Below are 121,896 nucleotides of genomic sequence, written 5' to 3'. Positions count from 1 at the left end.
GTGGTATAATTCTCAAACACGTAGCCTAAAGCAGATAACTAAGTAGCTGGAGAGGAAATGGTGTGTCACAAATTTAGAGGATCATCATTTAGCCTGGAGAAATAGTTTGCTGATTTATAAGAAAGCCCTCCATAAAGCCAGAACATCTTACTATTCGTCACTGATTGAAGAAAATAAGAACAACCCCAGGTTTCTCTTCAGCACTGTAGCCAGGCTGACAAACAGTCAGAGCTCTACTGAGCCAACCATCCCTTTAACGTTAACTAGTAATGACTTCATGAACTTCTTCACAAATAAAATTCTTATCATTAGAGAAAAAATTACCAATAATCATCCCACAGATGTAACATTATCTACAGCTACTTTTAGTACCATCGATGTTAAGTTAGACTCTTTTTCTCCAATTGATCTTTCTGAGTTAACTTCAATAATTACTTCCTCCAAACCATCAACGTGTCTTTTAGACCCCATTCCTACAAAACTGCTCAAAGAAGTCCTGCCATTAATTAATTCTTCAATCTTAAATATGATCAACCTATCTCTAATAATCGGCTATGTACCACAGGCCTTCAAGGTGGCTGTAGTTAAACCTTTACTTAAAAAGCCATCTCTAGACCCAGCTGTCTTAGCTAATTACAGGCCAATCTCCAACCTTCCTTTCATATCAAACATCCTTGAAAGAGTAGTTGTCAAACAGCTAACAGATCATCTGCAGAGGAATGGCTTATTTGAAGCGTTTCAGTCAGGTTTCAGAGCTCATCACAGCACAGAAACAGCTTTAGTGAAGGTTACAAACAATGTTCCCTCTAATTTTTCACGTGTCTGAGCGAACACACAAACTCCCTGAGCGGTCCCTTGGACCACTGTGAGCGACATCAGACGTGTGCACTGTGGTCACACCAGCGTCGAATCCATCCAAGTTACATGGTTTATTAAAATAATCAAATTACAGCATTTACATTTATAGAATAGAATAGCTTTTTTATTGTCACTGTTACAAGAACAGTGAAAGGCAGTTTGGCATCTCTCCATGTGTGTGAAGTACACAATAGCGTAAGTATTTACACAATAACAGACAAATTTACATTTACACAAGAAAGATATGTACAAGTTATACATACACCTGCAAACATACATGCACATACATACATATATGTATATATACATATTTGCATCCGTACATACATACACATACATATTTCCACATACACGCTTACATCTATATACATACACATACATGCCATCTAACTAGCAGGTGCATTGAGAGGTGCAGTGTGATCAGTGATATTGCACATTGAGTGTGTGTGTGTGTGTGTGGGGGTGCTGTTGGAACTATACTAAACAATGTTATAATAAATACAGTTTAAAGAGGTAGGGGTGTTGGTTGCATTGAAGTATAAACAGAAATACGATTTATAAATAAGGTGTAATGTCCATGAGTATTGGCAGTGCAGTTATCCTCCGATCAGGGTGGAGGTAGGGCATGTTTGACAGCCTGTGGGTAAAAACTTCTGTTGAGTTTGTTTGTCTTTGACCTGATGGACCTGTAGCGTTTACCAGAGGGAAGGGGGGAAAAAAGTGAGTGTCCAGGGTGTGAGGGGTCTTTGATGATGATGCTGGCTTTCTGTTGAAGTCTGCCAGTATAGATGTCTCTGAGGGGGGTTAGTGAAGTGCCGATTGCCCGCTCTGCTGCCCTCACCACCCGCTGCAGTTTCCTCTTGTCCTCCTTATGTTAGACTACTTTTAATTAACTGCTTTAGCCCACTTACAATGAAAATTTAAAAAATCCTGTTCATGACCTGTGTAGGATGTTAACACTATTGGAAGTAAAAAATAACTTGAACTCCAATTTTGAAAACACAACTTTCTTTCTTTTTAAAAAAAGCTCTGACTTGTATTATGAGTCTGTGGTCTGGGAGAGAGTCCTGTAACTCTGTCTGCAAAATATAGTATATAATGACCAATGTTGGGCAATTAATTATATAGTTACTTCTTCAAAAAAAGTAACTCAGTTTGGCAAACAACAAAGATTTTTGCAGCTATTTTTTTTTTAAATGCAGCCAAGGCATTTTTAAATAAACATTTCAAAACATTTACAGAACAATCAGCTGTTCTGCATCAAATCTGATGCCACACAAATTATTTGTGCCACTCCAAAAAATAATTTCTGTCCCCTATGAGATAAAGGAGAACAACAGCCTGATACCTGCAGGCCTGACAACAGCAGATGTATCACTCCTGTAACACCTGTAACATTCAGTACTCGCCTCATTGTTCTGACACACACAGCAAAACTACACTACACACTAACTACACAAGATTTGCGCTAAACGTCGCAAATCTCTCACATACCAAAACACCGCCGTCACTCCTAAAACCTCCCCCGTTTCTTATCAACTAGATGCCACGTTGCCATATCATTTTTTGATTGGTCGACATGGTACTTTTTTGGACAAATAGGAAAGGGTGGGGGGGGTGGAGTTTGTTTTCGCTCACAGGCGGAGAGTGCTTTCGAGCCTTTTTTCTAATAAAACGCCGTTTTTACCGTTTCTTCCCGCAGTAAATATAAACAACGACAGTATTCAGGAAGAAAACCAAACATTGCATTTTGGGTTTTTTTAATCACAACTCCGGTTTTACGTGGCCTATCAACACAATTTAAAAACTGGTATAAAGTCCACACATTTTCCGTCAATTGTTCCGTCTGTCCTGCTCACATCTCCGATGGTTGTACACGTTGTCATTAACGTGGCTTCACTCCACATCAGCCACGCCGCTTTGCCAGCTAAAAGACCGGTGTCGGCACATAAGGACGCTGTCATAGCCTGTCAACGACGTTGATTAGCTGGCTGGACTATGGGATAAGGTGGCATCGTTCTAATACAATATGGGAGCAGCCAGTCACTCACTGACTAACACTGCAAAACAGAATTGTTAAAGTATTAATTTTAAGTCCAGACGCTTTTCTTTGCAAACTCCTTTGACTACGATGACCTGGATGACTGAGAACCTTCACAGACATATTAATTTTAATGTCAATTCAGTTTAATTTTTTTTTTTGGCGCAACACAGATTTTCTGTGCGCAGAGACCGTGCCAGCAGTGCGCAATTGCGCACGTGCGCAGCTTAGAGGGAACATTGGTTACAAATGATCTTCTTATGGCCTCTGACAGTGGACTCATCTCTGTGCTTGTCCTGCTAGACCTCAGTGCAGCGTTCGATACTGTTGACCATAATATCCTATTAGAGCAGGGGTGTCCAAACTTTTTTCACTGAGGGCCACATACATAAAAATATAGGAGGGGCTGGGCCACTTACTAGAAATTCGGTATATAACCTTAACTGTAGCGTATTAAAGTTAGAAAAATCATTTAAAAGTGGTCAAATGTGTTATATTGTTGAATATAATTAAAGACAAAACTGCCTTCATCACAGCTTTCCATAAATGGATCTTTATTGATTTATTCAGAAAAAGCTTTGGTAGCTCATTCTCAGAACAGCAGCAGATTTCCTCTTGGACAGAAGATTTACAGCACAGAGAAAAAACACTAAAGGGGAAAATAGGACGGGTACATTTCAAGTTTGTTATTTAAGTTATTAGGCTTAGCAACACACCTATTAATGTCTGTTTGAAACGATTATCAACATTAACAGACTGAACTGGACTTAATAACAGGAGTGCATATAATTTCAGTAAATTATTCTGGTGAGTATCAGATGCGCTGGGTGTAAATCAGGCCATCCAGCCGCGGTGCTGATCGTACGCCACTCGTGCCAAAAATCCGGACAAATGTCACTTGATCGAGGAGCAGATCTGCATCAGATGAGATCAGCTGACTTTGCGTGTGCGTGCGCTGTGCACAGCGGTGTATACTCTGTGTGTTAACAAGAAAAACGCATATAAGAAAGTGGTGCGCAAAAGCAGGGTAGTGACAGAATTGATGCGCATTATTGATATTTGAAGCATGTGTACCTGCACATTAACACACGGGTACTGTGGAATATATTTTTTACTCACCTAAAGTGCTCGTGCTCTCGTCCACTCCCCGCAAAAAAAATTAGCAGCTGTGCGGTGTCTGTGGCATCGGTGCTCGGATCGCATGCGATGGAGTAAAAATCAAAAGCACAGCTTTATCAGACAGTTGCAGTTTAATGTTGGCTGACGAGTCTTCAGTGCGTGGCACAACTGTACTTCTGGACATGCTGACGTTGTTGAAGTCCTGCACTTTTTCCGGGCACATTATTTCGGTGACTTTAACGAGGCAGCGTTTTATGAGGTCTCCATCTGAAAAAGGCTTGCCATGTCTTGCGATGAGTTGGGCGACCTCATAGCTGCTATTGGAGCCTTTTCCTGGACAATTTTAACACGAAAAAAAATACTGCTCCTGACCCCGCAGGATAGCTACCCTTTGCTTTAATTTCTGCTCTCGCTCAGCACCAGTGTAGGATGCATAGGCCTGATGTTTGGTTTCATAATGACGTCGTACATTATACTCTTTCATAACTGCCACAGTTTCAGTGCAGATCAAACAGACACACTTCCCCTTGAGTTCTTTGAAGAAATATTCACTCTCCCACCATGTCTGAAATTTTCTGCACTCACTTTCTACCTTTCGCTTCTTTGGTTCTGCCATGTTTGGTAACTTGGGGCTAAATTTCTTCTGTGATTGTCCTTTTTGGTGGAGCAACTGCCTTGATCAACAGTAGCTCCCCCTGGTGTTAAAACTAAGAAGTGCAATACACTCAAGTAAAAGTTGAAGTGCGGGCCATACTCTATTCTATTTATAAAATTACTTGAGGGCCAATTAAAAATGGACTGCGGGCCGCATTTGGCCCGCGGGCCGGACTTTGGACACCCCTGTATTAGAGCGATTAGAACATGCTGTAGGTATTACAGGTACTGTGCTGCAGTGGTTTGTATCATATCTATCTAATAGACTCCAGTTTGTACATGTAAATGGAGAGTCCTCTTCACACACTAAGGTCATTTATGGTGTTCCACAGGGTTCGGTGCTAGGACCAATTCTATTTACATTACACATGCTTCCCTTAGGCAGCATCATTAGAAGACATAGCATAAATTTTCACTGCTATGCAGATGACACGCAGCTCTATCTATCCATGAAGCCAGGTATCACAGACCAATTAGTTAAACTGCAGGAATGTCTTAAAGACATAAAGACCTGGATGGCCGCTAACTTTCTGCTTCTTAATTCAGATAAAACTGAGGTTATTGTACTCGGCCCTGAAAATCTTAGAAATATGGTATCTAACCAGATTCTTACTCTGGATGGCATTACCTTGGCCTCCAGTAATGCTGTGAGGAACCTTGGAGTCATTTTTGACCAGGACATGTCCTTCAACACACATATTAAACAAATATGTAAGACTGCTTTCTTCCATTTGCGCAACATCTCTAAAATTAGAAATATCCTGTCTCAGAGTGATGCTGAAAAACTAGTTCATGCCTTCATTACTTCCAGGCTGGACTACTGTAATTCATTATTATCAGGATGTCCTAAAACTCCTGAAAAGCCTTCAGCTGATCCAAAATGCTGCAGCAAGAGTCCTGACAGGGACTAGAAAGAGAGACATATTTCTCCTGTTTTGGCTTCCTTCATTGGCTTCCTGTTAAATCCAGAATTGAATTCAAAATCCTGCTCCTCACATACAAGTCTTAAATAATCAGGCCCCATCATATCTCAATGACCTTGTAGTACCATATCACCCTATTAGAGCACTTCGCTCTCGCACTGCAGGCCTACTTGCTGTCCCTAGAGTATTTAAAAATAGAATGGGAGGGAGAGCCTTCAGTTTTCAGGCCCCTCTTCTTTGGAACCAGCTTCCAGTTTGGATTCGGAGACAGACACTATCTCTACTTTCAAGATTAGGCTTAAAACTTTCCTTTTGCTAAAGCATATAGTTAGGGCTGGACCAGGTGACCCTGAATCCTCCCTTAGTTATGCTGCAATAGACGTGAGCTGCCGAGGATTCCCATGATGCATTGAGTTTTTCCTTTCCAGTCACCTTTCACACTCACTATGTGTTAATAGACCTCTCTGCATCGAATCATATCTGTTATTAATCTCTGTCTCTCTTCCACAGCATGTCTTTATCCTGTTTTCCTTCTCTCACCCCAACCAGTCGCAGCAGATGGCCCCGCCCCTCCCTGAACCTGGTTCTGCCGGAGGTTTCTTCCTGTTAAAAGGGAGTTTTTCCTTCCCACTGTCGCCAAAGTGCTTGCTCATAGGGGGTCATATGATTGTTGGGTTTTTCTCTGTACCTATGAAGCGCCTTGAGGCGACTTTTGTTGTGATTTGGCGCTATATAAATAAAATTGAATTGAATTGAATTGCTTATTCATCCTCAAAGCTTGCTTTTAGCCTCTGAGAACCTCTCATACAAGGAAATACACGATGGAGGGGCACTGGCATCATGTGAGCAGCTTGCATCATGTGACAGACCGTCACACTGGAGCCACAGAGCAGCTCACTCAGGTCCACCTGTTTAGTCAGGCATCCACACACTTTACATGTCCTGCGATCTCTTTTTCATAATCAGCATCACATGAAACAGTTTAGGGTGGTTCCCCTTCCAGAATGTCTCACAGTCTTGTTGAGTGTTAATATGCTGTAGGTGGTATTACTGCAAAAGTGACACTGCATACGTTTTTTTTTAAACAGTAAGAGCTCTGACTTTTCATGATGATGAACATTTCCGTCACTCATGTTCTGAACAGTCTCCAGAGTTTGGTGACTTCGTTGGCACTCTCTCTTTTTCTCATAGGATTGATGCTAGTGCAGCATTAGTGTCTTTATTCAATAACTTAATAATACTTTAATAATCCCAGACACTACAGGTGGCTTTCTGTATTATTCTACAGTTTTCATGCTTTAATGTTTGTTTTTAGCCATTTGTTATGTACAGGTCGTCCACAGATTCAGTCCTGTCTGCTGTGCTGTATGTATTTAATTAAACACCGGTCTAATTAAATACATACTAAAGAATGGCGAGGGGATGGATTTAAATGCACATTTCATTGAACCTTACTGCAATGAAATAATCCATAATAATGCATGGAAATTATGTCTTTGTGAGATTATGGCAACATAGACAGTAGTATGTTTCTGTTACTATACTACCTTTTTTTTTAGTCACATCTATCTTGACAGTGAAAGACACCCAACAGTATCTGTGGATCGTTTCTATCCAGAAGATGGAACTCAGAGTGATTCACTTCCTATGCAAACACATTTTGCGCAAAGACAAAAGTCATCGGACAAAATGTGTGATGACAAAACATCTGGTGACAAATTTCTTCATACTGTAGGTCCACCTGGTGACAAAATTGTGACATCTTGTCTGGTGAGAAAATGTCACTTTTTTTCAAAAGCAAGTTTTCTCTTATAATTTTCATTTGAAAGGAGAAGATTGGAGCTCCTAAAACTCCTAAAGGGATAAAGATTGACGGGGATGGTGATGTAGCACAAAGCAAAAACACGATCTGTAAATGTTTAGTTGCATTAAAAATATTCTCACATTATTTTCACGTGCAATATAATGAAGTAGTCACATAACTTTTCCTGTAAGATTGACTATACTGACTATATGTGATCATTTTTTAATTATTCTGTACTGATTTCCCAAACTCTACTTGTCAGAAAGTATTTACGATCTACAAAAAGCTGCATATATATTACATTCGTGTGAACAGAAAAGTGCAAACACACACACACACACACACACACACACACACACACACACACACACACACACACACACACACACACACACACACACAACACACATACATATGACGTAAAGCAGAAGTTGATCCTGGTATAAAAAAGGGGCACACCATTAATGCAGATCTACTGTTGTCTGCTATACTAACACAAACTGCTGAATCTCTCACTTCCTAAGACGCTACCTGATAAAACTCCAGGAATTACTTTCCTGAGTGTATTTGGCAGTTTTGCAGCATTGTGAGGGTCCAAACTGTGTGAGAGAGGATTTAAAAACACTAGAGAAGAACCACTGAGGGCAGAGAGCACGAGGACGACTGAGTGAGAGGCATTGAGAGGTGGAGAAAAGGGACAGGCAAGAGACTAAATTGCTTAATTGGAGTCACAGCCTGTGCGTTATAGACAAAGCCCTGTCTCTCCAGTCCAAGCCAGTTTTCTTTCCACTGAGTGGTCTTCCACCCTACCAGCTGGCCAGATCTCGGAGACATCTTCATAGTGAGGTAAGTTTATTTTATTCTAAATAAAACCTATAGTTGAATAAAGGTAAATGGTTCATGTTCTGGTGTTTATGGAGCAGTTTTCTAGTGTTACTGCACTCAAAGCCCTTCAAATGTGATGAGGAGATAATGATTTGATTTGTATTGATGCAGTTACATGTACAGCATGTGTATGAGCACTCAAGACAAGCTCCGTGGCAAGTCTTGTACTACAGAAAAAGGGAATTACATTGAATGTGTAAATAAATAAATGGTCTTGTAGTTTGATTACACTGCAGAAGTTTTTATAGTAACTTCAAAGGTGAATTGAAGATATTTCTGAAGTACTGACCCTGGCACAGCGTCTGTGAGCTTAATGCACAGACTTCAATATTAAGAAATTTTATAAAATCCTTTTTTTGTGGATCATTTTCTTCAGATAAGCTTTTGACAACTATTTCTGTGGCATGAGTTTTGTACAGTTTTGAAATAAATAGTGCTGCAGAGGCTTTAAAAATATCTTTTTAACACAATTACAATAACCTTCATTATATTTTGGTTTCCTCTGCAGAAATAGTAACAAAATGACACCCACCAGCTTACCAATGAGATGTTTAAGGCCAGGGTTAGGTTCAAGTCTAGCCTATATGGGGACTTTTTGCCCATTTGGCACACCCAAATGAAAATCTTATAAGAGATGAACTGTAAGCCCAAAATGTCTTTAAGTGAGTTGATCTGAAAAGCAACATTTTCTAGTTTCTTAAACTAAAATAAACTGTGGTTCAACTGAAATCCAAGCCCTGCCTCTAAGAGCTTTGCTGGTGACCCAGTATGTGATGAGCTTAAAATAATAGATTTTTATTCTTAATTCATTTAGATTTTTTCAAAAATTATGTTACTGTTGCTTTATTGCCCATCAGTTGGCTATTTCTATTCTATGATGTAACACACAGTAGTAGTTCTTGTAGCTGAGCTTTTGGAATCACAAGACCTGCTTCCCTGCAGAACCCAAATCCATCAGATAGAACACAAGATTCGGATAGAGCACAGACAGCCAGCATTGTGTGGGTGATTCAAACTGATGGGACCAATCAGGAGAAATCTAATTTCCCAAAAAGTCATTTGGCGAGGGGCATGTTTCCTTGACAACCAGCAACAAAAAAACCCTGGCCAACTTAAGTTAGGGAAAGGGAGTAACTGCTTTCACGTGTGAGCAGATGAACTTAGTTATGAGCCATTACAAGGGTGTGTATAGCTGCTGAGTGCTGGGGGTATTGTCTAATACAGAAGTAAAATCTGGATGCATTCCATTCATGTTCACCATTGAAGCACAAAGAAACCTGTGTTTCACTCAGCAGGGCCTTAAATATAAATCAGATAATTCACTTACAGGCTCCGCTAATGTGAGAATGGTCGGACATCATGTGAGGAAACCGTAAAGGGAAAATGTTCTGTTATACAGTAGCTATATGGACAAATACACTGCGGTGTGCCCGTATGTGTGGTTTGTGTTACGTGCAAGATCTGAGGTGTAGTTTGCCAATAAAAACTGTGGAACAAAACAGCAGTAATATAGTAATATATTGGAATATTATAATATATAGAGTAATATTTTGGAATATTCATCATTCTGTGTTGATAAGCTAACATTTTCTAATCAGTACAAACACAAAGGGCATAGCTTAGGGTCCAAGCTCTATACAAAAGATGCAATGTCACGTATTTGTTTGTCAAGCTCTGTTCAAAGTTCCTAATTTTACCATTATGGATGTTAGTTAGCTTTGATAGCAAGTTACATCCATAGCAGGGCCCTCGAATGGTAAGAGTTATGTCAGGGGCGGTCACGTGGTTCATGTAGATAGTTCCCTGGAGTGCTTAGCAGAAAATAGGAACATGTGAATATAGAGAGACAGAACTGGTAATTGGTAATTAATAATTATAAATACATTGATCTACAAAAGTTTTTAATACCACATGTGTATGTAGTTAAATTTTGTGTTAGAAAACCTTACCTGCCTACATATTTAAGGTTGTATTACCCCACGTCTTCAGTCTCAGCTGACTGCAAGGCCAGGACCCAAGGGACTGACCTCCCAGTCCATTGTTCCCTCAGTGGTGCTGGTTTCAGTCATTATGCAAATGTACTGTTTATAAGATTGGGGAAACCTGCAGTCAGCTGAGACTGAAGAAGTCACTTGGATGAGTGACGAAACGTTTCTCCCACTGAAAACGCTACGTCCAGATGAACAGAATCAACTTTGGGGATTTACTTACCTGGATGATTGAGCATGCATCAAGATGTTATTCAACTGCCTCTCTGAGACCAATTATAAGATGATCAATGATTTTTGGAGAAAAGCAGAAATGACCTCTCTTTCTGTCTTGCTCCTGTGACCACATTTTTAACATTTTGGTGGCTCTGAATCTCCTCTTTCTGTCTCTGATTGATGGATACTTTTACAACTTGTCCTTCTCTCTTAGACTGACAGTTGAATATGATTATAGAGCCCTCCTTGAAATGAATCTGCACACATTTTCACCCTTTTAAACCAGTTCATCCATCTGCATGTCATTATCCCGAACTGTCTGAGATTTTGCATTTGAGGTTACAGTATGGGAACAAAAAACATACTTTTAGTAGAGTTATCCCTGGTCAGGTCATACTGCAGCTTAAACAAATCATCACAGCTTCAAGTATTTAAGATGCTGTTCCCAGTTTTAAATTGTCTTAATATGCCAATTTTTTAAACATACATACTGATGGTCTGCTGGGTGTTGCTGGAGAAGTCCAGCAGTAGCAACAATTCCCCTACAGGTTCTCCAGAAAGTGCATAGTTTAGTTACTTTTACAAATATCTAGTTATAAACCAAACCTCTAGATCCTTACAAAATGTGATATTTAAAAAAAAAAAAAAAAAAAGCTTTTGACTGACTACTGACTATAAATCATACTACTTACACATACTGTACTTACCAAGTAACTGTGCTGCAAGAATAGTGTTTTACAGCTTTTATTTCAGCCCCATTTGTTTAAACTAAATCCATAAGTCTTCTGACTTGGTATATGTCTGCAAGTATTGGTATCTGGTTCTTTTTGTCTTGGTTCTTTGCACGCTTGGAAAATTTCATAAAGTACCTGGCATTGTCATGGACTTTCTCTCTTTTTCCTTCTCTTTGTCAAGCCTCCTCTGTATTAACAGGATGACCCTTCTCGACTACCCCATTCCAGATCTGGATGTTACCTTGCAAGAAGTGAGCCGTGTTCTGCAGCTTACTTTAGGTCCCGACCTTTACCCAGAGTTCAAAAGTACATTGCAACAACAAAGAGAGCTCCTTGAAGAAGCCCAGCAGAAATTAGCAACCAATGCTGCAGGCCAAGAGAACTGGGTGACAAAGCAGTTCAAAAGAGGTCTGTTGTCTTGTGCTGACCCTCTCCCCATCTCCACAGCACTCCCTGTAGTTCTTCTTCCATCTAAAGCAAAGAAATGTAACCAGCTTAGTAGAGCAGCTGCTCTGCTCTGGGCAGCAGCCAAGCTTTACAGTGAGCCCTTCTTATTGGAAGGCAATATTCCAATGGAGCACACCCAGCAGGGTGAAGTATTCGCTGCCACCCGTATTCCTGGGAGGGCTCAAGATGAAATTAAGGTGAGATTAATGTCAGTACAACTATCTTGATGAATCCTAAAAGAGTTTATTCTTTATCTACTGATGTACTAACCCACTGAAGGTGTATCAAATATTTTCTAATCCGTAGTCTTTGTAATTGCAGATCTTCCCCGACAGCCTCCATGCTGTCATTACCTGTGTTGGAGGAGTGTTCCCCGTTGACATACTGTGGCGACCGAGCACTGGTGGGCCAGTTTCTGCGCGGTCATTTATTGACATCTATAACCAACTTGCTCAGGTAATGGATCAACCCAGGGCAGGGAAACAAAATGATCCTTCATCCATTTGCAACCTCACAGCTCTGGAGCGTAAGACCTGGGCTGCGAGAAGGGAAAAGATCCTTGAGGAAGGAGGAACAGCACTGACATCACTGAAGCTGATGGAGAGTGCTATACTTACGCTCTGTCTGGAAGACTATGATGCACCCTCTGAACTGGCTGATATCCTCAATGCAGTGAGGCTGGGAGGAGGAGGACACAATCCATCTCTGAGATACTATGACAAGGTAATGGAGGGAAACTAAAATAAGCTTAGTTCAGCTGTATCAGCTCTTTACTGCGAAACTTTATTATAGTTTTAACAACTGTTAAAAGATTTAAAGCCTCAGAGTAGTAATTAAGAGTTATAATTAAATAATTAGTTTATTGCTTGCTGATTTGTAGAGGACATCCATCTCAATCCATCCATCCATCCATCCATCCATCCATCCATCCATCCATCCATCCATCCATCTTATACTACTTATCCAATTTAGGGTCAAGGAGCACAAAGAAACCCAAAATAACCCCTTTCTTTTCTGTGTTTTTTGACAGGTGTTGAACCTGGTTGTGTTCAAAAACAGCACAGCTGGAATGGTGTTTGAGCACAGTGCTGTGGATGGGATGGTGGCTGGGCTTGTGACTGAACATGTGTATGATCTGTCGGAGACTGTTGACTTAAACCCACTGCATACTGGCACTGAAAACATGACTGGGACTGTTGCAGTAAACAATATTAATTCTGTTTGTCCCCATCCTCTAACATTCCCTTTCCAGGGTGTAAATACCCCCCAACAGAGCCTCAATTTAAAAACAAACCACCCAGTTCTCACCTTTGACATCTCCTCCTATCCTGATGTCTTCTCTACTCTCAGAGGGCACAGGGGTCTATATGATGCCTGGATCAACTTCTCTTTGCAGCTTTCCATGAGGCAGACCTTTGGGGAAGCTGCTTCAAATCACATACTTGTCACACCTTCCCATATGCGCCACTACAAACATGGTCGTTGTGATCCTACATACTCAATCACCACGCATTCTCATCAGTTAGTAGGTGCCCTGGCATCCTGCATTGGTCCAGATAATGCCATCCAATACACTACTGACCTACTGCAGTTGTTCCATGTTGCATTTCTGGAACATAAGAAGCTAATAAAAAACACCAAAAGTGGTCAAGGTGTTGGCCCCCACCTAGCTGCTCTGCGCCAAGCTTTGCCATCTGAAAATCCCTTGAAGAGGTTCCTGGACCCCTTTGGGTGTCCGTCTGTGTATCTGACAGGTACAGATCTCATGGAAGGAGTAGAGTGCGGGGTAGGAAATGTCTATGCTCAAGATCAGTTGGCTGTAACCTACCTTGGGAAGAGGGACAAGGTTCGCATTGTGCTTAATGGGAAAGGTAGCTTTGCTCTTGCACTAGACAAGCTCCAACAAAACCTCAAGATGAACCTGAAGTTATTGATGCTTCTAGCTGTTAGATATGCCATTGCAAGTGAAATGGGAGCCCTTGAGTGTCTACTTCAGCAGGGTCAAAGAGAGAAACTTAATGGAGACAAAACTCATTATCCAGAGAGTACAGACAAAAGCACTGCTGGTAGTACCCCTGGCATGAGTCCAGACTACACTCTAGTGATTCATGGGGGTGCTGGAGAAGAGATAATGCTGAACTCCCAAGTAATAGGGGTCATTGAGTTTGCTCTACAAACAGCCTTAACTCTTGGATCCCAAGTGCTTCAACAAGGTGGCAGTAGTCTGGATGCAGTTCAGAGGTCAGTGGAAGCTCTTGAAGACTGCTTTCTGTTCAATGCAGGTAAAGGTTCTGTATTGAACAAAAATGGCAAAAATGAAATGGAAGCAACCATTGTGGATGGCAGTACAAAGAAGTCAGGATCTGTTGCCTGTGTGCAAAGTCTAAAGAACCCAATAAAAGCAGCCAGGTGTGTAATGGATGAAAGCTCACATGCACTGATTGTGGGAGACGGAGTTGAAGAGTTTCTTGAAGAGCTTGAGGAAAAGCAAAAGCTTGTTGGTCCTGAGTATTTCTACACTGATGTACGTCACAGAGAGTTAACTGCAAAACTCAGTAGTGGAAAAAACTCCAAAAACAATCATCCACAGACAGTTGGTGCTGTGGCCTTGGATCGCTGGAATGGATTGGCTGCTGCAACCTCTACAGGCGGGTTGGTAGGAAAGCTGAAAGGGCGAGTTGGGGACACAGCAGTAGTAGGAGCAGGTATATATGCTGATGACAAGTTAGCCATTACCTGCTCTGGAGATGGGGATGTTTTTTTGAGGAACACAGTTGCTCAGAAAATAGCAAGTCTATACCATCATAAAGGCCACAGCCTTAGGGAAGCATGCAGAGAAGTGATAGCTGAAGATCTGAAGGGGATCTGTGCTGGAATCATTGCTGTGGACGCCAAAGGTGATGCCGTCATTGAGACCAATGCTGGTGTGATCTTTGTGGCCTCAATGATTCGTGACATTTCACGAGTAGAGGTCCTCAGACCCCTGATAGATCCTCCTAATGTTATCTGGGAAACAGATGAGCTTGTTGCTTACCTGAATCCCAAACCCTGGATCCCTGGAGCAACAATTCTGACTAGAAAAACTCTTAGTGGGGCAAGCAGCATCTTCCACTTAGCTACAGCTGATTTTGTTGCTATGCTACAAGGAGCACGAGTTGTCTCAAACTTGCTATGTGAGCGACTGGGAGTGCAACGTTGTGCCTTGGTATTCAATCCAACTCCTGGTCAGCCAGCACAAATCAGACTCCTCCCTCTTCATGGCTTAGAGCCAAAATGGCAGCCCCATCTTGCTAGTGAAGAAGAGTTCCACGCTTATAATCCTGGCTATTGCACCTCAAAAAGTGGTCCACGCTGGGATGATGAAGCACTGGCTCGGGTTCAAGATAAGATTAGAAGTGCACTGCCAACACCAAATGCACCTTTTTGCTTTGATTTTTTGGGAGACCTATCTAATGACAACCTGTTCAGTCGCATTGTTCGAGGGGAGCAGCAACAGTGGAGAGTGTGGGAAGACACTGAGTATGTTGCCTTCCTGACACCTTATCCAAACAGTCCTGGTCTAACTGTTGTGGTGCCACGCAAACCTCTGTCCAGTGACATCTTCAAACTGAAGGAACCTGACTACACAGCACTGATCTTGGCCACTTACAAAGTTGCCCGACTGCTGGAAGAGGGGATGAAAGCTCCAAGTGTTGCACTGATCTTTGAGGGATTTGAGATCGACTATGCTCATGCCAAGTTGATCCCTCTGTTACCTTCACCAGATGGCACTAAACCTGCTGAGCTGCAAACAGAATGCTTCCAAAGCTACCCTGGATATGTTTCATCACTGAATGGCCCACCCGCTGACTCTGAAACCCTCAAAACCATCCACTTGAAAATTACCCAGTGCAAGCCTGCTCGTTCCTGGACAGATCCTGAGTCTCACTCCATGGCAGCCATCAAGAGCCAGTGGTATCGAAACCTTTTTAAGATCCAGAACACTCTTTTCCACAGCACAGTGGAATACTTCAACAGTTCCTGCCAGTACTCATATGCTCTGACACCTCTCACCACTGACACCATCTCCTCACCAATGGGCCTGGGTTCTGACTCAGAGCCAGTTTCTGTCAATCTGCTGGGCCAGGGTGTGTACCTTGCTGACTCAATGCAATTTGTACTGGAATACTTCCTTCGCTTCCAGGAAAACCTGCCAGGGACCTACTACATATCTCCCAGCTTCAGAGGGGAAGATCCTGATGCCACACACTTGAACCAGTTCTATCATGTGGAGTGTGAACTGCTGGGTGACATGGACAAAGCAATGTCCATAGCAGAGGGATACTTGGTTCATCTCACCAAGTCCATGTTGAAGAAACACTCAGATATAATCCTGAACACTGCTGGGACCCTTACACATGTCACAACTCTGCTCAGTAAGCTGGAGGGAAAAACCGGACTTTCAAGAGTACCTCTAGACCAGGCCATCCCCATGATGCCCTCTGCTGACTGTTTAGAGTGGGTCCAAGATGGTCAGCCCAATTTTGGCAGAAAGTTAACACGTAAAGGAGAGCGGGTTTTAATCGAGAAATATGGTGGAGCTGTTTGGCTGACCGAGATGGACCATCTGGGAGTTCCATTCTACCAAGCATATGTGGAGGGCACTGGGCAACACAAAGCCAAAGCTGCCGACCTTTTGCTGGGGCTGGGTGAGACTGTAGGTCTTGGTGAACGCCATTCAACTGCTGAGATGGTGCAAGAGGCTCTGAGGCATCATGGAGTGTCAGAGCAATCTTATAAATGGTACATTAACATGCGCCAAGTGAAACCACTCCTCACCAGTGGATGGGGTATGGGGACTGAGCGCTACTTGTGTTGGTTGCTCCAGCATGATGATATCAGGGATATACATATCATCCCCAGGATGAAAGGGGTTAAGTACATGCCTTGAGTATGGGTTTTCCACATTTTTCAAGCCATTGAAATTGACTTGAAAAAATGGCTACAACGCATGTGGATTTGTACTATGAAAATGTTTCAGTCAGTCCTAGATTACTAGAATTTTCCTCCTATGTCTTGGACAGAAGAAATCTCTTAGAGCCCTTAGTGCAACCTGGTCATTGATACTCTGCAAAATTTTTACAACTCCAGCAGAAGCTGTAAAAAAAATGTATTTAAATGTAGAGTGGTAAGATCACAGCATTAATGTGTGTGGAAATGCATGAACCGTTAATAGATTTTGAATTATGTATACATGTTCTTGTAATGAGACTGATTCTCACTATTGACAAAATCATTATCTACTGGGTTTAAATTGTAGTAAGTAAATACATTTTAATTGAGTGATAAATTGACCACTTTACATAAATGTTGTAAACAATTTTAAGTGTCACTTCTTTATATTTTTTCCATGATGTCATATTTTTTTTGTTGTTGTTGTTGTTTCTATTGCATTACCTTTGTATGTAAATGTTTTTGCTGAGGTCAAATGGATCGTGACTCACTGATGTTTCAACTCAATAGTATCAATATTCAAAAGAACTATTGGATCCAAAATAAATCTCAGTGACAGATTTGTATGGATTACTGATGTATCCAGTGGACCCTTTTCATAAGAGATTTACATTCTTTGTGAGACTAAGAGATATATGTTTTCTGGCCATTGGAGTTTATCAGAATCAAAATCAGAATACTTTAATAATCCCTAAGGAAATTATGTTTAAGATAATTTATTGATATATATCAAGTGTTTAAAATGATAACAGCGTCAACTGCCTCAGTGTCATTTGGCCAAGTTGGTTGGATTCACCGGTACTGCAAATAGTCTCACATTGCTGGGAGCTATTTGATTTATTGTTGATTTAATAAATGTTTGTTGATGCAACTAAAAAGATGATCACTTTGATGTTCTTATAAAGTCTTACATACACATACATATTATATTATATATATACTGTTCTCCACAATAGAGAAAAATTACAGAAAGTTCTTTCTTGATTGCATTAAAATTGAGTGTATCAGTTTTCGGCAGCACAGTGGTTAGCACTGTTGCCGCACAGCAAGAAGGTCCTGAGTTCAATTCCACCATCAGGCCGGGGTCTTTCTGTGTGGAGTTTGCATGTTCTCCCCGTGTTTGCGTGGGTTCCCTCCGGGTACTCCGGCTTCCTCCCACCGTCCAAAGACATGCAGCGTGTGGGGATAAGTTAATTGGATAATCCAAATTGTCACTAGGTGTGAATGTGAGTGTGAATGGTTGTCTGTCCTTGTGTGTTGGCCCTGCGACAGACTGGCGACCTGTCCAGGGTGTACCCCGCCTCTCGCCCTATGACAGCTGGGATAGGCTCCAGCGCCCCCCCGCGACCCTGAAAAGGATAAGCGGAAGCGAATGGATGGGATGGATGGATGTATCAGTTTTCATCTTTTAATATTAATTAAATATTTATTTGTTTGTCAATTTTAATCCATCCTTCCAATGAAATGTATTAGAATTATAAGTGACACTTGGACAACAAATGATGCTACATGCATTCACAATTTAACATGAAACAGCAACCAATCTTCCAGACACAATTCCAGAATCAGCAGTTTAGTGTGAAAGAAAGAAAACTATGAAAGAAAAAGTATATCTTCAGCTTAGATCTTTGAAAAACAGTCACAGCTGATGTTTGTCCAGGGTCTCTTTGGAGGGTCATTCCAGAGTTTTTGTGCAACAATTGCAAATGCATCAGCTCCTTTTGCAATTAGCTTTAACTGCGGGATGCATATCCACCACATTTGCAGGTGCGAGACCATTTAAGACTTGAAACACAAACAGTGCCAATTTATACTCGATTCTGTAATGTACAAAAAGCCTCCCAACATGATGTGAGCTCTCTTTTATTGTCCCAGTCAGTAATGTGACGGCAGCATTTTGGATAAGAAATGATTGAATAGCTCCAGTATACAGTGCATTACAGTACCTGTGTTTAGATACAACAGACATATATACAGTGTTGGGAAGGTTACTTTTAAAATGTATTCCATTACAGAATACTGAATACATGCCCCAAAATGTATTCTGTAACGTATTCCGTTACGTTACTCAATGAGAGTAACGTATTCTGAATACGTTGGATTACTTAATATATTATCATGCTGTTTACAACTACGTGAATGTACTATTGCTGTGATTTATTACTGTTACTGAAGGTCCGCGGCTCCGAACCGTAGTAAAGTGACCTCTGGCTAATACGGTGGGTTCCATGTCGGGCTGGTAGCCGAAAACTAGCTTTACTTTGTTGTCTGGGTCAACTTTGCTTGCCAGAGACAGAGAGAGGCGTTGAAAGGCTGCTCCAACGGAACTTATTTTTTCCGGAGGAAAACACGAACACAGTGTACAGTTGAGTCTTAATAGCTTACTTACAAATGGGCTCGTCAGGCACTCTTCTTGGCTGCGGTGGTTATTATTATATTTACATGCTTTTTTGCTCCGTGACAGCTCGGACTTTTCCTTTCTCTCCCTCCCTCGCTCACAGACACATAACGTGTATGGCAGTCCATTCTCGCTGCAGCACGGACTACACTGCCCATGAGGCTACATTCTTTAGGGCCATGCCTGTAGCATTCTGCCTTTTAGCTTAGCACAACAACAACAACAGAAAATGCAAGCTCCATGAACACGCACAGCTGTGGATTCTAGCTGCTTCGATGTCGCATTAACTGGCATTAACTCAGCCAGTTAATGCGAGACAAATCTAGCTGCTCATTAAAGATTTCTGGTTTGATCAGAAAATAAAACATTGGTCCATACACCTGAAAGTCTCAAAAATGCATTGTGTCTCGAGTCTATAGATGCATTTGGACTAAAGACCGGCCCCCCAGATATTAAAGCCATAAAGCCTTTGAATGAAAACAAACGCTGTTGTGACAGTGATGTACACTGTCTTGTTGGTAAATGTATGATTTCTATTCATTTTACGTCAGATAAAAACTTTGGTTGTAAGCTTTAGATAATTATTTAATAACAGCCAGACATTTTAAATGAGAATAAGAAAGTATTTCTTTGTGCCCCCCTTTCCCTGTTAATGCCCTACCTGGCCCCCTGGCAAAACTTTGCTAGACCTGCACAGTTACCAGCTGTCAGCTACAAAGGATCCTGGTGTTATTTGTCTCTCAGAAACAGTTCATAACTTCCCTTCAACTCATTCATGTCACCTAAAAGGTAAACCTGTTTCTCCATCACCTGTTCAGCTCTGATGATTCAGTAAGGACATCTCCTGGTTTCATCTGCATGTTTCCCTCTCACCAGATATACAAACCGATATCATGACCGGCAGCTTTTACAGCTGTGGCTCCAGAAAACCTCAGCTGATACTAGAAATTAATATTAAATAAATTCTAACAACAGCTGATCAAGCTTAAACGTGCTGCTGTTGTTTAGTGCGACATCCGGCGGTTTCCTCTTTCTGGCGCAAAGTGGGCGATAAACAAACAAGAGAGAAAAGCTGATCAGCTGATCATTGATCAGTTTCATGATTGAAGTAGCAACAGGAGAGAGAGGGGAGAGAATGAGAGGAGAAGAAGATGCAGCTGTGCAGCAAAGACACAGAATAACTCCAGCTTTGTGTCTTTTTCCATCCTGGCTGAAGTACGGGACAAACTGTGTTCCTCAGCTCAACACGAAACGCGTAATAATTTCTCTGAATTCCGTTTGTACAGGACGGTTGGCAACTCTGCTAACTAACCTTAAGAATAAAATAAAGTTCACTATCAATAAAATCATAGCACCCGCCCAGCAGTATATAAATTCCGTCATGCTAGCTAGCACGCAGTACGAGTTATTGTAACTGACCGTAAAGTCAGCACAACGAAAATAAACTCCACCTAAACTTGGTTTATATCTGACCCAGATAGACTGCAGGTCATAACTTCTTACCTTAAGTTTAGTTCACCTGACGCTCCGACCGGAAGCTGCCTCGGGTCTCTCCTCCTCCTGCCTCCCCTTCCCTCATCCACCTGCTGGCCTCCACCACTTGTTAATTTTACTGAATCTGTGGAAGCTACGCCATAGCCACCACCAAACAACTGAGTTATTTTTACAGACCGACCAGCGTCTGGCCAATCCACCACCACCAAAAAATAAATAAATAAATAAATAAATAAATAAATAAATAAATAAATACATAGAAAAATAAAAAAAATCATCGGGCCACCGAGCAAATGTCCGGTATGCCCGATGTCCAGTCCAGCTATGGTCGTGCGTGCCATCAGTTAACCCTTCGCGTGCCAACGGTGGCACGAGTGCCTAGGGTTGCCGACCCCTGGCTTAGCACAACAACAACAAAAAAGCGCTCTCTCACCCAGGAAACACGCAGAGAGAGAGAGCGCGTCACCCTGTAACCATGGCAACCGTAACGCTGCCGCCTGGAACAACATTACGTAGCTGTCAAACAAACCCAAACAATCCTGACCCGCGACAATACGAAACAGGGAAGTACCGCCGTGTAATCCATTTATTTCAACAAAGTAACTGTATTCTGAATACCACCTTTTTAAACGGTAACTGTAACGGAATACAGTTACTCATATTTTGTATTCTAAATACGTAACGGCGGTACATGTATTTCGTTACTCCCCAACACTGCATATATATAACCCTTTTCCAAATCAAGTTTAAGAAAAAGTTTTTTGTCTGGAGATTGCTGTTACCACAGCAAAATAGTGAAAACACAAAATTGAAAAACATCAACCTTTTGAACTTCAGTTCAGATCTCAGTACTATACAGGTATCAGCCATAACTTTATTTCAATATAGATTCATAGTAACAACCAAATAAATAAATAAATAAATGTTGTGTCTTGACCTTACTCTATAAAGCAGCGGTCCCCAACCTTTTTTGCGCCACGGACCGGTTTATGCCCGACAATATTTTCACGGACCGGCAATAAGGTGTCGCGGATAAATACAACAAAAGAAAACTAGTACCGGTACCGAAAAAAAAGAAGATTTATTCATAACACACGAAAAGACCCAGGAAAACCGAGTTAACGATAAAAACGATAACAAAATAACGCTGAAAACCGATAAAAACCCTGAAAACCATACATTTCACACCTGAGCCTCAACTCTCGCGGCTCGGTTGGGGACCGCTGCTATAAAGCACCTGTTGTTGTGATTTGGTGCTATTTGAATAAAATAAAATTTAATTGAAATTAAGGCACAATTTCTTAAAAATGTAATTTGACATACGAGTCATCAATACAAAATAAAAGCGTAAAAAAAAAAAACCACGAAAAACTGACCCGGATATAGTTTGTGAATAGCAGACTATTTGTTTCCGGTTTCCACTATCGACTCTGACCCCCGGCTAGAGCAGAGGTCTGCTTCCCCCAGAAGACAAACGATCTTTGGTCCTTTTTTTCCTGAAAAGTAGGTGCCTTCGATTTGTTTTGTTGTGTGTCTTTGTGTGGCTCGTTTAGCCTCGCTCGCAACGTTTCAACGACCATATTTTGTCCATAAAGCTGGCTGAAAGTAAGGTCAGCGCTTGCTTCGGCAGCTAGTTAGCGTGTTGTGCTACAAAGAGATGTGACTTTCCGTTGATCCAGCCATTTTCTAAAGACTAGTGAGCCTCGGTATGTAACACGGCAACACTTTCTTTTCGCTGATGAAACAGTCCCATAACCTGTGCTAGAAAACGGGCATACTGCGAGCTTTTGTGTTTACTTGGTCAGGTTTACACGGAGGCTAACGTGGCAGTCTGAGCTGACACTGCAGCTGTGTTTTTTGCAGCGTGTGGCATGTTTGGTTTTACACTTTAAAGGTTGGATTTTTACACGGATGAAGCCATTTCTAACTGTCACGTCAGTCCTCTAATCATCTACCTTGTGCTCACCCTTTGCACAGGAGCAAGGGTATCCCCCTCCTCTCCATGTGTGATCCCTGATGGGCAGCTGGTCTCGCAGTGCCGTGCTGGAGCTCTACAGGGCGCTGCTCCGGGCAGGCCGACACCTTCAGTACACAGACCGGAATTACTACTGCCGCGCCGTGGCTCGCGAGTTTCGCCGCTGCCAGGCACTGACGGTCCCAGAAGATAAGGAGGAGGCCCTGAAAAGGGGCCGGTTCTTTCTCAGCAGCCGACTGGGTGGGCTTATGTAGGAGGAAGGGGATCAGGGGCCATCGGGTGGTGGTTAAAGGTTGTCTGAAGGTCCATCTTCCAGGTGGGTTTACACGTAAAACGTCAGGAGTAAACAGACATTCTTTGTAATGGTTTAGTTTGTAGGTAGTGATGTAAACAAGATCACATGTTGATGAGCTATCCACTTATTTCTCGGCTCTTCCCACCCTAGGCAGCCTGACTCCACTTCTCTTTTTATTTTTTTTTCCCAGTACCAGGATGGCGGGGGTGAACGGAGACCGAAAAGGAAAGAAGGATGATAATGGGATTGGAACAGCTATTGACTTCATGCTTTCGAATGCCAAGCTTGTGCTGGGGGTGGGAGGGGCAGCCATGCTTGGCATTGCAACACTAGCCGTCAAAAGAGTGAGTACTATCATGAAAAGTGTGTGTGTGTGTGTGTGTGTGTGTGTGTGTGTGTGGGGGGGAGACTAACTAAATACCAATACAATGAATGTTATGTGCAGATGTATGATCGTGCCATAAGTGCTCCCACCAGCCCCACAAAGATGGAGCAGACAGGAAAGAGAAGCTGGGAGGAGCCTGCCTGGATGGGGTCATCCCCGAGGGTTTTAAACCATGACATGAAGTCCACAGTTAGCAGGTCGCTGCAGTCTCTGCCCACTTCTTCACATGCTTTTGAACCAGGTGAGGGGAAACAAATTGTCCTTTAATTTATAACTTATATATGAGGTAGACTAACGGCCAGCTCTCATCTTTTTTTAAATGTTTTTTTTTTAATCTGCTAACAGACAGCCTGTTTGGAGGATTCTTGCTCTTCCTTTACAGTGGGTGCTGGCTCGTTTAAGTTTAGATACCCAGCTGTTTTATACTGATCTTTAATCATAACTTTATAGAAACTGTAGAAGCCCCTGTAGTTAGTCTTTGTAGATTTAGTTCTGTCATATTCAAATATTTAGAGAACATTACTGTGAAACTCCCATCCTATTACACCCATCGCTTCCCCCTGAAACCGCAGAAGAGGAAAGCTCACAAAATCCTGCTGCACTTATTAAAACAGTTCATCTCTAACTTATTTTCTCCCCAGACTGTCTGCGAAGGGCTGTGGGTCGAGCTGCTGTGGGGAAAAGCGGTGCCACTCGGTCAGATATGATGCGGGCCCGGATGCGTCTGTCTTTGCAAGAACACCTGTGGGAATTCTACCAAAATAATGTCAACATCCCTGCTGAGGAGCAGGCCATGGCCAGGAGGGCAGCGCTAGACATCTGTGCTGAGCTCAGAGTGTTTCTTCATGCCAAACTGCCTGACATGCCGCTCAGAGAGATGTACCTCAGTGGCAGTCTGTACGATGACCTTCAGGTAAGAGCACTTATTTTGGGGGATTATTATTTTCATAATGACACATTCATTTAATTGGAAACCATTCTCCCCTGTTCTGCCTCCAAGGTTGTAACAGCCGACCACGCCCAGCTCATGGTGCCTCTTGTCTTGGAGAAGAATCTGTGGTCGTCCATCCCCGGAGAGGACACGATCATGAATGTCCCAGGTTTCTGGCTTGTCCGTAGGGAGAATTTGGAATATTTCCCTCGGAGTAGCAGCTATTGGGACCGATGCATGGTCGGAGGTTATCTCTCCCCGAAATCAGTGCTTGAGGTCTTTGAGAAGCTTGTTGCAGGTTCTATTAACTGGCCAGCTATAGGGAGTGTCCTCGACTACATCATCCGTCCCGTGGTTCCCGCCGAAACGCTGACTCTGGAGGTACAGTACGAGACGGACAGGAAGCTGTATGTGGACTTCTTGCCTTTGCTCGTGATGGAGGATGGAACCTCACTGATTGCCAAACCGCACCGGTTTGCTGCAGAGCGCCACGAAAACCTGTGGCGACAGAGCTTCCGCGTGGCCGAGACCGCCCGGCTCAGGGCGCTAGATCAGGAGGATGGCGGCTGCCGATGTACCTGCCTCAAAGTGGCAAAGGCTGTGTGCAAGCTCAACCCTGCCCTTCACAGGCTCAACTCCAGCCAGCTCACTAATACCATCCTGTTGCTCAGCGAAAAAGAAGGTGACTGGACCCAGGAAGCGCTGGCCGACCGCTTCCTTCAGCTGCTACGAGCGCTAGTGGGGCACTTGGAGGCTGGGAAGCTGCCGTGTGCCCTTAGCCCTAAAGTGAACTTGTTTTGTGAGCTGACTGATCAAGAAGTGGATGAGCTAGGGTATACCCTCTACTGTGCACTGTCTGATCCCGGGGGGCTGCTGAGAACTGCTGCAGCACAGCCACCACACCCCTGAATGGTAACGCTGAGCTGTGATGAGGTTGAGGGAATAAAAACATGTGCATGGAATAATCCCCTCTTGTGCAACACATGCTCTCTTGATTAGTCATGGCCTCCTCTACATGCAGAGGCCCGTACACACAGTAGCAGTTACTCAAATTTTGGGGATATGTTAACATTAAAGGCGTATCGTTGTGATCCAAATATTATTTTAATCTCAGAGAACAGAGGGGTTTTTTGGTGCTGATGGCTCTCACTAAGGCCATTGTATTAATGAAGTTAAGAATGGATACACCATTATGGTCCAGTGTTGAGTTCCTGCAGAAGACTTGAAATGTGTTACACTTGAACTCCAGTGTTTTAGGAATACAGACGTGTCCGATGCAGGTCAGGGTTACATGAACTGATTGCTAACTCAGTTTTTGGGATTTGATTCAAAGAACAGAGTGTAATGCTGCCTGTGTGTATGCCAACTCAAAAGTTAATAAATTGTTAATCATCTCGAATGACTTCTGCGAGAGATCTTCATTAATACAGTGGCTGCGTTTTTATTGTATGCTTTACGTTACCTCGGGTATGTGAAAACAATCATTAAGTGTGTGTTTGGAACGTCTGCTGCTTGCATGTGTTAATATGGAACAGGTTATAATACACAGAGTTGTATGTCCGTGTCTTGCTCCACACCGTTCAACCAAGGTAACTGATTTAAAGTTTACTATAAATAGAAAGAGGACATTTCTGGGTAGTCGCTGGTTGATGAAATTCCCCAAAAGGAGAAGTAAAAAAAGGGGGAAAAAAAGGATTCATGTGATGATTGAATACAAAGTTGCTCTTTGTTTGCTTTTGCTCATCTCCAGACTCATGTTTGCTGCTTTAATCCACAGGTCTGATATGCTTTAATCCTGATTTTGTTCTTTCTCTCTCATTACTATAAAAATGTGTAGTGTCCTGCTGTAAATTTGGAACAACGTTAAGCATTCAGGAGGACTTTCTGAAAGCGCTGTATCTCTTGGCCTTTGCTTTAATTTCCTGTTATTGCTCTAAACTATAGCCAGTATGTGTTGCATTCACTTGCTCCATCTGGGCCTCCGCGTCTTTTGTAGCAAGATGGTTCTTTCATGTTGGCAGTTTTTCCGCCGTTGTCCCTGTGCAATTTGAGAGTTAACGAACAACAAACATGGTTCTAACCCGCAGGAGGTTTTGTCTGTCCTTTTGGTGTTTTAGTCTCAGTATTAACTGAAGCCTCAGATCACAGTCAGAGTAGAGCCTGTTGTCTTTGTGTGCTTGCATATAAACCCTGATTAACTTGTCGGTGCCAGTCTGTTGTGTAAGTTGCCAGACACAGATTAGAGCAGCGCAAGTCCACATCAAGCAGGTCAAGAGGACGACTACTGTTTATCAGTACTACCGCTGTGACACATAACAGATCTGTGTGCCTGTCAGATCGTCCTATATTTGACTAGATTACAGGTGCTAATGTTTTGGCTCATGACCTGATGCACAGGGATCTATCCATAGATCTTCAGTTATATAACTGCAACTGTAATAGCCAGGGTTTCTAAAGTGAAATTATTCTATCAGTTCATGGTCAGGTGACCGGTAGAGTAACTATGATAGCTGCCTCACTGGCAAGTAGTGTCTCTCAGTATTCAAAATATGTCATCCAAATAATCACATGACCGCTGTCTGCCGTCACTTTTAGCCTTAGAGTGAAGAAAATGCAGTGATATGGAGTAAGTGTCCCCTCAGTCCCCATCCCACTATTTGTATTGTGTACATAATGGAGGGGTCGTTTATAGTTCCGTTATGCGCTGAGTTAATAACCACTTACATGGTGATGATGATAACAGTAACAGGGGGGAAAAAATAAATATTTTTGTATTTATTGTACATTTGTAACCAAAAAGAGCTTCATATTTATTTGCACTGATGCAGGTTCAACATGTAAAGTTCTCCTTGTTGTGCTTCATTAAGTGCTTTGATCTGGATGTGTGGACAAAAAAAATGACTACAGTAGATCTTCTTTCTCTGCAAATTAAGTGTCTTCCTTTGCTGACCTAGTTTATGCTATAAACAACTAGGGGAGTCACTGTGCCACATTTGTAATGTCGTAAACAAAGCCCAAAGTAGATCACTACCTCTACCTTGTGGAGTGCATATTAGCCATAAACCATGTTGCATGCTATGTACTTTTCCCAGCTGTTTTTTTTCCAAGTTGAACATTGAACAGTGCAGCACTTTGTATACTACATTAAAAATGAAAATGACATTCGGCACCTTGTTGTTTTTGACTTAAAGCATATTGTGGTTTCACACTGATGGGGTACAAACTAATAAACATGTCTCACAAAAAAGTGACAAAACATTTATTTATTCTAAAGTTTTATTTTGTCAAAAGTCAGTAATAAAATTTTAAAAATGCACGTTACAAAAATCCTCATACACTGTATGGGCAACAGTACTGGGCCCCACCTTAAAGCATGGTGCTGTAATAGGATGGCTACCATTGCAACAAGTCAGCCTGGGGAATTTCTTTCCTCCTAAATATTCTACAATCAGTTATAAGCGGTATTGCAGAGTGGAAGCGTTTAGATGCTACAGAAAACAAGCCACAAAGTGTCAAACCATATAAAATTATAGGACGGGGTCACTGACAGCATTGAAGTTGCCAATGCTCTCCTGGCTCCGTAACTGTAGAGGTCCAAACCTCTGCTGGCGTTAACATCAGCTCCAAAATCATATGTTGGGAGCTTCATGGCATGGATTTCCAGCCGCTTCTGTAGCAGTAATGTGTAGGTAGCCCAGTACATTTGTTCATATAAGTGTGCTTTTTGTGTACAAAAGGTGTCACACGCTTTAAATCACACAAATTTAAACCATCCAAAGACATTAAAAATCACAGCTTTGCATAGTATTCTATAAAATATGATATGTTAAAGCTAAAAAAATCAAAAGTATTTAAACAGACAAATGCAAGAAATGGGTTGTAGTAGTCCCTTTGTTCACATCACTCCTTTGTGGTAATTAATGTAGCATCCCTATCAAGCTCACTGCAAATCATTTGGTGATTCATGTAAATTTCATTTCTGCATGCAAATGTCAGATATCTCTGCAAATCAAATAAAGCGAGACTGTCGATGAAATTTTGCTTTGCGGGACTTTTAAAGGGAAATTACTGCTAAAAAGGAGAAGTGCAGTATATCTTACACAATGTTTAATTGTCTACTTGGCAGTGGCGAAGCCCACGCGATCAGCATCCCTGTCGAACACTGTGTAGTACTTCCCAATGAATACATCTCCCAGGATCCAGAGGGGTCCTGTAGGAGGCGGGATATCCATGGCCATAAAGCCTGACAGACAGATAGTCACACCCATCTGAGACTCCTGCAATAAAGGGGAAAGATTTTACTCCTTACCCTCAGCAATCATCATCTTTGACCTCACTACCACTAAAGGACATGTGACAACTGATGATTGTTTCTTACAGTTTTTGGGCAATAATAAGAAAAACGGTCATCAGATTTTATTATGACTTAAAAACACCACTTCTTATTGGTTTAAGTCAATACCTTCACGACATAATCCTCTCCGGTCAAGTTGAACGTCTTTCCTCCAATGTCGAAAGAGATAACGGGGAGAGTTGGAATCTTCGTACACTCGATCAAGGCCTGAAGGGGACAGAAAATGTATGTCAAAATTAAGAAATAATCAAGGTGGAAAAATGCAGTGGGTGGCTTGTAAATACACACTCATCTTTACCTCTCCCATGAGCAGGGGGATCGCTCCAATGGCTTTCTGCAGTGCCTTGACTTCCTCCTTAGGACCCGCAATTAGGGACGTCCCTGTGTCAACGATAGCCTGGCAACCGGCTTTGCAAAGAGTCAGCTGGTTGCCAACATCAACTCTGTGGGGACGGTAAGAAGGAACCAGCATGGTGGGACCAAGAAAGAAGAGGCATGAGCTTATGTTCGCTATCTGCTGTTCACCACACATTTAAACCCAACTTTCACCCGCCTACACATCCAACTGACAAATCTCACATATGTCACACTGCAACCTACGCACAGCTGCTGCCCCTCTGCAAGCTATGCTGCTACCCACCTGCACCCTTCTATTCCCTTTTATGCTGCTTTTGACTTAATGAATATCTTTTCGTTGATGCATTTAATGTGCTCAGATATATGTGGAAACATAGATTTCTGTAGGCAGGAATAATAACAATCTAACCTTATCTAATCTGAAATGACTTTTTCTTGCATGCACGCTCACTTTGACGTCACGGATTGTATCCATGACAACCAGAAAAGAGGGAACAGAAAGTCTGTCATGTGTCAAGTGGACTATTCAACTTTTAACAACAAAGCCACTCAGGTTCCTTCTCACCTGTTCATCCCGATCTGCCAGAAGGCCTTTCGTGTCACATTAACATAGTGCAGGTCTCCAGTGTAGTACTGCGGGTCGGTCCCTCCCAGCATCAGCTCCCCTCCTACTGCTGCGGTCGGGTCTCTGGTGGAAGGGAAAAGTAAAAAGAACCCATCGTGTTAGCAAAAAACACCAAACACATTTTCACAGCTGACTTCTCTACACAGTTTAAATAATACAGCAGTGTAAGGCTAAACTGTCAATTCAGGGGCCTGTCTGTCTGTCTTATCGCAAACCAACCTGCTAATGTAGAAAGAGAAAATGTTCTGGGGGAGTAGCTTGGCAGCCATGGCCGTGTCAAACACTGGCATGACATTATCTACAGATATTGAGGGGTAGCCCATCCCCAGCACCCCATCGAATCGCGCAAAGGCAAACGTAATCCCGGGCTGCTTCACCGCTTCTGCAAACTGCTGCCCAGGCACAGACAGACCTGCAACCTGCAATCCATGCCAAAGGAACAAGAGGGAATGGTCAATACACAATAAATGCTTCGAAGGAATGCCAGGAATGGTGTGATCACCAAAACTGAGAAATGCAGTCAAACAAAGAGCTTAGTGATAGAGTGAGTGAGTGTTTCTCAAACTCACAGTGACAGTGTCCCCGCTGATGAAGCCAGACAAGCTGCCCCTGCCATACTGGATGGAGAACTCTGTGCCATTCTTGGCATATGTGCTCGACTTCTTTGAGTTGTAGCGGTGATGAAACCCTGATAAGAGAAAACCATCAATCATACTTAAAATTCATGGATTTGTTGGACTTCATACTCCTGCATATTGGGGAGCTGACCAGGGAGCTGCTCCCAGGCCCCTGAGAGGCCCCTGCCATTATCCACCAGATATGCTGTCAAACCTAAATGAGGATGTGGGCCCAGTAAGTCAATAGCAGGCTATATTCTTCCTGCACTCTGTCTCTGACTGTTGAGCGCTATGCAATAACCACACAGTGTATTTTCATAAAACCTTGTGGAAAGGTGGTGCACAGGGCAGAGAAAGAACCCATCAACTTTGGCATTAAAGAAGTTACTAAAAGCTTTTGAATCCAAAGTCCTCTTTTCAAAAATAACAAAAAAATAAATATTCAAACTCACAGCAGGCAATATCCAACAAGGAGCAGTGAATGGAGGGGACCCACAGGTTGGAGGAGCCAGTGTCAAACAGCACAGTGAAGTTCTGTGGTGGGGTGCCAATACTTATAATCCCATAGTACTGAGACTGAGGAGACAAAACCGGGAAACAATGCAGTACCGACAAAGTTAAGCAGGATCGTGCAGGAGTTACTGCCAATATAACAGTTTGCCTTTCAGCTGTACTAGTTCTCAGCACAAAATGAATCTTAGCATTAATCTCAGACTTATTTTTCCATCCCCCAAATTATTTTAAATACAGGGCAAAGAAGAAAAGGGGGGAAAACATGTGTTATCACAGGTGCTTAAGTCTAATATTTACTTAATTTAAAATCTCTCTCTCACAGGTGTATTTACGCTCATGCATGAACTGTTAATTTGTAACTTTTAACTGAAGTGTCCTGCAGGTGACACATACATCCAAGAAGTTGGTCAGCCTTTCCACGGGCAGCTGTGGGGATGGAGCGCTGTCCGGTGATCCGGTGCTCTTCGCCAAAGCCCGCAGCTCATCCACGGACATCCCATTATCGCTCATCAGGCGGCGCAGGCTCCTTGTTTTATAAAGAGGAACTCTGCCATAAAAAAGCAAGATTCAATTAAAGGATACGCGCGCGAGTCACGCGCGCAAAGATGCAGCTTCCTGGTGCCGTCCACACGGAAACCCTTCTCCACCTCTCGAGTGGACAAAACTGGCAATAAATAATATTTCTAAGTACACCTACGACAGATGCTGCCACAGACAGAAAAGGACAACAGCACGCGAGCATTCATGAATCCTTATTTAAAGTCAGAGGAACGGACTGCAATAGTAGCACGCGCAAGTTACATCATTACTAGCAGATAAATGATATTTACCTCAGGATGGCGGTGCATTGTGCTAGCAGCAGCACCCCGGCCACACAAAGTATCTGCAGTCGACTCATTTCTGACCTCCAGAGTAAAAGTCCGCTTAATTACCGAGGCTAACGGACACAGAAATGCGGAACCGTCTACTTCAACTGACGCACTAAAGCTGAGTGAAAGTACTTCGATAACATCCGCTCTCACTCGGCTTTGTCCGCTCTGCGGCTCCGCGGTTGGAGGACAATAATGAAAAGGAAGCTGTTATTGGTTGAAGAGTGTGGCTGTCACTCAGAGCTACAAACAGGCGCACTAGCTGTGTGACGGGTCACGAGTTCTACTCTGCTCACTGCGCATTGCACAGATGTGTTAAAATAATGGAAAACGTCCCACGTTTGTTACTGACTGCTGGTGAAAGGCTGCTTTTGATGAGGCTCCTCACACACAGACCTGACTAAATAGAGTTAGAGAGATGTGTGTGTCAATAGAGTTTCAAAAACATTGGCTCCTGCTGCAGTAGCATCTTTGGTAAGAGCACTGGTGTTTGTAAGATAGCTGGTTTTTGCAAATGCTTGAGATGACGAGTAGTATTCAGCCTGTGGTTTTTGATAAAATACGGAAGTAACCAAGCCACGAGGACTCAATTTTTTTTCTTCTGCTGCTTTTAGAAAGTAATTCCACTCTGTCCAAATGACTGACCGCTGCTTTTAGAAGCTCACCATGATCTAAACCCAAATCATAAAGTCCAAAAGGTGGATTATTTAAGTGCTCAGATAGAGTAGGAAAGTGCTATATAAGATTATTTGGCTATAAATGGAATATGCTACAAAAAAACCCTGATTTCACTGGAACATTTTAAAAGCTGTATATATATGTACATGAAGAGTTTTTTGGGTTTATTATTATGTTTGATTGATTTTTAATTTTTGACTCTTTGGAGAGTACAGTGTCCAGGCTCAGATTTTGTGTCTTAAAAACCTGAATTCAGTTTGTTATTAGCCTAATAAATAACAATAAATACATATTTTCTCTTTCTTAATGGCAGGTGGTCTAATAAATGTGTTAATCATTGTACACTGACGTCAGGTGAACTAGAAATGATGAGTGATGAGAGTGAGCTGAAAATCTAATCTACCTGTTGTCAAGTGCTTGTTGGTTGCACTATTAATTGATACAACATCTTAAAAATATAATAATAATAAAAAGTAGTTGTATGTAACATTATAGAAATTCAGCTTCAGAGATGGGTTTTGTTACATTCATATACAGCCTGGGTTGCTGTTTTGCTGTTCAAACTTTGTGCAATATCAGAAAACATGTGACAACCACTGTGTTTGTAAAGGTTTTGTACAACCATGACAGCGGCATTGATCTCCTAATCCTTTGCAACTATTGCCAAATACAGTCATATCTTTCCAAAATTTGATTTAGAAATTACTTCCTCTCTCTCACTCACTCACATTTGAATCCAAGCCACAGACTGAAATCACAGATGAGTTCAAAGAAATTCAAACCCTTTCAGCAAACTGGCAGAAATCTGAGAGAAACCCACGATGAAGCATGAGAAGCAGTTGCTGTCAAAGCAGGTGCACACTTGGCCTGTTGAACAAGTTTTAGATAAAATCCCCTACACGGACAAGTGTCTTATCGACTGACAGGTATACAGACATGGAAAAAAACAAAAAAACAAAACGCTGACTCACACACACACACACACACACACACCCACACCCACAGTTTTGAAAGTTGTCTTTAGGTTACTGTGAGGTCAGCTCAGTAGCAAGTTGGAGTTGGCGGATTTCATAATCCAATTTTTCATCTGTCTAGAAACTGGATCCACCCACATATTTGTGTCTCCATCATGACGCTGGTGGGAGGAGCGGGCACTGTGGCGCGACAGGTGCTACCAGTACAGCATCCAGTGTGACACTGGAGTCATGAAGGAACATTCAAGGAATAGCAGATAAAGTTATCTTCTAAACAGGAGCACGGTGGTAAGAATAGCCTTTTCTTGTGTTTATTTATTTTATTTTTATAGAATTAAAAGAATATTATATATAGAACATTAATATTATAGAATATTAAAAAGCCTAAAGCTACATAATGTTACAAAGAAAATGTCACCATCACCAAGAGTTTAAGCATGAGTTGAAGAGTTGTCACCTATATGCTGTAGCTTATACAGTTAAATACTCAGTTTAGGGTAAGATATAGTAGATATAGTAAAACATAATTGAATCCCATGTTCATTCAAAGAAGATTTCAAGCATTTTTTAACCAGACTGCAGCTGTGTTTACAGGTCATGCACGCTTCCCGTAAAAGCTTCTGTTAGGAAAGACACATTAGTTTATATCAGCGATGCAAGTCACACATAAGCTAATTTGTCAATGCATTCTAGGCATGTATTGTTTTGTCCTTGCATGAGTCTGTTCATTTAACTGCCTAACCCAACTTTTCCACTAAACCCATGAGAAGACAAAACAAGTATTTATAGTCTAGCTGAGGAAGTCAGTATAAAAGTATAAAATAATTGCAGGAAAGCCACGGTTTGCTGCAACTTGTCTGTCAAGATGGCCAGTTGCAAGTAGAGATTGCACTGGACTGGACTTGAATATAGCTTTGCCTGAAACAGAGCTAATAAAGTCAGAAAATCAACTAAAATAATGTCTAATGCCATTATTAATGGCAATGTCAGGTGTGGCAGAACATCAGGTCCTTAAAAATATCACATAACATACTCGTTAATCTCTAATCTTGACACCTGTCTTTAAGATCCTCGCTAAATCTAGAATGAAGGCCTTCACTGGTTCACTACTGTTCTTATAAGTTGTGTTTTTCGGAGATATCAACTAAACAATAATCCTGGAGAAGGACATAAGTGCATAAATGGCCCATGATAGCTGCCAAAATCCATAGACAGCCACATGTGCACATGTTTAGTCTAATATGTTGTAGAGGTGGAGCTGGAGAAAAGAAGGTATTAAGTTAGGTCTCTGAAAGATCGTCAGGAGATAAAATGTTATAGAAACTGAACTTTAAAAAAAAAAAAGATTAAAAAAAAATCCCTTCCTAGCAGTTCCCGGTTAACAGAAGAAATGTAATTATGAGTTGTGTTTTCCTGACATATCAACTAAACAAAAAGGCATTCTGTTTTCATTACAAAAAAGAATGAGTTTTTTTCATTTCTCTCACACTTTAAACCCCAAAGTCATCCAGTCCCTGAAGGACTAATGACATGATGCAGTCAGCCAGCTCAGATGAAATCCAGCAGCCCATCTACGAAGACCCGGACGCTTTACTGGTAAAAACTGATTCACATTAACCACCTGAGTCCATGAATTGCTGAGTCTTTATTTTTTGGGTGTTCCCACTTCTAATTTAAACATTTTATTTATTCTCTAGAAGAATTCTGTACATTTATAGCAGTATAAAAACTGGGATTTTAGGCCTTGTATGTGAATAAACGAATCTTTCAGCTTTCCTTTAATTAAACTCAATATTATTGTAATTAAACTGTTGCTTGTACAGAATGCAATGATTTGCAAATCCTGAGAACCCATATTTTATTTACAAGAGAGCATAGAAATCATTTCAAATCTTTAAGGTGAGCTGTCGTACTATTTTGTGTTTGATGATAGCAAACTATCATGCTGCTGTCTTCTCTGAGGCAAAGTGGAAAACTGTTTTGTGGTCAGACGAATAGAAATTCGTAATTCTTTATGGATAACGTGGATGCCGTGTTCCCCAGACTAAAGAGGAGCAGAACCATCCGCCTTGTTATCAGCACTCAGTTCAACAGTCTGCATTTCTAATGGGTTGCATTAGTGCCTATGACATTGGCAGTCTGCACATTTAGAAGGCCAGCATCGATGCTGAAATGGATGCACAGGTTTTAGAGCAACATATGCTCCCATCCAGAGTTTCCATGACATTTCAGCAGATAATGCTGAGCCACACACTGCATCTAATACTGCACCATGACTTAGTAGTAGAAGAGTCCTGGTTCTGAACTTGCCTGCCTGCAGTCAGACAATGTTTCGTTCCCAAAAGTCTAGCAGACGTTTATGAAGAAGAGGAGCTGCTAAAAACATGGCGCAATTTTTTTCTTAAAAATGGTATATTTCTCAGTTTAAATGGTTTTAAACCGTTTGAAAACAATGTGACTTTATGAGATTTCTCAATCATTGCATTCTGCTTTTATTTGCACTTTACACAGCGTCCCTACTTGTTTGGCACTGGGGTAGCAGATAACAGTTTCTGCCCTGAAATGCTAATTGCCTGCTATTTTTGACAGCCTGATGACACACATGAAGCTCAACCAGAAATTAAAGTCAAGCCTGCACCAGCACCCAGGTTGAAATTATATCAACAAACCAGTAGCACCAGTAACAAAGCTGAGTCCTCCAATGCGGCTGGAAGCATAGCAACTACAGCAGTAAGTTGAGCTTTTTTGTCACTTAATCACATATTGGCTCATAAAGATAGCAGATACTAATAAGTATGTATTGATTCATTTCCTCTCTTTTTGTGACCAGACTTCCAGTGAATCCCCTGCGGGCTATAAGAGGCCTCAGCCTGCTCGTCCTGCTCCCAAACCACCAACCGATACTAAAAAGCATGCTGAAAAAGCACCAATCGAAGAAAGTGGTCAAACTTCAAATGCTCATTCACCCGTGATGGTAGAAAAGTAATTTTATCTTTAGAAAGAGTACTTGGGGAACTATGCTTCCTTGTGGGTTTTGTGACAAGGAAGCTAATGCCTTTTTATGGTTGTTAGACAAGCCTCGTGAACATAAGACAAAAACACACAAACTAAATGTCAGAGTTGTGTTGACGTCACCCACAACAGAGTATTATATAACAGCTAAAACCACAGACCATATAGAAAAATAAGTATAGCCATTGTGACATCAATCACTAGTTTTATTTGACTCCAGCTGGGGCCAGAATTGATCAAGATAGATATCATGCAGTGCTGGTAAAGACTTAAAAATGTAACTGAGACCAAAAACTCAGCTGGAAGGTGTTTAATGAGGTCACTGAACAAGCAAGCATCTATTTCTGTACATTTTCACATCTTTTTGGAACCACATTAGTCACCACATGCAGGCTCCTAGAAAGACTGAAAATTTAAGATACCATGTGTTGTATTCACTTTTCAAACTCAAGGCTAAGCCTAACTTTTACGTTCATTCTGTGCTAGTTACAAGAATCCAGAAAGTCACAGGAACACATCAGGCCAAATCTTTGTTCCATTTAGTCCTTTCCTAGCTATCCCTTTGTGAATTTGGTCATGTCTTTGGAAATTTATCCTGTTCAAAGGTCCACTTCTTCTTCAGTATGTCTCTGATATGATCCATAGCTGACTCAACGACTGGAAGCTTAATTTTTTAACTTGAAAGTTTTTCTTCCCTCTAGCGATGGCTTTTCCCCAGGATTCCCACATAATCACTTTCTATTTGTAGATGTATCCTGTGATGAAATTTGGAGTTTGTGGAGAGTGTATCTTTTTAATTCAAATGATCTGACTGACTTTGATATGCCTGCTAATTTAATGTTAAATGCTACATGTATAATTATCACTTTATTTCTCTGCCACAGACTCCAGATCTACACATTGAACAGGCTCCTCCTCCCCCTCCTCGGCCTCATCGTTTTTCAGCTTCCCACAGCAGTTATGGTTCATCAGCGAGTCAAAGATACGAGGTAAGGGCTCCATCCTCATCAATATATTTCCCTCAGGTCATAAACGTAGAGTCAGACTTCTCTTCGACATCTGAATGTGAAATATAGTATTTTTTAAGCTGGAGTTAAATTATTATTGGAACAAAAACACATACATGGAACCTGAATCTTTGTTGAATCAAATAGTATTATGCATTTTTGTTTTCTTTTTTCTTTTTTTTTTAGAACACATCAGATCATCAATCCAGGTCTTCCTCTGCAGGCTCCACTAATCTAACTCCTGTTTTGCCAGCTCTTTCTCAAGAATCACCGAGCGTAAGTAGGCAAACTAAGCTGCAAACTTAAAGTGATGCACTAAAGACGAAGCTTCTTCTCTGAGCTGATTTCACACACACGCTAAAGCTATACAAGCAAACATAGTGTTTTCACCGGTTAATAGATCTGTTCTTCATCTCCCTCCTGCTCCCCCATGCAAGTCTACGGCAGCCCATTAAATGTATGGGAACATTTTTGAAATTTGGCACAACAGCTGGCGACCGTCCCCTGATTAATTTCTCCAAGTTTCGTGTCTGTATCCTGAGCTTCCAGCCAAAGCTGGTCAAAGCTGGACCTGTATTTATGCACATGCCTTTTGAAGCAAATAAGTTTCAGTTTGACTAAATTCGAATGAATTAGGTGGCGACACCCTCACACAGGAAATGAGATTATATTTCAGCAACTGTTTACATCTCTCGCCACAAACCTTTGTTTCTTGATCACTGGCTACAGTTGCCACGTCAACTTTGACCTGCTAAACTGCCTGGCTATTCACTGTTGCTTGCAACTATAGTCGAGATAATATTTTACCAGAGTTTTAGTAATACTGTGGTAATGTCGGTCCAACCCAGCAGTAAACAGCAGGAATACTAAGCTCTATAAAATCTTGGACTACACTGAGATTTTTGTTCATACTCAAGCACATCACGCAACCACAACTTGAGAGGAAGTAGGTCGTTGATTCTCAGACCACAAACCAGACTAACAAACTTTTCTTTTCATCTCATCTCCAGGAATCCCCCAGCAACACGATCTCGGGGAGAAACTCTTCGCCTTCACGGGTATGAGAGTTGGTACTTGGATGCATGCCATCACAGAGATTAACAGTGCAGAAAAGCATGCGCTCGTCATGATGAGATGGAATGACAGATATTCAACACTTCACACTACACTTATATTACGTGTCGAGCACTGACAAGCTCACTTTATCAAGGTCAACCCATGAATTTTTTTTGAAGAAGTGTCTGTACATAAATGCAACAAAGGGATTTTTTGGATTATTTTTAAACATTAATATTATTAATCAAATATTTCTTATCTGTAAAAAACCTAATATGCCACTGGTTTCAGAAATGACTTCCTGATCCAACCTGTTCCATTTATTCCTTTTGAAAAATGCTTTTTTATTTCCATTAGTTCTGTTTTTATCCCCTTTTCTGGATTTGGTTTTGTCTTTGGAGGATTATGCTGTTGAAAGATCTGCTTCTGGCTAAATGCTAAATAAATGTATAATTTGCACTTTATTTTTCTGCCACAGCCTCCAGATCGGCATATTAAACAGCCTCCTCCTCCCCCTCCTCGGCCTCATCGTTTTTCAAGTCCCCCCCAATATTATGAAACACAGTCTTCAGCGAGTCAGAAATACAAGGTAAGTGCTCCATGCTCAACAAAATATTTCCCTCAGGTCATAAGTGTAAAGACAGACTTCTCTGAGACATCTGAATGTGAATTGTAATATTTTCTAAGCTGGAGCTAAATCAGTATTACAATGAGAGGACATACGTAGGACCCGACTCTCTCTAGTTAAAATAGTATTATATGAAATATTTGTCTTTTTTTTTTGTGTGTGACTAGAACAAGCCAGAATGTCAGTCCCCACCTTCCTCTGCTGGCTCCACGCGTCTAACTCCTGTCTCACAGGCTCCTCAAGAATCACTGAACGTCACTGGAAACAACTACAGTACACGGGTAAACTGCAAATTAAAAGTCATGCAATATGGATACAGACTTCTCTCTGGTTTCACAAACTAATGCTACACAGTGTTTATATGTTTTTACATTATCTCCCTCCTGCTCTACCATGCAGCTCCATAGCAGCTCCAATATTTTTTTGTGAGTTAAAATATCTGAAATTTGGCACAACAGCTGGTGACAGTTCACTGATTAACTTTTCCAAGTTTCAAGCCTGTACGTTGAGCTACCAGCTGATCACTTTTAAAAAATATCTCTGTCTTTCAGAGTTACATCACGCTAGAAAGTTTTTTATTGAATTTCATAAGCCACAAATTCTTTTTCAAGCATTTACATTAAAGGCAACTGGCCTCTTTGAAGAAGTGGGTTTTCTTTCATGATCTGCAGTGTTGAAAGGCCTGCCAGTCCTGAACAGCAAGTCATTTTAAAACTAAGGCACATGTAAGTGATTTTATGTCTAGTGGTATATATAAGATCTTCTTAAAAATGGCGTTGTGTAAGTGGACGAATAATGAAAGGTTTCTCCCACTCTACGTGAACAGAATCAACTGTTTTGGGACTACACAGACTTATCTTCGACATCTAATTTGTGACATAACATCGTTGACATGAAAGTATAAACACTGACATAAGAGGAAAAGTCAGTTGGATTGGATTTCTCCTCCGGGTACCATGTCTGTGGCTAGCAATAACACAACTGTGAGAGCAAAGTGGCTTTCACGGCTGGAAAATTTCCACAGCAGAGTCACCTGTGAAACTCATGGGAATAATAATGATCCTAAAGTTGGTTATAACAATTTCCAGCTATGGAAATGCCTTATTTTATTTACCTGAACTTGAATGATCCTGTTATAGGAAAGCTGACAACCAAAATATTATGTCCATTACAGAACAGACCACCACAGCTTCCAGTGAACCCACCATCATCGCATTCAGTGTCTGGAGGATCAGTGCACTCTGAGACACCTCAGTACCTCGAGATCCTTCAGGATGATTCAGATGAGACGGTGAGAGAGACAGTGCACTCTGCAGTTATACGACACACACACTTCATAATATACACATGGATTAAAAGTTGTCTTTTGGTTACTGTTACGGTAAAAAGGACATGGATGTAAGTCAGTTCATTGTTTTTACAAATGACACTGGCAAGTTGGTGTTTGCAGACAAATGCATGACAAAGATCAGGGCTTTCTTGTAAAGTCTACTTGATCTTTTATCTAACAATGTGATCTTTCCCTCCTCAGCGAGTGATTTTCATATAAAAATGATCTGTTTTCCTCAGGACCTCAACGGGCTATTGACCTGGTTTAACAGAATGATAAGTAAGGAAAAAATTGTTTCATAATTGCCTTGAAAAAAATGGATTTTTATTCTTTCTTTCATTCCAAGAAGTAGTAATTAATGTAAAAAAACATGAAGAAGATTTGTGAAAAATGATGCTTGGTAACACAGAGTATTATTATATTGTTATGTCCAGTTTATCATATTCATTTCTGTGCAATCATTTCAGCGTCCTCTGATTCGACTTTGTCACTTTATGGTGTCAGCAAAGAGGATGAAATGAGGTAACCAAAAACATGAAAATCTGCATAAGCGTGATGACGGAAGTCAGTGAGATAAGCAGTTGTGTACCTAATTTCATGAGCTACAACGTTTTGTCTCTTCTGTCACTGTTCTTTGCAGCTCAATCAGTCAGAGATCCATGAATGTTGCAAAGGCTTGGCGTCTCTACAACCTTCTAATGAGTAAACGAAAAGAAGACCTGCAGAAGATCATCACAGATTTCAAATCCATCTGTGAGAAGCTGAGCAAGATCAAGAAGAACAACAAAAACATGGGTATTGCCGGAGGGACCACGGCTTCTGTGGGAGGGGTAGCTGCAGTGGTGGGGATCGTCCTAGCTCCGGTGACCATGGGTGCCTCGCTGATTGCGACGGCTGTCGGCGCTGGCATGATTGCATCTGCTGGAGGTATGGGCGCTCACGCCGCTATAGTCAGCAAGAAGACGGTGACGAGGACGGCAGTTGAGAAACTGGTAAATGACTACATGGAAGGCGTCGCTGATCTGGAACGCTGTCTAGATTATATTATCTTCACAGTGATGGAGCTGCGAAGGCACGGCATTGCTAGGTTAGAGAGTGCAGGCGCTCATCTGGATGCAGTGAGGATGGCATACATATTATGTAATGGCAACAGCAAAACAGACATTCATTTGGGGAGAGCTGCACAACCAGGTGGGATGTCATCTGAGAAATTACTTCAAGCTTTTACCAAGGAAATGGATCTTTATTTTACAGAAAAGAATGGTCAGAAGCTGAAGAAGTCAAATAAGAGCATTTTTTCGGGTAAAGTTTGCCTGCTGGCTGACGGTCTACAGGAAGGACTCGATTATCTGATTGACATGTGGAAAAAGTTATCTTGAATCAAAGAACACTGTGTTTGTCCGTTCGTGTGTGTGTGTGTGTGTGTGTGTGTGTGTGTGTGTGTGACAGAGATGTGAAGTGTGTTTGACTTGACATCTTTTTGATTGATTGATTGAAGTTCCTGTACATTTATGTCACTGTATAACTGTAAAAGCTCATGTTGGAGTCACTACTGAAGTCCTGATAACAATTATGATTAAATTATAATAATTAACAAAAGTTAATTTTGTATGCATTTAAACGTGTGGTACCAATAAACAGTACTGTATGATATGCAAAGTTGAGTATCGGTAATTACTTTTTATTTTTTAGGACACGAGTCAGTGACAGTGGCTGGAGTGCAGAATACAAACAATGGCAGAAATCATAAGGATATGCTGCAGAAGGACATCACACTCCTTACTTTAGCTTTAGCTTCACAACATACACCTTGTTTTCTTCTCCTCGATACACCTGTGTCATGGTATAACTGGAAAAAAATGACTGTTTGACTCATTAAGCGCAGCACTCCCTCAGAATTCGGATAACCTCAAGGAACTTTTGGTTATTCAAAGAACCTTGTTCACTTTGGGGTTTTCTTAAAGAACCTTTAATAGCTCAATTTAGGAAAAATAAAAAGGTTACTGGAGGAACCTCTATTAATGCTCGAGGGGCTCCTGCAGAACCCTTATTAAAATGTTTCCATCAAGATCCTTTTATAAAGTTCAGTGTAGGACTAACTGATGCTGAACAGGCTGATAGTTGTATAGTTGTAATCATTCAAAATGTAACAATTTCAAAAATCTCAATATGTTCATAATAAAGATCATATGTACATTATAGTGCCAAAAGCATTCAATCATCCATTGGGTCACTGAATTCAGGTCACTTTCATTTTCACAGGTGTATAAAATCAAGCACCCAGGCATGCAGACTGTTTCTTCAAACATTTGTTATGTTTGCAAATGTAATTATGGTGTTGGGTCGTTTTTCAGGAGTTCGGGTTCTTAGTTCCAGTGAAAGGAACACTTAATGTTTCAGCATACCAAGAGATTTTTGACAATTTCATGCTCCGAACTTTGTGGGAACAGTTTGGGGATGGTCCTTTCCATGACTGCGCACCAGTGTACAAAGCAAGGTCCATAGAGACACGGATGAGCAAGTCTTTGTGGGAGGGCTAGAGCCTATCCCAGCTGCCATAGGATAAGAGGTAGGGTACATCCTGCACAGGTCATCAGTCTGTCACAAGGGTGATATCACATGGAACCCTACAGATTAAGAATGGGAAGTCACTCACGTTCATATACATGCGAAGGCAGATGAGTAAATACTTTTGGCAATATAGAGTACCTTTTATGCTGACATAATACATAACAGCTCACTAGCTTAGGTGGCACACTTAGTTGAATGTTATGAGAAAAAAAGCCTTGTCATTAACACCAGTGAGACCAGATAATTGATCATAAATGTCCCACCATGACCTACACCGTGTGGTGAACACTGTGTGGCATGTAATCATAAGCATAATAATGTATTTATTTATTTGTTTTGTGTTTTTTGTTACTATTTATTCTTTTTTGATGGGTATAGTAGGGATGCCAGTGGCACTTGTATAACAACAGCACAGTTCATCCTTTTCAATTCTGTTAAAAAATGAACCACCCAAAAGTAGTTCTTTGAAGAAAACTTCCTACAGGGCTGTTAGAGGAACCTTTATAATAAAGCTATTGCTAAATGTTATTACAACAATTAGTCAGTTAATCACTATGTATACAGATAAATGGCAGTTACGCTTATATATATTTAAAGATGTGGTATTAATGAATACTGCGTCACTTTCAGAAGTTTATTTTCAGTGACTACTTTTTCAGACAGCCACCAGACAGTGGGTGCGACGCGGATTGATAATGTGGGCACGGCGGATGGATACTGCCACTCCTTGCATCAGCTCTATATCGCGAAGTGCTCACAACCATCGCCATTTTCCCTCCTGCGGAACAGACAACGAGCAGACATTGTTGGACACCGCGCTATTTGCCGAAATGGCAGTGTGAAATTGTGCCGCGACCCAGCAGCAGCCAACAAAACAGTGCATCCAGCCAGTGCACTGAGTCACTTCTAATTCAGCAAAAATGTCGTAAGTATTATTTTTAACATACCAGCTGTCGGGGACAGCCGTGTGGCCTGGGAGCCGGTCTGACGAGTCTGCTGTTATATTTTGAATATATAGAAAGTGTGAATATATATACACCATACGGTCATTTAATAGAAAATTAAACACCTTTATTTGAAGCCATATTAAATCAAATGACGACAAAACTGAAGTGACGCAACACGTGTTACTGTCACGATTTGTAACATTTGACGCAGTTGTCGCAAATAAGCTCGTAACATTGTATCGGTGAAAACTCTAAACCCTCTCTCATCGTCACACTGTGATTAATCAAACTTGTGTTCTCTTGTCGAACTCCGAGCGCCAACGTGGCACTCAGAAAATGGTTCGTTTCCTCTTTCGGTCAAAATGGCGGCTCTCTGTAAGCGGACTGAGAACAAAAGTGTAGCTGTTTTGTTTTTTTTGTGGGGAGGGAGACGGACTCTTTGACCTCACTTGCTAGCAGACTTACGTCAGAGTCATAAGACTGGGAGCTGGGCGGAAACACGTGATGTAGATCACTGGTATTGCAGTCTTGGGGGCAGTGTTGGTAAAAATTCAAAGAATTTGACTCAGGATGATTTTGTTTATACTTTGAACATACTTTTTTGTAATAAATGTGAAAGGGGGGGATCTAAAATGGTGTTCAGGCATTCAAAAACATTTGTTCATCTTTCTGTCTTCAGGTCCTACGTGGAAACCCTCAGCACTGCTGCATTCGACAGCATAATAGAGTTCGAAGCTACCCTTGCATTGTCACGCTCCCCATTTGTGACCAACAACAGCCACTATGACCATGATGATGACCAGCTCACAGTTTGGCCAGGAAGACATGGAGGCCCTTCTCTGGGGGCCTTCCTCTCCCATGGCTGACGCCATGGACTCGCTGTTTTTCCGCCCTGACAAAGAACAACAGAAAGGAGGAGGAAGCTTGGAGGGAGATGCTGAACCTGCTTCCCCCCTCACCTCCTCATCGCTGTCGTCTTCCTCTTCTCCTCCACCTTTCTACTCTCCTCCTCCCTCTCCGCCGGCCCTCCTCCTCCATGGGGACAAAGTCGGGATTGAGTCTGATCTGCTCTCCTTCCCTTTATTGGGCCACCCTGGTCAGCTGAGATGTAGCCAGGCGCTCTCAGGTGACGGCAAAGGTAACGACTAACTGTTGAGCACAAATATCTAGTAACACCTAAAAGTTCAGACACCTGATGTAGGAGTGTAAATAAGTATAAAGTAATAGCCCGTTCATGTTTTGCTTGATCTGCCTCCACAGAGGATGTGCTCAGTGACTTGGACTGGATGGCTGAGAAGGTGGATCTTAGTGACCTTGACCTGGACTCACTGATTGGCTCCTGCAGTCCTGCTGTAGAGTCTCACAGCTCTCCAGAAGACCTCCTGGCCTCCTTTGATTGCCCCATGGAGCTCGACTCCCTCCCCCTGCCAGCTCTCTCAACTCCTGTGCTCATGAATCCTCCCTCTGCTTCTCTCTCAAGTATACCGGCCCCTTCATCTTCCACTGTCTGTTCAGATACTGCTGTCATCACTGTGGATGATCCTGAATCCTGCATCGATGGGCAGGAGGTTCCTTCTTCTCCACTCTGTATCCCAGAGCCTCAAGAGGAGCTCGAAATCAAATCAGAGCCTACTTCCCCAGACCCTGAATCCCCTGTAGTAGAGTCTCCCTCCTCCCCAACCTTTACCCTGGACCTTGGCAGTGAAGTGGATGTGTCAGAGAGTGAGGTAAAGCCAGTGGTAGCCACTGTGGTCCCTCAGGTCCCAAAGCTTGTACTCTCACTCTCACCAACTCGCATTGTCCTCGTGCTTGCCCCGAAAAAGGAAGTCGGGATCACCACGGCCACCACGTCAAAGGTCCTTTGTTGCTCCCCACCATCCTCCCCTCCAAAAACACCCTCCAGAAGCAGACCCTACCCGGAACCAAATTACAAAGCTAGTCCGCCCTCTCCTAGCACCACCAGTGTCAAGATCAAGTCCCCACGGGGTGCAGGTGGACCTGAACGTGCAGGTTTGAGGCTCCCAAGAGACAAAAAACAGAAGAAGATGGAGCAGAACAAAACAGCCGCCACACGCTACAGACAGAAGAAGAGAGCGGAGAAGGACTCCCTCGCTGAAGAGCACGTGCTGTTGGAGAGGAAGAACGTAGAGCTGACAGAGAAGGCCGAATCTATGGCCAGAGAGATCGAGTATCTCAAAGAACTGATGGAGGAAGTTCGAATGGCAAGGCTCAAGAAGGGTCTGAGTGCTGACCCCTAGTGGCAGGACCTAGCAGTGACTGATCATGTGTGATAGCAAGTGATGACTAGAAAGTGGGCTCAGTGGGTTTTATATTTTTGTTGAAAATGAATATCAGTATAGTTGAAGCTGCATCTGCACTGCATGACTAGGATGCACAAGAAAAGAAGTGTTTGTCAGATGGTCACCTTTTATGTAACCAACACTGGTATTAAATATTGAATACTCATGTAGAAGTAGAAGCAAGTAGTTGAAAATTAAGTAATCTTCTCCCAGTATAAACATATTTTATTGTATGTATTTGCATATATTTGGGCCTTGGTAACCTAGGAACTGACTTTTTAACCTTTCAACTTGTCTATATTATATCATAACCAGACTACATGTATTCTCTCAATAAAGAGTAATAAAGTGCTTAAATGAAATGTGGCAGTTTCTTTCTTTTTGCATAATGTTGACAAGAGAATGCTTTAACATAAACCAGATGTTGAGTAGGAACCGGTGTTGGTTTCTGAGAATATGAATTCCTTCAAAGTCAAAGTCAGTTTTATTTGTCAATTTCTTCAGATGTACTTGCCATACAAAGGAATTGAAATTACGTTTCACACTGTCCCATGCGTAGACATAGACAACAATAAAGTGCAGATGCACAACATTTAGGTACATACAGGATGTAACAAGACAGGACCTACACATAACGTATAATAAAGTGTTCCACAGTGCGCCCTGGAAAGTAGTGTACTTGTCTACTTGACGTAGTCCCAGGTTGTGGTTGGTAAGTGTTTTTGTTTTAATGCAGCATAAGACTGTAGCAGCAGTAATAGTAATATAAATAATATAAATAGTGCTAAAGAAAATACTAAAAATATATAGCAGCAGGTGTGTGCAATTGTAATGCAGAGGTAGTCGTTTCCAGTCAGGAATGTGGAGAGTGTTTCCTTGTTGTGGAGTGTGTGTGTGTGTGTGTGTGTGTGTGTGTGTGTGGGGGGGGTCCAGTCTGTCTTCCTATACTCCTGCCAGTCTGGTGGTTCTGCTGGCTGGGAGCCGGGAGGAGAGAGTTCAGCAGTCTCACAGCCTGGTGGATGAAGCTGTTGGTGAGCCTGGTAGTGCGGGAGCGAGACTTCTGTATCTTTTTCGGGAGGGCAGGAGGCTGAACAGACAGTGCGCGGGTGGGTTGCATCGTTGACAATTGTGATGGCTTTGCGGGTAAGGCGGGTGGTGTAGATGTCTTGCAGGGAGGGGAGTGGTACACCAACTATCCTCTCAGCTGTTCTCACAATGCGCTGTAGAGCTTTTCTGTTATAGTCAGTGCAGCTACCGCCCCACACAGTGATGCAGCTGGAAAGGATGCTTTCAATGGTTCCTCTGTAGAATGTGGCCAGGATGGGTGGTGGAGCACTTGCCCGCTTGAGTTTGCGCAGGAAGTAGAGGCGCTGTTGTGCTTTCTTGGCCAGTGATGCTGTGTTGGTGGTCCAGGAGAGGTCCTCACTGATGTGCACCCCAGGAACTTGGTGCTGCTCACCCTCTCCACCGCAGCGCCGTCGATGGTCAATGGGGGTGACAGGTGTGGTCTCTCTGGAAGTTGACAATAACCTCCTTGGTCTTGCTAACATTTAGCAGGAGGTTGTTGTCTCTGCACCACGTGGTCAGGAGCTCAACCTCTTTCCTGTAGTGGGTCTCATCGCCCTTGGTGATGAGCCCCACCAGCGTGTAGTCGTCCGCAAACTTCACAAGGTGGTTGGAGCTGGTTTGGTGTGCAGTCATGTGTCAGCAGGGTGAAGAGCAGAGGACTGAGCACACAGCCTTGTGGAGCCCCGTGCTCAGGGTGATGCTGTTTGAGACCTTGTTGCCCACACGCACCGCTTGAGGCCTCTGGCTGTGGAGATCCAGCAGCCAGTTGCAGAGGGAGGTGCTGAGGCCCAGTCTGTCCAGTTTACAGATGAGTTGTTGTGGTATTATGGTGTTGAATGCTGAGCTGAAGTCTATGAATAGCATTCTCACATATGAGTCTTTCTTGTCCAGGTGAGTTAGGGCTGGGTGGAGGCAGAGCAGATTGCATCTTCTGTGGATCGTTTCGCTCTGTATGCAAACTGGTATGGGTCCAGGGTGGGAGGCAGGGTGGATTTGATGTGTGACATGACTAGTCGTTCAAAGCACTTCATGATAATGGGTGTCAGTGCCACGGGCGGTAGTCGTTGAAACAGGCTGGGGATGGTTTCTTTGGCACAGGTATGATGGTGGCAGTCTTGAAGCATGATGGGACAGTGGCTTGCCTCAGGGAGATGTTAAAGATGTCTGTGAAGACATCCTTCAGCTCCTCTGCGCAGTCTTTCAGCACACTACCAGGGATGTTATCTGGACCCGCTGCTTTCCGGGCGTTGATGGTGATGAGTGTCCTCTTCACGCTGGCAGCAGACAGGCACAGAGGCTGGTCGTGTGGAGGTGGTGGTGTTTTCTGTGGGCGTGTGTTGTTCTGTGCTTCAAATCGTGCAAAGAAGCTGTTCAGGTTGTTGAGCAGAGTGGTGTCGCTCTCACAGCTACGCGCTGCAGGCTTGTAGTCTGTAATAGCCTGGATGCCTTGCCATAGGCTTCGTGCGTCCTTGCTATCATTGAAGTGGGAGGTTATCTTGTGTGTGTAGTCCTGTTTCGCTTTCCTGATGCCACGGGACAGGTTGGCTCTCGCTGTTCTCAGGCCTATTTCATCCCCAGCTCTGAAGGCCTTGTCTCTGGCCTTCAGCAGCCTGTGGACATCTCCTGTTAGCCATGGCTTCCGGTTGGCTCGAGTTGTGATACTTTTCATTTGTGTAACATCATCAATGCATTTGGTGATGTATGAGCTCACCGTGTCTGTGTACTCCTCAATGTTTATTGAGTTTGACCTGAGTCAGAAGCATGTAAGTAATGTGGATGAATGCTACAAATATGAGCTTTACTGTAAATTATCTGTGATCTAACTCCAAACAAGGCTGGTAGCTATCTCAGGGTTTTCTTTGAAGCAGAACTGAAGATAATGGGGCCCGCCTGACGGTCATGTTGTCGAAACACATGATTATTCAAGTGACAGTCATGTGAAGTTAATTCTATTTATAAGTACACGGTAAAACAGCTTCACATTCACAAAAAACCCCCAAAACATCTGTGTGCTCCTTTATTTCCCAGTGGATAACAACACGTTTGATTAGGCACATTTTTCTACACTGGATACTCTTAATGATACAACCCCAAAAGATGTAATAGCATGTTCAGTCCCTCTGCTGCTCATTAAGGTGGTTCAAAAGTTTATGCTGGTCATGTATTTGAGCATATTTTTATTTGTGCTAGTGTACAGGAGAGAGGGAGAAAAAAGTCAGAGTGCTGACTGGTGCTGACCCAGGCACAACTCAAATAATGTTACCCAACAGAAATGTGTGCATTCACCCTACGACGGGACCTAGGTGTGCGCTCTGTAATTGGCCTGGGCTCGTTTCCAGATAGCTCGGGGACTATTTACCATACATCTCTGGACAAGCGCCAAAGTCACAGCAGTTCAGCACTAATAGGCAAAATATTCCTTACAGGCAAAAACCTTTGCTAACTTTGTGTAAATGCCCTCATTTTTCAAGAGTGAAGCAAGAATTATTAGGCTTTTTGTCTGCCAATGCAAAACAGATCTGAAATGACTTTTTTTGTATTATTTTTGGAATAACCTCCTTTCCCAGTAATGCAAATATTACTCAAGTTGAAACAAGCAGTTCCAGAGATCATTTTTATCTGCCTTCATCTTCACATGCAGTATTCTGCTTACTACACTGCCACCTAGTGATGCTATCGCCCCACTACCAGATCCTCTCAGGGGTAAACAGTGAGATCTTTTGTCTTCAAAGACAGGAATTGCAGTCAAATTGAAATGACAGTTAAATAATAAGACGAAAGCCAAAAATACACAACAATATATCCATGTCTTTTATTATCACTGTCTCAGGATGAACAAAGTACTGATGTTGCAATCTCCACATAAAGAGGGACCACAGAAAGTAACGTCACTTTGGCTACAGTAAAGTGGTAGAACTTACACAGTGCAAAAATGCTTCACTAAGAGCCTAAAATGGTACATTATTTTACACTGTTTACTACACTTTTGATATACTGAGGTGGTCGGGACTCGCGGGACGTCCTCGTATGAAAATGTGAAAGTCATGCGTGTCACACTTAAGTGCTGCCGGTGGCCTATGTGGCTAGATGAAGCACAGAGGTTGCTGAAGCGTTGAGAGGGAGCAGTGCTGCGGATTCGTTTACAGGCTACATCATTTGTAGAAAATTACATTTTACAGCATGGCAGTGCTATCAGTCACATATTATGTATATGTTTTTATTTCAGAGAGTGAATTATATTTTATCCCCTCGTTTTTCTTCTTTTCTTTTTTTGCAGTTGTAAAGGTAGAAGGATGTGATGTTGTACCAAAGAAATCGCTTATTCAAGCAAGAAGAACAAGAAGTGAGGTTGCCTTCAGCTCTATAGGCACTCATTTTTCCGCATGCTATGTCTTAACATGCCTCTGATGGCTGTATATATATTTATATTATATATATATATATATGTGTATTTTTTTTTAAACTACTGATGTCTGATAGCTCAAGGATGTAGAAAAAGTTACAAGGTTTTAAGAGCCCTATGAGAGCTTGAGTGGTTCATGAGGTTATGCTGTTTCTGTAGCATGCGAAAGCTTGATGTAGCCTATAGGATACTGCCCTGCTGCTACTGCTGCAGGGTGTGCTCCTGCTGTCTCGCTTTGATGCTGAGGCACGTAGCTGAATCTGCCTTGTCAATACACGCACTGAATGCGTGACCATAAGCAGCCAAGCAGAGCCGGCCCGGGTGCTCCACGGGGATTTGAGGCTGCGCTAAGTTTCGACACAGCCTTCCTTAAACTGTCTTCCCAGCTCCTCTTGAGCATGAATGCGGAGGTGTGATAAAAAGTACTTACGCTTTTTAGTTGGTTCTTAAAGACTCACTCCCTTTAAGCTCCCGGTAAACTAAAACAAACACTCGGAGAAAGGCCCAAATTTGGATTAACATGTGACTCGCGTCCACACTTAAGCATTCAACATTAATCTGTGGCTGTGCCAGATTTTACCCCTCTTTAAATTAATCCAACTCAGACTGAGCAGCAGAGACGAATGCATTTTTAACGGAGATCATTTCAGTCTCACTCATGTGAGAGGCAAGCGTTACCTCCTGTTTTAAACATCTGAAGGTTGTGCGTGCATTTCCAGCACACTTTGTCCATGTTTGGATTTGGTATTAAGTAGCTTCCTTTCACTTGAGCTTTTTTCTTTTGCTTGTCAATCCTTTCTGATTCAAACTGATTGACATCAGAGGGAACAATCTTCCAACACTTGCTAATGACATGTGATCCCACCCTCAAATCTGACTGGACATTGCAGTTTTTGTTTCTTTTTTAACGTGTAACTTTTTTGGTTTGGATTTTGCCCTTTTTTTGCAACACGTCATACAAAGTTGATCAGTGCGGACGGAATAAAGATTTACAGAGATTAGCAGCAGCTGACTTCTGTGGACATGCTCACAGGCTCGGGGTGTGTTTTTGAGCTCAGGTCGCTCGAAGCAGAACATCTCTTCTCCTGTTCGGCATGAGGAGCTCGTCTTAAACGTCTCACTCTCCAGACCTACTCGTCTGAACCCTTTGTTGTCTCTGAAACTCTCAAGAGTTAGAGAGGGATATCTCAATGAGGTTTTAGTTTTATGAGGTGATGTTCATGCCCCGTTAAAAAGCTCACAAGGAGGAAAAAGACCTTTCCCTTTAGTCTGATTGTGTCACTGTAGCTGGCATCCCCGGCAGTCGTCCTCTGGTTCGGTGTTGTCAGAGGAGTAGGAGCTCTCCTCGCTCACTGTCAAATGCAACATTATTTTATTAGTGTGCATAATTTTCATAAGCAGATCAGCTGTGTACAAATGTGTTTTCAACTGCAACATGAGACAAAAACCATTGAACATTAGTTATCGTTGCAAAATATATACAAAAAAAGGACTTACACCACTCTGTCTGTATGGGGAGGAAGGCCTTGTCGCCGTTCTCTCTGATCATCTCTTCAATCTTATCCAGCAGGACCGACACACTCCTGTCTTTGCCAGGTGTCTTACTGTCCAGTACATGGTAATAGTTACCACAGTATTCCAGCAGTCTTTGCAACTCGCGTCCGCCTCTGAGGATGTGCTCCTCAATGGGCGTGCGTCCCAGCCAGTCACCACAGCTGAACAGCACCATGGTGTGGAGGCAAGCGCTGTCGCCAAACAGAGTCTCTATGTGCGCCACAAGCGTTCGCCGCTTCCTGGCGGTGAGGGATGAGACGACGGGCAGGACCAGCAGCAGGGTGTGGGGTCCGGGTCGCAGGAGGGCAGCCCCGCGCTGGGACTCCTGGCGGATTCGCTTAGGGGTTCGCCTCACCGAGAACCAGTCCCAGCCCGGCGTGTCTACAATAGTGATCCGACGACCGGATACGAGCGCCTGCCGCCTGAGGCACAGCTCTGTCTCTTGGCCCGATTCAAAGTAGCGGCGGCCCAGGATGCAGTTCCCCACCGAACTCTTTCCAACACCCTTCCAACCCAGCAACAGCAACCTCAGTTCTAAACAGAATGACGAGGACAGGATTAGAAATAGAAGAGTAGTCAGATAAACAGAGCGGAGAGAATGAAAACACTCTGAATAAAAAGCCAAGCTAGCTCATCAGGAATGAGTAAGCAATTTGCTACAACACCATTTCGTGGGGTGGGGGTGGTGGTGGTGGTGGTGGGGGGGGTTGTTTTCCCAGGGTAGAATCGTGACACATGTGATTTCAACTCTCCTTCACCACATGACTCACTCAATTACACACTTCAGCACACACAAACGCTCATACCTCTGGGAGGTCCTCCGATCATCTGCTCCCTCTGTCGAGCGTGCTCCTCCATCCTCATCCTTTCTTCCTCCAGAGCTCTCCGGGCCTGTTCTTCTTCCAGTAAAATCAGCTCATTCACCTCAAAGTACCATCCTGCATGAAAGCACCGATAAATTATTCGCCGAACTGTTGTGTGTCAGCTCTTTAACACAACTGGAGTATTAATCATGAGCTAGAGAAGCTCGTGCAGTGTAATTATTTACTGTGTCACAGCTCTAAATGTTTAAAAAAGTATTATTTTCAGTTAAACACCTACCTCTGTTTAACTGAAAATAGTATCATAAAAACAAGAATACACAAATATTTTAGAAATCTGTCAAAAAGCTGATGGTCCAGTGTAACGTTTATGCCACAGCTGTCACAAAGTAACATCACTCGTACTTATAAACAAATATTTTTTATGTCTCTGTAATAGTTCATGCACCAGTACATGCCTGCTCTTTTATCTGAATATTTTTAAAACCAAAATATAATTTTAGTTGCTATCCATACATTTTCAAATGTACTGTTTTACAAAAAAGCATCTTTTAAAAATTATTTACATACCAAATGACAGTTATTTACTTGCATTTTATCAAGAAAGCTGTATAATGCAAAAATACATCACTTAATAGGCAGCAGGTCAATAACAGATTGCCACCACTCTGTGAGACAAATAAGAGCAATGTAAAACTTTTGAGAATTTGATGATTTTATCATCTATGGTGCACAATGTAATTAAAAGATTTAGAGGATCCAGACACGTTTGTACAGAAGGGATAATACCCCAAACCAGTGCTGTATTGTGATTCTGTATTATCCCCTCACTCCCAGCTGGTCACAGCAGATGGCTGCCCCTCCCTGAGCCTGGTTGCACTGGAGGTTAAAAGGGAGTTTTTCCTTCCCACTGTCACCAACTGCTTGTCTGCTTCTCTGTATTATTGTTGGGTCTTTACCTTAAAATATAAAGCACCCTGATGCAACTATAAATGTGATTTGGCATTATATAAATAAAACTGGATTGAACTATTGCCTGTGATCTCAGTTTATCGCTACATCCACATGTCTAAATTAAACTAACTTAAAAATAAGTATTCCCCTGTTTGAACTATCAGGGTTTGAAATGATGTAGACTGCATTTGCTGGGCTAAAGTGAAGAGGGACCGTAGAGCTTGCTATCAGAACACATTAAATAAACAAGCATGAGTGAGGAGGGGGGAATATTAATGCACATTGCACATCTGGCTCTGTTACGATTATATCCAGGGTTTGAAGCCACATATTCAAGTCTTTTCATGGGAAGTCCATGTTTAATTTCAGCAACATGCCAGGATGCTGCTGGCAGAGACCGATGTTCAATGAACCCGACTGCAGTTCTGACCGCAAACATTTGTGGTATTGTGCACAAAATACAACAAAGGAAAGTCTGAACAATAAAACGACGGCAGTTCCTTCCTCAGTTCACAAACATTAACACCACAGGATGCTGGTGAAATAATCTGTGTCGTCTTTTATTTGTGTTGCTGGCTTCAACATTAATATAAATTCTTGAAAAAACAAAACATAAATGTGTTTCATTTCCAGCATTTGAGATGTTTCCGGACTGTTTTTAATCAAAACTAGAATTAAAACGCTTCTCAGCTCAAGAATGTCTTTACATGGTCTTTACTTTAATAAATCCAGCCAAACCTTGGTTGTCAGTGATCATTTCCTCCACTTTTTCCATCAGCTCGGGTACTTGTGTGTTTTCTTCTGTTTCTTTTCGAGTGTTATCAAAGGCGTGGTACCTGCAGGGGGGGAAACCAGCTTTACAAGGGGCATGACATTAGATTTATTTAGAACTACATAACAACTGCAGCATACAGTTTCATTTTGCCCTGAAAGAAACTTTCCACAGTTTTCAAAAATGTCAGAATTGTTGTCTTGCTGACGGCATTGCTGTTGGTTGGTGACAAAACTGAACTGAAAATCAGGAACCTTTAGATCTTGAACCTTACATTCACTATAAGCTAAGCAGTCTCTGGTGCTGCCAGTTTGATGTTTAACACCAACTAAGCAATCCAGTGTGAACAGATGCAGACGTTTTAGCATGGCACTCTTCTATGTTGAGAGTTAAGCATTCTTCCTGCTTAAAAACTCCCTGCATTATCAAAAAATCTACCCTGAAGCTTCATACACTCAGTTTTATTCTTATTGAAGCTTGCAGCCAAAGCTAACTAAAGTGATACTGCTGGAGATGTTATCAGAGTTTGCACAATTGTTTTTTCCATAGGCAGGATGTTCAGCGTAAATCAGGTTTGAAGCATAACATCTGCAGCTGTTTCCCTTTAGGTTATCTATCAAACTCCTGCTGCACAGTCTAAACACTGAGTACTTCTTCATGATTTGTTTTTTGCTTACACAGAGCTGTTAAAAAAAACCTTACAAGGACAAATGTACAGGTATGTGATGTTCCTCTGATTGGAGTATCTTTTGAGAAACTAGAGGAGACACTGGGAAAAACAGGAAGATAGCAAACTGACGTAATACCTGCTTCCACATCTTTCCACCAGCCACTGCAGAGCCTCTCCAGTGTTTGCTATGTGCTCCTCAATAAACACCCCCTTGGGCAGTTTGTCTATCCCGGTGAACAGGACCATGGAGTACCTCCAAGTTCCTCCCCCGAGGGCACCGAGCTGCTCCTCCGCAGCCCTCCGCTCAGTCTCGGTGAAGGGCTGGGTGACCGACACCACCAGAAGGATAGCGTGTGGTCCGGGAGGGCAGAGAATGGCCCCCATGCACGGGCCCTCGCTGTCCAGGCTCGGCGGCGGTCGGGGCGGGCTGTCTGACTCGGCCCCTGCGTTGTCGTTGTTGTCAGCTTCTGCGTCGTCATCCGGGTCGGCGGGGATGGCCCACGGCGGGGTGTCGACCACGGTGACGCGGCGGCCGTAGATCTCAGTGTGGCCCACGTTGCTGTGTGTAGTCTCCGTCCCACCATCAAAGACTTCATCTCCCAGGATGGTGTTGGCAGTGGAGGTCTTACCGGACCGTGGACCCCCGAGGAGCAGCAATCTGCGCTCTGGGGGATGGCGGCCCCGGGGGTCTCCTGGTGTGACATAGCAACATCAGAACTGTGCTCCTCTACTCAATTTGACCACTCAAAGCGCTTTCTTACAACCCATTCACACACACAAGTGCTTTTTTTTATAACCGTACATTCACACACACACATAGGTCGTTTCATATGTAAAAGAGAATTTTACCAAAGTGCTTAAAATACTTTTGTAAATTACCTTTTTTTCTTAAAGAAATCTATCAAATCATGTGTAATTTTCATTGCAATATGAATTGCATTTAAATTAAAAGGGGATGGCAGTGAAAACTCTGGCGCTGTGATGTCTCTCTCGTGTTCTCGGAAAGTCCGAACTCCCGTGTGAACTTACGAAATACAGACTATGAAGTACGGAGTAGTGTACTTGATTATTGAGAAACAGCCATAATCTGATGGATGCATCAGAGGCAACTCGGGGTTCAGCATCTTGCCCGAAGAAGAAGGAGCCAGGGATCAAACCTAGGTAGAGGTACATACTTTTAACACTCTGTCTGAATAGATTTTGGTTCTTTATCTGTCTAAACCTGCTGTTCAGTCTTACTACTGTGTTTTGGAGATGACTGCACCTCTGCATCCTTCACAGTGCAATGCAATTCTACATTCCCCCCTTCTTTCCTGGCCTCCCTCCTTCCATTCCCTCTCTGCTCTCTTCTTATCTGCTACCTTATACCTCGCCTCTTTCCCTGGCTCCAGGTTCATTTGCATCTCTGTCCCGCTTTGGCTGATCTCCCAGCATCCCTCGCCTTTTCATCTGTCCTCAGATTTCAGAAAAACAGTGGCAGACACACAACTCCATCATGTGAACAAAAACATGACGCACTCTGAGTTTTGATTCTCCTTTTTTTCAAAGGCATCAGAGAAGTATTTGAACACCCAGAAGATGCTCAGAGGAGTGATGCGTGCTCCATGAGGAGGAGGAGGTGGAGGAGAGTATGAGATGCAGAGAGTTTATTGATTGATGATGCTCACTGACTTTTCATGTATGCCACCAATCACAGAAGTTGACACGAGCAACAGTTTCCCCCTGCAGCCGACGTTTGAAAAAGGATGCTGCTGTTAAAGTAAAGGTGATGATGTCGAGCTCGCTGTGAGGTGTCCGGAAAAAGATTAAAAAGCCACTTACCGGTGTCAGAGGCAGAGGACACAGCAGCCATCTTGTGTGTAGAACCTCTGGCTTCCTCCTCCTCAGCCCCCCTCCTCCGTCTCCGTCTCACCTCCACGGTGCCTTCCTTTTTTGTGCCTCTTCAGAAAGCCACGGATGCAGAGCTCAAATGCTTCCCAGCTCTCGCTTTCACTCTAACCCTCATTCTGCTGCAGTGTAGTCACTCTATCTTCAGTTTCCTCCGCCTGCCTCTTCCTCTCTTCATTTCCTCATACTTAAACCTCTCCCTTCCTTCCTTTTTTTGTAATCTGCTTTCTTTCACACCCCCTTCACCTCACCGTGGCTCTTCCTAGTCTTTTCCTTTATGGATACATACATATATATCCCCTCCGCTCCCAGTCCTCGTCCCCTTCCAGTGCTCCTTTCTTTTGTCTTCTTTATCTGTCCGAGCTGAGGGGAAAGATTGTGCAATGCAGGAGACTGGAAGCCAAATCCACCCCTTCAGCAGCTGCTCCAATAAGATGTCTGTTCATTTTTTTGAGGGAAAACAGAGGAAGCTGTGCCTCCCACTCGCTTGTATCAGACAACAGCAGCAGCAGCAGCAACAGCAGTGTGGCACTGTATGCAGACTGCAGTCAGGTGGACAGACAGAAAGATGGATAGACAGAGAGAGGGAGAGTCAGTACTTTGTGCTCGGCTTACAGCTGGATGTGTTCCCCAGATGTTGCATCATGCATGAACACAGCTATTTATAATAGATATGATGCCTCTAGACATGAGAGTATTGTGCAAGGCAGGAAGGGGATTTATGCTGCATGAATACATTTAAATATTGATACAAGAAACGGCTTACATAATAAGTAAGAGCTTCTATAAATAGCAGATGACTGTAAGACGCTGTCCGATCGCTTTGGAGTCAAATCTTCGCAGCCTTAGTGTGGATACTGCCTCAGGAATACAACACGTTTAGCAGAAAGTCATCCTGAATGTCTGAGCTCATCCTTGGCTCCTTACCCGTTGAATTATGTCCGCTATATGGGGAGGTATGTTCAGGGAACCTAGGGAAATCACGGCAGTCAGAAGGTTAAAAAAGAAGCAACATTTGCTGTGTAGATTTTAAAGACGTGGGTGACAGTGCTAATGTGACTCCAAACTCTTCGCTGACGTATTCGTGTTTATTGCAGCGATCATAACACGTTTTAAACGTTTTGTTGACGTCATTTCATGTATCGAGGCAAAGTTAGCGCTTCGACGTCCCAGCGTTTTTGAAGTCTTCCGTAAGTCACGTCACACATTAAAAAAAAACTGGACACCTTCCACTTGGCCACGTGATCCTGCCAGAAGTCGGCTACTTAAAGGATGGTGATGTTCAAAGCATGAGATTAAAAATGAACAGAGGACATTCAGACCCTGTTTTTTTTTTAAAATAAACAAACAAAAAGCAATTATTATAATGTGGAGAGAAGGATTTATCACCATGTCTGTAATCTGGGTCGAAGTAGGCTATAGATGGATGAGGTCTGGAGTAATAAACACTATAAATAAGTAAGGTGAGCTCGTATTTAAGGAAATAGGAAAAAGGGTTGGGATTTTCACTTTTTACAGATGCTGAAGTAATTTTCTAAGAAATTTAGAGTTCGCTTACTGAAACTGTTGTCACAGTTCGGGTGAGCTGCTGGTAAATTATCACTGATTTCCATATTCTCCGGTGTCCACCTCTGGGCGGAGCTGTCACCTCCTCACCTGTCCAACTCACCTGGAGCTAATCTGGGGCAATCTACTGAGGGTATTTAAGACCAGTTTTGCAGTCTCTTTGTCAGCTTACCCAGGTTGGTAACAGGCTCGCACGCTTCATGCTCTTTGAGCAAGTCTATGTACTTCCCTTGTCTTCCTTGTGCTACAGCTCTCTGGTTCCGCCACTCGGACACCGGATCACACTCACTGGATTAGTCGCCCAGCTTCTTGCTCCCTCTCCTGGGAAGGATTTTCAATAGCGATGGCCAAATGGAGCTATCTGAAGCATTAGAGCTTATACTGAAAAAAGGTTCATTACTTGAAGCTTTTCGCACACAGTCGTGTTTGGTGACATCTGGTGGCCAAAAATATGAAGAGCCGCTCGAATCTACAACAATAATGAACTGCTTTATTATTGATTGCCCACAGAGCTGACAGCTTCTGTTTGATATCATGTGATATCCAAATTATGTTATATCTATTCTAATAATAACTAATTTTGTATATTATACTATAACTTCTATAATTATAACTATGTACCGTGTATTTCTTATGTACATTTTAGGACCTGGGAACAGAATTTCTGATGAACTGGTTTTTATTTAGGAATAGGGAGAGCGTCCTCTCTTCTTGGCTCAGTGTCTCTAATTATGTCACACACTGGTTCGCCATCTCTCGCACAAAATCACCACCAAAACACAGCATAAACCTCGCCGATGACTCAGTTTCTTTTAAACCATTGAATCAGGTACTGAAGCAGTGACGCTCCGAAACAAGCTTCGGAAGTCATTGATCACGTGACGTTGTTCAGCCGAACCGCGATTGTTTTGACACATGCGCCGGAGCTTCAGCTTCAAACATTTTAAGTGTAAATCTCTGTCAGTTTGTTGAAGGAAGCTGTGTGTTTGAAATACTCTTGATTTTCTTTAGGTGACACTTGGCAAGTTTGCATATATTCTGAAGTAAAGTCTGCGACCTTTATAGAGCCCTATCAAGTCTCCTGGTCTTAACAGACTGTTAGCACACAGTAAAAAGAAATGGTGTAAAAGTGAGAAAACATTCGGCAGTTCCAGAGTTGCATTTTATTAAAATAATAATAAGAAAAAAATAAGGAACCCTGTATATAGCCTATACAACAATAAACAAAAAAATAAAATGAAATATTGAAAAATAAAATAGATGAAATTGCATTTTTTGTGAGTTAATTAATATTAGATAAATGCAGCTGATAACCACAGACTTTTCATGATTCTTATATGCTTGGGACAGCGCTAATACTTGCTAATACTTCCCCCTTTCCTGTTCACCCTGTACACTGCGGACTTCAGTTATAACACGGACATTTGCCATCTTCAGAAGTTCTCAGACGACACCGCCATCATGGGCCGGGGGGCAGAGGGAAACGAACTGGAATAAAGGGGGGTGGGGGTGGGGCATCAAGGATTTTGTCAGCTGGTGTGAACAGAAGCATCTTCGCATCTATGCCAGCAAGAAGGAGCTGCTGATTGACTTCAGCAAGAAGTCACCCCATACTGCATCAGTGAACATCCAGGGTTTGGACATTGAAAATAGTGGAGGAGTACAAATACCTGGGTGTTCACCTCAATAACAAACTGGATTGGTCCACGAATACAAATGCACTTTGTGTTATAATATTGCTTCAGGGAGCAGACATGACACCGTCTTAGCTTCTAGCCATCACTTTTTATTATATCCCCACACCACCCTCCGGTGGCTTCCACATGAACTGCACCTTAAACAACAACTGTTCACTCGTATCATGACATCCCCCTTTTTTTTTTTTCTTTTTTTTTTTTTTTTTTTACACAACAGGGGCAAACAACAAAGCAACTCACAACACGACTCTAGGCCCATGACCAGTAGAAAAAGAAAGGAGAAAAAAAAAATGCATCTTTGCATACTCACATTTCTCTTTAGTGAACATATTTGTTTTTCTTCCCATGTTTTTTTTTTTTTTTTTTTGTCAAAGCATATACTCAAACCATAATGTTCATTTTATTCCTCAATAAGCCTTCTGGGCTTGGAAACAATACGTCCACTCGCTGTTTTGGGTGGGGAACTTGGAAACTCTGTGGGAGTGACATTTTTACTTTGCATGTCCATCTCGCTTTGTCCCTGTATTTTATCACACTCATTTTGCTGTGTCACGTTTTGATTGTCCCTTGACTGCCTTAGAAACTTTCTGTTCCTTCTATATGTCTGTCCATCAGGCATCTGAACGACATAAGATCTTGGATGTTCAGATAAACCTGTCACCTGGGCTGGATTCCATACACCCTGTTGCCACATTCTGACAGTGTCACCAACCTGCAGTTGCTGAAGTGCTTTGGTGCCTTGGTTAAAGTATTCTCTCTGTTTCTGTTGTCTTGTTTCTAACAACTGCTGCACCGTCTTAGTGACCATTTGGGGTTGCAATCTTTGTGATGTCGTTGGAAGTCTTGTCCTTATGCGCCGACCCATTAGCAGCTGGGCTGGTGACGCTCCAATGTCCTCCAACGGTGTACTCCTCAGATTCATTAATGATCGATACGGGTCATTCCCCTCGGCTTTTGCCTTTTTTAACAAGAGTTTCACTGTTTGTACTCCTCTCTCTGCCATTCCGTTTGACTGTGCATGGTGGGGGCTCGTAGTGTTGTGACAAAACTCCCACTCTTTTGCAAAGTCTTGGAATTCATGGGAGCTGAACTGTGGTCCGTTGTCTGAAATCACTGTTTCAGGAATTCCGTGTCTGGCAAATTGTGACTTAAGATGAGTGATAACTGTTGCACTTCTCGTGTCTGACTTCAGCCACTCAACCTCAATGAACTTGGAATAGTAATCCACTAAGAGGAGATATTCCTGCTGGTCAAAGGTAAATAGGTCCACACCTATCTTCTGCCAGGGTCTTTCTGGAACACTATGTGGATGTAGTGGCTCTTTGTTCTGTCGTTTCTGGTAAGTACTGCACACATCACAGCAGTTCACCATCTCTGTGATACTCTGTGACATTCCAGGCCAAAAGAGTACTTCTCTCGCTCTGCGTCTGCAGCTTTCAATACCCAAGTGACCCTCGTGAATGCGCTTTAGCATTTCTGCTCTCAGTGCTGCAGGAACGATAAGCTGCTCTCCTTTGAACAGAACTCCATCCACTACTGAAATTTGTTCCTGTAATTCCAATACGCTTGGATTTCTGTTGCAGCCTGGTTTCTTGCTTCTGGCCATCCATCCAGAACTGTCTCTGTAAGTTTCATCAGTGTCACATCATTCCTTGTTTCCTTTCTGAATTCCTCTAGTTTTGCACTTGTCACAGGCAAGTTGGAAATTACCATGTGCACCTGGTCTTCTATGTCATTATCAGATGAGCTGGTCACTGGCAAATATGCTCTGGATAATGTGTCCGCGATGTACATTTCACTTCCTGGCTTGTACTGTACTTGTACCTGATATTTCTGCAGTCTCATTAGGAGTCTCTGTATTCTTGCTGGAGCACTGCTCAACGGCTTTTTCATTATCACTTCTAGTGGTTTGTGATCTGACTCACGTTCACTTCTCTTCCATACACATACTGATGGAAACGCTCTGCACCAAACACAATCGCCAACATCTCCTTTTCTATTTGTGCATAACGCTGTTCAGTCTCTGTTAATGAGCGTGATGCATAAGCAACTGGCTTGCCCTCTTGCAGTAAGACAGCACCGAGTCCACTTTTCGAAGCATCGACAGATAGTGTGACTGGAAGCTGTACATCATAGTATCTGAGCACAGGAGCTTCAGTCAGAAATGTTTTCAATTTGTTGAACGCGTGCTGGTGCTCACCTTCCCACTGCCATGCAACATCATCTCTGGTAAGGCCACGTAATGGCTCTGTGTGTTGTGACATGTTTGGAATGAACTTTGCTAGGTATGTCACCATACCCAGAAATCGCTCCACATCTTTTTTTGCACTCTGGTGTAGGCATTTTCTTTACTGCCTCTATCTTGCTCTGATCTGGTTTCAAACCATCTGCCGAGAAGATGTGGCCAAGGTATTTAATTTCCTCCAGGCCTACCTTGCATTTGTCCTTGTTCAGCTTGAAATTTTTGCTCTTGCTCTCTCAAGCACTTGCCTCAGTCTGTCATCATGCTGTACTTTAGTCTCTCCCAGATCAAAAGGTCGTCTATGTATGTCTCGACGCCATCAATCCCCTCAAACAGCTGCCTCACCGTCCTGTGGAATACTTCTGGAGCTGAATTAATTCCAAAAGGCAGGCGAAGGAATCTGTAACGACCAAAAGGTGTGTTGAATGTACAGAGACGAGAGCTGGCTTCATCCAATTTAAGTTGCCAAAATCCTGAGCTTGCGTCCAGCACAGTGAAGTATTTGGCCTTTGCCAGTCGGCTCGTTATCTCTTCAACTGTTGGCAACTGGTAGTGCTCTCTCATGACTGCTGTATTGAGATCACGTGGATCTAGGCAGACTCTCAGTCGTCCAGTAGCCTTTTCCACAATGACGATTGGATTCACCCACTGGGTAGGCTCTTCAATTTTTGTAATCACCTCCATTTTTTCCATTCTGTCCAGTTCTACTTTGAGTTTTTCTCTCAAAGTGACAGGGATTTTTCTCGGTGGATGAACTTTTGGTGACACACTCTCATTAATTTGAATGGTGTGTTCTCCCTCAAGGCAACCTAGGCCCTCAAACACATCAGCAAATTCTTTGAAGATGTCCATTTCATCACTTTTATTCAGTGCCATCACTCTCTTGATGAGTCCCATTTCTTCACAAGTTTGAATTCCCAGAATTGGCTTGGTTTCTGATTTTACGACAATGAACTCCAAAACAAAACTTTTCTTTTTGTATTTCACTGCCCAAGTGCACTTTCCTTTAACTGCTATTTTGTCTCCGGTGTATGTTGACAACCTGACATTTGTGGGTCTAAGCATTTGCTTATTTCCTATTCTTCGTAGTAGACTGTAGGGAACCACATTAGCTTGTGCACCAGTATCAAGTTTGAATTTCACAGGTTTGTGGCCAACTTTTATTTCTACAGTCCATTCATCTGTTCGTGTCTGTGTTTTTGCATTTACAGCCCCAATGAACAGACTTGCCTGCTGATCCGTGGCTTCATCTGCGACAGTGTGCACTTTTCTCGATCTACACATTCTGGCAAAGTGATTCATTTTCCCGCAGTTCTTGCACTGTTTGCCATAAGCAGGGCATTGACGTGATGCATGCTTAGTTCCACATCGTTTGCAATTAAATGTGCTTGCTTGGTCTTTGTCGTTCGGTTTCATCTTACTTTGTCTGTCTTTTTTGCATGTCTGCTTATGTCTCACTGCATCTACGTCTTTACTTTCACGTGCAGAGACTTGAGCATTGTGATCCTCCTCATGCATTTGCTTGATTTGAGCTTTTGTGGTCTCAGCTGCAATGCAAAGCTGAACTACTTTTTCGAGAGTAATGTCATCTTCTCTTAACAGCCTTTCTCTCATTGCATCTGATGTAATTCCACACACTACGCGATCTCTGATGAGGGATTCTTGCAGTTGTCCAAATTCACATGACTTGGCCCTTAGCTTTAGCTCCGTGATGTACTGGCTAATTGGCATATCCCCTTGCACACACGTGAAAAACTTGTACCTTTCATAGGTTATGTTCTTCTTTGGGTTACAGTATTCCTCAAATTTCTCCATTATTTTCGTCAGCTTATTCTCATCACCATTTTCCGCAAACGTGAAGGTATTGTACACTTCAACCGCCTCCTCTCCAGCAACGTGAAGAAATAGTGAAGACTGTACCTTGGGTGGCTTGCTAGCACCTCCTGTAGCCGCGAGATACAGCTCGAACCGTTGCCGAAACCGTCTCCAATTTTCCGAGAGGTTCCCCTGCAGCAAATCAAGTCCAACCGGTGGCTTAAGCCCTTCCATGTGTGCGACACTCTTGTATAGCCTTAGCAGTTCACTTCTGACACCATGTTATAATATTGCTTCAGGGAGCAGACATGACACCGTCTTAGCTTCTAGCCATCACTTTTTATTATATCCCCACACCACCCTCCGGTGGCTTCCACATGAACTGCACCTTAAACAACAACTGTTCACTCGTATCATGACACTTTGCAAAAAGGGTCTAAGTTGTGTTCACCTGCTATGGTGGCTGAGATCCTTTGGGGAGTACAGGATTCGTTTAAGGATGTTCTACGACACTCTGGTATGTGTGTGCTTCCTCACATGGACAGCACATGATGATCAAAACTGGAGAAAAGGCAAGCAGACAGGCGTCTGGGCCAGCTCTGTCCTTGATTGTCTGCTGAAGTCTATCAAGCACACACACACACACACACACACACACACACACACACACACACACACACACACACGCACATATCTCTGTACATTTTCTTATCTGTACAAAATTTAGTCTCCAATTTAGTGAGCCTGACCTCCAGAGCTGCAAATACACAACATGCCTTACAAGTATCATTATTGCCTAACAAGGCAGAGAAGTAGCCAAAGATCTGACACACTGATCACTGAGGAAAATACAGGAGCAACAAGTGAAGAAGCCACTGGCTCAACAACATAACAAGCTAGCAAATTCAAAAGGACAAAGTGAATGAATAATGTGAATATAATTACCAGGTGATTCAACGAGTTTGACTTTTTGCTGGCAATGTGGACCAAGCTCTCATAACGGTGCCAGAATATCTTTTGGAGCGACCTCAGAACTGTGGCATCACTCGGCATCTTGTTGCATCATTTCATGGACTCACCATAAACAGCTGTGAGAGTGCCACTAGGGATGCCACAGCTTGGTGCTGAGGCCACAAAGAAGAAGCAGAGCCGTTTCACATAGAAAAGTCTACGAGATCAAAGGCTGACCTGTTGGCAAAAAATGGATTCAAATGACACGAAATAACACAGAGGTGTTACTTTCGCAGTCTAGTAGGGGCCAGTAATGCAACTGTAAGTTGGTACAACTGATATTAAAAAAAACCCAGAGGAAGAAGAAAAAGAGTGGGGCGGGAAAGAAGCTGAAGACCTCACTGTGTTCACTTTTCTAGCAATCATGGCCGGAGCCGAAGAGATGAATAAGTATCGCTCACCTCTGGTGTCCAGATACGCCAGCGAAGAAATGAGCTACAACTTCAGCGACAAAAAGAAGTTCATCACCTGGAGGAAGCTGTGGATTTATCTCGCCAAAGCTGAGAAGGTTTGATATAACGATCTGCTGATTTTTATATGTTCCACAATTCAGTCTCACTGTTTTTGTTTTTGTGCTAGAACCTTTAGGCTTGAAAACTTTAGATTTTTCTACTAAACAAAGCTGTTTTAATTATTTTATATACACACTGCAAATGTGCTCATATGATTTGGCACTACGTCTTTTGAACATCAAAAGCTTTGTTCAGCCTGACTGTCCGGACTGATATATTGAGAGTGATTATATAGAGTGTAAAGGGTTGTTAGCAACACGCTTACACACAGAGATAATGGGTTTTCCATAAGTCTCTGGGTCAGAGTCCAGACAAGATATTCTGAACCAGAACTTAGAATCAGTAGAAGAGCAATGGATAATAACATTAAATTATCTATCAAGGCAGGGCAGGGAGGTGTCTTTTTCTTCTGTCTCTTACAGCGGATGGAGCAGATACCAGGCAAGGTCACAGATGTACGAGGAGCGAGACTGCCACATTCTTGTGGGAGCAAGATAGCCAGGATAATCTTTGTTTTTGTAAAGCCCATTTCAAGGTCATTGTTTTTGTGAACCAGACCCTTGATTTCATACAAAGGTCCACAGCGCTGTGTAAACTTGTAATTTCAACTGCCAATGCAAATTAGATCTTATTAAATGACAGAACATTCTCCTGAAATTCCTTCTGAAAAATGAGAACTTCCAGTTGGCCATAATTTTAATGAAAATCTGTCAACATTATTATGAGATTCTAAAACTGAAAACCTGCAGTTTGTATTTTCCCATAGCAGAGCCACGTGAACTTTGACATGCATGCGTACATGTCCTCGTGCAGAGTCATTTAGAGCCACTGCTGCTGTGTAAAAATAGAAGCGAATGTTACTGTGATGAGAAAACAGCTCTTCCAGTGGCAAAATTATTAACAGTAACTCTGACTAAATGCTGTTGTCTTTGTTGTGTCTTCTGCACGGAGGTTTGTTTGACCTGCTTACAGTCTGACCTATGACCCCTTTGACAGGAGAGAGGTACTTGATTGGCTGGAACCTTTCTGTAGTGCTGTAGGAATCACGTGACTACTGTGTAATGGATGTATGTGTGTGCCTCCTCACGAGGACAGCACATGATGATCAAAACTGGAGAAAAGACATGCTGACAGACTAATGACTAATAAACAGCAGGCTGTTTGTTATCAGCTTAGCAATGCAAGTCACTGTGTGACTTTTACCCAAACATCCTTTTCATCAACAGAAGAGCCAATGCTGCAAATATGTGTATTTATAATAAAACATGTATTTATATAAAAAGATATTTGTAACTGTAACTGTTGATACATGACTATCTTAAAAGTAAAGAACTGTGTTATCAAGAGTCAAAAAGCTCCACATAAAAAGTAGGAAGTAAGTAGGAAGCAGCTTATAAGTAAACTCTGAAAATGAATGAAACCCTGCAGGAAATGGTTCAGAATTCATTCTGTAACTACAAACACTTTTGTTTTGCCATCTCTAAATTTCACAAGTTGCTTGTAGAAACTCTTCCTGTTTGTCATCATGTCTCTGTGTTCAATGTTCTCCTCCTCAGGCTCTGGGTCTGCCCATCACTGATGCTCAGATTGCAGAGATGGAGAGCCATGCAGAGGACATTGACTTTGCCATGGCGGCTGAAGAAGAGCGAAAGCTGAGGCACGATGTCATGGCGCACGTCCACACCTTTGCACACTGCTGCCCCACAGCTGCTCCCATCATCCACCTCGGAGCTACGTCATGCTATGTGGGAGACAATACTGTAAGTATGACTGTTGCACAAATAAACCCAGCAGTGATGAGTTTTGACTCTTTAAAGCTTCTCATGTTTGTCGTTTCTCTTCTTCAGGATCTCATTGCATTGCGTGATGGCTTCAACATCCTCTTGCCCAAGGTGAGACTCACCTGTTTGTCCAGAAATTCTATGAAAACAGTGCAAATTAATATCAAACAAGCTTGTCAGCTAGTTTTTGTTTTTACAGTGAGTCCATTAAAAGAACAAAACATTTTCATTGAATTGAATTCATGAAAATTATATTTAAAGATTACAGGACAGGCTATGCATCATATTGGTCACATTTATTATGCATCTTCACTGCTTCTGGGAGCTAAAGATCAAAGTTGGCTGTTTGTAGCCCATGATGTAAAATAAGTTGGACACCCTGATTTGCATCATTAAAGGCTTGTTTTTCCTGCAGCTGGCCAGAGTCATCGACCGGCTGGCAAACTTTGCAGAGGAATACGCTGACCTCCCCACGCTCGGCTTTACACACTTCCAGTGAGTGCGACTGCAGCTGCAGTGTTTTCATAGGCCTTCATCAGACTGATGGAGCTGTCTAACTTTGATGTCAAACACACCCACTGTGCCCCTCTCCTCCTCTCTGTACAGGCCTGCCCAGTTGACCACAGTGGGGAAGCGAGCGTGTCTGTGGCTGCAGGATTTGATGATGGATGTGAGGAAACTGGAGCGAGCCCGCGATGATCTTCGTTTCCGTGGAGTCAAGGGGACCACAGGCACCCAGGCCAGCTTCCTGCAGCTCTTTCAGGGGGACCATGACAAGGTATAAACAACCATAAGAACCACGTGGGTGATTTCTGAAGTCCCACAGCACCGTATTGTGATGACTTTTTAATGTCAGTTTTCCTTTTGTGCCACCAGGTGGAAGAGCTTGACAAGATGGTGACAGAGATGGCTGGCTTTAAGAAGTAAGTATCAAACTCCTGTCTCCAATATTAACTGACATGTTTTTTTGAAATATGGTCCAAGCAGGAAGAATTTGAAACACGGGCTATAACTAATTTGTTCCATTCTTATCCAGAGCCTACCTGGTGACCGGACAGACGTACAGTTGTAAAGTGGACATAGACTGCATGTCCACCCTCGCTAGTTTGGGAGCTTCTGTGCACAAGGTGAGGAAATGTCTCTATTTAGTGGTGGTTAAAGAAACTTGGGTCTTGAGCTCAGTATTTTCAAAAAGCTGATGTAACAGAGTCTAAACTTTATGCTGTTATGTGCTGTAGATCTGCACAGACATCCGCCTGCTGGCCAACCTAAAAGAGATTGAGGAACCTTTTGAGAAGGAGCAGATTGGTACGTTCGCTCATTCAAAAGCACTTTTTACCTGTTAAACTGTGCCTCAGCCTAAAGCTTTGCCTGCTCCTCTTCCAGGTTCCAGTGCTATGCCCTACAAGAGGAACCCCATGCGTGCAGAATGCTGCTGTAGCTTAGCCCTACATCTGATAGCATTGATGGACGACCCCCTGCAGACTGCCTCAGTGCAGTGGCTGGAGAGGACACTGGATGACAGCGCCAACAGGTCAGCCAACACAGACACACTTACACAGCTGTGAATTTGGTATGATGCAGTTCTCCTCTGTGAAGTAGATATCACATCAGTGTAGACGCGTACAATAAGTAATAGTACAAAATGATTTTCAATTAGGAGTGGGTAGCCCAAGTGTTACTTCTACATTAGCAAGGTCTTACTGCTAAAAAATTTAAAGACTTGAGAGGAACAAAAATCCTATAACTGAGAGAACAAAAGCTTAACACTTTACAATTGTATATTAGTATGGAAGAAGTAAATTTGTTACTTAAACATGATTTAAAAATAAAACAGTTAAAATGGTAAAAAAGTGGAATAGTTCAATAGTAAAAAAGAATAAATAAATAAGATAAACCAAGGTGAAAAGGCTGTGTGTTCACTGCTATATTAGTGTTAATATAATTTCCTTCCTCGCTAGTCTCAGTAACCGTGGATCGGTCCGCCAGGGTTTCAGTAACTCCACTTGAGTTACTGCCCGAAGTGGAGGAGTTTAAGTATCTTGGGGTCTTGTTCACTAGTGACGGGAGAGGGGAGCAGGAGATCAACAGATGGATTGGTGCTGCAGTGATGTGGGAGCTGTAGCGGTCACATTACCAGCTACCATCTCTAAGGGTTGTTGGTCTCTCACTTAGAGATAGGGTGAGTAGTTCGGCCATCCAGGAGAGGCTCAGAGAAGAGCCGCTGCTCGTCCACATTGAAAGGAGCGAGTTGAGGTGGTTCGGGCATCTGACAAGGATACCTCCTGGGCGCCTCCTGGGTGAGGTGTTCTGGGCATGTCCCACCATGAGGAGGCCCCGGGGCAGACCCAGGACACACTGGAGAAATTATATCTCTCAGCTGCCCCAGAATAAGCTGGAGGAGGTAGCTGTGGAGAGGGAGGTCTGTGTTTCTCTGCTTAGGCTTCTACCCCCATGACCCGGCCTCGGATAAGCGGACAAAGATTGATGGATGATTTTCCTGTTAGAAGAATAAGTAGCTCAGTTTAAATTAGGCTAGTTTGGAGAGCTAACTGTTAGTAACAGGCCTATGATTTTTGCCCACAGTAGTTTTTATGGAGGGCCACAGTGACTGCCCACTTTTGTAAGGACTCTGGTTTTAAAAGTGGATTTCTCCTTCATTTTTCCCAATGACACTTCAGGAAATCCATGAGAGTTTGAGGCCTTGAACCAAGCCAAACAGCTAAGAGAGGAATTGTGGCCATAAAGGGAAAACAGGGAAAAAAAACTGAAGGGAAAAAGAAAAGAAATCAAGATTAAAAAGACTATGTGCATCATTGCGTTAATGGTTAAAGAACTACACATCCTACAATGCATTGCACATTGGTACTCAGGATTCAGTGGTTGAGTAAAAAGCTGTTACTTGTGATTACTGATGGTTTCTTTCCTCTCTTCCCTGCCTTGCTCCTGTGCAGGAGGATCTCCCTGCCCGAGTCCTTCCTGACAGCCGACATCATCCTCAGCACGCTGCAGAACATCACAGAGGGTCTTGTGGTCTACCCCAAAGTCATCGAGAGACACATCCGCCACGAGCTGCCCTTCATGGCCACAGAGAACATTATTAAGGCGATAGTGAAGGCAGGAGGCAACAGACAGGTAGGAGAAAATACCCTGTGAGGAATTCTCCTCTGTGAGTCAGAATGGACACAATAATAAAAGTTTTGAACATAACTGGATGATGCATTTCTGCTTAATCAGGAGAGATGGTTTACTGGGCAGAAAATGCCAGTGGTAACCAGAAATTCAGATGACTGAAATGAGATCATCTTCCTGACTAGTAACCAGTGTTTTGACCATTTAAATGAAGAAGCTGATTACCAAAAACCAGACTTGACATGGAGACCTAACAACATGGCTGTTAAAGTCAGCTCAACCTTAATGTTTCTCTGTTTTTTCCTGTGTGTCCTTCAGGAGTGCCACGAGAAGATCCGTGTTCTCTCCCAAGAGGCAGCAGCTGTGGTTAAACAGGAAGGTGGAGACAATGACCTACTGGGCAGAATCCAGCGAGACCCCTACTTTCCACCCATTCTAGGGCAGCTGGATGCTTTGCTGGACCCCAAGACCTTTATTGGGCGTGCTCCACAGCAGGTACAGCATGATCAGCCTTATTTTGATTCAGAGTCTGGCAACAGATGAATGTTTTCAGCCAAGCTGCAGCTCCCCTATTACTGTGTCTGCTGCCCCCTTTAGTAGTGATGTGTTGGTTGCGAACGAAACGGCTCTTAGAGCCGACTCTTTGAAGTGAACGACACGAGCCGACTCCTTTTTGGGAGCCATGTTTTTTTTTTTCTTTCTCTCACCCTCCCTTTCGAACTTTTTTTCGCTTCACTCCGCACATGAGCCTTGTGCTTGCGCTGAGCAGACGGGGGAGGGACGGTAGTTACACTCGCAGTAGCACAGGAACAGAGTGGGAGGAAAAGAGAGAGAAAGAGAGCCAGGGGCAACAGCAAGAGACAACATTGTCACATTAGTAAGGTATAGTAATCATCCACAACTATTTTCAGTTGCGGAAGATAAAGAATTCAGAAAGTTTATTCATGCAGTGAATCCTATGTATGCAATTCCAAGCAGGAAAACACTCTCCGAAAAAATCATCCCAGGCCCATATGACAGAGAATGTGCATCTTCTTTTTGTTTTGCATATTTTAATTTATATTTTATTGTGTTGTGGTTTGCAGTGTTTTGTGTTGTTTCACTTTAAATATGTTTAAAAGGAAAAAGCTGACAATTTAAATAGTTAAAAGTTGAAATGTAAATAGTTGTTTTTTGTATTTTATAATTTATTTATTACATTTTATGAGGAGTGAATAAATAAAAGTATATTTACGGTGGCCCCTAGAGACAAAGCACGTACAAACTGCAAAACATGTACAAACTCTGAAGCACGTACAAACTCCAAAACACAACAGAAGTGCTCCAGGATGCTAGGGGCAGTGTTGAGCTTTTGTTACCTAGTGGCTACACAAGCCAGGAAGTACTAACAACCGGATTTGGTGTGTGGTAATAACAGGTAAATGAACTTTCTTTTTAAAAAATTATTTGAATATATATGAGTGCTTGTGTATAAATACACAAACAAGACACATATGCTTTCAATTGTGTCATTTAAGTGATCTAGGTAGCTCTGTTTTGGAAGTTCAGTTAATGCTAGCAACGTGTTTTGGGGTTTGTACGTGCTTTGTCTCTAGGGGCCACCGTATATATTTATCACATTTCTAAATCAAACCATGTTTTTTTTTTTAACATTAGTAATTCCTTTTGTGCATAATTTTATATTGTTGTTGATAATAAATTAATTAAAGCAACAAAACAACCCGAAGAGCCGGTTGGGAGCCGAAAGAGCCGGCTCTACACACCCAGGACACCGGGTGTTTAAGCTGCTGCCGTCTGGCAGGAGGTTCAGGCTGCTGAGGTCCCGAACAAACAGACTCAAGGACAGCTTTTACAACAGGGCAATAGCCCTAATCAATGCAAATAGCTGACCTGATTGGCTACCTGCCTGGACTTTTTTTAGGGGGAGGTAACAATGTTTAAAACAATAACAATAGTAATATTTATATTTATAACAAGGTGCAATAATAATTAATGTGCAATAATAACAGTGTGCAATACACATAACACTTATTCTTCTTTTTTATTTCTAAGTTAATATACTGTGTTGTTTGTGTTATGCCAGTGATGTGTCATATCGTGTCGTGTTGTGTTATATGTAGTACCGACGTAGGACAGTTTTTCCAATTTCATTGTACTACTGTACTATGTATGACTGTGCAATGACAATAAAGAATTATCTTATCTTATCTTATCTTATCTCTTTTTAGTGAGCCGAGCCGAAAGAGCCGGTTCTCTAAAAAGAGACGGAATTCCCATCACTACCCCTTCGTGACAGTGACGACTGTTAAGAAACTAATAGTGTAAAATTTCTTTTCTTCTTCCTTCTCCTCTCCTTCAGGTCGCAAAGTTCCTGGCTGAAGAAGTACGCCCCCTATTGGAGCCATACAAGACCATCAAGGTCGAGCTTGTGGTTTCAATAGCTATGGCCAAATGAAACTATCTGAAGCATTGAAGGTTATATTACAAAAAACCTGTTTATTACTCAAAGTTTTTCACACACAGTTGTGTTTGGTGACATGTGATGGCCAAAAATATGAAGAGCAGCTGAATCTACAACTTATAATGAACTGCTTCATTATGATTGGCCACTTTATATCGCTGAATTGACAGCCTCTGTCTGATATGAGGTTGATGTGGTGCTTTGAACATATATATTCTTTTGTCGGGGTGAAAAAAAATTATGTAATATCTATTGTGATGGCATCAGCCACACAGGTAGGCACGTAAAATCAGTCCATTCATTCACGTCATTATATTGGTTTGCAGTTATTTTAGTGATATAATTCATGAATGTCTTCACTTAACCCTAACACTGATATTATGAAGCGCGCACATAATAGCATTATGTGGTTTTTATAAAAATGTTTTCTTTAATATTAATTATGTTTCTCTTTCTTTGAGTTACCTGGTTTGGGGAGGTGGCTGTTTTCTGTCTGGGCAAAAGGTACGGCCAAGGGCTGAGGACTTTAAAAACACCTGTTCAGCAGGACCAACCAAATGCTTGTGAGAAACGGGGGTGTTTTAGGTTTACTTATGTTATTTTGTGCTTAGTTAGTATTGGTGGGGTTTATTTGTTTCCCCTATTGTGTGTAAATGGTTTTGCCACTATAAAAGCTACCCTCCTGTCTTGTGTTTAGATCAGTTTGTGAGTTAAGTTGTGTCTACTTTGTGTGATTAAGCTTCTGGAAATTACTTTTTGTAGAGTTATATTTAGTATACCTCTTTTATGGACCCGGTAATTATATTTTAAACTTTCTTATTGAACTTTTGGGGGGTTAAAAAAAACAAACAAACAATAATTTGAAGACATTTTTTTTACTTGAAAATGCTGCTAACACAGAGCTGATTGAAACATTGCCCACTAATGAGTATACACACACACACACACACACACACACACACACACACACACACACACACACACACACACACACACACACACACACACACACACACACACACACACACACACACACACACACACACACACACACACACACACACACACACACACACACACACACATATATATATATATTTGTTTCTCTAACAACAAACTATTGAATTTTATTTTCCAAAATTACAACAACAGAAGGCAGTTGTTTAGGCCAGCAATGATAGGCAACAGCAAGAAATTCACAACTTGAAGGAAGCTGTAGATCCACATTTGATAAAGCTGAAAATGTTTGAAATACCTTTGATTTATCTCTTTCTTTCGGGGACACTTTGAGTGGCAAACTTTTTATTGCCAAATGTTGAGCAGGTTTACAACCTTAGGAAATTGCTGCGGTACATTGTGCAAAACATATTGTAAGACAAACACTTAAATAAAGATAAAAATAAAAAATTAAAGTGCTAAGCAGATTGATATATACATGTACGCAGGTGATGATGAGTGCAAAAATGGAATAAATGCAGAAAACACAGTATAGGGTCACGTGTTTATGGTGGGAACAGTCATATGGTTATTGTTCATGACTCCAACAGCAGAGGGGAAGAAACTGTTCTTATGGCGAGAGGTTCTGGTCCAAATGGACCGGAGCCTCCTGCCTGAGGGGAGCAGGTCAAACAGACTGTGTCCAGGGTGAGAAGGGTCAGCTGTGATCCGAGCTGCACGCCCCAGTGTCCTGGAGGTGTACAGGTCCAGAGATGGGAGTCTGCAGCCAATCACCTTCTCAGCAGAGCGCACAACACGCTGGCTTCTCTGTTTGTCCCTGATGTTGGCTCCAGTGTACCACACGGTGATGGAGGAGGTGAGGGTGGACTCGATGATTGCAGTGTAGAATTGCATCATCGTCCGTGTTGACAGGTTGAATTTCTTCAGCTGCCTCAGGAAGTACATCCTCTGCTGGGCCTTCCTCCTGGTCTTAACAGACTGTTAGCACACAGTAAAAAGAAATGGTGTATAAGTCAGGAAACACTCGGCAGTTCCAGAGTTGCATTTTATTAAAATAAGAAGAAGAAGAAAAAAAAGGAACCCTGTGTATACTGTTAAATTCTCCCAATTCTTTCCTCTTTGGGCCGAAGGATGGACAACACTCGGTGTATAAACGCTCAATCAACAATAATTTTATTCCATACAATTCTTATTATTCCATACAACACTTTTGAGCATAAACCATCCGGAGGGGAGATGAGCGCGGGAGGATGTCCGCCTGATCTCGACGTGTCTGAGCGTTTCTCACATTGTTATAGCTTCAGCCCCCCTCCAAAGTCATAAAACCTAAACATCCACATTCTTTCTCTCTCTCGGTGAGCCTAAGTTATGACCTTGGCTTCCTGTGCAGTCTGTTCTGTTCTTTTCTAATCAGACAAATAAGGCCACGATTCTCTGAAAACAGTATTTCTTATAACTCAGCAGTATAATGGATCATAAAACAAGATCATTCATTCACAATAAATCAGCAGTCTAATGTAATACAAATCAGTTTAATACATGTAATAGTTATCTCCTTCTTCTAAGTCAGGAGAATAATGCAAACTAAAAGTACATAATGATTTCACAATCTTTAATTAGGGGTATAACGTGGCATAAGATAATATAATAATCTCACAATACCCTATACAACAATACACAGAAGATTTGAAAAATAAAATACATGAAATTGCATTTTTTTGTGAGTTATTTAATATTAGATGAATGCAGCTGACGAGCACAGATTTTTCATCATTCTTATATGCTTAGGACAGCGCCAATGGTGGCAAAGCTACCTTTGTGTGCAGGGGTGCGGACAGGATTTTCCAGAGTGTGAACTTGGGTCTTCCAGCTCTTCCAGTGGCAAAATTATTAACAGTAACTCTGACTAAATGCTGTGGTCTTTGTTGTGTCTTCTGCACGGAGGTTTGTTTGACCTGCTTACACTCTGACCTATGACCCCTTTGACAGGAGAGAGGTACTTGATTGGCTGGAACCTTTCTGTAGTGCTGTAGGAATCACGTGACTACTGTGTAATGGATGTATGTGTGTGCCTCCTCACGAGGACAGCACATGATGATCAAAACTGGAGAAAAGACATGCTGACAGACAGACTAATGACTAATAAACAGCAGGCTGTTTGTTATCAGCTTAGCAATGCAAGTCACTGTGTGACTTTTACCCAAACATCCTTTTCATCAACAGAAGAGCCAATGCTGCAAATATGTGTATTTATAATAAAACATGTATTTATATAAAAAGATATTTGTAACTGTAACTGTTGATACATGACTATCTTAAAAGTAAAGAACTGTGTTATCAAGAGTCAAAAAGCTCCACATAAAAAGTAGGAAGTAAGTAGGAAGCAGCTTATAAGTAAACTCTGAAAATGAATGAAACCCTGCAGGAAATGGTTCAGAATTCATTCTGTAACTACAAGCACTTTTGTTTTGCCATCTCTAAACTTCACAAGTTGCTTGTAGAAACTCTTCCTGTTTGTCATCATGTCTCTGTGTTCAATGTTCTCCTCCTCAGGCTCTGGGTCTGCCCATCACTGATGCTCAGATTGCAGAGATGGAGAGCCATGCAGAGGACATTGACTTTGCCATGGCGGCTGAAGAAGAGCGAAAGCTGAGGCACGATGTCATGGCGCACGTCCACACCTTTGCACACTGCTGCCCCACAGCTGCTCCCATCATCCACCTCGGAGCTACGTCATGCTATGTGGGAGACAATACTGTAAGTATGACTATTGCACAAATAAACCCAGCAGTGATGAGTTTTGACTCTTCAAAGCTTCTCATGTTTGTCGTTTCTGTTCTTCAGGATCTCATTGCATTGCGTGATGGCTTCAACATCCTCTTGCCCAAGGTGAGACTCACCTGTTTGTCCAGAAATTCTATGAAAACAGTGCAAATTAATATCAAACAAGCTTGTCAGGTAGTTTTTTGTTTTTACAGTGAGTCCATTAAAAAAAACTAACAGGACATTTTCATTGAATTGAATTCATGAAAAATTATATTTAAAGATTACAGGACAGGCTATGCAACATATTGGTCACATTTATTATGCATCTTCACTGCTTCTGGGAGCTAAAGATCAAAGTTGGCTGTTTGTAGCCCACGATGTAAAATAAGTTGGACACCCTGATTTGCATCATTAAAGGCTTGTTTTTCCTGCAGCTGGCCAGAGTCATCGACCGGCTGGCAAACTTTGCAGAGGAATACGCTGACCTCCCCACGCTTGGCTTTACACACTTCCAGTGAGTCCGACTGCAGCTGCAGTGTTGTAGCTCGGACACAGGTGAAGAGGCGAGGTCACAGGTGACTGACTGATGATTTGGTGCTATAGATTAACTAGTATTTATCATCATGACAATTGTTAGGCTGCTGATGTAAATTGATTCATTAGTGTACATTTGACAAAGAATCTGAATTGACAAGTCTCACTTTTTATATGGCACGAATCAATGTGTTATTTTATCAAGTGGCAATATGTCCTAGTGCAGTCAGAGGGGAAGAGCCAGGGCCAAAGGTGAGGCACATCAAGCACATAATAATTTTGTGGTAATCTTAGATGAGTAGTTTTATGGACAAAAACCACCAGGTCATTCAGTGTTCCCTTAGTGCTAATGTATAAGAGGTGTTGGTGTACTATAACTGAAGTAATGTTCTTAAGTTCTTAAAGTCATATTCTTTTATTGTCATGACTGTATTTGAAGCTATTTTTATTTTTGTATGATACCTGATTTATATGGAATATGGCTGAAGTAAACTAAAGTCTAAAATACTTAGTCATTTGTTTAATAGTAATTTAGCATTATATAATTCACATATAAAACTATGAATTGTAATTTTAAATGGTTTAAAAGCATGTAGAATAGCACATGTAGACAAGTATATTTCTCCTTTTCAGTGTTTTATTTGTTCGTGAGTAAATCGGTTTGGCTGAGATTAAAGTTATTAGATTAGATTAAATTAAATTTAACTTTATTAATCCCTCGGGAGGGTTCCTCCGGGTTTTCACACAGCTGAATAAACGTCAGACAGAAAATGATTAAACAGAAGTGTGAGACGGTTGAGAGTTTACGTCAGTGCCCGGTTATATTTTAGATAGCAAGGAGCAGACAGCAGAGTTTCACTCCACCGAGGGAGCCTGTGACGTACTACCCGGCTTTCTGTAGACCGCGAAGGCCGGGTCCTCAGGTGGAAGCAGCCTCTGAATTTGGACACCCCCGCTGTTTCCGGGCCGGCCAATAATAACGGTGACATTTAACGTATTTTATCCGATAAATAAACCCTGTAAAATGTATTTACTAGTGATGGGTCCTGCAACACTGATGCACCGACGCATGTATCAAGCTCACCTAGCGAAGCCTGTATCGGTGCGTGCGTCGCTTTAAGAAAAAGTCACGTGATCGACACAGCTGCTGTATCGCTCATTGCCAACGCGCCAAACTGCGTTTAAAAAGTACCGCATCCGCATCTGTCAACGGAATGAGTCGCCACAAAAAACAAAAAACAAAAAAAACAAACAAACAAAAAAAAAAAAACCACGAAATTACTCTCGCAAAGATTAAAACAAAACACATCTCTCCATAACAAAATGGAGCCCGAAAGAAAAAGAAATGTTTCTGCTGTGTGGGATCATATTGATCTTTTAACTGCAAATAAGGTAATAGTTTGTCTTTCTTTGTTTCAGTGTAATCTATCAGAACAGGAAAAACAGCAATGTGAGTTGAAGTGTAAATTATTTATTTCATTTTACAAAAAACAAACACCGAGAATGAACACAGGTCGGCCTATATTGACACTGAACAGCTTTATCATCATTTTTTTTTTTATTAATATGCGTTTTATTATTTTGAAATCAAGCATCTAGGAAGACTGTTCTGGACCAGGCAGTCCTGAATTTTATTATAAGGGACTGCCAACCCCTTAGTATTGTGGAGAGTGTCGGAGAGAAACATTCCAAGATCAAAGAATCCTTTAACTAGCCTACTGGGGGAATAGGAAGACCTCAGAACTTTTTCCACCTGGCTTTACAGTTTGTGTACCCCAGCTTCATCTGTGCCTGTGAGTTTTCCAAAGCTGGGGAAATGGTGTTTAAAAAAAAAAAAAAAAAAAAAAAAAAACTAAAAACGCAATAGACTGAATGCAAAAACATTGGATAAATTTATTTTTCTGAATAGAATTTTATAATAAACTCTGAGTCAAATGGGTAATATTACATTCACAATACTTTCATTTTAATTTTCATTCACAATATATTTTATAGATGTCTACAATATTTGAAATGTAAAAGATATAAAATGATTCCATGGAAAGTACAGTACCTTACAGCGTACAAGTATGACGAGGTCATTGAATCAGTGTCTGTTGTGAGTCTCAAGTAAGTTGCCTGCAATGATATTTATGGTCCAGCAGGTGTCAGTATGGAGCAAAACAGCAACACTGTGTCGACACAGTATCGATACAGTTTGGGGAATGTGCTGAAACGCTTCACGAGGCCTCATCTACCCATCACTAGTATTTACCCCCCTCCAACAGCCCTTTTGAATGTCTCCCTAGTATGGCCACAACACCTCACTCTTGGAGCACTTTTTTGCCACATGTATCGCAAACCACGTCTCAGCTGTTTGTGGAGGTAAAAGTCTGCACATGACTCCAATTACGCTCAGCCATTGTTGTGAGTGCGCACGCCAAGGGGCTGCGAGACATTTATACGGCTGTATTTTGCACATGACTATGAAAGGTGGAAGAGGAAGTAGTTCCTTTGAATGTAGACAATCCGACTGTTATAGTTTCTTTCCACTGTGTTCCTGTTAATGATAAACTACAAATTTACTCTAAATTACTAAAATATTGATATTTTAATGTGAGAATCGATTCTAGAACATAAATGATTGGTATCGGAGGAATCGATATTTCAGATCGATCCACACATCACTACTTAAGACCCTGGCGCTGCCCGGTCCGTACCCCCACAGTGTTCACGTTTCTAGCAACCATGGCCGGAGCCGAAGAGATGAATAAGTATCGCTCACCTCTGGTGTCCAGATATGCCAGCAAAGAAATGAGCTACAACTTCAGCGACAAAAAGAAGTTCATCACTTGGAGGAAGCTGTGGATTTTCCTCGCCAAAGCTGAGAAGGTTTGATATAACGACCCATTGATACAAGCTAATGAAAGAAGTCTGCGACCTTTACAGAGCCCTATCAAGTTTCCTGCTCTAAACATAGTTATAAGGTCTTAAGAGTCGTGTGGATGCTACCCGGTGCTGACTGAGCAGACTGCTACCATACAGTAATCAGTGTCTTTGTCTGGAAGTCATAGGTCATATTTTAAATGAACATTTGTCAGCATTATTATGAGATTCTACAATTGAAAATCTGCAGTTTGTATTTTCCATCGCAGAGCCACGTGAGCTTTGACACGCATGAGTACATGTTCATCATTTGAACAGCTGCTGCTCTCTCGACAGCGAATGTTACTGTGATGAGCGAAAAGCTCTTCAAGTGGGAAAATTAGTAACAGTAACTCTGGCTAAATGCTGTTGTGTTTGTGGCATCTTCTCTACTGAGGTTTTTTTTTTATTTTATTTTTTAACCTGTCTGACCTATGACCCCTTTGACAGGAGAGAGGTCCAAAATGCTGCAGCAAGAGTACTGACAGGGACTAGAAAGAGAGAGCATATTTCCCCCTATTGTGTGTAAATGGTTTGGCCAAACCACTATAAAAGCTACCCTCCTGCGTCTTTGTGTTTAGGTCAGTTTGTGACTGAAGTTGTGTGATTAAGTTTCTGGAAATTACTTTTTGTAGAGTTACATTTAGTTAACCTCTTTTACAGGCCTGCTAATTATATTTTGAACTTTGTCTTTTTAAACTTTTTGGGGGTTAACATAAAATAAAAAAAAAAAATAAAAAACACATTTTGAAGACTTTTTTTGAATTGTCAATGCTGCTAACACAGAGCTGATTGAAACATTGCCCACTAATGAGTTTTTATTATTGCAGTTTTTTTCCACTTGTTCCACTTGACAGGAGAGAGGTCCAAAATGCTGCAGCAAGAGTCCTGACAGGGACTAGAAAGAGAGAGCATATTTCCCCTGTATTGGCTTCCTGTTAAATCCAGAATTGAATTCAAAATCCTGCTCCTCACATACAAGGTCTTAAATAATCAGGCCCCATCTTATCTCAATGACCTTGTAGTGCCATATCACCCTATTAGAGCACTTCACTCTCGCACTGCAGGCCTACTTGTTGTTCCTAGAGTATTTAAAGTAGAATGGGAGGGAGAGCCTTCAGTTTTCAGGCCCCTCTTCTGTGGAACCAGCTTCCAGTTTGGATTCGGGAGACAGACACTATCTCTACTTTTAAGATTAGGCTTAAAACTTTTGCGACCAATTTGGTCGCAAATGCAACCAAATTTGTCAATGGTGCGACAACAACAACAAAAAAAAAAAAAAAAAAAAAAAAAAAGATATTTGGTCGCACTGTTCGGGTAACACAAAAAAAAAAAAAATCTCTGCAACTCTCCGTGTGGTCAACAACAGACGCACATTATGCACTAAACCAATCAGAGATAGTCAGGGGCGGGACCTCTCTGATTGGCCGTGGTCCAGTTGAAAGTGCAGGTGGATAGAGAGGCGAGTAGCTTGAATAAAGCGATATCGATTCATTAAATCCTGAATTGACTTTTAAATATAACTGTTTTGCCAGAAACGCCAGTTTCTCAGATTAAAGCTCACAAAACTATTTCAACAACCACCAAACAGCAAATGAGAGCAGGTACACTGATTCCACACAAAGACGTAAACACAGAGCGGACCCAACGCATCAGAATCATCTTTGTCTTTCTCGGCTTTCTCACCCGATGGCCCGAACACGGACACGCTGTCGGAGCTTAGCGATTCTGATGCTTCGGGTCCGCTCTGTGTTTACTTCTTTTTGCGCCGATTCTGAGCTGCAGGTTTCGTCTCTCTCCAACCAAAATTCACCGAGCCAGCAGCAAAAGAAGCAGCAAACTACGCTTCACATTTGACCAATGTCGTCATGAATTCCCTCTGACTTTTGCAAACTCCAAACCTTGAAAATGCTGCCTATAGGCCTCAGGTACAAGTTCATAGGCTTGGAGGACGGCACTTTTAATGTTTTCATAAACTAGGCCGTCCTGCCTAGACAGACCAGAACAAGCTTCCTGAGCCTTACCCGTGAATTTACACAGCGACATCACCCCCCCCCCCACACGTCTTGAGGTCACTGTAATGCAGTTGCTATGCTTTCAAACACACCGAAGCAGCTCTCAACACTGGATTCACAGAAAACTGGAACCAGGTGGATGTTATTGCTTACAAATGAGCTTCTGGACACCTGTTCACCAACAGATGTAGGCCCAGCACTCGTCAGCTCCAGCTGATTCAACTTGAACACCATTTCAGCCTGAAGAAAACCATCACACACCTGTGCCAAGTCTCTCACAGGCTAGCCAACAATTAATGGTGACTGAACAACTTACTCTTCTTGACCAACTTACCTTTTGCTGCACACACATTAACAAATACAACTTACCCAGTTTTCTAAGCACACCAAACTATACCTACCTATCTTCTGGAGCGTGCTGGGCTCGAGGCGACTTGAAAGGCAAAGCTTCAGCGACTGGAGCCCTGAATTGCCTACCCCCAACAGGGAACTTATCCCCACCCAGGATTACTCCAAAAATAAGAAAGGCAAAATAACAAAAGAGTGCCCGAAGGAAGAACTTAAAAAGCTCAGCTGGACACTCACCTAACTTAACTGGGAAGTTGTGGCTCTCTAAAGGTGACAAAGCAAGATAATCAAAAACCAAATGCCACCAATTTGAAACTCCCTTTTCAAATATCTCGGACGAGCCCCCACTTGTTACGTTCCCCTGAGGGGTCTAGGCGTCGAGGGGGAAGTAACAAAGTGTCCGGGTCAGAAAAAGGAGTCAAGGAGGCAAAAATGGTTACATTAAAGAGTTTCATTAAAGTTTCTATGAATATTCAACTAAAAGAGACGGACAAGCCGCTATCACCATTTAAGGAAACAAACAGAACTCAAGCGTTGGTCAATAAGCAAAAACGTAAGCCAAAAGGAGAGACCAGCTCACTAGCTGCAAACAGCAAACACCCAGCTCACTAGCTGCAAACAGCAAACACCCAGCTCACTAGCTGCAAACAGCAAACACCCAGCTCACTAGCTGTAACCAGCTGTAACCATTGACATGGCACTCTGGCCCAGAGCTCACCTGTCCCTGGGCTTAAATCCCTTAATTACTGAGAGATTGTAGGACACGCCCACACAGGCACCTTCAGGAGGAGGCCCTGCCAGGGCCGTAACATATGTATTTTATTGACTTGTTCATCACCATAATATTGTTCTCTGTGGCCATGAAGGGCAGCTCGTGGCGGATGTGTCTCTCGATGACTTTGGGGTAGACCACAAGACCCTCTGTGATGTTCTGCAGCGTGCTGAGGATGATGTCTGCTTGCAGAAAGGACTCGGGCAGGGAGATCCTCCTGCACAGGAGCAAGGCAGGGAAGAGAGGAAAGAAACCATCAGTAACGACAAGTAACAGCTTTTTACTCAACCACTGAATCCTGGGTAGTTAGTTTGAGTTACCTGGTTTGGAGAGGTGGCTCTTTTCTGTCTAGGCAAAAGGTACTGCCAAGGGCTGAGGACTTTAAAAACACCTGTTCAGCAGGACCAACCAAGTGCTTGTGAGAAATGGGGGTGTTTTAGGTTTACTTACGTTATTCTGTGCTCAGTTAGTATTGGTGTTTGTTTATGTTTCCCCCTATTGTGTGTAAATGGTTTGGCCAAACCACTATAAAAGCTACCCTCCTGCGTCTTTGTGTTTAGGTCAGTTTGTGACTGAAGTTGTGTGATTAAGTTTCTGGAAATTACTTTTTGTAGAGTTACATTTAGTTAACCTCTTTTACAGGCCTGCTAATTATATTTTGAACTTTGTCTTTTTAAACTTTTTGGGGGTTAACATAAAATAAAAAAAAAAAAATAAAAAACACATTTTGAAGACTTTTTTTGAATTGTCAATGCTGCTAACACAGAGCTGATTGAAACATTGCCCACTAATGAGTTTTTATTATTGCAGTTTTTTTCCACTTGTTCCACTTGACAGGAGAGAGGTCCAAAATGCTGCAGCAAGAGTACTGACAGGGACTAGAAAGAGAGCATATTTCCCCTGTATTGGCTTCCCTTCATTGGCTTCCTGTTAAATCCAGAATTGAATTCAAAATCCTGCTCCTCACATACAAGGTCTTAAATAATCAGGCCCCATCTTATCTCAATGACCTTGTAGTACCATATCACCCTATTAGAGCACTTCACTCTCGCACTGCAGGCTTACTTGCTGTCCCTAGAGTATTTAAAGTAGAATGGGAGGGAGAGCCTTCAGTTTTCAGGCCCCTCTTCTGTGGAACCAGCTTCCAGTTTGGATTCAGGAGACAGACACTATATCTACTTTTAAGATTAGGCTTAAAACTTTCCTTTTTTCTAAAGCAGATACTTAGGGCTGGACCAAGTGACCTTGAATCGTCCCTTAGTTATGCTGCAATAGACGTAGGCTGCTGGCGGATTCCCATGATGCATTGAGTTTTTCCTTTTCAGTCACCTTTCTCACTCACTATGTGTTAATAGACCTCTCTTATTAATATTGCTGTTGTGTGAGGTGTGTGACTGGTGGATGAACGTTTTGGAGATTTACTGATGCATTTTCCTTTGGTTGATCTATCATTCTAAGAGAGTATGCTTAGACAACTTCTAAAAAGAGGCCTTCATATTTTTTGATTTTTAACAGTGCACTGAGATTTTCTGTTTGGCAATTTTCTCTTTTTCAAGCAGGCCTAGAAGATCGGAATCGAAAGAGCTACACAACATGTTGAACAATCGCAAGTGAGTTTCTCCAAAATTAAAATGGACTCGGGAGAAAGCCACTTATTTGGGACAATCAGAAAACAAGTCCCTGTCAAAAAGGATTCAGCGATGTAATCCAGTCTAATTTTTTTTTCTTTTTTTGAAATGGCGTCATTGCTGGCAGTAGAAACTTATTGCATCACGAGAGGTTCTGCTGTCAGCAAATAAAAAATGGGGACTGACTGGACTGACAAAAGCTTGACTGACTTGACACCAGTATGCAAGATTGCACCTCCACCCAGAGTGACAAAAGGGTGGATGTATGTATGTATGTATGTTTCTTTTTACAGGAGCAGAAAGGTGACAGCAACAGGTTGCATGGGCTTTTGGGCCGTGCTGACTTAACCTTTTAATTGCCACTTTCTGTGTCTGTGAATTTACCAGCAGTGTGTTATTCATGACCTTGTATTGTTTACAATGCAAATGTCACTGTGAGAAAGTGTGCATACAGATGCGCTGCGCTAACATCTACATCACTTTTTCCACAGCAAAGGGTTAATCGTGGGACCTAATCACATGATCTACAGCAGGACACACCACTGGCTAATGTTTTTTTCTTACAACAGGGCCTGGAGTGAAGCTACTCCAGGGGAGAGGTCCTGGAAGTTTTAAGAGACAATGCGCAACTTTATTGTGCATATCTAAGTGTGTTAAGTTAACATATGGTAAAAGAGGGTTTTCCGGGGGAGCTTTCATTTTTAAATTGCAGAGACCGTGACATGAGGGATATGGAAGAAAAGACTGAGGCGCAGATGCAGACCATGACTGGGAGAGAGCGCTTCAAGAGGACCAGTGAGAAGCAGGGACCATCTCCAGGACAACTGACAAACGACAGTGGGCTGCACCACTGGGCTTCCAAAAGATTGTCACGAGGAGATTTTGAACAGCAAAATCTTAAAATAAAATGAAAGAGTTTCTACATTGATGTTGAGGAAGGCTACAGGAGTGTACGACTTGCTCTGCTCCTAATTTACAGCCGCGTTGGAACAGAAATCGAGGGATGGAGAGAGCATGCCAAGCTCCAAAGGTGACAGCACAGAGGGAGATCAGCGCTGGAATTATGACTCTGTAAACGGCACAGACACCAGGAGCCATGACCATGACTGGGAATGACCACCTAATGCTGTTTCACTTTGCCATGCAAAGTACTTTGACACTCTGGAGAAGGCCTTTATCTCTGTGTCATTGTTGTTGCCATTTGCATGTGAGAGCTTAGATTGTGGGGCTGATTAAAGATGAACAAAGGGTGGTGGGAGAAAAGTGAAGTGAGGATACACAGTGTGAAACTCCTTTAAGTGTACAATAATGTTGATGTGATATACAGAATGTCAGGAAAGAAATTCTGGTATTAATGTGATTCTTGATTTAAGAATCAAAGGGTGGGATTGTAAAGGAATTTCTTTTACTTATGTATTAATCACATTATTTTATTGTATGATACCTTGGTGCCACTGGATTTTAACATGTCTCACACTCATACAGTAAGACAAATGGTGGGGGTCTAGTAAGGAAGTTGGGGGAAGCAGACAACTCCACAGTTTTGATTAAAGAATGTTAGCTACTGCTCACCGCTCGTCTGCAGGCTTTATTTAATCGAAAACTTCCACAACAACAGTCAACAACAGTCAACCTCTTTTTTGCTTTCTCACTTCCTTTTTATGTCATTCCTTAGTTCCAATGTTAACTGTGTGTCTTTAAATACTAGGGGCTTAAGAGACAGTGTTAAAAGAAAATCTATATTTTTGTTCTGTAAAAATGTAAATGCGAACTGTATACTGCTACAAGAAACACACTCTGTGGAGGCAGATGAAAATTTTTGGTCTAGTCAGTGGGGGGAAAGAATAATTTTTTGTCACGGTACTAACAAATCAGCTGGGGTAGCCTTACTATTTAAAAACTTTTGTAAAAAAATTGAAACTCATAGGAAAGACAGTCTGGGCCATTGGCTAATTTGTGTACTCAAAGTGGATAATAGCTTTTTGATCTTATGTAATGTTTATGGTTACAACAATGTAGCTCAGAACAAACTTTTATTAACTGAGATTACCAGTCACCTAAAAGAACTATCTCACAAATACTCCACAAACAATCTTATATTAGGTGGAGATTCCAATGTGGTTTATGACGAATGGCTTGATAGATCACCCTCTAAATTCCATTCCCATCATATAAATTCATTTTTACACAACTTCTGTCTAAATCTCAACCTAATAGATCCTTGGAGATTAGCAAACCCACTTGTTCAGTCCTTTTCGTGGTTCAAGCCTGATTGTTCGGCTAAATCGCGTATCGATTTCTGGCTAATCTCAGACAGTTTAATGCAGAATAATGTAGATGTGGGTGTCTCAGCTGCGCCTTTAACCGACCACTGTGTGATACATTTCAGTGTCACTCCTCAAATGAAAAACTCTCATAATAAAGGTTACTGGAAGTTTAACTCATCCCTGCTTACCAATGAAAATTTTAGTAACGAAATACTTCGACAACTAGAACTTATTTCAACTAATGAAAACATAAGTTCTTACACAGAAAAGTGGGAATTCTTTAAGTTTAAAGCGCGTCAAATCTCAATTAAACACAGTAAAATAATAGCTCATCAGAACAAGCAAAAAGAAACTGAAGTTATCAGAGAACTTAATCACATCTGCTGGAAACCCTTTTTTAATGATAATGACAAACAACGTAGAAGTATTCTACAGTCTTCTTTAGATGATATTTATACTAAAAAGGCTAAAGGAGCATATCTGAGATCCCGAACCAAGTGGATCGAGGATGGCGAAAAAAGTACAGCATATTTTTGTACATTAGAAAAGATAAGACAAGAGAGAAACGCCATAAATAGTCTACAAATTGATAGTCGGCTATGCACTGACCCTCAATTAGTATCTAAAGAAATCTTTACCTTTAACAGTATTCCAGTATTATCGCAGCAACAGAAATGCTTTCCATACTGATACTGAGTTTGGTAAGATATCTATCCTGGGTAAAGAGCTCTCTATCAGCCAGTTAGCCGACGATACAACCATTTTTCTAAATAACCTGAATGAAATCCCCAAAATTCTGCAGATTATTGAAACTTTCTCAAAAGCTTCAGGGTTCAATCTGAATTTAAACAAATATGAGATCTTACCCTTAACACTAGATTTACCATTGTTGTGAGTGCGCACTAGTGATGTGCAGATCGATCCTAAAATATCGATTCCTGCGATACCAATCATTTATGTTCTAGAATCGATTCTCACATTAAAATATTGATATTTTAGTAATTTAGAGTAAATTTGTAGTTTATCATTAACAGGAACACAGTGGAAAGAAACTATAACATTCGGATTGTCTAAATTCAAAGGAACTACTTGCTCTTCCGCCTTTCATAGTCATGTTCGAAATACGGCTGTCGAGGAATCGATATTTCAGATCGATCCGCGCATCACTACTTAAGATCCTGGCGCTGCCCCGTTCACCTTTCTAGCAACCATGGCCGGAGCCGAAGAGATGAATAAGTATCGCTCACCTCTGGTGTCCAGATACGCCAGCAAAGAAATGAGCTACAACTTCAGCGACAAAAAGAAGTTCATCACCTGGAGGAAGCTGTGGATTTTCCTCGCCAAAGCGGAGAAGGTTTGATATAATGATCTGCTGATACAAGCTTATGACAGAAGTCCGCGACCATAACAGAGCCCTAGTTTCCTGCTCTAAACATAGTTATAAGGTCTTACGAGTCGTGTGGATGCTGCCCGGTGCTGACTGAGCAGACTGCTACCATACAGTAATCAGTGTCATAGGTCATATTTTAAATGAACATTTGGCTACGTCCACACGTACCCGGGTATTTTTTAGAAAACGCAGATTTTTCTATGCGTTTGCACCTTTTGTCCACACGTAAACGGCGTTTTCGGTCACTGAAAACGGAGATTTCTAAAAACGCCGGCCAGGGTGGATATTTTCGAAAACTCGGTTTTTGCATTTTTGCATTGAGTGCGCCACGTTGTTGTTTCGGTGAAATGAATTTCTACAATACTGTTAATTGTACTCTCTGCAGCGTTTAAATGCTTACATATACACACAGTTACTGTCCCTCCACACATACGACTCGGTTCTGCTTCTATGCCCCATTTTTGTTTACTATTTCCCACCGAGGCTTCTAGACTTCTGATTGGCCAACATTTCTACACGGTTAGGAATATATCGCCAACTGTTGCTTTGGCATGTTCCCAGCAGCGTTTTCCTTCATTTTTGCGTTTACGTGTGGACGGGATTATTTTTTTTAAAACAAAAACGGCAAATCTCCGTTTTCAAAAATACCCGTCACCATTATTATGAGATTCTAAAATAGAAAATCTGCAGTTTGTTTTCCATCGCAGAGCCACGTGAGCTTCGACACGCATGCGTACATGTTCTGAATTATTTGAACAGCTGCTGCTGTCTCGACAGCGAATGTTACTGTGATGAACAAAAAGCTCTTCAAGTGGGAAAATTAGTAACAGTAACTCTGGCTCAATGCTGTTGTGTTTGTGGCATCTTCTCTACTGAGGTTTTATTTGACCACTCTGACCTATGACCCCTTTGACTGGAGAGAGGTACTTGATTGTCTGGAACCTTTCTGTAGTGCTGTAGGAATCACGTGACTACGGTGTCCCAGCAGAATATAGTCCAGTCTAATCAGAATATTGAGTGCCTGTGCCTCCTCACGAGGACAGCACATGATGATCAAAACTGGAGAAAAGACATGCTGACAGACTAATGACTAATAAACAGCAGGGTGTTTGCTAATGCTGCCAATACTGCAAATATGTGTATTTATAATAAAATATGTATTTATTTAAAACATATTTGCATTTGTAACTGTTGATAAATGAATATCTTAAAAGTAAAGAACTGTATTATCAAGAGTCAAAAAGCTCCACATAAAAAGTAGGAAGTAAGTAGGAAGCAGCTTATAAGTAATGTTCCCTGTAAGCTGCGCACGTGCGCAATTGCGTACTGTTGGCACGGTCTCTGCGCAGAGAAAATCTGCGTTGCACACCAAAAAAAAATCTAACCTGAATTGAAATTAAAGTAAATATGTGCCGACACCGGTCTTTTAGCTAGCAAAGCGGCGTGGCTGATGTGGAGTGAAGCCACGTTAATGACAACGTGTACAACCATTGGAGATGTGAGCAGGACAGACGGAACAATTGACGGAAAATGTGTGGACTTTATACCAGTTTTTAAATTGTGCTGATGGGCCACGTAAAACCGGAGTTATGATAAAAAAATATGCAATGTTTGGTTTTCTTCCTTAATACGATCGTTGTTTGTATTTATTGCGGGAAGAAACGGTAAAAACGGCGTTTTATAAGGAAAACGCTCAAAAGAACTCCGCCTGTGAGCAAAGACGAAACCAAAACACCTCGCCCTTTCCCATTGGTCGAAAAATGTACCATGTCGACCAATCAAAACATGGCATTTAGTTAAGACACGGGAGGAAGTTTTAGGAGTGACGGCGGTGTTTTGAGATGTGAGAGATTTGCAACGTTTAGCGCAAATCTTGTGTAGTTAGTGTGTAGTGTAGTCAATGGTTTTGTTGTGTGTCAGAACAATGAGGCGGCTGCTGAATGTTACAGGTGTTACAGGAGTGATACATCTCCTGTTGTCAGGCCTGCAGGTATTAGGCTGTTCTCATTTATCTCATAGTGGAAAAATTATTTTTTGGAGTGGCACAAATAATTTGTGTGGCATCAGATTTGATGCAGAACAGCTGATTGATCTGTAAATGTTTTGAAATGTTTGTTTAAAAACCCCCCCGCCTTGGCTGCATTTTTAGATAAACAGCAGCAAAAAACTTGGTTTGCAAAACTCAGTAACTTTTTTTTGAAGAAGCGTGTATATATAATTAATTGCCCAACGGTGGTCATTATATACTGTATTTGGCAGACAGAGTTACAGGACTCTCTCACAGACTCATAATACAAGTCAGTTTTATTTTTTTTAAAAGAAAACAAAGTTGTGTTTTCAAAATTGGAGTTCAAGTTATTTTTACTTCCGATAGTGTTAACATACTACACAGGTCATGAACAAGATTGTTTTTAAAAACTTTTCATTGTAAGTGGGCTAAAGCAGTTAATTAAACGTAGTCTAACATAAATGTAAATGCTGTAATTTTATTGTTTTAATAAACCGTGTAACTTGGATGGATTCGACGCTGGCGTGACCACAGTGCACACGTCTGATGTCGCTCACAGTGGTCCAAGGGATCGCTGAGAGTTTGTGTTCGCTCAGACACATGAAAAAAATTAGAGGGAACATTGCTTATAAGTAAACTCTGAAAATGAATGAAACCCTGCAGGAAATGGTTCAAAATTCATTCTGTAACTACAAGCACTTTTGTTTTGCCATCTCTAAACTTCATAAGTTGCTTGTAGAAACTCTTCCTGTTTGTCATCATGTCTCTGTGTTCAATGTTCTCCTCCTCAGGCTCTGGGTCTGCCCATCACTGATGCTCAGATTGCAGAGATGGAGAGCCATGCAGAGGACATTGACTTTGCCATGGCGGCTGAAGAAGAGCGAAAGCTGAGGCACGATGTCATGGCGCACGTCCACACCTTTGCACACTGCTGCCCCACAGCTGCTCCCATCATCCACCTCGGAGCTACGTCATGCTATGTGGGAGACAATACTGTAAGTATGACTATTGCACAAATAAACCCAGCAGTGATGAGTTTTGACTCTTTAAAGCTTCTCATGTTTGTAGTTTCTGTTCTTCAGGATCTCATTGCATTGTGTGATGGCTTCAACATCCTCTTGCCCAAGGTGAGACTCACCTGTTTGTCCAGAAATTCTATGAAAACAGTGCAAATTAATATCAAACAAGCTTGTCAGCTAGTTTTTGTTTTTACAGTGAGTCCATTAAAAGAACAAAACATTTTCATTGAATTGAATTCATGAAAATTATATTTAAAGATTACAGGACAGGCTATGCATCATATTGGTCACATTTATTATGCATCTTCACTGCTTCTGGGAGCTAAAGATCAAAGTTGGCTGTTTGTAGCCCACGATGTAAAATAAGTTGGACACCCTGATTTGCATCATTAAAGGCTTGTTTTTGCTGCAGCTGGCCAGAGTCATCGACCGGCTGGCAAACTTTGCAGAGGAATACGCTGACCTCCCCACGCTTGGCTTTACACACTTCCAGTGAGTCCGACTGCAGCTGCAGTGTTTTCATAGGCCTTCATCAGACTGATGGAGCTGTCTAACTTTGATGTCAAACACACTGTGCCCCTCTCCTCCTCTCTGTACAGGCCTGCCCAGTTGACCACAGTGGGGAAGCGAGCGTGTCTGTGGCTGCAGGATTTGGTGATGGATGTGAGGAACCTGGAGCGAGCCCGCGATGATCTTCGTTTCCGTGGAGTCAAGGGGACCACAGGCACCCAGGCCAGCTTCCTGCAGCTCTTTCAGGGGGACCGTGACAAGGTATAAACAACCATAAGAACCATGTGGGTGATTTCTCAAGTCCCACAGCACCGTATTGTGATGACTTTTTAATGTCAGTTTTCCTTTTGTGCCACCAGGTGGAAGAGCTTGACAAGATGGTGACCGAGATGGCTGGCTTTAAGAAGTAAGTATCAAACTCCTGTCTCCAATATTAACTGACATGTTTTTATAACATGGTCCAAGCAGGAACAGTTTGAAACACGGGCTATAACTAATTTGTTCCATTCTTATCCAGAGCCTACCTGGTGACTGGGCAGACGTACAGTCGTAAAGTGGACATAGACGGCCTGTCCACCCTCGCTAGTTTGGGAGCTTCTGTGCACAAGGTGAAGAAATGTCTCCATTTAGTGGTGGTTAAAGAAACTTGGGTCTTGAGCTCAGGATTTTCAAAAGCTGATCTAACAGAGTCTAAACTTTATGCTGTTATGTGCTGTAGATCTGCACAGACATCCGCCTGCTGGCCAACCTAAAAGAGATTGAGGAACCTTTTGAGAAGGAGCAGATTGGTACGTTGGCTCATTCAAAAGCACTTTTTACCTGTTAAACTGTGCCTCAGCCTAAAGCTTTGCCTGCTCCTCTTCCAGGTTCCAGTGCTATGCCCTACAAGAGGAACCCCATGCGTGCAGAACGCTGCTGTAGCTTGGCCCGACATCTGATTGCGTTGATGGCCGACCCCCTGCAGACTGCCTCAGTGCAGTGGCTGGAGAGGACACTGGATGACAGCGCCAACAGGTCAGCCAACACAGACACACTTACACAGCTGTGAATTTGGTATGATGCAGTTCTCCTCTGTGAAGTAGATATTACATCAGTGTAGACGCGTACAATAAATAGTAGTGAACAATGATTCCCAATTACAGGGTTCGTACGGGTGCTTGAAATCCTTGAAAATGCTTGCATTTTAATATTGTCTTTTCAAGGTTTGAAAAGTGCTTGAACTTCAGATGTGGTTCTTAAACGTGCTTGAAACTGTATTTCACTCACCACAAATGGATAAATCAGAGAAATTAAATGAGTCGCAAAGTGTAAAAGCAACATTTCTCTGCCTGGGCAGAGAAATGTAAAGAACTACACATCCTACAATGTATTGCACATTGTTACTCAGGATTCAGTGGTTGAGTAAAAAGCTGTTACTTGTGATTACTGATGGTTTCTTTCCTCTCTTCCCTGCCTTGCTCCTGTGCAGGAGGATCTCCCTGCCCGAGTCCTTCCTGACAGCAGACATCATCCTCAGCACGCTGCAGAACATCACAGAGGGTCTTGTGGTCTACCCCAAAGTCATCGAGAGACACATCCGCCACGAGCTGCCCTTCATGGCCACAGAGAACATTATTATGGCGATAGTGAAGGCAGGAGGCAACAGACAGGTAGGAGAAAATACCCTGTGAGGAATTCTCCTCTGAGTCAGAATGGACACAATAATAATAGTTTTGAACATAACTGGATGAATGCATTTTTGCTTAATCAGGAGAGATGGTTTACTGGGCAGAAAATACCAGTGGTAACCAGAAATTCAGATGACTGAAATGAGATCATCTTCCTGACTAGTAACCAGTGTTTTGACCATTTAAATGAAGAAGCTGATTACCCAAAACCAGACTTGACTTGGAGACCTAACAACATGGCTGTTAAAGTCAGCTCCACCTTAATGTTTCTCTGTTTTTTCCTGTGTCTCCTTCAGGAATGCCACGAGAAGATCCGTGTTCTGTCCCAAGAGGCAGCAGCTGTGGTTAAACAGGAAGGTGGAGACAATGACCTGCTGGCCAGAATCCAGCGAGACCCCTACTTTGCACCCATTCTAGGGCAGCTGGATGCTTTGCTGGACCCCAAGACCTTTATTGGGCGTGCTCCACAGCAGGTACAGCATGAACAGCCTTATTTTTCTTCAGTCTGACAACAGATGAATGTTTTCAGCCAAGCCGCAGCTCCCCTATTACTGCAGCTGTGTCTGTTGCCCCCCTTGATGACGGTTTCTTTTCTTGTTCCTGCTCCTCTTCTTCAGGTGAAAACATTCCTGGCTGAAGAAGTACGCCCCCTACTGGAGCCGTATAAGGCCAATATGGATGTCAAGGTTGAGCTCGTGCTTTAAAACATCAATGATGTCTTAAGCTGGTTTTATGGTCGAGCAGAGTTTGCAGTCCACTCCACTCTAGGGACTGACCGTCTGTGTGCCTGGAGTGAGCTCTGTTGTCAGATGGAGGCAGCGCACAAAGTGTGTGGTACAACCAGTGTGTGGGCCGCTCTCGCTTGTACTGTTGTTGGTCAACCAGCCACGGTGGAGAGTGAAGTTATAACAGATGCGATGAAGCGAGAGCGTTACAAACAGGGTGCTATCCTCATTAATTCACTGGTTCATCAGTGTTTCATTTGTCATTGACTGAGTATTATTGTTTACTTGAAATGAATAAAACATGACTGCTAAAACTGTGTGGGGTGAATTTATTAAAGCTATGCCCTCTTTTATAGACGGGAAGCAAACATTCATCAGCTGTATCCTTATGTGTCCAAATCTAGCATAACACTGACTCAAAGTCCTTTAACCCTTTAAAGCCGGTTGGAGCGGGCACCCTCCATTTTGCATAACTATTTTTAAATCCCGGTAGCACTGCAACCATGTAAGCTAGCGCAATTTTTTTTTTTTTTTTTTTTTTTTTTTTTTGCATATGAAACCGGAGGAGTTGTACATCTTATGCCATCAGCTTGTCCTAGGTCGGTTTCCTTCCACATATAGCTTTGCAAAAACTGCATCGAAAGCGCTTGCAGCAACAAAAACATAATATTCCAGAAACGCGCTTTGCCGATCCGATCAGCTGTTTGTAACACTTCCTATGTCTGTGAAGGTTCTCAGTCATCCAGGTCATCGTAGTCAAAGGAGTTTGCAAAGAAAAGCGTCTGGACTTCTTCAAGTTGCTTGAAGACGTTTCACCTCTCATACGAGAAGCTTCTTCAGTTCTAAGGTCAAATGGCCGAGAGTCCCAGATTTAAACCCAGTGGGAGTATCCCCCCCAAAGAGGGACAAAGGACCCCCTGGTGATCCTCTAATCACATGAGCCAAGGTGTGAAAGCGGGTGTGGGACCTAATCAGCCAGGGTTTCGGGTAAGATAAGATGGCCTTTATTAGTCCCACAGGTGGGAAATTTGTTTTGTTACAGCAAAAGTGCAAAGTTATGTAGCAGAAATGAGAAAACACTGGAATGCAATAAAATAAAATACTATGTACAATAGAATAACATAGAAATACAAATACTATATACAACTGAGTAGGAAAATACAAAAACACTGTGAAACCTGGCCCCACCTTGTTATGTGAATTCCTGAGGTCAGATGGCCCAGGATGTGAGTGGGCGTTAAGGCGTTTGGGGAGGGAACTCAAAACTGGATTATAGAATCAGCTTTCACACCTTGGCGCATGTGATTAGAGGATCACCAGGGGGTCCTTTGTCCCTCCTTGGGGGGATACTCCCACTGGGTTTAAATCTGGGACTCTCGGCCATTTGACCTTAGAACTGAAGAAGCTTCTCATATGAGAGGTGAAACGTCTTCAAGCAACTTAAAGAAGTCCAGATGCTTTTCTTTGCAAACTCCTTTGAGTAACACTTCCTACGTCCATCAGTGCGAACTATCGCATGTCCGCCATGACCTGCCCGAAACCGGAAGTGACGTCATTTTGCGGAAATGTAGTGGGGTTTTTTTTTTTTTTTTAACCATCACGGCCTTATGAGCCTATAATTATGTTTTTATGTTTGACTTTATGACTTTGTGTGTCGTTCCTGGGATGCTTAGGACTTATATTGTACTGCTGGAAATAGTTTATTTTGATCCACATGCTGTTCTTTTGCAAATTTGCATTATAATATTTATTTTCGTTTTTCCTGCAGTATATAAAAATTGGTGTATTTCAAAAATAAAACTATGAAGACACTTAAAATAAATTTCCTGTGGTGGGAAACTATTTTGTGCAACTTTTTTGTATTTACAGTTTTGAGGGATAAGCCTCTTAAATTTCTCTAACTAGAAATATATGTTAAAAAAACAAATTATTCTTTTGTCGTTTATTGCACCTTTTTGCAATTTATGTAATTACTATCCACTTAATGCATAAATATTATTAAAATTTGGGCTATAATGGTTGTATTGATGTATATCAACTTGAAATGCTCCCAAAAATGGCACTACAGCATGTAAAAATATAATATAAGCTCTGGCGGACTTGGTTCTATGGTAGGTCTTAAAGGGTTAAATAGATGAAGTCAAGTTGCTTTATCTCACACTTCACTACATAATTCGCCAGGAACCCATTTTTTTTTTAATCTATTATGTATTTTTTGACTTGTTCATCACCATAATATTGTTCTCTGTGGCCATGAAGGGCAGCTCGTGGCGGATGTCTCTCGATGACTTTGGGGTAGACCACAAGAAATAAAAAGTTGAGTAAAAAGCTGTTACTTGTGATTACTGATGGTTTCTCTTTTCTCTTCCCTGCCTTGCTCCTGTGCAGGAGGATCTCCCTGAAGAAGCTGATTACCAAAAACCAGACTTGACTTGGAGACCTAACAACATGGCTGTTAAAGTCAGCTCCACCTTAATGTTTCTGTTTTTTTCCTGTGTCTCCTTCAGGAGTGCCACTAGAAGATCCGCGTTCTGTCCCAAGAGGCAGCAGCTGTGGTTAAACAGGAAGGTGGAGACAATGACCTACTGGCCAGAATCCAGCGAGACCCCTACTTTGGACCCATTCTAGGGCAGCTGGATGCTTTGCTGGACCCCAAGACCTTTATTGGGTGTGCTCCACAGCAGGTACAGCATGAACAGCCTTATTTTCCTTCAGTCTGGCCACAGATGATTGGAGACAGGAGTCTTCATCCAAGCTGCAGCTCCCCTATTACTGCAGCTGTGCCTGCTGCCCCCCTTGGCGACGGTGACGACTGTTAAGAAACTAATGGTGTAGAATGTATTTTTTTCTTCCTGCTCCTCCAGGTGGCAAAGTTCCTGACTGAAGAAGTACGCCCCCTACTGGAGCAATACAAGTCTAATATGGGCGTCAAGGTTGACTCTGTGGTTTCAACAGTGACGGGCAAATGAAGCTATCTGAAGCATTGAAGGTTATATTGAAAAACTGTTCGTTACTCAAAGCTTTTCACACACCGTTGTGTTTGGTGACATCTGGTGGCCAAAAATATGAAGAGCAGCTTGAATCTACAACTTATAATCAAGTGCTTCATTGTGATTGGCCACTTTACAGCGCTGAATTGACAGCCTCTGTCTAACATGAGGCTGATATGGTGCTTTGAACATATATATTCTTTTGGCTGGGTGAAAAAAAATTATGTTATGTCTATTCTGATGCCATCAGCCACACATGGGTAAAATCAGTCCCTTCATTCACATCATTATATTGGTTTGCAGTTATTTTAGTGATATAATTCATGAATGTCTTCACTTAAACCTAACACTGATATTATGAAGCGCGCACATAATAGCATTATGTGGTTTTTCAAAAAAATGTTTTCTTTAATAGTAATTATGTTTCTCTTTCTTTGAGTTACCTGGTTTGGGGAGGTGGCTGTTTTCTGTCTGGGCCAAAGGTGCTGCCAAGAGCTGAGGACTTTAAAAACACCTGTTCAGCAGGACCAACCAAGTGCTTGTGAGAAACGGGGGTGTTTTAGGTTTACTTATTCTGTGCTTAGTTAGTATTGGTGTTTGTTTATGTTTCTCCCTATTGTGTGTAAATGGTTTGGCCAAACCATTATAAAAGCTACCTGCTGTGTTTAGGTCAGTTTGTGACTGAAGTTGTGTGATTAAGTTTCTGGAAATTACTTTTTGTAGAGTTACATTTAGTTAACCTCTTTTACGGGCCTGCTAATTATATTTTGAACTTTGTGTTTTTAAACTTTTTGGGGGGTTAAAAGATAAAACAAAAAAAACAAAACACATTTTGAAGACTTTTTTTGAATTGCCAATGCTGCTAACAGAGAGCTGATTGAAACATTGCCCACAAATGAGTTTTTATTATTGCAGTTTTTTTCCACTTGCACAACATCTCTAAAATTAGAAATATCCTGTCTCAGAGTGATGCTGAAAAACTAGTTCATGCATTTATTACTTCCAGGCTGGACTACTGTAATTCATTATTATCAGGATGTCCTAAAAACTCCCCGAAAAGCCTTCAGTTAATCCAAAATGCTGCAGCAAGAGTCCTGACAGGGACTAGAAAGAGAGAGCATATTTCTCCTGTTTTGGCTTCCCTTTCATTGGCTTCCTGTTAAATCCAGAATTGAATTCAAAATCCTGCTCCTCACATACAAGGTCTTAAATAATCAGGCCCCCTCTTATCTCAATGACCTTGTAGTACCATATCACCCTATTAGAGCACTTCGCTCTCGCACTGCAGGCCTACTTGTTGTTCCTAGAGTATTTAAAGTAGAATGGGAGGGAGAGCCTTCAGTTTTCAGGCCCCTCTTCTGTGGAACCAGCTTCCAGTTTGGATTCGGGAGACAGACACCATCTCTACTTTCAAGATTAGGCTTAAAACTTTCCTTTTTGCAAAAGCATATAGTTAGGGCTGGACCAAGTGACCTTGAATCCTCCCTTAGTTATGCTGCAATAGACGTAGGCTGCCGGGGATTCCCATGATGCATTGAGCTTTAACTTTTCAGTCACCTTTTTCACTAACTGTGTTAATAGACCTCTCTTCATTGAATCGTACTTGTTATTAATCTCTGTCTCTCTTCCACAGCATGTCTTTTATCCTGTTTTCCTTCTCTCACCCCTACTGGTCGCAGCAGATGGCCCCGCCCCGCCCCGCCCCTCCCCTCCCCTCCCTGAGCCTGGTTCTGCCGGAGGTTTCTTCCTGTTAAAAGGGAGTTTTTCCTTCCCACTGTAGCCAAAGTGCTTGCTCATAGGGGGTCACGTGGTTGTTGGATTGTTGAAGAAGAAAAAGAGCGGGGCGGGGGAAGAAGCTAAAGATCCTGTCGCTGCCCGGTCCGTACCCTCACAGTGTTCACGTTTCTAGCAACCATGGCTGGAGCCGAAGAGATGAATAAGTATCGCTCACCTCTGGTGTCCAGATACGCCAGCAAAGAAATGAGCTACAACTTCAGCGACAAAAAGAAGTTCATCACCTGGAGGAAGTTGTGGATTTTCCTCGCCAAAGCTGAGAAGGTTTGATATCACGACCCATTGATACAGCTAATGAAAGAAGTCCGCGACCTTTACAGAGCCCTATCAAGTTTCCTTATAACTATAAGGAGGTCTTAAGAGTCGTGTGCAGTGTTGCCAACTCCTCAGTAAGGAAAATCGCTATTGGTTGTCCTAAAAGTCGCTAGAAGTCGCTAGATGACGTCATCACCTAATTTGCATAATTGGCCATGCTAATATAATTGTTAGAGAGAAATAACATCGTGGAAGAGACATAAAGTGAGTAAAAAACGTCACAATTCCAACCCTGCTCCTTTACCCGGGCTTGGACTGGTAAAAGTGATCCGAAATAGGCACTCTGGTGGAGTTACTTTGTGTGTGTGTGTTTATAAGTAGTTTTAAACCTTGTGATCCACAAAACAGCATAAGAGTAAAAGAAGAACTGACTGTTACAGCACCCGCTGCGTGTTGAGAGTAAAAGCGATACGCGCTTTCACGTCTTTTTTTTTTAGCGACTTTTTAAAGAAAAAAAGTCGCTAGGGGGTCTGAAAACTCGCTAAATATAGCGACAAAGTCGCTAAGTTGGCAACACTGGACTCGTGTGGATGCTGCCCGGTGCTGACTGAGCAGACTGCTACCATACAGTACTCAGCAGGGGCAGAGCGGGGGGGTGGTGGCTTACTGGGCTTAAGACCGGGTTGTTTTTCCAGAAGCCCGGGGTCTTTTGGAGTGTAATTTTTTTCATAGTTAGATGCCTGGCTGACAACTGTATAAAACAAAAAAACTACACATAATATTCGAAGCACATAGTGCACACTTTGGGGAATTTACGACTGTGCGTAAATCCCCCCTAATATTGGTATGATCCGAGCTCAGGCACTAAGCGACTGAGCGAGGGGGCGGGGGGAGCCGCTGCGCTGTTGGAGAAACAGAGCGAGGCAGACAGAGGAGAACTGAAGTCTGACCAGGTACCAAAGCAAATCATTCATACTGTACAAATAATGTAAATGTGACGGTGAATCACGAAAGATTGATATCAAACTGATCACTTGACCCATATTACGTTACTTGCTCTTCAAGTGAATCAACAAATGGCGAAATGAAAAGCTGAACAACAACAATGCTGTTTCTTTAGAGAGTCTTAGCTTACGTGTGTTTATTTCATATTTTCAGTTGTTACCCTTCACGGCTAAATAAATCGGTTTCAGTAATGTACTGATATTCAAGAATGGACATAAGGAGCTTCTTTCAAAGAAAAAACTCTGGTAGATGTTGTCTGTGAAGATTCTCAGTCATCCAGGTCATCGTAGTCAAAGGAGTTTGCAAAGAAAAGCGTCTGGACTTCTTTAAGTTGCTTGAAGACGTTTCACCTCTCATCCGAGAAGCTTCTTCAGTTCTAAGGTCAAATGGCCGAGAGTCCCAGATTTGAACCCAGTGGGAGTATCCCCCCAAGGAGGGACAAAGGACCCCCTGGTGATCCTCTAATCACATGCGCCAAGGTGTGAAAGCGGGTGTGGGACCTAATCAGCCAGGGTTTCGGGTGAGCTCATTGTGAAACCTGGCCCCACCTTGTCATGTGAATTCCTGAGGTCAGATGGCCCAGGATGTGAGTGGGCGTTAAGGCGTCTGGGGAGGGAACTCAAAACTGGATTATAGATGGCAGACAGTTGGTGTCGTAAACCACCGCCTCTGTTCAAAGATGGTCGCTCACAGTGGACATAGATGGCTTCTTTCACTCCTCTTTCAAACCATCTGTCCTCTCTGTCCAGTATGTGAACATTGGCATCCTCAAAAGAGTGACCTTTATCCTTAAGATGCAGATGGACTGCTGAGTCTTGTCCCGTGGAGGTGGCTCTTCTATGTTGTGCCATGCGCTTGTGAAGTGGCTGTTTGGTCTCTCCAATGTAGAGGTCTGGGCATTCCTCGCTGCACTGTACAGCATACACCACGTTGTTTAGTCTGTGTTTTGGAGTTTTGTCTTTCGGGTGAACCAGTTTCTGTCTGAGTGTGTTGCTGGGTCTGAAGTACACTGGGATGTCGTGCTTGGAGAAAACTCTCCTGAGTTTCTCTGATACACCGGCTACATAGGGGATGACAACGTTGTTGCGTCTGTCTTTCTTATCCTCCCTCGCTGGTGTCTGATCTTCTTTTCTGTGGCTCTTTGCTGACTTTATGAACGCCCAGTTAGGATAACCACATGTTTTCAGTGCTTCCTTTACATGTGTGTGTTCTGGTAGATGTTATTTTATATATTATGCTTTGTATGTTGTTCAGTATATTTCTATGCAAAACAAGAGGAATTTCAATACACAGCAGTATATTCACAATTTAAACCAGATATTTACATACACTTTATGGAAAACACAAGAACATTTTTGTACTGTACAACATCAATTTAGAGTAAACTTGTTTTGTTTTGGATAAATAAATATTGAAATATCTTTTGAATTAGTTAAATGACAGAATAAAGAGAGACAGAGCTGTCTATTTTTATCCCTTTCATCAAATTTAGGAGAACATATACACTAAGTTTATTGTTAATTAATAAGAAAACGCCAGACGATTCCATTCTGAGCTGAAGAAGCTTCTGATAGGTTAGTAGAGTCCATGTGAGTAAATTGGTGGCACACCTGTGGATGCATGTAAGGCAAAACACAGAGCCTGTTTCTTTGACATGGGAAAATCAAGAGATGTCAACCAAAACACCAGGAAAAGAATTGTGGAGCTCCATAAGTGTGGCTCAGTTTTGAATACAATTTGGTGCCATTTACAATTAAGAAATACAGATAGTTTTTCTCTTTACTCTTAAAGTTAACAAATATGTTTTTTATATTTATCAATCTAAAAAATAATAAATAAATAAATAATACTAAATAAACATTTAGTCTGATTTGATGTTACAATTAAAAAAGTGTTTGTGTTTTTATCTGAAGAGTATGTAAATATCTGGTTTCCACTATATATTTGATGATTGTCAGCACAAAGAGGGAGAGAGAGGAACAGAGAGGGAGATGGAGAATGAGGACAGAACAGAGATGGAACAAGAGCAGGTGAGACACACATGTTAGTCAAATGGTTGTTTAACAAAAGTATCACCGTATCATAGGTACTCATGTATCTAGTACCTAGTGTTTCTTTTTAGGTTTGTTATTATTCAAGTTATATATTTATTAAGTTATGCAGGCTTGTTTGCACAACAAGGCTAAATAATTATATAAACTTTTCTGAATCTAAATAGTGGACTTTGGTAGAATTAAAAAATAAGTGTAGTGCAGGTCTATGATGATTTTTAGTGCTACTATCATCTAGTTCTGATTCTGGTTCTGTCTTGGTTAAGTCCTAAGTAGTCCTGATTTTGAACTGTTGTAGTCCTGTTTTAATTCTGGATCAAAAACTAGTTTAAGGTGTCCTGCATATGTGATATATATTTTCCCTATATGAAGTCATTCTTTTTGAACAAAACTCAAAACAGAGCCAATTAATCTTTCACTCATTTCTAGCCCCCCCCCCAAAAAAAAAAAAAAATCCACATGCATACTACCCGTTAGGGCTAAGCCCCGGGTGTTTCAAATGTCTGGCTCCGCCTCTGGTAATCAGTGTCTTTGTGTGGAAGTCATAGGTCATATTTTAAATGAACATTTGTCAGCAGCATTATGAGATTCTACAATTGAAAATCTGCAGTTTGTAGTGATGGCCCGCGTGAAGCTGACGCTCCGGAGCGTGTGTCAAAAAAAACAACACACTGGTTCAGAAGCACTGTGTCGAGGCTTGCTTCGTTTGGCAAAAGTCACGTGACCAGTGACGTCCGAAGCTTCATTACGCACGTAACTGCTTCGGTACCTGATTCAAATGGATATAAGGAAGTGAATCATTCACGGATTTTGAGTTGATTTTGCTCAATTTATTTTATCTGCAGAAGTGAAAAACTTGAAATGTCCAAAATCATCTTTTCATAATGTAAATATCATTACAGCATATGACTTTAGAAATACTTCCATGTGAATTAAAGCTAATAAAGACTAAAAAAATGTATTTGACACTATACGTAAATTACATTGCTACACATTTTAGAAAATCGTTTTGTTTATTGTTTTTAGGTGATAATCTGCAGGACCCATAAGTTGGCATATCTACCAACTTGCAGTGTAGTTCCTGCACTCCACAGCCGCTTCTGTTCCATGCGAGAGGATTTTCTCTTGGGCAGGAGAAATTATTTCTAAGAAAAGAAACAGACTCGCCAGCGCACAGTAAAACTAATCCTCTTTTAAATGAAAATAACAAAAGGCTACCTTACATAGATCATGTTTTTTACTTTGCAAGTTCATGGTTAGGGGTGGTTTTGATCATCGCTTTTCTGATTACAATTCATTCTAAATTGAATAAAGTGATATTGATTCATTAAAATCCTGAGGCGATTTGTAAATTAAATGTTATTTTGCGTGAAATGCCAGCATCTCAGGTTAAACCTCACAAAATTTCGTCAAACACCAAACAGCTAAAACATACAAACGTAAACACAGAGCGCGGACCCGACGCGTCAGAATCAAATTTTGATGTGTCAGCGGGTTCGCGCTGTGTTTACCTTTTTTTTTTTTTTTTTTTTCCCCCCCGCTGGCTTCTGAAGCTGCAGGTTTCATAACTCTCTGTTTACATCTCTAATTAAGTCTCACAAGTGTCAGCTTTCTTTTAATAGATACAAAAATATGGATATATACTGATAAATGATCAGAATTGTAATATTTCTGACCGTCTGAGGCAAAACCTTCCAGATTCCAATCAAATTGAATCGGATCCTGTATCGAATCAAAATGATTCTACAAATATATTGCTCACTTAGTGTATTTACCAACATCAAGGAGTCATAAGCAAAGAAAGGCCACACCATGGTGCATGTTTCATAAGGAAAGTTTATTGATCAAAATGTATTAAGCAAATAAGCATTACAAATTTTTCAGCCCCCCAATCGAGGAAAAAAATAACAATTACATGTTCAAAGCAACGCAACGGTGGCCCAATATCAGAGAGAACTCCACTCTGTGAAGTGAGCAGTGATAATTAAGCAGTCCGTTTAATTTTGCAGATTCAAGCTGCTCTTCACAATTTTCGCCACCAGATGTCACCGGAGAGGACTGTGTTGAAAAGCTTCGAGTAATGAACCGTTTTTCAATACAAGCTTCAGTGCTTCAGAAAGCTTCATTTGGCCATCACTAGCAGTTTGTATTTTCCCATCGCAGAGCCACGTGAGCTTTGACACGCATGCGTACATGTTCTGAATCATTTGAACAGCTGCTGCTCTCGACAGCGAATGTTACTGTGATGAGCGAAAAGCTCTTCAAGTGGGAAAATTAGTAACAGTAACTCTGGCTAAATGCTGTTGTGTTTGTGGTGTTCTTTGTACTGAGGTTTTTTTTTACCTGTCTGACCTATGACCCCTTTGACCAATCTGTAGTGCTGTAGGAATCACGTGACTATGGTGTCCCAGCAGAATATAGTCCAGTCTAATCAGGATATTGAGTGCCTGTGCCTCCTCACGAGGACAGCACATGATGATCAAAACTGGAGAAAAGACATGCTGACAGACAAATGACTAATAAACAGCAGGCTGTTTGTTATCAGCTTAGCAATGCAAGTCACTGTGTGACTTTCACCCAAACATTCTTTTCATCAACAGAAGAGCCAATACTGCAAATATGTGTATTTATAATAAAACATGTATTTATATAAAAACATATTTGCATTTGTAACTGTTGATAAATGAATATCTTAAAAGTAAAGAACTGTGTTATCAAGAGTCAAAAAGCTCCACATAAAAAGTAGGAAGTAAGTAGGAAGCAGCTTATAAGTAAACTCTGAAAATGAATGAAACCCTGCAGGAAATGGTTCAGAATTCATTCTGTAACTACAAGCACTTTTGTTTTGCCATCTCTAAACTTTACGAGATGCTTGTAGAAACTCTTCCTGTTTGTCATCATGTCTCTGTGTTCAATGTTCTCCTCCTCAGGCTCTGGGTCTGCCCATCACTGATGCTCAGATTGCAGAGATGGAGAGCCATGCAGAGGACATTGACTTTGCCATGGCGGCTGAAGAAGAGCGAAAGCTGAGGCACGATGTCATGGCGCACGTCCACACCTTTGCACACTGCTGCCCCACAGCTGCTCCCATCATCCACCTCGGAGCTACGTCATGCTATGTGGGAGACAATACTGTAAGTATGACTATTGCACAAATAAACCCAGCAGTGATGAGTTTTGACTCTTTAAAGCTTCTCATGTTTGTCGTTTCTGTTCTTCAGGATCTCATTGCATTGCGTGATGGCTTCAACATCCTCTTGCCCAAGGTGAGACTCACCTGTTTGTCCAGAAATTCTATGAAAACAGTGCAAATTAATATCAAGCTTGATTTTTTGTTTTTACAGTGAGTCCATTAAAAAAAAAAAACTAACAGGACATTTTCATTGAACTGAATTCATGAAAAATTATATTTAAAGATTACAGGACAGGCTTTGCAACATATTGGTCACATTTATTATGCATCTTCACTGCTTCTGGGAGCTAAAGATCAAAGTTGGCTGTTTGTAGCCCACGATGTAAAATAAGTTGGACACCCTGATTTGCATCATTAAAGGCTTGTTTTTGCTGCAGCTGGCCAGAGTCATCGACCGGCTGGCAAACTTTGCAGAGGAATACGCTGACCTCCCCACGCTCGGCTTTACACACTTCCAGTGAGTCCGACTGCAGCTGCAGTGTTTTCATAGGCCTTCATCAGACTGATGGAGCTGTCTAACTTTGATGTCAAACACACTGTGCCTCTCTCCTCCTCTCTGTACAGGCCTCCCCAGTTGACCACAGTGGGGAAGCAAGCGTGTCTGTGGCTGCAGGATTTGATGATGGATGTGAGGAACCTGGAGCGAGCCCGCGATGATCTTCGTTTCCGTGGAGTCAAGGGGACCACAGGCACCCAGGCCAGCTTCCTGCAGCTCTTTCAGGGTGACCATGACAAGGTATAAACAACCATAAGAACCACGTGGGTGATTTCTGAAGTCCCACAGCACCGTATTGTGATGACTTTTTAATGTCAGTTTTCCTTTTGTGCCACCAGGTGGAAGAACTCGACAAGATGCTGACAGAGATGGCTGGCTTTAAGAAGTAAGTATCAAACTCCTGTCTCCAATATTAACTGACATGTTTTTTTTAACATGGTCCAAGCAGGAACAGTTTGAAACACGGGCTATAACTAATTTGTTCCGTTCTTATCCAGAGCCTACCTGGTGACCGGACAGACGTACAATTGTAAAGTGGACATAGACTGCATGTCCACCCTCGCTAGTTTGGGAGCTTCTGTGCAGAAGGTGAAGAAATGTCTTCATTTAGTGGTGGTTAAAGAAACCTGGGTCTTGAGCTCAGGATTTTCAAAGAGCTGATGTAACAGAGTCTAAACTTTATACTGTTATGTGCTGTAGATCTGCACAGACATCCGCCTGCTGGCCAACCTAAAAGAGATTGAGGAACCTTTTGAGAAGGAGCAGATTGGTACGTTGGCTCATTCAAAAGCACTTTTTACCTGTTAAACTGTGCCTCAGCCTAAAGCTTTGCCTGCTCCTCTTCCAGGTTCCAGTGCTATGCCCTACAAGAGGAACCCCATGCGTGCAGAACGCTGCTGTAGTTTGGCCCGACATCTGATTGCGTTGATGGACGACCCCCTGCAGACTGCCTCAGTGCAGTGGCTGGAGAGGACTCTGGATGACAGCGCCAACAGGTCAGCCAACACAGACACACTTACACAGCTGTGAATTTGGTATGATGCAGTTCTCCTCTGTGAAGTAGATATCACATCAGTGTAGACGCGTACAATAAGTAATAGTACACAATGATTTTCAATTAGGAGTGGGTAGCCCAAGTGTTACTTGTACATTAACAAGGTCTTACTGCTAAAAAATTTAAAGACTTGAGAGGAACAAAAATCCTATAACTGAGAGAACAAAAGCTTAACATTTTACAATTGTATGGTAGTATGGAAGAAGTAAACTTGTTAGTTAAACATGATTTAAAAATAAAACAGTTAAAATGGTAAAAAAGTGGAATAGTTCAATAGTAAAAAAAATAAATAAATAAGATAAACCAAGGTGAAAAGGCTGTGTGTTCACTGCTATATTAGTGTTAATATAATTTCCTTCCTCGCTAGTCTCAGTAACCGTGGATCGGTCCGCCGGGGTTTCAGTAACTCCACTTGAGTTACTGCCTGAAGTGGAGGAGTTTGAGTATCTTGGGGTCTTGTTCACTAGTGATGGGAGAGGGGAGCAGGAGATCGACAAACGGATTGGTGCTGCAGTGATGTGGGAGCTGTAGCGGTCACATTACCAGCTACCATCTCTAAGGGTTGTTGGTCTCTCCCTTAGAGATAGGGTGAGTAGTTCGGCCATCCAGGAGGGGCTCAGAGAAGAGCCGCTGCTCGTCCACATTGAAAGGAGCCAGTTGAGGTGGTTCGGGCATCTGACAAGGATGCCTCCTGGGCACCTCCTGGGTGAGGTGTTCTGGGCATGTCCCACCATGAGGAGGCCCCGGGGCAGACCCAGGACACACTGGAGAAATTATATCTCTCAGCTGCCCCAGAATAAGCTGGAGGAGGTAGCCGTGGAGAGGGAGGTCTGTGTTTCTCTGCTTAGGCTTCTACCCCCATGACCATGCCCCGGATAAGCGGACAAAGATTGATGGATGATTTTTCTGTTAGAAGAAGAAGTAGCTTAATTTAAATTAGGCTAGTTTGGAGAGCTAACTGTTAGTAACAGACCTATAGTTTTTGCCCACAGTAGCTCTTATGGGGTGCCACAGTGACTGCCCACTTTTGTAAGGACTCTGGTTTTAAAAGTGGATTTCTCCTTCATTTTTCCCACTGACACTTCAGGAAATCTTCAAGAGTTTTAGGCCTTGAACCAATTGCCAACCAGCTAAGAGAGGAATTGTGGCCATAAAGGAAAAAAAGAGAAAAACTGAAGGGAAAATAGAAAAGAAAGCAAGATTAAAAAGACTATGTACATAATTGCGTTAATGGTTAAAGAACTACACATCCTACAATGCATTGCACATTCTTACCCAGGATTCAGTGGTTGAGTAAAAAGCTGTTACTTGTGATTACTGATGGTTTCTTTCCTCTCTTCCCTGCCTTACTCCTGTGCAGGAGGATCTCCCTGCCCGAGTCCTTCCTGACAGCAGACATCATCCTCAGCACGCTGCAGAACATCACAGAGGGTCTTGTGGTCTACCCCAAAGTCATCGAGAGACACATCCGCCACGAGCTGCCCTTCATGGCCACAGAGAACATTATTATGGCGATAGTGAAGGCAGGAGGCAACAGACAGGTAGGAGAAAATACCCTGTGAGGAATTCTCCTCTGTGAGTCAGAATGGACACAATAATAAAAGTTTTGAACATAACTGGATGAATGCATTTGTGCTTAATCAGGAGGGATGGTTTACTGGGCAGAAAATGCCAGTGGTAACCAGAAAAACAGAGATGACTGAAATGAGATCATCTTCCTGACTAGTAACCAGTGTTTTGACCATTTAAATGAAGAAGCTGATTACCCAAAACCAGACTTGACTTGGAGACCTAACAACATGGCTGTTAAAGTCAGCTCCACCTTAATGTTTCTCTGTTTTTTCCTGTGTCTCCTTCAGGAATGCCACGAGAAGATCCGTGTTCTGTCCCAAGAGGCAGCAGCTGTGGTTAAACAGGAAGGTGGAGACAATGACCTGCTGGCCAGAATCCAGCGAGACCCCTACTTTGCACCCATTCTAGGGCAGCTGGATGCTTTGCTGGACCCCAAGACCTTTATTGGGCGTGCTCCACAGCAGGTACAGCATGAACAGCCTTATTTTTCTTCAGTCTGACAACAGATGAATGTTTTCAGCCAAGCCGCAGCTCCCCTATTACTGCAGCTGTGTCTGTTGCCCCCCTTGATGACGGTTTCTTTTCTTGTTCCTGCTCCTCTTCTTCAGGTGAAAAAGTTCCTGGCTGAAGAAGTACGCCCCCTACTGGAGCCATATAAGGCCAACATGGACGTCAAGGTTGAGCTTGTGCTTTAAAACATCAATGATGTCTTAAGCTGGTTTTATGGTCGAGCAGAGTTTGCTGTCCACTCCACTCTAGGGACTGACCGTCTGTGTGCCTGGAGTGAGCTCTGTGCGCTGCCTCCATCTGACAACAAAGTCTGGACCGCTTTGATTTGAAATAATAAAATAGGTGAATTGCATTTTTTGTGAGTTTTTTAATATTACATAAATGCAACTGATAAGCACAGATTTTTCAGTATTCTTATATGCTTGGGTTAGCGCTAATGGTAGCAAAGCTATATTTGTGTGCAGGGGTGCAGAAAGGATTTTCCAGGGTGCGGAGCTGGGTCTCCAATTTAGTGAGCCTGACCTCCAGAGCTGCAAATACACAACATGCCTTACAAGTATCATTATTGCCTAACAAGGCAGAGAAGTAGCCAAAGATCTGACACACTGATCACTGAGGAAAATACAGGAGCAACAAGTGAAGAAGCCACTGGCTCAACAACATAACAAGCTAGCAAATTCAAAAGGACAAAGTGAATGAATAATGTGAATATAATTACCAGGTGGTTCAACGAGTTTGACTTTTTGCTGGCAATGTGGACCAAGCTCTCATAACGGTGCCAGAATATCTTTTGGAGCGACCTCAGAGCTGTGGGATCATTTCATGGACTCACCATAAACAGCTGTGAGAGTGCCACTAGGGATGCCACAGCTTGGTGCTGAGGCCACAAAGAAGCAGCAGAGCCGTTTCACATAGAAAAGTCTACAAGATTAAAAGCTGACTTGCTGGCAAAAAATGGATTCAAATTGCATGAAATAACACGGAGGTGTTTTTGCAGTCCAGTAGGGGCCAGTAATACAACTGTAAGTTGGTACAACTGCTATAGAAACTAAGGAAGAAGGAGCGGGGCGGGCGGAAGAAGCGTGGTTTTTTTTTTTTTGTTGTTGTTGTTTTTTGTTTTTTTTTGAATATGCTTTATTGACAAAGCACAAAATACAGATACAAAATAGCAAGCACAATGTCAGGGGGTTTCGTTTAAAAACAAAATAGACAGTCTAATAAAGAATCACATGATATTGAACAGAGGACATAAGTTTATGGTTTTGACAGCTTTTAGATTTTGAGAATGTTGTATGGTTTTAACATATTGTTTGGTTTCATTTAAAAAGCACTGAAAGGACGGTTTTGCGTTAGAAAATTTCAACTTATGTATATGAAATTTAGCCAATAATATCAATAAATTAATCAAATAAAATTCGTTTGCCCTGTGCATGGGGTACTCACAGAAACCAAACAATATTTTCTCGTAACAAAGAGAGAACTCAGAAAAGATAAAGGAAACAACAAAAACACAAAATTCTTGCCAGAAAAGATTTGTGTATAAGCATGACCAAAATAAATGAGAAATATCTTCCTTCACACAATTACAAAATGAGCAGTTAACATCGATGTCCTTTTTATAACGTACAAGAAAAGATCTGGTTGGGTAAAAACGATGAATAACTTTAAAAGATATTTCCTTTACTTTGTTATTTATAGAAATTTTGACAGCAAGGTCCAAATCTTCTCCCATTCCAGGTCCTGGTATAAGTTCTTCCAGTAGGCGACAGCCGTTGGGACACAAGTTCTGTCTTTTTGAAACAGAGTTCGTATTTCACGGTTGTTTTTCCTCTTTATAGAGGGGAAACACACCTGACTGATATGAGTAACTGCAGGATCCAGCGGTAAAGGGGTCAAATCACTAACAACATGATTTCTAAACAACATTAAGACCCCAGCAGGGATAGCATCAAACACTATGGCATATTCCTTTGGTGGAACAGGAAGACCATATATACAAAAATTCTGAGTAAGAGAGTAAACCTCCAACAGGGTTTATAAGTTGTGCAACACGATGAATCCCATTATCAAACCAGTTACTTAAAAACACAGACTTATGTTTGTATAAAACGTCTGTATTGTTCCAAATATAGTATCTATGTGGAGAAAAGTTGTGTTTATAAATCAATGACCAGGAAAGAAGCATTTGTTTATGAAAGTTGGATAGTTTTAAAGGGATTTTATCGATATTGTAATTACAAAGCAAAAGAAAGTTAAGATCAGCAATTTTTGAGAACATATACTTGGGAATAAAGTTCCAAATTGAGGTTGGGTTCCTGAAAAACTATTTAATCCAGTTTATTTTAAACACATTGTTTTAATGAGGAGAAGTGAAGAACGTTTACTCCACCATGTTGGTATGAGTTGGATAAAACTGATCTTTTAATATAATGAATTCTATTCTTCCATATGAAGTTATAAAGAAGTCTGTCAATATCTGCCAGGGTTTCTTTATTTACATCAAGAGACAAAGCAGCATAAGTTAGACGAGATAAACCCTCTGCTTTCGTGAGTAAAACTCTCCCTTTAATTTATAAATCCTGCTGCAGCCAAGCATTTAGCTTATGTGGTGTTTTGTCCAAAATTGGAGTGAAATAAAGGGAGCACCTGGTGGATTGATTTTTATTAATGACGATACCAAGGTAAGTGACAGACTCTTTCACTGGGATGCCAGCGATAGATAGACTGGTACAATTTCTAAGGGCAAGCAGTTCACATTTGCCAATGTTTAGGTGGAGTCCTGAAGCTAAAGAAAAGGCATTAATTGTGTTAATAGCCATCTGCACCGGTGAAGCATTTTTTAAAAATAGAGTGGTATCATCAGCAAGTTGACTAATGAATATTTCTTTATCCGCAATTGTTATACCTTTCAGAGGACTGCGTTTAATATAATCAGAGAGGAGTTGAGCACAGGTGAGAAATAAGTATGGGGAGATGGGGCAGCCTTACCTGATACCGCGGTTCAAGTTAAACCTAGGTGATGTACCTGCTTGTAGTTTGATGGAGCAAATTTACATTTTTGTACATTGTTTTAATTGCATTCTGAAACTAAGGACCAAAGCCAAATTTGTCCAAAGCCTGAAAAATAAAACCATCTTCAATCGTATCAAACGCTTTGGAGAAATCTACGAATAAGATAAAACTATCATCCCTACACAAATCTGCATAATCAATTAGGTCAAAAACAAGTCTAATGTTGTTGGATATGTGTCTGTTAGCCATAAAGCCAGACTGAGTTTCATCAATAATATCATTCAAAACAGCTTTCAGTCTTTTGGCAAAGATCTGAACTAGGATCTTATAATCATTATTAAGGAGGCAAATTGGCGTCCAATTGTCAATGTAAGTGGGATCTTTCTTTGGCTTTGGGATTAGGGTTAACAGACCTTGTGATAAAGTGGGGGAAGAGACTGATTTATAAGACTTTCAATGTATACATTAAGAAGAAACGGAGCCAGTTGATCTGCAAAAGTAATGTAAAATTCAGAGGTTAAGCCATCGGTTCCTGGGGATTTATTAAGTTCAAGACGACTGAAAAAACGACGACTGAAAGGGAAGTAAAACTGCAAACTCCTGCTTAGCCACGAAGAAGAGTGTCTACCTCGGTCGCCATCTTGGCTTCCCCCCGTGTTTGTGGTATCTTCTCTACTGAGGTTTTATTTGACCAGTCTGACCTATGACCCCTTTGACAGGAAAGAGGTACTTGATTATCTGGAACCAATCTGTAGTGCTGTAGGAATCACGTGACTACGGTGTCCCAGCAGAATACAGTCCAGTCTAATCAGGATATTGAGTGCCTGTGCCTCCTCACGAGGACAGCACATGATGATCAAAACTGGAGAAAAGACATGCTGACAGACTAATGACTAATAAACAGCAGGCTGTTTGTTATCAGCTTAGCAATGCAAGTCACTGTGTGACTTTTACCCAAACATCCTTTTCATCAACAGAAGAGCCAATGCTGCAAATATGTGTATTTATAATAAAACATGAATTTATATAAAAACATATTTGTATTTGTAACTGTTGATACATGAATATCTTAAAAGTAAAGAACTGTATTATCAAGAGTCAAAAAGCTCCACATAAAAAGTAGGAAGTAAGTAGGAAGCAGCTTATAAGTAAACTCTGAAAATGAATGAAACCCTGCAGGAAATGGTTCAAAATTCATTCTGTAACTACAAGCACTTTTGTTTTGCCATCTCTAAACTTTACGAGATGCTTGTAGAAACTCTTCCTGTTTGTCATCATGTCTCTGTGTTCAATGTTCTCCTCCTCAGGCTCTGGGTCTGCCCATCACTGATGCTCAGATTGCAGAGATGGAGAGCCATGCAGAGGACATTGACTTTGCCATGGCGGCTGAAGAAGAGCGAAAGCTGAGGCACGATGTCATGGCGCACGTCCACACCTTTGCACACTGCTGCCCCACAGCTGCTCCCATCATCCACCTCGGAGCTACGTCATGCTATGTGGGAGACAATACTGTAAGTATGACTATTGCACAAATAAACCCAGCAGTGATGAGTTTTGACTCTTTAAAGCTTCTCATGTTTTTGTTTCTGTTCTTCAGGATCTCATTGCATTGCGTGATGGCTTCAACATCCTCTTGCCCAAGGTGAGACTCACCTGTTTGTCCAGAAATTCTATGAAAACAGTGCAAATTAATATCAAGCTTGATTTTTTGTTTTTACAGTGAGTCCATTAAAAAAAAACTAACAGGACATTTTCATTGAATTAAATTCATGAAAAATTATATTTAAAGATTACAGGACAGGCTATGCAACATATTGGTCACATTTATTATGCATCTTCACTGCTTCTGGGAGCTAAAGATCAAAGTTGGCTGTTTGTAGCCCACGATGTAAAATAAGTTGGACACCCTGATTTGCATCATTGAAGGCTTGTTTTTCCTGCAGCTGGCCAGAGTCATCGACCGGCTGGCAAACTTTTTAGAGGAATACGCTGACCTCCCCACGCTCGGCTTTACACACTTCCAGTGAGTCCGACTGCAGCTGCAGTGTTTTCATAGGCCTTCATCAGACTGATGGAGCTGTCTAACTTTGATGTCAAACACACTGTGCCCCTCTCCTCGTCTCTTTTTTTTTTTTCATTGCTTGTCCTGTTTGGCTCTTTTGCCATCAGAATTATTGTCTAAAGGCAAAGAAAGATGCCCAACGGATTTACTTTACCAAATTGACCATCCCAGCCTTGCCGTATTGGTCTGTTTGATTCACCTTTTATTGTTTATTTTATTTTCACTTGCTAAATACGGGACAGACTTGACTGGGGAAAAGAAAAGGGAGAAAGAAAGAGGGAAAGAAAAACAGCGGGAAAGAGGGGCGGGGATAAAGGGCAAAAATCAAAAACCAACAAAATAAGCAGACAAAAAATACATATATCAACCACCTGGATCACCTGTTCAGAAAGAAAAAAGAGAAAACAAGCAGAAGAAAAAAAAGAGCAATATAATAAACAACATCACAATGATCTATTGGAATATAACAGTAAATACTAAATATTAAACACTATTGTGCAGCACGTAAGATCAACAGCGCACAGTGTGTTTTGAGGTAGGAGCCAAAAAGGGTGTAGTTTGTGTGTGTGAGCACCCGTGTGTACACCTGTGAGCATGAGCGCACTTGTATTTGACAGGTTCCTTCATGTAATGATCTGCTAGAGGGTGTGGGGAGCCATAGCCCCATCCTCCAGGGCATGAAGCAGGTATGGAGGAGATCAAGGCTCCAGCCATCCAGAGGCCCCCAGAACACAAGAGACCAAGGAAGACCAACAGAAGGGCAACCGTGCCACTATCCCAGAAAGAGCTGTGGAGAGTCCCAGATGAGGGGTCACTCAGCAGCCGCGGAGCAGAAGCTAGGGGGGGTTGCAGTGATGTGGCCGTGCCCTCTCCTCCTCTCTGTACAGGCCTGCCCAGTTGACCACAGTGGGGAAGCGAGCGTGTCTGTGGCTGCAGGATTTGGTGATGGATGTGACGAACCTGGAGCGAGCCCGCGATGATCTTCGTTTCCGTGGAGTCAAGGGGACCACAGGCACCCAGGCCAGCTTCCTGCAGCTCTTTCAGGGGGACCATGACAAGGTATAAACAACCATAAGAACCACGTGGGTGATTTCTGAAGTCCCACAGCACCGTATTGTGATGACTTTTTAATGTCAGTTTTCCTTTTGTGCCACCAGGTGGAAGAGCTTGACAAGATGGTGACAGAGATGGCTGGCTTTAAGAAGTAAGTATCAAACTCCTGTCTCCAATATTAACTGACATGTTTTTATAACATGGTCCAAGCAGGAACAGTTTGAAACATGGGCTATAACTAGACCACAAGACTAATATTATTATTTTGCTAGCTATCAAATTTTCTGGAGAAATGATTGAAATGCACTGAGTGTAATGCAGTATGGCAGCGCTATTACAGTAGTTAGTTATTGTAGCTGTTGGCATGATGACGTATATAATTTGGATTATTTCTTTATCTTGTCAAGATCCATGTCATGATTGTAAATTGTTTAAGCTGTACATTACTTTATGTTTGTTTTTTTTGTAGTCAACATTTTGGTGCTTTTATTTTGAAAGTCAAGTTCTCTTACAAGTTGCGCTAGTTTCCTCTTTGGGTAGAAAGAAGAAAAACACCTGCAAGCGCGCAGAAAGGATGGTTTTTATTCAAAGACATGTTAAGTGGACTTTAACTACACACGGTTAAAGGAAACCTCAGAAGAACGGCGGCTAATTCCCTTTTTGCAGCATGCAGCCAACGAGGTATTTATTGATTTATCGTGTTTGTTGTACAGTGTTATTTTTAGTGCTGTGTCTTACGCTGAGTTTTATTTTGTTAATGCTGTATAGTTTTCACGGTGGCTTTGGAGAGAAGTCTTCAAATAAACCAGCGACAGAAAACCACTTGCGTCTGCCTGTGCTTCGAGGGAATTATAGTTATGGCATTGTGATTTATGGAATATGCTGTAAACTTAGCTAACATTACTTAGCAGTAGCAGTAATGTGAGTTACTTCACTCAAGTGAAAGCTTTAAACATTAGCCTGATACTTAACTAGCCAACTTAAGGAAATAATGGTAATAAGAGGCACTGATCCATATGGGCACAAAGAATGGCCACTTTTTTGTGCTACTGAAGTTCCCTGGCTTTCATTCAATCTGTTTATTGTGAACACCTACACATTAAACAACTTAAAAATTATAAATGGCTTCAAGCTCAGACTGAGGTCTGTGGGGCACTATCAGTCACTGAGACAGCAGACAAATATATATGTTTTAATATATGAATATTTCATACTTTAAGGCTGCCTGTTTATTAAAGGGAGATGAACAATTCATTATGTTCAAAGCCTCTCCCAGTCAGTGCTGTTCTCCATGACTGTCTTACTGTACATGATGTTATTAGCACAAACACTTTAAAGATAATCATTTAAGACTTTAACAATACAGACAGCAATGTAGTTAAAGAACTTAGTTTTATTGGGAATTAACTTTAACCTGTTAGGCCTCCAGGGGTTTTCTGAGCTTTCTGCTTGAAAATGAAATGACTAAAATAAATGGAGTATTTCTCTACAATTACAAACTGTAAGCTTTATTTTGATAGCAAGATTGCAAACACTTGTGAGATGTCATCAGAGGTGTAAATATTACTGCAGCTGTTACTATGTTATAAGTTACTGTGACTCAAACATAGAAAAAACTGATTTTTTTTTTAATATCTCACACCTAATTTGTTAAAGTATTTTAAAGCATATAACACCTTTGAAAATATGCTTTGGTTCACATTTAACTCGAGAAAATCATATCAATATATGGATATTACCTGTCCACAGATTCATGGTGACGTAACTGCTCTTTTAACTGTTTGGTGTCTTTGCTTTGTTTGGTGGTTTTAGAAAATGGTCTGAAATTCAGGTTTCAGTGGACAGTACTCGTGTCAGCATTTATATTGTCTTATCCCTCCTTGTGTTAACTGATTAAACGCGATCTCCTCCCTTTTGCCCCCGTTTTTGGGGGCGGGAGTGCTTAACTAGTTAAAATGGGAGACAGATGTTTGTTTGTTTTTCTTTTTTTTGTGTGTAGCGTGTCACAAACCGGGCTGTACGGTCATGACAAAGAAAACCCCAGACATGGTTAGGAATGTATTCCAAGCTGCTTTATTCTTTTAAAACAAATAAAACAAAAAAGAAACCCTACTGTCAAAAAGAAACCGTGGTGTGTGTAATCAGTATCATCAGTAGTGTTTGAAGGAATGGATGAGTGGAAGATGATGCATGTAATAGTGTCAAAAGCAAAAAACCAAACCTAATGCAGCCAGAGTCCAACCTGGTGTCTCGGAGCCAACCAAAACTATGCCCTAAAGGCTTTTTCTATAGAGTCCTGGCACACTGGCCCAGGTGTTGCCAGTGTCACTGATTGTAAACAGGAACTCCGCCTCTCCAATGCCTGCAAACAAGACACACATGAGCCAAAAGGAAGGCAGGGTGCAGTGGGTGCAGTGGGTGCAGTGGGTCGTCACCCCCCCCCAAATAAGACCGTTCCCTAAAAAAAAAGAAAAAGAAAAAGAAAAGAAAATGTCAAAACCCAGCGAGCACAATACAATCCTCCCCAGGGTAGACTAAACTATTCAGAAATTGGAGCTCGAGACAGTGCATCTGCAACTACATTATCATGGCCTCTAATGTGTCGGACATCCAAAACATAGGACTGCAGAAACAGTGACCACCTAATCAGTCTCTCATTAGGGCAATGCAACGAATGCAAAAAGGTCAGTGGGTTGTGGTCTGTATGAACTACTATGGGCTTTACCCCAGAGTCCACATAGATAGCAAAGTGCTGCAAAGCCCAAATCAAAGACAGGGCTTCTTTCTCAATCACAGATTAGTTTAACTGATACCGGTTAAACTTCTTAGAAAAGAAACTGATTGGTCTATCAACCCCCTGTTCATCTGCTTGCAACAGGACAGCTCCAGCCCCTACATAGCTTGCATCCACCTGCAAAACAAAAGGGTGGTCAAATCTTGGTGCAGCCAGAACAGGTGCTGAACACAAAAGGGACTTGATACCATCGAAGGCTTCTTGACAATCCGTTGACCACACAAATGGGGCCTTGGTCTTCAACAATGCTGCAGCAAGAGTACTGACAGGGACTAGAAAGAGAGCATATTTCTCCTGTATTGGCTTCCTGTTAAATCCAGAATTGAATTCAAAATCCTGCTCCTCACATACAAGGTCTTAAATAATCAGGCCCCATCTTATCTCATTGACCTTGTAGTACCATATCACCCTATTAGAGCACTTCGCTCTCGCACTGCAGGCCTACTTGTTGTTCCTAGAGTATTTAAAAGTAGAATGGGAGGGAGAGCCTTCAGTTTTCAGGCCCCTCTTCTGTGGAACCAGCTTCCAGTTTGGATTCGGGAGACAGACACCATCTCTACTTTCAAGATTAGGCTTAAAACTTTCCTTTTTGCTAAAGCATATAGTTAGGGCTGGACCAGGTGACCCTGAATCCTCCCTTAGTTATGCTGCAATAGACGTAGGCTGCTGGGGGATTCCCATGATGCATTGAGTTTTTCCTTTCCAGTCACCTTTCTCACTCACTATGTGTTAATAGACCTCTCTGCATTGAATCATATCTGTTATTAATCTCTGTCTCTCTTCCACAGCATGTCTTTCATCCTGTTTTCCTTCTCTCACCCCAACCGGTCGCAGCAGATGGCCCCGCCCCTCCCTGAGCCTGGTTCTGCCGGAGGTTTCTTCCTGTTAAAAGGGAGTTTTTCCTTCCCACTGTCGCCAAAGTGCTTGCTCATAGGGGGTCATATGATTTTTGGGTTTTTCTCTGTACCTATGAAGCGCCTTGAGGCGACTTTTGTTGTGATTTGGCGCTATATAAATAAAATTGAATTGAACTGAACAAGTTGGTGAGTGGTACAACCACAGTGGAAAGGTTTTTACAAAAACCACGATAATACCCCACCATTCCCAGAAACCGCATCAATTCCTTCTTTGTAGAAGGTGGTGGAAAATGCTGGACTGCCATCACTTTAGCCTGCACCGGAGCGACACACCCTTGTCCAACCACCTGACCCAGGTAAGTTACAGTAGCCTGAGCAAAATCACATTTCGCAAGATTTACTGTGAGGTTTGCCTCCATCAAACGGTCAAACAGAGCCCTAATTCTCTGTACATGAGAAGCCCAAGAGTCACTGTAGACCACCAAGTCATCTAAATATACAGCGCAACCCGCCAACCCAGCCACAACACGATTCATAAGACGCCGAAATGTGGCTGGTGCATTCCTCAACCCAAACGGCATTACTTTATAAGAATACAGCCCGGATGGAATAATAAATGTTGCCACTTCCTGCGCTCTTTGACAGGGGAACCTGCCAATAGCCTTTCAGCAAATCAAACTTGCTGACATACTTGGCTGCACCAACTTGGTCCACACAGTCCTCCATACGAGGCAATGGAAAGGAGTCAGGTTTGGTAACCCGATTAACTTTTCGAAAGCCAGTACAGAACCTGGGTGTGTTATCACTCTTAGGTACTAACAAACACGGAGACGCCCAACTAGATGAAGGCACAGCGATGTCATGCTTAACCATGTACTCTACCTCAGCATCCAGATACTCATGCTTAGCAGGAGAAACTCTATAGAAATGCTGCCGAATAGGCTGCGCCTCCCCTACATCAATATCATGCTCCACCCAGTCTGTACGAGAAGGCACATCACCAAACAACCCTGAATACTTCATAAGAAGACCTTCAAGTTCAGCTGCCTGAGTGTTAGCTAAATGCCCCAGAAGACACCCCAAGTTCTCAAGGGTCTCTGAATTCTTCAGGCGCCCAGACAACAACCCCTCATCAGGTTCGACAGCTGCATCGGAACCTTCCCTCGTGATGACACCTACTTCATCAACTGCCAAAACAGGATCCACCCCCATCACCCCATCCTGGATAGCAGAACAAGATACACTAGTAGACTGATCATAATAAGCTTTTAACAAGTTAACATGGAACAACTTCACTGGCTTTCGGTGACCAGGAGTTGAAATCAAATAGTTCTGATCCGAAACACGCTTGACAGTTGTGTAAAAGGACCGGAAAACTTAGCCTGAAAAGGAGAGCTCACTAACGGACAGAGAGCCAAAACCAAGAACTCACGCACTTTAGCGTGACGATCATGCCTTGCCTTCATCTTTGCCTGCGACACTGCCAACGTGCCTCTTGCCAGCTCACCTGCAACATACAACCTATGTCTAAAGCCATTCACATAGTCAATCAAATTCAGGGGTGGGTCTGCTTCCATCCACCCATCCTTAAACACAGACAGTGGGCCCCTCACAGTATGGCCAAACACTAAGTCATTTGGGCTAAATCCGGTACTTTCCCGCACCACCTCCCGTGCAGCTAAAAGCAACCATGGAAGCCCCTCTTCCCAGTCACCCCCCAGCTCAACACAGTATACTCGCAGAAGGGACTTGAGCGTCTGGTGAAAACGCTCAAGAGCACCCTGACTCTGTGCATGATAGGCCGATGACTGATTATGTTTGACCCCCAACATTTTCAACACTTGGGCCATCAAACGGGAAGAGAAATTAGATCCCTGGTCGCTCTGGATGACCCTAGGGATGCCAAACACAGAAATAAACTGCGTCAAGGCCTTCATCACCGACTTAGCTGTAATTGTCCGCAAGGGGTATTGCTGCTGGATATCGGGTGCTTTGGCACATAACCGATAAAACATACTGACTACCAGACTTGGCACGTGGCAACGGCCCAACACAATCAATAAGTAGGTACTCGAAAGGCTGGCTAATAGCAAGAATCGGCTGCAATGGTGCAGGTTTAACAACCTGATTCGGCTTACCAGCCAACTGACAAGTTTTGCAGTTTCTGATGTGTAACAATACATCCTTCAATACATCCTTCGACACATACTCACGGAGAGGCAGCTTTTCAGCGGTATGGTCCTCGTCTGTGGAACAGCCTGCCGGAGGAGCTCAGGGCCGCAGAGAACGTACATGTTTTTAAGAACAGGCTCAAGACCCACCTTTTTAATTTAGCTTTTACCTAACGTTTATTTATTTTATGCTT

The 121,896-nt window shown here is 42.1% G+C and overlaps 10 protein-coding genes and 2 long non-coding RNA genes across 16 annotated transcripts; 8 read left to right on the top strand and 4 right to left on the bottom strand.

Annotated features, from left to right (window-relative positions):
• The first annotated feature begins 7,900 nt into the window (after positions 1-7,900).
• Positions 7,901-17,539, top strand: LOC120439805. The gene is made up of 4 exons (XM_039610888.1): positions 7,901-8,245; positions 11,404-11,866; positions 11,991-12,392; positions 12,700-17,539. The coding sequence occupies exons 2-4, from the start codon at positions 11,423-11,425 to the stop codon at positions 16,597-16,599; spliced, it is 4,746 nt and encodes a 1,581-aa protein (XP_039466822.1). The 5' UTR covers positions 7,901-8,245; positions 11,404-11,422; the 3' UTR covers positions 16,600-17,539.
• Positions 12,068-22,647, bottom strand: LOC120439806. The gene is made up of 3 exons (XR_005612783.1): positions 22,509-22,647; positions 12,287-12,382; positions 12,068-12,207 (listed from the first exon to the last, which is right to left on the bottom strand). It is a non-coding gene; the product is annotated as an uncharacterized LOC120439806 (long non-coding RNA).
• Positions 22,648-22,702: 55 nt separating this feature from the next.
• On the top strand, positions 22,703-27,305 carry mief1 (mitochondrial elongation factor 1). Its single transcript, XM_031749521.2, has 5 exons — positions 22,703-22,844; positions 23,014-23,167; positions 23,269-23,449; positions 23,850-24,121; positions 24,209-27,305. The coding sequence occupies exons 2-5, from the start codon at positions 23,021-23,023 to the stop codon at positions 25,046-25,048; spliced, it is 1,440 nt and encodes a 479-aa protein (XP_031605381.1). The 5' UTR covers positions 22,703-22,844; positions 23,014-23,020; the 3' UTR covers positions 25,049-27,305.
• Positions 27,306-27,401: 96 nt separating this feature from the next.
• On the bottom strand, positions 27,402-31,633 carry napsa (napsin A aspartic peptidase). Its single transcript, XM_031749522.2, has 9 exons — positions 31,436-31,633; positions 30,999-31,152; positions 30,545-30,668; positions 30,045-30,163; positions 29,695-29,894; positions 29,416-29,538; positions 28,792-28,936; positions 28,602-28,700; positions 27,402-28,416 (listed from the first exon to the last, which is right to left on the bottom strand). Exons 1-9 carry the CDS (start codon positions 31,501-31,503, stop codon positions 28,255-28,257), a joined length of 1,194 nt encoding a protein of 397 aa, XP_031605382.1. The 5' UTR covers positions 31,504-31,633; the 3' UTR covers positions 27,402-28,254.
• Positions 31,634-31,746: 113 nt separating this feature from the next.
• On the top strand, positions 31,747-41,792 carry LOC116327834 (myopalladin-like). Its single transcript, XM_031749505.2, has 14 exons — positions 31,747-31,948; positions 33,248-33,414; positions 34,630-34,722; positions 35,716-35,856; positions 35,957-36,100; positions 37,023-37,127; positions 37,332-37,421; positions 38,156-38,203; positions 38,680-38,790; positions 38,997-39,110; positions 40,004-40,120; positions 40,399-40,438; positions 40,627-40,681; positions 40,800-41,792. Exons 3-14 carry the CDS (start codon positions 34,657-34,659, stop codon positions 41,536-41,538), a joined length of 1,770 nt encoding a protein of 589 aa, XP_031605365.2. The 5' UTR covers positions 31,747-31,948; positions 33,248-33,414; positions 34,630-34,656; the 3' UTR covers positions 41,539-41,792.
• A 1,685-nt stretch (positions 41,793-43,477) lies between these two features.
• On the top strand, positions 43,478-46,339 carry atf4b (activating transcription factor 4b). Its single transcript, XM_031749496.2, has 3 exons — positions 43,478-43,655; positions 44,357-44,815; positions 44,938-46,339. Exons 2-3 carry the CDS (start codon positions 44,461-44,463, stop codon positions 45,933-45,935), a joined length of 1,353 nt encoding a protein of 450 aa, XP_031605356.1. The 5' UTR covers positions 43,478-43,655; positions 44,357-44,460; the 3' UTR covers positions 45,936-46,339.
• Positions 46,340-49,833: 3,494 nt separating this feature from the next.
• Positions 49,834-58,026, bottom strand: si:dkey-110g7.8 (GTPase IMAP family member 8). Its single transcript, XM_031749548.2, has 7 exons — positions 57,873-58,026; positions 57,041-57,648; positions 55,356-55,911; positions 54,516-54,613; positions 52,809-52,940; positions 51,946-52,536; positions 49,834-51,800 (listed from the first exon to the last, which is right to left on the bottom strand). Exons 2-7 carry the CDS (start codon positions 57,069-57,071, stop codon positions 51,727-51,729), a joined length of 1,482 nt encoding a protein of 493 aa, XP_031605408.1. The 5' UTR covers positions 57,072-57,648; positions 57,873-58,026; the 3' UTR covers positions 49,834-51,726.
• Positions 58,027-65,332: 7,306 nt separating this feature from the next.
• On the top strand, positions 65,333-74,578 carry LOC116327833 (adenylosuccinate lyase-like). The gene is made up of 12 exons (XM_039610597.1): positions 65,333-65,945; positions 67,506-67,709; positions 67,797-67,841; positions 68,146-68,225; positions 68,337-68,508; positions 68,607-68,653; positions 68,767-68,857; positions 68,969-69,038; positions 69,117-69,264; positions 70,685-70,865; positions 71,181-71,357; positions 73,222-74,578. The coding sequence occupies exons 1-12, from the start codon at positions 65,802-65,804 to the stop codon at positions 73,315-73,317; spliced, it is 1,455 nt and encodes a 484-aa protein (XP_039466531.1). The 5' UTR covers positions 65,333-65,801; the 3' UTR covers positions 73,318-74,578.
• Positions 74,579-76,805: 2,227 nt separating this feature from the next.
• LOC116327825 (adenylosuccinate lyase-like) lies at positions 76,806-95,147 on the top strand. 3 transcript variants are annotated; one of them, XM_039611740.1, is made up of 12 exons: positions 80,293-80,451; positions 91,704-91,907; positions 91,995-92,039; positions 92,344-92,423; positions 92,531-92,702; positions 92,801-92,847; positions 92,959-93,049; positions 93,160-93,229; positions 93,308-93,455; positions 93,910-94,090; positions 94,405-94,581; positions 94,726-95,147. In XM_039611740.1, the coding sequence occupies exons 1-12, from the start codon at positions 80,308-80,310 to the stop codon at positions 94,810-94,812; spliced, it is 1,446 nt and encodes a 481-aa protein (XP_039467674.1). In that variant the 5' UTR covers positions 80,293-80,307; the 3' UTR covers positions 94,813-95,147. The 3 variants fall into 3 exon arrangements, with proteins under 3 accessions (XP_039467676.1, XP_039467674.1, XP_039467675.1); XM_039611741.1 differs by lacking the exon at positions 80,293-80,451 and adding an exon at positions 88,719-88,868 and having other exon boundaries at positions 94,726-94,812; XM_039611742.1 differs by lacking the exons at positions 80,293-80,451; positions 91,704-91,907; positions 91,995-92,039; positions 92,344-92,423 and adding exons at positions 76,806-77,037; positions 77,125-77,169; positions 77,481-77,560.
• On the bottom strand, positions 77,138-84,451 carry LOC120440094. The gene is made up of 3 exons (XR_005612961.1): positions 83,940-84,451; positions 83,686-83,836; positions 77,138-77,197 (listed from the first exon to the last, which is right to left on the bottom strand). It is a non-coding gene; the product is annotated as an uncharacterized LOC120440094 (long non-coding RNA).
• Positions 95,148-99,620: 4,473 nt separating the features above from the next.
• LOC116333550 (adenylosuccinate lyase-like) lies at positions 99,621-110,105 on the top strand. Of its 3 annotated transcripts, none has more exons than XM_039611433.1 (12): positions 99,621-99,881; positions 105,859-106,062; positions 106,150-106,194; positions 106,499-106,578; positions 106,686-106,857; positions 106,956-107,002; positions 107,115-107,205; positions 107,317-107,386; positions 107,465-107,612; positions 109,032-109,212; positions 109,531-109,707; positions 109,852-110,105. In XM_039611433.1, the coding sequence occupies exons 1-12, from the start codon at positions 99,738-99,740 to the stop codon at positions 109,936-109,938; spliced, it is 1,446 nt and encodes a 481-aa protein (XP_039467367.1). In that variant the 5' UTR covers positions 99,621-99,737; the 3' UTR covers positions 109,939-110,105. The 3 variants fall into 3 exon arrangements, with proteins under 3 accessions (XP_039467367.1, XP_039467369.1, XP_039467368.1); XM_039611435.1 differs by lacking the exon at positions 99,621-99,881 and adding an exon at positions 100,688-100,825; XM_039611434.1 differs by lacking the exon at positions 99,621-99,881 and adding an exon at positions 102,852-102,907.
• A 3,918-nt stretch (positions 110,106-114,023) lies between these two features.
• LOC120439956 (adenylosuccinate lyase-like) lies at positions 114,024-116,602 on the top strand. The gene is made up of 6 exons (XM_039611436.1): positions 114,024-114,276; positions 114,363-114,407; positions 114,709-114,788; positions 115,715-115,886; positions 115,985-116,031; positions 116,421-116,602. Exons 1-6 carry the CDS (start codon positions 114,112-114,114, stop codon positions 116,503-116,505), a joined length of 594 nt encoding a protein of 197 aa, XP_039467370.1. The 5' UTR covers positions 114,024-114,111; the 3' UTR covers positions 116,506-116,602.
• Positions 116,603-121,896: the final 5,294 nt, after the last annotated feature.

The sequence above is a fragment of the Oreochromis aureus genome, linkage group 4 (genome assembly GCF_013358895.1).
Source record: "Oreochromis aureus strain Israel breed Guangdong linkage group 4, ZZ_aureus, whole genome shotgun sequence".
Taxonomy (NCBI): domain Eukaryota; kingdom Metazoa; phylum Chordata; class Actinopteri; order Cichliformes; family Cichlidae; genus Oreochromis; species Oreochromis aureus.
This window is presented reverse-complemented; position numbering and strand designations above follow the sequence as displayed.

Coding starts and splice junctions, on each gene's coding strand:
- LOC120439805 (XM_039610888.1), top strand. CDS start 11,423: ATGACCCTTCTCGACTACCCCATTCCAGATCTGGATGTTACCTTGCAA. Junction 11,867..11,990: donor GGGCTCAAGATGAAATTAAG/GTGAGATTAATG, acceptor TTGTAATTGCAG/ATCTTCCCCGACAGCCTCCA. Junction 12,393..12,699: donor CTCTGAGATACTATGACAAG/GTAATGGAGGGA, acceptor GTTTTTTGACAG/GTGTTGAACCTGGTTGTGTT.
- atf4b (XM_031749496.2), top strand. CDS start 44,461: ATGACCATGATGATGACCAGCTCACAGTTTGGCCAGGAAGACATGGAG. Junction 44,816..44,937: donor GCTCTCAGGTGACGGCAAAG/GTAACGACTAAC, acceptor CTGCCTCCACAG/AGGATGTGCTCAGTGACTTG.
- LOC116327825 (XM_039611740.1), top strand. CDS start 80,308: ATGGCCGGAGCCGAAGAGATGAATAAGTATCGCTCACCTCTGGTGTCC. Junction 92,424..92,530: donor CTTGGCTTTACACACTTCCA/GTGAGTCCGACT, acceptor CTCTCTGTACAG/GCCTGCCCAGTTGACCACAG. Junction 93,230..93,307: donor TTTTGAGAAGGAGCAGATTG/GTACGTTGGCTC, acceptor CTCCTCTTCCAG/GTTCCAGTGCTATGCCCTAC.
- LOC116327834 (XM_031749505.2), top strand. CDS start 34,657: ATGATGCAGTCAGCCAGCTCAGATGAAATCCAGCAGCCCATCTACGAA. Junction 36,101..37,022: donor ATGCTCATTCACCCGTGATG/GTAGAAAAGTAA, acceptor TCTCTGCCACAG/ACTCCAGATCTACACATTGA. Junction 40,121..40,398: donor AGGATGATTCAGATGAGACG/GTGAGAGAGACA, acceptor TGTTTTCCTCAG/GACCTCAACGGGCTATTGAC.
- si:dkey-110g7.8 (XM_031749548.2), bottom strand. CDS start 57,071: ATGGCTGCTGTGTCCTCTGCCTCTGACACCG. Junction 55,912..57,040: donor GTCCTCTGCCTCTGACACCG/GTAAGTGGCTTT, acceptor ATGTCACACCAG/GAGACCCCCGGGGCCGCCAT. Junction 51,801..51,945: donor CCCCATACAGACAGAGTGGT/GTAAGTCCTTTT, acceptor TGCATTTGACAG/TGAGCGAGGAGAGCTCCTAC.
- LOC120439956 (XM_039611436.1), top strand. CDS start 114,112: ATGGAGAGCCATGCAGAGGACATTGACTTTGCCATGGCGGCTGAAGAA. Junction 115,887..115,984: donor TTCAGGGGGACCATGACAAG/GTATAAACAACC, acceptor TTGTGCCACCAG/GTGGAAGAGCTTGACAAGAT. Junction 116,032..116,420: donor GAGATGGCTGGCTTTAAGAA/GTAAGTATCAAA, acceptor CTCTTTGGGTAG/AAAGAAGAAAAACACCTGCA.
- mief1 (XM_031749521.2), top strand. CDS start 23,021: ATGGCGGGGGTGAACGGAGACCGAAAAGGAAAGAAGGATGATAATGGG. Junction 23,168..23,268: donor CAACACTAGCCGTCAAAAGA/GTGAGTACTATC, acceptor TGTTATGTGCAG/ATGTATGATCGTGCCATAAG. Junction 23,450..23,849: donor TTCACATGCTTTTGAACCAG/GTGAGGGGAAAC, acceptor TTTTCTCCCCAG/ACTGTCTGCGAAGGGCTGTG.
- LOC116333550 (XM_039611433.1), top strand. CDS start 99,738: ATGGCTGGAGCCGAAGAGATGAATAAGTATCGCTCACCTCTGGTGTCC. Junction 99,882..105,858: donor TCCTCGCCAAAGCTGAGAAG/GTTTGATATCAC, acceptor TCTCCTCCTCAG/GCTCTGGGTCTGCCCATCAC. Junction 107,206..107,316: donor TGGGAGCTTCTGTGCAGAAG/GTGAAGAAATGT, acceptor TATGTGCTGTAG/ATCTGCACAGACATCCGCCT.
- LOC116327833 (XM_039610597.1), top strand. CDS start 65,802: ATGGCCGGAGCCGAAGAGATGAATAAGTATCGCTCACCTCTGGTGTCC. Junction 67,710..67,796: donor GCTATGTGGGAGACAATACT/GTAAGTATGACT, acceptor TCTCTTCTTCAG/GATCTCATTGCATTGCGTGA. Junction 70,866..71,180: donor AGGCAGGAGGCAACAGACAG/GTAGGAGAAAAT, acceptor TGTGTCCTTCAG/GAGTGCCACGAGAAGATCCG.
- napsa (XM_031749522.2), bottom strand. CDS start 31,503: ATGAGTCGACTGCAGATACTTTGTGTGGCCGGGGTGCTGCTGCTAGCA. Junction 31,153..31,435: donor CAATGCACCGCCATCCTGAG/GTAAATATCATT, acceptor TTTTTATGGCAG/AGTTCCTCTTTATAAAACAA. Junction 30,164..30,544: donor CTTGTTGGATATTGCCTGCT/GTGAGTTTGAAT, acceptor TTCTCTTATCAG/GGTTTCATCACCGCTACAAC.